Here is a 126,109-nt window from a genome sequence, read left to right on the forward strand (position 1 = left end):
CCATCAAAGACAGTCCTGAGAAAGCTGGGGCTGTTCATCTGTATACGGAGTTTAACAGAATGAAACGCCGGAGTTGGGGTGTCAGCTGGAATTGACGGTATACGGTGCGCACTAGGGAATCTCCCGACGGGGAGCAGTGAGTTGTCATCCCGGGTAGACGGCGAGCTCCCGGAGCCACGCGGCCGCAGGTGGGCGAGGGCGGCGAGATACCTCGCCGGCGTGAGAGCGGCCGTGGCTCTCCAGGCGGAGCGCACACCGGGTAGCGAGGCTCGCGGCTCGGCGTCGCCCGCGGCTCGGCGTCTCCCGCGGCTCGGCGTCTCCCGGCTCCTCCTTAACCCGCGCCGGGAGGCGGTGGCGGCAGCGGCCGGCGGGCGGGGGAGGGGGAGGGGCGCGGAGCGCGGCGCGGAGGCCGGGGAGGAGCCGGGGCCTGCAGCGGAGCCGAGCCGAGCCCGAGCCCGCGCCGAGCCCTGACACTGTTCGTCCGCCTTCTGGCTCCCCGGGAGCCCGGACTGGTCGGAGCCCGAGCGGTGGCAGCGCGGGGAGCCCCACGCGCCGAAGGGAGCGGACCGGACAGGACGGCCCTAGAGGAGGTGCTGCCGCCACAGTAGCAGGGACCGGAGTCTCGAGCCGCGGCCTCCCGGACCGTGCTGCCCAGGCCAGCTCAGGGAGAGCCGGGAGTACGAAAGCCCCACCCTCTGGGGCACCCCGGGAGCGGAGGCGGGAGCGGGGACGCGAGCAACCTCTCCCCGTGTTGGAGAGAAAAGACCCTTACCACTCGGGTGAGGGAAAGAAGAGACCCCTGGAGGGGACGCCTCTCTCCTGCCTAGAGGCGAGGAAGACCCCTGTACTGGCCGGGGAGGAGACCCCCAGAAGTGGAAAGAAGGGAGCTTTCCGTAGGGAAGCAGAGTGAGACCACCCTAGCGCGCCCCCGCCCCTCCAAACACACACTCTCAACAGTTCAGGACTTTGGAGGCAAAGAGAGACGGGGCTGTGCCTATGGAGTAGGCACCCTCGGCCCACCAGTATTCACAGGAGACAGGAGTCCTTACGTTCAGAAGCCACTCCAGGGAAAGAAGAGGAATCGGCTTTCAGCCTTCTGGAGAGGGGAAGACCTCCCCCTCAACTTCCTCGTGCCTAGACAGTGGAACGGGGTAGAGCCCCTCCGCTCCTATCTCCAGCAGACAGAAAGAGCCCTCCACCTCAGAAAGATCCAGTTTGGGGGGGAGGGGAACTCCCCCAAGGGGGAGGAGACAACTCCTGGTTGGGAGAGGCTCCTCCCCTCCTCCCCAGGGTAACAAGCAGGGTGTGGGGGGTGTGCCACCTTCCCCAAGTAGGACCTCCTTCTCCTCCCCCGCCCCCTCCTCCGCCCTTGACTCCTCATCCTCAGGGGACCCAGTTCCCCTCACCAACTTGGGAGGCTCAGCCACGTCCAGGAAGAGCCACTGAGGATGAGAGCCGTCACCTGCCTCTGAAGAGGGGAATCCCTCCAACCCCAAACTCCACTACCAGGTGGTTCCCTCCCTTTGCCGGAGGAGCCTTGGAGACAGGTTAGTGCTTTCTTTCACCTTCTCTCTGTCATTGTCTGGCACTAGTGGGTGTAGGGGGCTGAGCTGGTGGATCGTGGGTTTCACTACCGGGGAAGATAGAGTGATGACTCAGAAAATCCAATGGGAAATGTGATGCAAGGGAGCTCCTGGATTTGAACCCACATCTTGCTGCAGAAGCTCTGAGAAATGGGTTTCTTAGTGTTTGGGGACTAAAGGGATGGGATTCATTTTAGGTCCCTTAGGGAAGTGGATGTTTTCATGCTGAGGAAAAGGTTATCAGAAAACAGGTGCATTTTGAGAACATGCATACTGTGTAGCAGTGATTTACACAACCCAACCAGTGGTAAGACTCCCATACCACCCTTCACCCTTGGGCCTTTTCACCTGGAGAGTGGGCTGTCATGAAAATCACGGTGGCATCTGGGGTCCTGGCCTTGCCCAGGGCATGCCGAGGTCAGCTTAGTGTTCACCAGAGGTGTTCCCTCCAGCTTACTGCAATTATAGCTCCCTTGACAAGAAAAGCAATCTGTTCCTGCTCATCCTATCTCAGATACCAAGAGGCCTTCTCTCCTGACATTTCCATTCCTAGCTGGATGTATGCCTCTGCCCATAAAATCCAAAGGGAAAATGGGAATCCCACATGTTCTGAGGCGAGAAGAAAGTGTGCAGGGGAATGCCAACTCCCGGGTTGAAGTGCTTCTTTGATGCTGGCCCTGAACCACTGCCCCAGTCCCCTTCTCGACTCCTGTTTTTTGCTCACAATTCTTCAGGAAAAATTAGATCCTGGATACGAAGGGAGGAGGGCTGCTGCTCCGCTTCTGTCCAGACTACCAGCTAAACAAGTTGACCACTGGAGAGATTTCACTTCTGAGGAGTATATAAAGTTTCCTTCCAGAAAAGTACCTAATAGTCTCATCCTCTCCCTTCCTGTTTCTTATTCAGTTCTGAGTCCCTCGAACCTTGTGTTAAAGTTTTCCTTCATAAGCTAGGGAATTATCAAAGTCCAGAATCTTCAGAAAAGGCAGGAAAAGGGTACCAGGAAATCCTCCCCTGAAGCCTAGGCTGTTTTTAGGAGAGGTCACTAGCTGGTTGTCTGCTTTCCTGCCTCGCCATTAGCAGATACCTTATCTTCTGTCTCACAGCAAGGACAAGTTGTAAAGGAGGCTTCATCTGACTTGGCCTTTCATATTTCCTCCTCTCTCTGGGGCATGGGTGAGGTCTACCTAAGTTCCTGAGTACAGTCACTTGTCCTGGAAGCTACTGGTGGTATATGAGATAGGGCACAGGTTTGTGTGGCTGTGCTATAGGACAACATGCATATACTTCTTAATTCATGTGAATGTGGCTCTCTCTGTTTCAAGTGGGTATGTGTGTGGAGACAGGTACTTATGTGCTTTTCAGACTATACTCCAGTTACCTAGAATTGTATGTTTCTGGTGGGCCTCTAGAAGCAGGTGCCTCTGTGCAAGGACATGGATAGGTGGTGGTAAGGATGGCCACCTGTGGGGAAAGGCTTGGCCTCCCCCCAGTCAATGGGAGCCCTCGTGACGGTCTACAGGACAGTCCTTTAAGCAGCAGGGCAGCCCAGTCTCAGGCTGGGATCATTTCTTCTAGGACTAATAAGAGAGCTTCATTGCTGATACCTCTGGTCTCAGAAGGATGAGGATCCTTGACTCCTAACTCCAGAACTCCTTCCCCTACCTTTTACAAAAGAGGCCTCGCTGGTTAACAGCAGCCTGTTTCTTATAAAGTACTTCACCAGATGCTGGCCTGCACCTGCCTGAATGGCTCAGGGTGAACTATATCACAACATCTCCAAGTACACCACCGCCACGCAGTTTAACTGGCCCTGCTTGGACTGAGTTCCCTAACCCTGCTTGCTTCTCTGGAATCAGTTAGAAGCAGGTGGCTGCTGAGTGGGATTAACTGTGGTTTAGAGAGTGTGCTTTCCCAGACCATGTCTTATGACTACACCTAGTTCCCCCGGGAAGATAAGAGATGATAGTTCCTCATTCCTTCATCCTTAGAGTCTTCCTGATCCTAGCATTAGCCAGTACTGGGTGATATTATCTCCAAAGGAAAAGTTTGAGATTCTGACATCCTGAAAACCATTGCAGACGCAGTGCAGGCTTTGTAATGCAAACCACTGCAGGCTCGCTGCTTCCACTCCTATCTCTATAGTCTGTCAGTTTGCTAATTTTTAATTTCTAGTATTCTCTTTTTTCCCCATTTAAAAACAACAGCTACACTTATTTAGCACTTACTAAGTACTCTAAAAATATTAACTCAAGGTAATCCTTACAACAATCAAAATAGTGGAGCTGGGATTGAAACTCAGCCTAACTCCTCATGTGCTACACCTAGCCACTGCCCTCTTTGTTCTAGCATTCTGTATGGGGCAGGAAGTCATCACACCTTATTACCTGACATTGGCATTAGAACAATTAGTGGCCTTTCAGATAAAATGGGAAGAAAACTGAGCCTCTTATTGTGGATCTTACATGTTTCATCCAGGATCGGTCTTTCACTCCCAGAATGTCTATGTGTCTGTTTTTCTCTGCCTTTCTCTCAGTTCTGTAGTCTTCATTAGACATCGTGTGGATGTGATGGAGCCTGCCCTTTGGCTGCCTTTCCCAGCTTCTATGGGTATTTCCTTTCAGTCTTCCAGCACACAGAGAAGAATGTGGCCTGACTCAGGTTCTGCCCAAGCCCCGTGGCACAGGGCCCACCTGGAGAGAGAGGTCTGGGTAACTAGGTTGGTTGGACTGAGAAATGGAAGTACCTCTTGTTTGCCTTTCTAATAATAGCCCTGAACATTAGCCTTGTGCCATTATTTTGGGGAGCGTGGAATGTGTGGCAGCCACCAGCTCATTAAGTTTCATTCACTCCCTCCAGGGATGATGCTTTGGCAGGGTTTATGGGTTCATCTCTTTTATGGAAGGGGAAAACTGAGGCATCAAGACTTCACTGGGGGCCAGGCATGGTGGTTCACACCTGTAATCCCAGCACTTTGGGGGACGGAGATGGATGGGTAGATCACCTGAGGTCAGGAGTTCAAGACCAGCCAGGCCAACATGGTGAAACCCCACCTCTACTAAAAATACAAAAATTAGCCAGGCGTGGTGGTGTGTGCCTATAATCCCAGCTACTCGGGAGGCTGAGAAAGGAAAATCGCTTGAACCTAGGAGATGGAGGTTGCAGTGAGCCAAGATCGCGCCACTGTACTCTATCCTGGGCCACAGAGCAAGGCTTCGTCTCCAAAAAAAACAAAACAAAACAAAACAAAAACAAAAAAACACTTCATCAGAGAGGCACGGATGGTTAGGGACAGTCCAGGAGGATTTGGAATAGAACCAAGGAACCTCAGTCTCTGAGGCTCTACATGCTGGGCTGCCCTTCACAAATGGGGAAGTGAAGAGGGTGAGGAAGTGGGATGGGTCAAAGGAGAACGGTGCTGAAAGATCAAAAGAATCAGATGCTACAAGCTGCTTGTAGCTGGTGAGATTTGAATATATTTTGAGTGCTGGGGGCTGTATCTGGAGGGCTGACTGGAAGGGGGCTGGAGAAAGGTTAAATTTAACCTCAGTGTCCTAACCTGGTGCTGGGGTAAGGGTAGGGAAGGGCGTAGAACAACTTGCAAAAGGCTGAGAGTGCTTCCCTTTCAGGAACTCACTGTGATTGGCATGTGCCAAATGGGTTCTTCTGTAAGCCCTCTAAACACTTTAAATCCACTCTCATGCCCCTGTCCAATGTTGGGAAAGTTGTTTCAAATGAACATCAACTGAAGGCCTCTGTGTTCTTAAGATGAAATTTCCTAGGGATCTTTAGAAGGAGATAAATAGGGAATAGGGCAGAAGTACTTTAGGGACCTCCCCATCTGGGGAGGACCCAGGAGGACCCTGGTCATTGGAAATCTGCTCATTGGCATGCCACTCTTCAGCTCGGATGACCCAGCTACAGGACTGTGATCCTGCTACAAGTATACAAGTATATATGTGATCTGCTATAGCCCGGGGACTGGGGTGTTTTGACTTAGTAGTATTGGAAGGTGTGAGGTTCCTGGAATGATTAAGTGTTCCTATTAGTTTCCAAGTTTCCATGGTTAGGGCAAGGTGGCAGTGGGATGAAGAGGATAGTGGGAGAGAAGCTAAGGATAAAGGGGAAACCCTTCATGATGCTATTTATAAACATGCCAGCCCCCCTCCCTCCGCCCCTTTTCTCCTGTCAAACAATTCTTGGGTTAGAGTTGGGTCTCTTGCTGCCCCGGCCCCTGAGGCATTAAGGTGTTTCCTTCAGCCTTGTGGAGTGAGTGTGTTGCTGGTTAGGAGCACCGGGCTGGGTACTTGTGCACACATGCAGATTGCCATCTGCGTGGGTGGGACCTTGGGGAGAGGGGAGTAAGTGAGAATGCTGACCCCTAGGAGAAAGGCTTAAGGGTCAAAGGCAGAAGAATCACTACCTAGGATAGAAGAGGGAGCTGAGACCCTGAAGGATGTGTTGGGGTCAGGAGAGAGGGGGACATGGTCCTATCTGCTGTTGAGCTTTGGCCTGCAAAGTGTGTGGATCTGTTGTATTTTATGGACACGCTTGTGCATATATCTGGCTGTGGATTTAGAGATCACTTGCATCATACGTTTCTGTTCAGGATTTTGAACTTTGAGTCAATCTAGTCCTGGCTCCTCAGGAGAAGTGCCCTGGTGGGACTGAGGAAGACAATGTTAGCTGGCATCTGGCGGGACTGAGGAAGACAATGTTAGCTGGCATCTGGCGGCTGTGCAGGCACAAACCTGCTAGGCAGCAAGTGCTTAGGGGGTTGCTGGCATCAGCTCTAGGGGAGTGCCAAATGGCTACCTAGGGGTTCCTGCCAGCCTTTCTAGACCCTGCAATACAGATATCACCCATCGTTCTTCACCTTCCCTCGCAAGATGTCACTAGCTATACCTCTCTGCTGGCAAGAGTGCCCAGGCAGTGTGGGTGGCAGCAGGGCGTGCAAACATCAGGCGTAGGCGGTCTGGCAGCTCCAGGAGTTTGCATGGAGGTGCAGTGAGCGTGCCTGCCTGGCTGGGAAGGAAGGAGGGAGGAGGAGGGTGGAGAAGGGGAGCCAGCTCCGAGCTCCAGAGTGGCTATTTTTAGCCAGGCTATCTGATTGTTACCGGTAGGCACACAGCTGGGTGTCTCCCTGGCTCGGTGAAGCCCAGCAGGCTGAGAGGTGGGAGGTCCTTGTGGATGACTTCTTCCTGGTGTTGGTGTCTGTGGGCGGGAGCGTGCAAGGGGTAGCTTAAAAAGTGTGAGGGCAGCTGTGTACTCAGGATGTGTTGCTTCTGTGTGTGACTTTGTCCTCTGGTGGTAATGTATGCTGTATATGTAATCGTGATCTCTGTGTATGTGCTTCACTGTTTATGTGTCTGTCTGCTGGTTGTCATGTATAATTTATGCCTGGGATATATCTAATATGCCTCAGGTGCACGTGTGTGGGATAAAAAGGGCAAGTGCTCGTAATGCATCTAGTAGGAAACATCTTTAAAAGTGTTGGTGTGTGCTTCATCCGTGTATGTTTGTATTTAGGTAGACTTTTGCTTTATATGTACGTTCGTGCCGTCTATCTGTGGATGTTGTATGAAAATATAATAGGTGTCACATGATTGCAGAATGGACTTTTAATTTTACCTGCTATCTAAGTGGGGTTTTTCTTTTTCCAACTCATTCCTACATAGTTTAAAAATACTATGTTGTAGGGCTTATAAGTAAGGTGAATTGAGGAAATAGCTCAATTTGGTGTGAAGTTTGGTCTCTTTTAGTCCTACATGGAGAGGCCTCTTGGCCCTGCTCCACAATAAGATGTAGGGTAACTAGCAGTCCATCATCTGGTAGATAGATCTGCTTGGGGATTCTGGGAACACCTGGTGGAAGGCCATGCCATGGGTGTCTTGTGGGAATGAGAGTAGGAAGAAACTCTACTTCCCTCAAACAAAAGGATTTGAGTATTACTTGCCCCCAGTATTTTCGTCTCCTCTTTGTCTTCTCTGCAGAACCCAGAAGTACCATGGCTTCTGACCTAGAGAGTAGCCTCACCTCCATAGACTGGCTCCCCCAGCTGACCCTCCGAGCTACCATTGAGAAGCTTGGAAGTGCCTCCCAGGCTGGGCCTCCCGGGAGCAGCCGCAAGTGTTCACCAGGGTCACCCACAGATCCTAATGCCACCCTGAGCAAAGACGAGGCAGCAGTGCACCAGGACGGCAAGCCACGATACAGCTATGCCACTCTCATCACCTATGCCATCAACTCCTCTCCAGCCAAGAAGATGACCCTCAGCGAGATTTACCGCTGGATCTGTGATAACTTCCCCTATTACAAGAATGCTGGCATTGGTTGGAAGGTGGGAATGCTTCTATAATCTTGGCTTAGGTTTAGCCTTCAACAGCCTTTTTAGAGAAAAAGGTTTTGTTTCTTCTTGTAACCTGTTCAGTTTACTCTGGTTTGTCTCAGAGATGTGAAAACTTAAAGTCTCATATGTTCTGCCCTCTACTTTTTTTTCAGAGTTGAACAACTTTTATAAGGTATATTAGGGAAACTCCAAGCCATTAAGTATAGTGATGGGGATGGCAGGACGCTGTTGCTCATCACACCCTCTTATCTTCTTTTTTTTTTTTTTTTTTTTTTTTGAGACAGAGTCTCATACTGTCGCCTGGGCTGGGGTGCAATGGCATGATCTCGGCTCACTGCAACTTCCACCTCCCAGGTTCAAGCGATTTTCCTGTCTCAGCTTCCTGAATAGTTGGGATTACAGGTGCCCGCCACCGTGCCCGGCTGATTTTTTGTACTTTTAGTAGAGATAGGGTTTCGCTATGTTGGCCAGACTGGTCTCGAACTCCAGATCTCATGATCCACCTGCCTCAGCCTCCCAGAGTGCTGAGATTACAGGCATGAGCCACTGCACCCGGCCCACATCCTCTTGTCTTCTGATCCCTCAAAGAGGATATTCATTCATTTCACAAATGTTTATTGCCATTCTACGATGTTCCAGTCACTGTGCAAGGCATGGCATCACTCCTTCCTACCTAGAGGTAGGAGTCTAATCTAGAGCATCAGATTTCCATAGCTCCATTGCACAGTCATCATCTTTTGAAAAGCTGCATTCCAAGAAAAATCATAATATAATTAGGTTCTTTACGAACAGCTGGCTACCAAGCAAGTAATGAGAAGTTAAGTTGTTTGGCTGGAGATGAAGAAAGAAGGGGCTCCTCTCCTAAGCAAAGCAAGAAGGCTGATATGCTCAATTTTTTGGAGCAGTAGCTCATTTGTCAATTGTTGAGTAGGAATAGGAACTTTATATGTAGTTCTCTCACTCTATAAATCCCCAGTTGACATACAGTGTAGTGAGTTGGAGACTATTGAAAGCACTCAGCTTTCTTTTCTTTTCTTTTTTTTTTTTTGCGGGGGTGGGGGACAGGGTCTCACTGTCCCCAGACTGGAGTTTAGTGGCGTGATATCAGCTCACCATAACCTCTGCCTCCCGGGTTCAGGCAATTCTCCTGCCTCAGCCTCCCGAGTAGCTGGGATTACAGGTGCGTGCCACTGCTGCCTGGCTAATTTTTGTATTTTTAGTAGAGATGGGGTTTCACCATGTTGGCCAGGCTGGTCTTGAACTCCTGACCTCAAATGATCCACCCGCCTCGGACTCCCAAAGTGCTGGGATTACGGGTGTGAGCCACTGCACCCGGCCTCTTTTTTTTTTTTTTTTTTTGAGATGGAGTCTTGCTCTGTCACCCAGGCTAGAGTGCAGTGGCGCAATCTTGGCTCACTGCAACCTCCGCCTCCCAGGTTCAAGTGATTCTCTTGCCTCAGCCTCCCGAGTAGCTGGGATTACAGGCGCCTGCCACTGCAACCAGCTAATTTTTTTTGTATTTTTAATAGAGACAGGGTTTCACCATGTTGGCTGGGCTGGTCTTGAACTCCTGACCTCAAATGATCCACCTCCTGCCTCGGCCTCCCAAACTGCAGGGATTACAGGTGTGAGCCACCATACCCAGCCTCTTTTTTTTTTTTTTTTTTTTTTAAGACAGGGTCTTGCTCTGTCACCCAGGCTGGATTGTAGTGGTACAATCACAGGTTACTGCAGCTTGAACCTGGGCTCAAGCAATCCTTCCACCTAAGCCTCCTGAGTAGCTGGGACTACAGGCATGCACCACCATGCACAGGAACTTTTTTTTATTTTGTAGAAATGAGGTCTCACTGTGTTGCCCAAGCTGGCCTCAGGCTCCTAGTCTCAAGTGATCCTCCCATCTCGGCCTCCCAAGATGCTGGAATTACAGGCATGAGCCATTGTGCCTGGCCCATTGAGCTTTCCCTTTGTAAATATGTCCCTGCTAGCTACCATAATCCCCAATCCCACCCAACACACACATTTTTTTTTTTTTGAGACAGAGTTTCGCTCTTGTTCACTAGGCTGGAGTGCAGTGGCATGATCTGGGCTCACTGCCACCTCTGCCTCCTGGGTTCAAGCGATTCTCCTGTCTTAGCCTCCTGAATAGCTGGGATTGCAGACATGTGCCACCACGCCTGGCTAATTTTTGTATTTTTAGTAGAGACGGGGTTTCACCATGTCGGCTAGGCTGGTCTCGAACTCCTGACCTCAGGTGATCAGCCCACCTCAGCCTCCCAAAGTGTTGGAATTATAGGCGTGAGCCACCACACCCGACCCCAACACACTTATACAATATTTCTTTCCTCCAAATGTGAACATTCTATGGGCTATTGAGAAAATGAAGGTGATCTGTGTTTTTATTTCACTCAATTTATATAAAAAGTTTTAAAACATTGTTCTTTTGCTATCAGTAGGGTAGATTGAGGAACTGGGCAGATGTGATTGTGAGGCATTTATATACTTGTTACTCGGCTGGAAAGATTGAAAACCTATATAATCAGTTTTTTCAGAAGCATTAGTAATCAAATTTATAGCCATTCCCTCCCATCAGTTTAATCTCTGCATTTTTCTTATCTCATTGCTATTGCTATTTGACGCATAATTCCCTCCATCGGTGTAGTTAAGAGGTACTGAGCTTACCCTGATACTTCAACTGCATGGTGTATTATGTTTTTTTGTGTGTCCCTCTGTGTTCTATTGGAACATGTTCTGCTCTGCATAATGCTCAGGCCTAACTTGCTTCTCTGCATCTCCAGAATTCAATACGGCACAACCTTTCTCTCAACAAGTGTTTCCGGAAGGTGCCCAGACCTCGGGATGACCCTGGGAAGGTAAGATACTACTGTAAGCATTGAAAGGAGGAGTAGGAAGGAGAGTGAAGTAGTTGACAGTCCAGAGTCCTGTGGCTGTTTTAATTACCCAGAAGAGGAAATCATGCTAATTAGAGAAGCATCTTTATTTTTTTCTCAGAGGAAGCTTGGTTGTCAAGCTTATGGGCCCCCAGTAGAATGGGTGACTAAGAAAGACTGTGAGGCCAGGCGTGGTGGCTCGTGCCTGCAATCCCAACACTTTAGGTGGCCGAGGCGGGCGGATCAACTGAGGTCAGGAGTTCAAGATCAGCCTAGTCAACATGGTGAAACCCCGTCTGTACTAAAAATACAAAAAATTAGCCAGGCGTGGTGGTACATGCCTGTAATCCCAGCTACTCAGGAGGCTGAGGCAGGAGAATTGCTTGAACCTGGGAGGCAGAGGTTGCAGTGAGCTGAGATTGTGCCATTGCACTCCAGCCCGGGCAACAAGAGTGAAACTCCATCTCAAAAAAAAAAAAAAAAAAAAAAAAAAAAAAGACTGTGAAATCTTTTTTTTAAAAAAATAGAAATACTTAGGGTAAAGTTGACTTTCATGCTCCGCCTTTTTTGTGTGGCACTCTTTTTTCCTAGATGTAAAAGGTAGACTTAATAACCTTTGTACAAACATCTCTATACAAAAGTCCCTGGTGTTTCCCCCGTAAAAGAGAAGGGATGGATCATTCTCTCCATTTGACAGATGTGGATGCTAAAGTCCAAGCAAGTTTTGCCTCAGGTCAGAAGGGAAGGGAGAGGCTGTGTCTGGACATTTCCAGCTCTTTGAGCTAGATGCCATTGTTCTGCCCCTCCAAAACAATCGAGGCCTGTGTTTGGACCACAGGATTACCTCTGGCATACTCAGTGAGTTTCTAGGACAAATTTGCTCTTCATTAATACCCAGAACCCTGGGAGGTTCTGAATGTAACAATTTTGTTTTCTGTGGGAATGGGATCTCCTTCCAGGGTTCCTATTGGACAATTGACACCTGCCCTGACATTTCCCGAAAGAGAAGACACCCTCCAGATGATGATGTAAGTTCCCAGCTCATGAGGAGATGCCATATCTGAGCCAGCTGCTCCTTCCACCTCCTCTTATGGACGTTCAGTCCTTTCAGAGGCAAAGGTGGAAGGAATACCAGCAGAGGGGAAACCATGGGTCTTGGGAGGATGTTGCGCCTCTGCTTATAGATTTCTTTTTTTTCACAACCCTCAGCTGTCCCAAGACTCACCAGAACAGGAGGCAAGCAAGAGCCCACGGGGAGGCGTTGCAGGGAGTGGAGAAGCCTCACTGCCTCCTGAGGGGAATCCGCAGATGTCACTTCAGAGCCCCACATCTATAGCCAGCTACAGCCAGGTAGGAAGCAGATATGGCAGGGGTCATGGGATGGGTGGTGAATAGATTCAGATGTCTCCCTGTTTATTCAGAATTATGTATTGAGTATCTGTGATATATGAGGCAGATAAATTGAGAAAGAAGGGGAAGGCAAAAGAGGGAAATATATAGAGAGAGAAATAGAAAGGCATAGCAGAACTTTGAGAAACATCAGGAAAAAAAAGCTGGGCACAGTGGCTCATGCCTGTAATGTCAGCACTTTGGGAGGTCGAGGCAGGCGGATCATGTGAGTCCAGGAGCTTGAGACCCGCCTATCCAACATGCCAAAACCCCATCTCTACAAAAATACAAAATTAGCTGGGCGTGGTGGCATGTGCCTATAGTTCCTGCTACTTGGGAGGCTGAGGCATGAGAATCACTTGAACCGGGGAGGTGGAGGTTGCTGTAAGCTGAGATCACGCCACCACACTGCAGCCTGGGCGACAGAGCGAGACCCTGCCTCAGAAACAAACAAACAAACAAAAAAGAAGAAATGGAGACTGATGAGAGCAAGAGGGTAGATTCAAGATAAGAACTAATGAGGAAAGAAGGAGAAAATGATGCTGGGTCATTGAAGAGCTAGGCGAGGATGAAGAGGACAGACAGGAGAGCCTGGTGACCATTGAAGGGTTTTATTGGTCCCTCAGCTGGGACACTGATCAGGAATTTCTTACCTGTTTTTGCAGGGCACAGGATCTGTGGATGGTGGAGCAGTGGCAGCAGGGGCTTCAGGCCGAGAAAGTGCTGAGGGTCCCCCTCCCCTCTATAACACCAACCATGACTTTAAATTCTCCTACTCAGAGATCAACTTTCAGGATCTAAGCTGGTCCTTCCGCAACCTCTATAAGTCCATGCTGGAGAAGTCCTCTTCCTCCTCTCAGCACGGTGAGTCTGGAGTTGGGATGGGTGCAGGGAGACTTTTTTATCTTGTTGAACAAGTGGGGTGACATTTTCTTTTTTCCCTTAGTTTTTTATTTTTATTTTTTGTGAGACAGGGTCTCACTCTTTTGTCCAAGCTGGAGTGCAGTGGCACGATCTGAGCTCACTGCAACCTCCGCCTCACGGGTTCAAGCAATTCTGTCATCTCAACTTCTCGAGTAGCTGGGAGTACAGGCACGTGCTACCACGCTTGGCTAATTTTTGTATTTTTTTTTTTTTTTTTGAGACGGAGTCTCGCTCTTGTCGCCCAGGCTGGAGTGCAGTGGCGCAATCTCGGCTCACTGCAACCTCCGCCTCCCGGGTTCAAGCAGTTCTCCTTCCTCAGCCTCCCGAGTAGCTCGGACTACAGGCGCATGCCACACCCAGCTAATTTTTGTACTTTTAGTACAGACAGGGTTTCACCATGTTGGCCAGGCTGGTCTCGAACTCCTGACCTCAGGTGATCCGCCTGCCTCGGCCTCCCAAAGTGTTGGAATTACAGGCATGAGCCACTGTGCCTGGCTTAAATTTTGTATTTTTAGTAAAGACAGGGTTTCACCACGTTGGCTGGGCTGGTCTCGAACTCCTAGCCTCAAGTGATCCACCCGCCTTGGCCTTCCAAAGTGCTGGGATTACAGGCGTGAGCCACCGTGCCTGGCCATATTTCTTTCTTTATTTTTTGAGGCACAGTTTCGCTCTTTGTTGCTCAGGCTAGAGAGCAGTGTCGTGATCTTGGCTCACTGCAACCTTCGCCTCCCAGGTTCAAGCAATTCTTCGGTCTCAGCCTCCCAGTTAGCTGGGATTACAGGCTCCCGCCACCATGCCTGGCTAATTTTTATATTTCTTAGTAGAGACGGAGTTTCACCACGTTGGCCAGGCTGGTCTTGAACTCCTGACCTCAGGTGATCCACTTACCTCAGCCTCCCAAAGTGCTGGGATTACAGGTGTGAGCCACTGTGCCTGACCCATATTTCTTATTTTTAATACAAAGAGAGGTATCACTACTCAGAGGAAATATTTCATGAACTAAAACTGTTTGGAGTCAAGTGAGCTCATCTGTCCTTGTGCAAATACAGCTGTTTCAGGAGGCCAGCTAGGCTAATAGCTTCAGAAAGTGAATTGGAGGATTGCCCCTTCCAGGACTAAGGGTGGTGATTTTAGGGCTGCAAGTGAGTCATTTGGAGGACGACCACGAGGGGGCAGCAGCAGTACCCTCTCCCGAAGAATCCCTGGGTTTCATTGTGAGAACAGTTTCTTTTTAGTGTATTTATATTTATGTTACTTTTATTGTGAAAAATTGCAAACAGATGCAAAAGTGTGGAGAAAAATATAATAAACCCCTGTGTTCCATCCCCCAACTTTATCAGTATTTTATTAGGCTTGTTTTGTTTACCACTGAGCCTTCTAAAAATTGGAGTAATTTAATGGAATTCACATATACCATGTCATTCCACTCATAAATACAACTTCGATATACACCTCTAAATGATGACTTTCTTCTAGTTATCTACCATGACATTATCATTCCTAACATAATTGATAATACATCCTTAATATCAGCTAGTATCTTGTCCGTGCACATTTTCCTAATTATCATATGAGAATGACTTAAAGTTTTTACTGGGAGGCCCCTTGAGAGAACATCTGGTTTGGCCCTCTGCAATATCTGTGTGTTCGTTTTTTAAATAACTTAGAGACAGTGGTGAAGTTGATTTCAGGTGAGGCATTAGACCTTCTCATTCTGTGCAGTAGCCCTATGTTGGCAGCAGGGGCTGAATGGAATGATAAAAACTGGTTAGGAGTCACTTTTTGGAAAACTTATATTCATTTTCATGAATTTCTTCTTGTATATCACAGGGGATCAATTCCTAGAGTTGTGTCCAAGACTGTAGCATTTGCTCAAGAAATGAATCCGACTCAGGTGGTTGGTTGATTGGAGGCGGGAACATGAGAAACTGTCAGAAGTAAAGTAAAAAATGAGATTGGGTGAGGACAGCCTAGAGTTCACTCAAGTTTTATTGTGACTGAAAGCCCCTAGTCGCAGACTTTTGTTCTTCCCGGCCTGTCTGCTTGAGAAATAACTCCATCCTGTCTCTGCTCCTTACCCAAGCTACATTTGTTTATAGAGGGTACAGGAATGACTTGGCAGTAGCAGAGTGTAGAGAAAATAAGGGGCCGGTCGCGGTGTCTCATGCCTGTAATCCCAGCACTTTGGAAGACCAAGGTGGGCGGATCACCTGAAGTCAGGAGCTCGAGACCAGCCTCAACATGGAGAAACCCCGTCTCTACTAAAAATACAAAATTAGCCAGGCGTGGTGGTACACACCTGTAGTCTCAGCTACTCGGGAGGCTGAGGCAGGAGAATTGCTTGAACCTGGGAGGTGGAGGTTGCGGTGAGCCGAGATCGCACCATTGCACTCCAGCCTGGGCAACAAGAGCGAAACTCCGTCTCAAAAAACAAAAAAAAGAAGGAAGAGGAGATAGACAACTGATGACTTTGTTTTGTTTCTGATTTACTTTTTTTTTTTTCCCTAAACACTAGATGACCGGGGATGGTTTCCTTTTTAAAGTTCACCTGCTGGGAAACTGTGATTTCAGGCCTTCAGCCAAATCCCTAAAAAGTAGCATTAAATGCTACACACTGACCTTTTTAGTAAGATTTCAGTGGTCTCCACACTGTCAGGGCCCTCCTCTAACCTAAGTGCCTTCCTGTCTCTTGTACCTGCCAGGAGGGCCACAGGGATCTTTGCTGCCCTAGAATGTTCTTACCCTTTTAACTCCACAGTTTTAGTCTGAGGCTTCCCATCTCAACCCAGGGAAAATCCCATTTTGTGAAAAATGCATTGCTTAAGTCACTTGCCTGCTTCCTCCCCACCTGCAGGCTTTTCTTCTCTCCTGGGGGACATCCCACCCTCGAACAACTACTACATGTATCAGCAGCAGCAGCCACCGCCACCTCAACAGCAGCAGCAGCAGCCACCACAGCCACCTCCCCAGCAGTCCCAGCCACAGCAGCAGCAGGCACCTGCCCAGGGCCCCTCAGCTGTAGGGGGTGCTCCTCCACTGCACACCCCAAGCCCAGATGGTTGTACCCCACCAGGGGGAAAGCAAGCTGGGGCGGAAGGCTATGGGCCTCCCCCTGTAATGGCCATGCATCCACCCCCGCTGCAGCATGGAGGCTATCACCCTCATCAGCACCATCCCCACTCCCACCCTGCCCAGCAGCCACCACCTCCACAGCCACAGGCACAAGGCCAGGCTCCCATCAACAACACTGGCTTTGGTGAGTAAGGAGGGTGTACAGTGATCTAGAGGAGGGTGGGGTGATGTCCTTGTCCTAACACCGGCATGGAGGTGCAGTTAGTTAGGAAGTTAATGATGGGTCTTTTAGGCTTCGCTCCTTCATGTGAGCTAATCTGAACAAAGTTACTACTTAGAGCTCTGTCTTATAGAATTCTTGGATCAATTGAGATTGTTTTACATATTCTCCTGACTATGAGCCTGGCCGTACTTAAAGCGTAGCTAGCTTTTCCAGTCCTAAACTCCCAGGGAGGGAGAGTCCAAAACTTGGAAATGCAACTGCTAATCTGTATAGATGCAAGAATCTTGCATGTAGTCAGCCTGGTATCAGTTGACTGCTGTCTTACACTTCACTCTATCTTATTATCCACTTTCCCCTCCTCTTTACAGCCTTTCCTTCTGACTGGTGCTCTAATATTGACTCTTTAAAGGAAAGCTTCAAGATGGTGAATCGGCTCAATTGGTCCAGCATTGAGCAGTCACAGTTCTCAGGTTAGTGATCAAAGGATGAAGGAAGAGAGGGATACACTGTAAGGGAAAACCCAGTAGAAACTGGAACCGGAAGGGGGTGGTTAAATGAAGTTGCAGAATTGAGGATTTCATTGTTTTTCTTTCTTTTTACACAAGATGGATCATATTTGCATTATTTTCAAATTAACTCAAATTAATCTTGTCTTAACTGAAAATGTGGCAGTGAATAATCCTAGTCCATTCTGTCTTTGGGAGGGAGACGGCCCTCAGGAATTTAGAGGCCGTGGACCACGATTTTGTAGTTTTGTCACCACTCACTGACAGTGTGACCTTGGCTGAATCACTCAGTCACATTGAAAGTTTATCTTACTCATCAGTAAGATGGCAATTATAAGGATTTGGTAAGGGATCAAATAGAATGAGAGTTTGAAAATGCAGAGCTCTGAAAGATGTAAATTGTTATTGTTAGTGCCTGTTATCAGTGGGGGTGATTGATGGTGTGTTTGGAACAGTGAGATAGGGCGGGGTCTGATAGGGGCTTCCTACCTCTGCAAGGTTTGCATTGCTTGCTTCCCTCTTTGTAGAACTGATGGAGAGTCTACGACAGGCAGAGCAGAAGAACTGGACCCTCGACCAGCATCACATTGCCAATCTGTGTGACTCCCTCAACCACTTCCTTACTCAGACTGGTCACGTGCCCCCTCAAGGGGGTACCCACCGCCCACCAGCCCCTGCCCGTATTGCTGACTCCTGTGCCCTCACCAGTGGCAAACAGGAGTCAGCCATGAGCCAAGGTACTGCACCAAGCCAGTTGCCGTGGAGGTGGAGACTATGTTGAAAAGGAAGCATAGGAGAAAGGCAAAAGAGAACTGAGAGAAAGGATTTTATGGGGCAGTGACCCAAATTGAGCAGTGGAACTAGTTTATCAGTTGACTGAATATCCGTTGAATCAGTGAAGTCCTAAACTGAAAAATGCAAAAGAAATAGACTGTATGATTCCTTTTTAGACCTCAGTTTGGGAGATCAGAATTGCTTAAGAAAAGGGAGGAGATTTGTTAGAGAAAGGCTGTATTTTAAATTTGCGTCTCAGTAATCCCTACCGCCTGGGTGATACCAGATGAAATGGTGGTTCTGTGCTTATGTGATGTTCAAACTAGTGAAATGAGAGAGATGTCATGATTATGTTCCTGTTTCTTGCTTTTTGTTTTTGAGATGGGGTCTCGCTCTGTCGCCCAGGCTCTGGAGTGCAGTGGTGTGATCACGGCTCACTGCAACCTTGACCCCCTGGAGCTCAGGTGATCCTCCCACTTTAGCCTCCCGAGTAGCTGGGACTACAGGTGTGTACCACCATGCCCAGCTAATTTTTTTTTTGTATTTTGTGTATAGCTGGGGTTTCACCATGTCGCCCAGGCTATCTTCAAACTCTTGGACTCAAGTGATCTACCCACCTCGGCTGCCCAAAGTGTTGGGATTACAGGCATGAGCCACCATACCTGGCCCTGTGTTTCTATCTTTTTCATCCTTTTATCTTTCCTATTTCACAATTGTACTATCCATTTCTTTTTACCCTCAGTGGTGAGGACTGACAGCTTCTGCAGAAAGCCTTCATGCCTGCAGGAGCTACAGAACAGGGCAGGGAAGAGAGAAGGAGGATGGGAGCAAGGGTATATTTTTTTCTTCCCTGCTTTGTTGAGTACAGTGACCCCCTCCCCCCCACTCAAGTAACTCTTGTCTTGCTTTGGCAGTGAACTCTTATGGGCACCCACAAGCTCCCCACCTCTACCCTGGCCCATCACCAATGTACCCAATCCCCACCCAGGACTCAGCAGGATACAATCGCCCAGGTAAGAGCTAGGAAGCTTGTTTCAAAACCGTTGTACTCTGATGAGTTGCTTTGCTTTCCTTTGACTCTGTGCTGGCATTCTGTGCATTTTTGCCTGCATCTCACTGGAGGGAATGAGCCTTTATAATTCCCAAGGCTGGAGGATGGGCTACCTGCTAAGAAGGTATATGTCAGGGGAGACTAACGAAGACAGATGTCCCTTCCCTTTCCCTTCCCTTTCCCTTCCCTTCCCTTCCCTTCCCCTCCCTTCCCCTTCCCTTCCCCTTCCCCTTCCCTTCCCCTTCCCCTTCCCCTTCCCTTCTCTTCCCTTCCCTTCCCTTCCCTTCCCTTTCCTTCCCTTCCCTTCCCTTTCCCTTCCCTTCCCTTCCCTTCCCTTCCCTTCCCTTCCCCTTCCCTTCCCCTTCCCCTTCCCTTTCTCTTCCCTTCCCTTCCCTTCCCTTCCCTTCCCTTCCCTTTCCTTCCCTTCCCTTCCCTTTCCCTTCCCTTCCCTTCCCTTTCCCTTCCCTTCCCTTCCCCTTCCCTTCCCCTTCCCCTTCCCTTCCCCTTCCTTTCCCCTTCCCTTCCCCTCCCTTCCCCTTTTCTTTTCTTTTCTACAGAGTCTCGCTCTGTTGCCCAGGCTGGAGTACAGTGGTGCGATCTCAGCTCACTACAACCTCCACCTCCTGGGTTGAAATGATTCTCCTGCTTGAGCCTCTCAACTAGCTGGGACTACAGACCCACACCACCATGCCTGGCTAATTTTTGTATTTTTAGTAGAGACGGGGTTTTGCCATGTTGGCTAGGCTTGTCTTGAACTCCTGACCACAAGTGATCCACCTGCCTCTGCCTCCCAAAGTGCTGGGATTACAGGCGTGATCCACTGGCCCCGGCTAGATGTACTTTAAAATTAGCAACTGCAATAGTAAAAGGAAGTGAAAGCATACATATAAGCAAAAGATAGCTATGTGCAACATTTTTGTGTGGCTTTGGAATCTAGATGGAAGATGTGCTCAGGCAAATAAAATGAATTTGTTATCCACACATACTTGCTTTGTACCCATGTCTGCTTTCCTGTCACCTGATCTCTAGAATCAGGGGTCTGGGATTGAAGTATCTCTGATAGTGGGGGTGGGGCAGGGAGACACTAAATTGCCATAGACAGAACAAAATGAACAGATCCTTCACATTTAGACACATAGAAAAATCACTGTTATTCTGCCTAACCACACGTGTTTTCAATTTTGGGGGTGACATCTGACTCTCTCTATTCTTTGTCCATATAATATAAATACAGATTTCTATACTGCTATTTCATGTGATATTATCTTCTGTTTGTTTGTTTGAGTCAGAGTCTTGTTCTGTTGCCCAGGCTGGAGTGCAGTAGGCAATGGTGTGATCCTGGCTCACTGCAACCTCCGCCTCCCAGGTTCAAGTGGTTCTCGAGCCTCAGCCTCCCGAGCAGCTGGGATCACAGGTGCCCGCCACTGTGCCTGGCTAATTTTTATTTTTTAGTAGAGACAGGGTTTCACCATATTGGCCAATCTGGTCTAGAACTCCTGACCTCAAGTGATCCACCCATCTCGGCCTCTCAAAGTGCTGGGATTATAGGCATGAGCCACCATGCCCAGCCATATGATATTATCTTCTGTATGTTATTTTATCATTATCATATGTTTTCAGAAGTATAATTTTTTTTTTTTTTTTGAGACGGAGTCTCGCTCTATCGCCCAGGCTGGAGTGCAATGGCACGGTCTTAGCTCACTGCAAGATCCCCGGGTTCACGCCATTCTCCTGCTTCAGCCTCCCGAGTAGCTGGGACTACAGGCACATGCCACCACACCCAGCTAATTTTTTGTGTTTTTAGTAGAGATGGGGTTTCTCCATGTTGGCCAGGCTGCTGTCGAACTCCCGACCTCGTGATCCGCCTGCCTTGGCCTCCCAAAGTGCTGGGATAACAGGTGTGAGCAACTGTGCCTGGCGTCAGAAGTATAATTGTTAACGGCAGCATAATATTTAATTGCTCTGGAATGTAATTTACTCTAGTTTATTTCCTGAGACCTCATTGAAATGGTGACCTGCAACCAAAATTAACTCCAGCTGATAAGGGCGATAGCCTCACAAGGCCTTCTTCGTGGTGTTATCTGGGGCTGAGCACAGTCCTTGTAAATTGAGGGAACAGCTTCCCATCCACTCTCCTTTTACTCTCTTTCTTTCTTTCTAACAGCACACCATATGGTCCCTCGGCCACCAGTGCCACCTCCTGGTGCCAATGAGGAGATCCCTGATGACTTCGACTGGGACTTGATCACTTAGTGCATCACAGAGTGTGGACATCAGCCCAGGGCCGCGTGGTGAAGTCTGGCAGTGGGGAAAGAGCAACCCCAGCCCGTCCCTTCCCCCCGTCTGTATATAGACATATATCCTCTTTTTGTTCTTTCTCTGTCAGAGAAGCCACTGCAAGATGCTGCCGAAGATAACCCTCTCTTTCCTGCCTCATTCTTCTCTCTTCCTTCCTGTTTTTTCCTAGTTCTTTTATTATTATTCTTATATTATTATTATTATTGGTTATATACTGTCCATAGTCTCCTGTCCCTACATCATGGATCATGTCCACCTTTTGCTAATTTAAAATCATCAGGCTGGAAGATGAAGCCATGATAGCTACAGAGAAAGGTTTTAGACTCCAGTTTACCTTTCTCTTGGAGAAACTCAATGCTAATCCCACCTTTTGGCCCTAAATTGTTCTTTGTTCCCGTCAGTTTCAGGCCAGGACTGGAGAGGCCACATTACCAAGTAGAAAGGGTCTGAAACATTACTTGGCAGCCAAGAATTTGGAGGTTTTAAAATGGTGCTAATTCTGTCCTCTGAGGTCTTCCTTGTCCCTTTATACCTTCAATCCTTACTTCTGCCAGTCTGCATTTCCTATCAAGGGTGAAAGTGATGATGGTGGTGCAGGAGGGTGACAATAAAATCCTAGTGGAATTGGAGACCATCAGAAGGGATGGAATATAAGTCAGTGTGAAACTGAGTGTACACTGCCATGTTACATCAGTGTCCATTGGCTTGTTTTGAGCCTGTTCTCTAAGAAGATAGGACTGGTTTTAGCCCAAACTCTGCTTCTATGGTAGGGCATGAGGATAACTATTCAGCATGGTTTTAGCTTCTTGGAGATGATTCCAACTTAACTATTTTGGCTTTTTAAACATAATTTTCTCTGAAAATTAATTGTGGCTCTTATTTGCATTTACAAATGATCTTCCCATCCCTTTTTCCCATTCAGCAAATATTAGTTTGTCCTCCTTTAATTGTTTGCCCAAATCTTCCACCCATCTTTTTTCTTCCCCCATTTTCTGGGATTCTCAAGAAAGAAAAAGTAACCCATTACACTCTGAGTTTCGTCGTGTCCTGAGACATGATGGGAATCTCATTCCCACCTCTCATAGCAGAACCAAACCTTTAGTGTTGGTGGTAGGAGGATGGGGAGAGGAAAAGGGAGCTGGCAAAGAAATGGATAGGGAATATTTTAGTTCTTTAAATATATAGGCAGATGCTTCTCTTGGAATCCAGATCATCTGGCTGAAGCTTTTGCAAGTAGGCTTTGAGGGGTGAAGGAGATTGGTGGAGGAGAGTAAATAATCTAGAGGCAAGAGTTCAGTGAGGGCCAAGGGGGACCCCCAGAAAAAGGTATAGAGCTAACTCATCTCTTTTACAAGGGGTAGCCATGACTTACTGTTGCAAAGTACTCAGTGTATATTTAATGTTGATTGTTGAATTTTAGTTACAAGAGGGAAGAACAATTTTACTTCTGTCCTTATTTCACTTGCTGAAAAGCTGTGGGACGAAATGTATGGAATAGACAAGGCCACTTTGTGATTTCTGCTTTTCATGCATATTATTTTATTTACCCATAATTTCCAAGAGATTTGGCTTTCTGCTCTCCTGCTTTTTTCTTTCATCCACCCCTTTCCTTTTTTTGGAAGGGGGTTATATATGAGAGTTTATTGAAGAAGTCCAGTGAGGCTGAAGTAAAGGGGCAAGATAGGGCAGTTAACTAAAGAGCACTTTATTTCTTTGAAGCCTTTCTAAGAAAGAAATGGGGGTGCGAGTGGCTTGAATCTCCCATGATGTTGGAGGGGCACTTAGTGGGGTTGAAGTATGACATAATATTTCCCATTGGGGAAAGGAGAATTTCTCTTAGAGGGTGGCAAAATGCCTTTGCCCAGTGTCCCTATTTTAAGCATCTTTTCCTTCCTTATTCCTTCCAGTCAGGGTGTGTCCTATACAAAACTTCCCATCAGTTCTCCTCAATATTCCCCATTTGTAAATGATCACTTCTCTTTTCTAAACCCTTTTCCTGTTCAGATCCATACAGGATTTGCAAGGGTAGGATCATACATGCAAATGCCCCTTGTTCATCTGTGTCTTCTGCAAACTAGTCTCATGAAGAATTCTGGCATGCAGCCAGGGTAGCTGAAGTTTGGGTCTGGGACTGGAGATTGGCCATTAGGCCTCCTGAGATTCCAGCTCCCTTCCACCAAGCCCAGTCTTGCTACATGGCACAGGGCAAACCTGACTCCCTTTGGGCCTCAGTTTCCCCTCCCCTTCATGAAATGAAAAGAATACTACTTTTTCTTGTTGGTCTAGCATTGCTGGACACAAAGTGTAGTCATTATTGTTGTATTGGGTGATGTGTGCAAAACTGCAGAAGCTCACTGCCTATAAGAGGAAATAAGAGAGAAAGTGGAGGAGAGGGACAAAAGGAGTAATTATTTGGTATAGATCCACCCATCCCAACCTTTCTTTCCTCAGTCCCTGCTCCTCATGTTTCTGGTTTGGTGAGTCCTTTGTGCCACCACCCATAATGCTTTGCATTGCTGCATCCTGGGAAGGGGGTATATGGTCTCACAAGTTGTTGTCATTGTTTTTTTGCATGCTTTCTTAATAAAAAAAAAAAAAAGAATGTTTACAGTTTTGTCTTACTGGTAGTGGTCTCAAGTTTCTTTTGGCCAGAGAAGGAAAAGAGAAATGTGAAAGAATTTAGTTTCAGTTCGTCTTTATTCCTCTTCCACCTTCCACCACTGGGTTGAATTAGTTGACCCTGACATGTTTTGTGACCTTGGTGGGAAAGAAGAATCAAAGGCACGTCCTTAACATTCCTCTTTTCAAATGCTATCAAGTATGATGACATATTGCGGGAGAGTCAGTCACCCCTTGTAGGTTGGTGTATGGAGTAGGCCCACCTTGCTTGCATTTTAGGATAGTTTAAAGATTTAAGATATTATACTTTGGGGCCGGGCGTGGTGGCTCATGCCTATAATCCCAGCAGTTTGGGAGGCTGAGGCAGGCAGATCACCTGAGGTCAGGAGTTCGAGCTCAGCCTGACCAACATGGTAAAACCCCATCTCTACTAAAAACACAAAATTAGCCGGGCGTGGTGGCGCATGCCTGTTATCCCAGCTACTCTGGAGGCTGAGGCAGGAGAATCGCTTGAACCTGGAAGGTGGAGGTTATAGTAAGCCAAGACTGCGCCATTGCACTCCAGCCTGGGTGACAAGAATGAAACTCTCTCTCAAAAAGAAAAGATATTGGTTGGGCGCAGTGGCTCACACCTGTAATCCCAGCACTTTGGGAGGCCGAGGCGGGCAGATCACAAGGTCAGCAGTTCGAGACCAGCCTGGCCAACATGGTGAAACCTCATCTCTACTATAAATACAAAAATTAGCCGGGTGTGGTGGCAGGCGCCTGTAATCCCAGCTACTTGGGAGGCTGAGGCAGAAGAATTGCTTGAACCCGAGAGGTGGAGGTTGGCGGTGAGCTGAGATCGTGCCAAGTGTGCCACTGTGCTCTAGCCTGGGCTACAGAGTGATACTTCATCTCAAAAAAAAAAAAGAAAAGATATTATACTTTGGACAGGAGCTGTGTTCCCATCTGGGACTTCCTGGAGAAGATACAGTACAAAATAGTTACAGGTACTCACCAGGTTTTCATCAGAAATGAGGGAGCTCTAATTGTAGGAATTTCTTCAGAATACATTTCCAAAGCAAATGGAAAAGAAAAGGAGTCCAGAAATGCTGATTACTCGTTGTACATTAAATCTTTATAACTGTGTCAAGATTATTCACCTTGATATCCTATACACTAACCCCAGGAGTTTAGGTCTTATTCCCAGGGTCTTATGGGATGTGCTGGGGTTTCTGGAAGCCTGGCTAATTGCTATTATAGCAAGTCTATAGTCACTCACTAGGAGATTTATTTGCTGCATATTTAGAGATTGTGATATATTCTGAATGTGAAACAAAAGGATTCATAAATCTCTGAGCCTTGCAAGGACCCATGAGAAAAAAAAGCATTTATTCATATCAAATATATAAGCAAATTAATATATAAGCTGGAAAGGTAGCACTTCAAATCTTATGTCAGACATTCTTCACAACTGAAAGAATTCCTAGTGATTTGTAATTTTTCTGCATATACTTTATAAAAAATCTGTAGTCCAGACCCTCACCTCGGCCATTGAACAGTTACTGTCTTGCAGGTCTAAAACACATGTCATTTTCTGTTTTTAGACTACATCATTGTATTTGGTTTAGATGAGGCCATGTTGTGATACAAACAAGCCAGAAATTTCAGACGTTTGACACAAACATTTATATATACAGAAAAATGAAAAGGTGGTAGGGAGTTAGGTAATTTTGTTTTAAATGAAAAAGGGACAGAAGGAAAGCTATATAAATGGTTGGAGTGTATAGACAAAGTAGAAGAAAAATATGTGGTCATGAATGAATTAAAATATGGTTATTAATGAATGTTGGGATGCTGGATAAACAAAAATATGGGGTGCTTGGATAAACATCTTCATCTTTCAAAACAAGAAGTCGTTTTATCATGTCTCCAGAAAAGAGCAGCATAAGCACATGATTTAGAAACATCATGATAATTATCAAAGGAAACATCTAAAATTGTGCAAGGGTTATCTCTGGGAAATGAGAGTGGGAGGAGGGAACTTTTGGGCACAGTGAAGTAGGAGACCTCATATTTCATTATATACTTTGTTAAATTCTTTTAAAACTATGTGCATGTATTACTTTGGCAAAGAAAAGGATTTTAAAAACCCAGAAGATATATTTGGTAATTTTGGCATGTAAGTTGCCTGTCGTCATGTTTTAAAATGTGATGGCAAGCCTGGTAGGGTACTCAGTTGCAGAGAGTAGAAGAATTGCTGCTCCATCCTCCACCCTCTTTCTCCTTCCACTTGAAATACTTTCTTAGAAAGTATTCATTTGGAGCAAGAGGGAAGGAGTAACTAGAATCTTAAGAAATTAGAGGTTGTTTGAGGCACAAAGTCTGATGTGGAAGATTTGGAGGCTGGGGAGTAATAAGGAAACTAAGGAGCTTAAGAAGAGGAGTGGAAAATAGGTGCCCAACCCGTAGGCAGTTAGAAGAAACAGAACTCCCCAAACCACAGCTTTCATAACATTTCATGAGTCAGTTTTCACGCAATAGATGCTTATTTAGTTGTAATAGTGGAAACTCTATGTAACAGTGGAAATTTCTATGTCCTGTACCCAGGGGTGTTCCCAGGGACAGGCATCATTACATAACACTGTGCTCCAGACTCAGTCTCATGGCTTCTTGTCTTCACAGGCATTTTCTTTTTGCACTCTCTTTTCATTTAAAACCATCAACACCACACGACAACAAAGCAGTAGGATATATGATCATCTTTCACTCACGTAGGAGAACAAGAAATGGTTTTAAACGGAATCTGGAAGACTTAGACAATGCTAAGGAAAAATTTAATGATGGAAATATCGACAAATATTTAACATCAACCATTTAAAAACAAAGTAGTTTCTCTTATTTCACATAGCTTAGTTTGGGATAGAAATAGAACTAATTTTTACAATGATTCTTACATTTAGCATTAATCAGAAATGAGGGTTTGTTAAGTGCCCTTGCTGGGTCCCAACCCCCAGAGATTCCAATTCAGCAAGTCTGGGATGCGGCTTGAGAATTTGCATTTCTAACAAGTTTCTAGGTGATGCTGATGCCAATAGTCTGTGTACCCTTTGAGAACCACTGGATTGATTCTTTGACAGTTTTTGAAGTCCGCTGCTCACCATATCGCTTCATCCTCTTATAAACTTTCACTATGTGATTGCCTAAGAGCCCCTGCTTGTTGGCTGCTCCACATTTTCACACAGTTGTACTATTTCTTTCTGAAAAGACATTGTTTGAGGGACAGTGGGTAGAATGTGTGAGCTCCTCACTGAAGGCTGCCTCCAGAATTCCCTGAATGGACTGCCTTGCTTTCTTCCTAAAATCTTTCCCCAAGAGGGCATAAAGGAAGGGATTAAAGCAACTATTGGCAGATGCTAGAGCAATGCATACATGATCCCAGGACATCAGAGTTTTCCCCAAGGGAGTTTCTGGGTCAGTAAGCAATGACAGGACTCCAAAAATGTGGTATGGAGTCCAGCAGACAAGAAAGACAGCCACCACCACCACGGCCACTCGAAAGGTTTTGCTCTGAGACTTGGCGAAGCGGCCCCTTTGCATTCGGAAGACAATGAAGCTGTAGCAGGCTATCATGATAACAGAGGGCAGCAGGAAACCCACCACTAGCCTAGTGATCGTTATTGCCACGAGGGGCGTTGGCACTTGATTGTCATCTGTGAATTGGCCTAAATTGTAATAATCCTGGAAACCTTGTGGTAGCTCAGACTCGTAGAAGGAATTGCTAGAAGCGCTTGGGAACAGCTTTAAATGAGTAGAGAGAAAAGCATCAGAGTTATCCAGTGGGCTAGTTTCGTGATCTTCAATAGGAAACCCACTGGGGATTTTAGGTGAGACCACATCAGCAGGTTTAAATACATTAGAATACAGATTTTGACTTGTTAACCTAGCAGAATCCCTAGGGAGTGAATCTGCAGAAGGTCTTTGAAATGTTTGAGGTTGGAAGACAGTGGGGACTGTCCAAGGATGATCATTTGTTTGGAAAGAGGAAGGATCTAACCTATCATTCATTTCTCCAGGCGGCTGAACAATGTTTTCAAGAGACGTGTTTTCTAGTGGATCTCCATAAAAGTCTGGATAATCTAATGAGCTGGAGAGACCAAATTTGTAGCCACATCTATTATGGTTGTCTGTAGTGAAGATTTCCCGGTACACGAACACGGGAATGCACATCACAAAAGCCACCACCCAGATACATCCACAGATAGAGCAGGCCGTCCCTACATTGCGATGATTCTGACACCAGATTGGCTTGAATACCACAAGACAGCGATCCAGGCTAATGGCAGTAAGCAGGAAGACACTGGCAAACATGTTGAGGACAATGATGGAGGGGATGAGCTTGCATAGGAACCTGCCGTAGGGCCACTGTCCCTGGAGAGCCAAGTGAGCCAGCGAGAAGGGCAAGGAGAGGCAGCAGAGGAGGTCCGCCAAGGTGAGGTGGAGGAACCAAATTGTGTTCACTGTCCGCTGCATCTTCAGGCCAGCCACCCACAGCACCAGCCCATTGCCTGGCAATCCCAGTAAAAAAGTAAGGCTGAGAATGACCATGGAGAGAATTACTGGGGGCTCATTCCATGGCTGTGAGAGTAGGTCAGTTGAATTGGTCTCAGCAGAGAAAGACGCCATTGCTAAACTTCTGCAAAAAGATGAAAAAAATGTTAAAACGAACAGTATCTTTTTGAAAATGCATACATATTCTTAGGATTCTAATCTTCCCACATAAAGATGTGGGATCATGAAACCAGAAGGTCCTCACGCTGTTTTAGTTTGCCTTCCTTCACCTCACACGGGACCACATAAAAGCATTCTCTGATAGACAATTGTATTTATTAATTTATTAATTATTTTTCAGACAGAGTCTTCCTCTGTCGCCCAGGCTGGAGTGCAGTGGATTGATTTCAGCTCACTGTAAGCTCTGCCTCCCGGGTTCAAGTGATTCTCCTGCTTCAGCCTCCAGAGTAGCTGGGATTACAGGCGTGCACCACCACGCCTGGCTAATTTTTGTATTTTTAGTAGAGACGGGGTTTTGCCATGTTGGCCAGGCTGGTCTTGAACTCCTGACCTCAGGTGATCTGCCTGCCTTGGCCTCCCAAAGTGCTGGGATTATAGGCATGAGCCACCATGCCCATCCTATGATAGACAATTTAAAATCTACTTTATTGATTTATGTGTGTATCAAAATTACAGCCTCATCTGGAAGTCCATATTAGTGTAAATTTCTCCTCTTTCTTGTACTTTCAATCTTGGTTTTTCCACTGGCTCCTTTCTTCACCCAGTGTGTTTAAAAATAAACAAATAAGCTAAATAAGTAAACACACAAAAATATCTGGATTGGAGATCTCCAACCTGAGGTCATGAAAGGGTTTTAGGAAGTTCCATCACCACCTAAAATGATATGCAAAACTTCAACTTTACATATTCTCATTTCTCTGAGGGCAGAAGCTTCATCCACTCTCCCCACCAGATTTTCAGAGGACTCGCCGCCACAGAAAGAGGTACTCTAGACTCAGCGATGTCTTTTAGATACAACTCCATCTCCTTTTGCTTTCAAATTTTCCAAGAGTTGTTGGCCCTCTGCATTGACTTCCTCACTACCTATAATTTCTTTCTTATTTATTTGTGTTTTATGACCGTAACTTGGGAAAAGAGCTTTATTATTACAAAAGCAAAAAATATGCATGAAGAAAATTGGAAAATATAGACAAACAAAAAAGAAAATAAAAATATACTCACTAGTCAGTGATTATTATTTTAGCACCTGAATTTATATCCTCTTGACCTTTTTTTATGTGCGTGTGTGCATTTACGTATACACATGTGTATCTTTAGTCAGCAGGGGCTGTGATGGCTAGAAGCCTTCTAATACGAGGGACAGTGCTTTATTTATTTATTTATTATTATTATTATTATTATTATTATTATTTTTGAGACAGAATCTCCCTCCGTCATTCAGGCTGGAGTGCAGTGATACAATCTCGGCTCACTGCAGCCTCTGCCTCCCAGGTTCAAGCAATTATCGTGCCTCAGCCTCCTGAGTAGCTGGGACTGCAGTTGCCCACCAACGTACCAACTAATTTTTGTATTTTTAGCAGAGACAGGTTTTGCCATGTTGGCCAGGCTACTCTTGAACTGCTAGGCTCAAGTGATCCTCCCTCCTCTCCCTCCCAAAGTGCTGGGATTACAGGTGCGAGCCACCGCACCTGGCCCTAACAAAAAAATTTTAATTGCCAAATACATGTATCATAACGTTTACCATCTTCACCATTTTTAAGTACACAGTTCAGTAGTGTTTACCATATTCACGTTGTACAACCAATTTTCAGAACTTTTTCATCTTACAAAACTGAAAATGTGCTCATGAAAGAATTCCCCATTTTCTCCTTTTCTCAGCCCCTGGCAACCACCATTCTACTTTCAATTTCTGTGAATTCGACTACTTTAGATATCTGATCTAAGTGGAATCATACAGTATTTGTCTTTTTGTGTCTGGTGTATTTCACTTAGCATAATGTCTTCAAGCTTCCTCCGTGTTGTGGCATGGGTCAGAATTTTCTTTCTTTTTGGCCGGGCGCGGTGGCTCACGCCTGTAATCCCAGCACTTTGGGAGGCCGAGGCGGGCGGATCACGAGGTCAGGAGATCGAGACCATCCTGGCTAACACGGTGAAACCCCGTTTCTACTAAAAATACAAAAAATTAGCCGGGCGTGGTAGTGGGCGCCTGTAGTCCCAGCTACTCGGGAGGCTGAGGCAGGAGAATGGCGTGAACCCGGGAGGTGGAGCTTGCAGTGAGCCGAGATCGCGCCACTGCACTTCAGCCTGGGCGACAAAGCAAGACTCCGTCTCAAAAAAAAAAAAAAAAAAAAGAATTTTCTTTCTTTTTAAGGCTGAATAATATTCCATTGTAGGTCTATACCTCATTTTGTTTATCCAGTCATTCCACAGAGGACATTTGGATTGCTTTCACCTTTTCACTATTGTGAATTATGCATCTATGAACATGGGTGTAAATACATATTTTTAATAAAATTTTTTCTTTTTTCAGTTAGCAGTCTCCACATTATACAATATGTACCATAAGGAATACCCGACCTTTATCTGTTTTGTTTCTGTTTGTAAAGATGGGGTCTTGATATGTTGCTCAGGCTGGTCTCCAACTCCTGGGCTCTAGTGATTCTTCCTCGGCCTTCCGAAGTGCTGAGATTACAGGCACGAACCACCATGCCCCCCCTTTTATATGATTATTTTTCAACTGTCCCTAAGACATCTTTTATAGCTGGCTTGTCCACAACAATATCTATTTCAGATCGCACTTTCTTCTTAAGTCTCTTAATTTAGCATAATTTCTCTTTTTCAAGGATACTGGTTTGTTTTGGGGCCTACGCCTACTGTTCTGAACACTAACTTCTTTTTTTTTTTTTTTTTTTTGAGACGGAGTTTCACTCTTGTTGCCCACGCTGGAGTGCAGTGGCGCGATCTTGGCTCACTGCAACCTCCTCCTCCCGGGTTCAGGTGATTCTCCTGCCTCAGCCTCTCGGTAGCTGGGATTACAGGCATGCGCCACCATGCCCGGCTGATTTTTTTTTGTATTTTTAGTAGAGAACGGGGTTTCTCCATGTTGGCCAGGATGATCTTGATCTCCCGACCTCAGGCAATCCGCCCGCCTCGGCCTCCCAAAGTGTTGGGATTACAGGCGTGAGCCACCGCGCCCGGCTCTTTTTTTTTTTTTTTTTTTTTTTTTGTGATGGAGTCTCGCTCTGTCTCCCAGGCTGGAGTGCAATGGTGCAATCTCGGCTCACTACAGCCTCCGCCTCCCGGGTTTAAGCAATTCTTCTGCCTCAGCCTCCCGAGGAGCTGGGATTACAGGCGTGTACCACCACGCCCGGCTAATTTTTGTATTTTTTGTAGAGACGGGGTTTCACCATGTTAGCCAGGATGATCTTGATTTCCTGACCTGGTGATCCTCCCGCCTTGGCCTCCCAAAGTGCCGGGATTACAGATGTGAGCCACTGGGCCCGGCCGGCCACCAACTTCTTAATTCTTTGTAATGTATCTTCTGCTTCCATAATTCTGCTAAAATTACTTCTAAAAACCAAATCCAAACGTTTGTTTCTCAGTCACCTTCCACAATATGTGTCATTAGATACACTGACTTCTTAACACTCTCTTCTCTTGGCCTCTGTGATATTACCTTCCCCTAATTCTGAACATGCTCGTAAATGTACCCTGCTTTATAGCTTTCCTGAGCAATTCACTATTCCAACTTAATGCCATTTTCCATTCCATGGCTAATGCTGTTTACTTGTATCTGGAATTATGCCCTTCACCAAGTCTTCAGCTTCTTAATTTGTGTGTGTGTGTGCATGTTTGAACCTTTTTTCATATTCTATAGGCAATGACACATTTTATCTTGTACAATAATTATAATGGCTGTCTAATCTATTATTCTGGATTTAAACTTTATGATGGTAAAAAGGAGTCTTATTCATAAATGCTCATTTCACATAATTTAGCACAATGCCTTATGAGACACCAAGGTTAAAGATTATGTGGAAAGGCTGGGTGCAGTGGCTCATGCCTGTAATCCCAGCACTTTGGGGGGCCGAGGGGAGAAGATCGCTTGGGGCTAGGAGTTCAAGACCAGCCTGGCTAACATGGCAAAATCCCATCTCTACCAAAAATACAAAAATTAGCTGGGTGTGGTAGCTCACACTTGTAATCCCAGCTACTTGGGAGGCTGAGGCACGAGAATCGCTTGAACTGGAGAGGTGGAGGTTGCAGTGAGCTGAGGTTGCACCACTGCACTCCAGCCTGCATGACAAAGAGACTCTGTCTCAAAAGAAAAAAAAAGAAAAAAAAATTACTTGAATAGATGGATGCCCATTTTGGGGGTTGACTTTTTTTTTCTTTTGCAATTACATCTAAAATTCTAATTTGTATCCACGTAATCCTTACCCAGGCCTCTTCCTTAATTCCCATGCTGTCCCTTTTAACTTTCTTTTTGTGAAATTCCTAATTTTTACTGGATAAAATAACATTTTACATTTTATAGAGGCTCAAAATATTTTTGTGACTTGAAAGTAGTTCTGCTGAGTCAGCCAAATATTGCCATAGGGCCTCATATGATTAGCAGAAGTTAAAATAGCAAGTCAACAAAATAATAAAAAAGAAGACATGGGCTGGGCACAGTGGCTCACACCTGTTATCCCAGCACTTTGGGAAGCCAAGGCAGGCAGATCGCCTGAGGTCAGGAGTTTGAGACCAGCCTATCCAACATGGAGAAACTCTGTCTCTACTAAAAATACAAAACTAGCCGGGCATGGTGGCACATGCCTGTAATCCCAGCTACTCAGGAGGCTGAGGCAGGAGAATCGCTTGAACCTGGGAGGCAGAGGTTGTGGTGAGCCGAGGTTGTGCCACTACACTCCAGCCTGGGCAACAAAAGCAAAACTCCATCTCAAAAAAAAAAAAAAAAAAAAAAAGGAAGAAGAAATTATTCTCATTCCCCTTTCCATGGCCTTGTCTACTCAGATATTTAAATACTATCACGGTACCCCCCTAAAATATTGAGAGAAGAATAGAGTCATGGGATGCTAGGACTGAAAGAAAACTTGGTAATCATCTCTCCTCTCCTCATTTTGTTGTTGTTGTTGTTTGTTTGTTTGTTTGTAGAGATAGGGTCTTGCTATGTTGCCCAAGCTGCTCTCAAACTCCTGGACTCAAGCAATCCTCCCATGTTGGCCTCACAGTGTGCTGGGGTTACAGACATGAGCCACTGTGCCCAGCCTACGTTTTCTCTGCTTTTATTTCTCAAGTTTGACAGTGAAACTCAGCAAATTAGATTACAAGCATATAATCATTACTAGGGAGGTTCTTGGATTTCAGGTCCGAGGACTGTTAGGCAAATGCTGTTTTTACTACCAAAGAAAAAAAATCACATAAAAAAAGATATATGGTATTGCTAATAAAGGGGAAGCTGCCGAGAACTGCATGAACTGAAGTAGCAGGGACTGCAAACAGCAAAATTTCAATAAAAATAGAGTTATCTGTCATGAGCTATATGTTAAATATTGTTATTATCTGTTTTGAAATGAAAGTATGTATGAGTCAGGGATTAAAAGTCCTTTAGCACAAGGCTGGGTGTGGTGGCTCACGCCTGTAATCCCAGCACTTCGGGAGGCAGAGGCAGGTAGATCACCTGAGGTCAGGAGTTTGAGACGAACCTGGCCAACGTGGTGGAACCCTGTCTCTACTAAAAATACAAAAAAATTTAACTGGGTGTGGTAGCACGTGCCTGTAATCCCACCTACTCAGGAGGCTGAGGCAGGAGAATCGCTTGAACCTGGGAGGCGGAGGTTGCAGTGAGCTGAGATCATGCTACTGTACTCCAGCCTGGGCAACAGAGTGAGACTCTGTCTCAAAAAAAAAAAAAGTCCTGCAGAGCAAGATTACTTTTTACATTTCTTCAGGTTAATTTGGCTAAAAAGTACCATACCTTTATGTGTTTAAGATTAGTAGAGGATTAAAAAAATTATTACTAAGTTGACCAGCAGTAATTTAAAGGTAATTAATATCCTGAAACTAAAATTCCACTGTGATAGAGAAAGAAAAGTGGACCCCAGAATCAAATTGTAGTAATAGGATAACAGAGTCAGTAGCAATAAGGAATGGACAAAAGAATAAAAAAAAGAAAGAGGAAATGGAAAGGGAAAAAAAGTGCAGTCAATGATTTGAAAAACAAATTAATGGGGACAGCTGGAATCAAAGTTCAGGGTGAAATACATAGCCAATTCAAAGAAAGGAAAGAAATGACGTAAAAATTCACTATTAATTCCACTATGAAAATATTAAAAGCAAAGACAAATGGAATGTGGAATATTAGAAAAATATTTAGAAAAAGGAAGTTAGACATAGAGATAAGACAAAAGAACTCAAAGTCAGAGAAGGAATAGGGGAAATAGAAGATAGTGACACTCAAACTCATTACCTATAATGAGCAAAACAGGCTAAGCACAAGTCATCAGGTGCATCTAGGTTTTCTTACCAAAAAACTGAGACAGTAGCTGAAGGCTTCAGCACCTGGATATCTCCACGAGTCCTGTCTGGTCCCCACGCTTAGCCACAGAGAAGTCATGAAGTATGGCAAGAAAATTTGCTGAGCTTTCTCTTCTTCTGTTCTCTCTCTGTTTCCGGCAATAAGTTAAGTCTTATGCTCTAGACCACTATCTGACCTCACAGGAAGAGTTTCAAAGTGAGTCATTTCTAAATGGCTTAGAAAGGCAAAGCAGGAAAACAGAAGTAGGAGTTTATAATCCTGAGACATTTTCTGCAGCACACAGAGAATGGTTAGAGAGAGGGTACCTCTGTACATAGGGTTCAACTTCATAGGTTTTGTTTAGAAATGAAAAAAAAAAAGACTCTATGAGATGTGAGGGTTGGAGTGGGGAGTGGTTGGGGAGGAATGACCTGAATAAACTCATTTAATTAATCTCAAATAACATATCTGAAATGCTTGATATATGTGAAAAACGGTGCCATGCCAAAATCAGGATGAATTAAGCTATATTCTAATCTCCAGAGATTCACAATCGAGTGGGAATATGTACCCATACATATACACACAAAGCTGTAATACAACCTAGGCTATAATAATAGAAGTAACAATAGAAGTAAAATAATAGAACACTCTAGCCAGGGGTATATATAACCCAGGGCAATCTAGGAGAGTCTTAAGATAGAAATAAGATGTGGGCAAGTACTTAATTAAGTACCTGTAGGAATTCTAGAGACAGAAAAAGGTGAAAAGCTGCTTAGGCTATAAGTGCAGCCTAGTCAAAGGCAGGTAGGTGGGAGAGGGCAGGTAGGTGGGAGAGGGCAGGTAGGTGGGAGAGCTTAGTGGTCACTGGAGAACAGACTGGAGTCTAGGTGCTGTTTCATCAGGAAGGAGTACAGAAGACTGAAGGTAATTCCTGCTTAATGAATACTATGCTGTAAATAATTCTTATATTATTCTTTTAGATATATGCATATACTCTTTTAGATATATGCATATAAAATAAAGTTTATTTGGGTCAAATGTATTTGAACACTGTTGTCTGTGATATAGGCTTTAGTCTATATTAATCAACTTGTCCAAACCATAATATCTGCTCCTCCACTTGTTTGCAGTCAAGTCACCACGGAATATTTTTGAGGCAGAAAGATCAAAAGAAAAATGCCAAGAGTTGAGTAGTATTTATTAGTTTATTTCCATTGTCATCATCCAATTACAAAAATAGAACATACTTTGTTCTAGAAGAAATACATTGAAATAATACAGAAGTATAATGGGTAAAAAAAATGAAAGATTTTCTTTTCAATTCCGCTGCCCAAAGTAACTATTTTTAATAGGTTAGTGTTCATTCTTCCTGATTTTTTTTTTTCTGAATATAGCACACATTTTGTTTGTTTGAGACAGGGCCTCAGTCTGTCGCCCAGGCTGGAGTCAGTGGCACCATCTTGGCTCACTGCAACCTCTGCCTCCTAGGTTCAAGCAGTTCTCCCACCTCGTCCTCCTTAGTAGCTGGGACTACAGGCATGTGCCACCACAACCGGCTAATTTTTATATTTTTTCGGTAGAGATGGGGTTTTGCCATGTTGGGCAGGCTGGTCTTGAACTCCTGAGCTCAGGTGATCCACCTGCCTCAGCCTCCCAAAGTGCTGTGATTACCGGTGTGAGCCACCCCGCCCGGCCTAACACACATTTTTCTAAAAGGTAGTTTTGAACATAAATGGGATGGTAATTTATGTGCGATTTTATGTCTTGCTTTTTTACTTAACAATATATCAAAACATACTTCCATGTTAGTACATATAATCCTATTGATTATTTTGGGTTTTCTTTCCTCCAATATTTGGAAATATTGAATAATATAGGTATCCAGAAAGCATATAAAATGTAGGATTACCATATATGTACATATATATCTAATTAAAATATATTTTATAAAAGCAATTAATTCCCCATGGTAAAAATTAAATATGAGAAGATTAAAGTAAAAACCAAAATTTCCTAAACACCTAGCTATCCTCTTTCCATTTTCCAGATGTAGTCTCTCTCATAAATATGCATATTCTACTACGCATATTGTTTTGTTCTATTTTTTCCACTTATCTTTTTATATCAGGACATCTTGGCCCAAATTACACTTTTTTTTTTTTTCCTGAGACAGAGTTTTGCTCTTGTCACCCAGGTTGGAGTGCAGTGGTGCGATCTCGGCTCACTGCAACTTCTGCCTCCTGGCTTCAATTGATTCTCCTGCCTCAGCCTCCCAAGTAGCTGGGATTACAGGTGCCCACAACCACACCTGGCTAATTTTTTGTATTTTTAGTAGAGATGGGGTTTCACCATGTTGGCCAGGCTGGTCTCGAACTCCTGATCTCAGGTGATCTGCCCACCTCGGCCTCCCAAAGTCCTGGGATTACAGGCATGAGCCACTGCGTGCGGTCCCAAATTATACTTTTTAAGTTGCTCCATAGTATTCCATTTAATCAATTATTTTTCGTTGAATATTGTTTTTATCCAATTTTAAATGATTATAAACAAAACTCAATGAGCACTATTGTATTTACATGTATTTCTGTAGAATAGAGTTTTAGAATTGGAATTGCTAAGTCTAAGAGCACACACTTTTACATTTTGAAAGATACAGAATTTTCCACTAAAGAGACTTCACCAATTGTCACACTAAGTTCAGTACCATAAACATATAGTCTGCTCCTGCTCCTGACACAGTGTGTTGCACTGCGGAAGATGGAGGAGGAATGAGAGATGTATATAACTGTAATACAGTAGGGGCTGCTAGGAGGGCACAATACACCCTGGGAATATGAAACCGTAAGAGACTAATTCTCATGGAAGCAAACCCACGATGATGCACTGAAGAGGTAGCATTGGGGCCATAAGGATGTGTAGAAATTTGTCAGGCAATAGTACTGTAAAATAATACCTTGTCTCTCTCTCTCCCCTACCATGAACTTCTTGCCTGTCTCCAGTGGCTGCTACCTTGCCTGGTATAACAGGTCTGTGGCACCAATAAGTGAATGAATGTTTGTTTGAAAAGGATGTTGACATCTGAATATAATTCAAATAATTGACTTGAGTCCTTAGAGTTGTTTCTGGCATGAATTCAATTTTACTAATTTCTCTCTCTCTAAAGATTACACAGCAATGTGGCTGGGTGTGGTGGCTCATGCCTGTAATCCCAGCACTTTGGGAGGCCGGGGCGGGCGGATCACCTGAGGTTAGGAGTTCGAGACCAGCCTGGCCAACGTGATGAAACCCTATCTCTACTAAAAATATAAAAATTTAGCTGGACGTTATACAGCAATTTAAACTGGTTCAAGAGCTCCCAGCTGTGTTCTTTGGATTTTTCAGGAAGAAAATTACTAAAAACTTGTTGTGAATAGTGCTCCTGTTTCTGGATGACTTCTCTCTTCTTAAAAAGTACTGGTTGTTTTGTGGTGTATTGTGGAAAGCTCTGAGGAAGTTATGTGATTCACTTCTGTTTTGTTCTATTCTGAATATCTAAATATAAATTTCTAAAAGCAGAGATCAGATGCTTTGGAAAAAAGAAAATTTGAATATATGTTGCAAAGGCAGCCATATTAAAACCTTTTACCAGTCACTTGACTAATTCTACACTGTCATTGATGGAGATCTGTATTAAAGCTTGTTTGGCCAAAATAAAAATGTTAGAATCACAGATCTCTAGCTTGTTTTCTCTGAGAGAGTTAAATACATTATAAAGTTACTGTCCTTAAAGACTTCAACAAAAAATGATTAAATCCGTTATTAGATAATTTGTAGTAACCTATGCTCTAAATTAAATATAACTAAGTGCCAAAAACTGTGGATGACACAGACAAATGCAATGGCTGGTCAGCAAAGGGTAAGATTGATTGATGGTGGCTAGAATTAGCTGGAAAATTTTTATGGAAGAAAAGATTCATGAGGTGAATAGAGCACTAGACCAGGAATGTGGAGACATACATTTGACTTTCAGTTTTGTAATAACTACTCGACCTTGGGCTAGATACTTGACCTAGAAATTTGTTGTTGTTTTCTTAGGTGGAAAATTAAAGGTTGGATTAAATGGTCTTTCAGGTTTCTTTTACATCTAACAATCTATAATTCTCTCATTTGAGCAGGGAGATTGAAGCTGAGAGGGCATTTCAAGGGAAAAGCATGAGCACATATTAAGGGGGAGGTGAGCCCAACACAACTAAATGGCACAGGTACATGGCGTTGGTGGGAGTAAAAAGGGTATTCTAAGGACTAAGGGAGGGCAGGTAGAAAGCCTGGGTTTAAGTCTCAACTCTGCCACTTACTAATTGTGTTACTGAAAATAAGTTTCTCACACTGTATGTTCTCATTTTCTTATCTGCAAAACAGGGACTGTGTCAGATATCATCTATCGATACTCAAGCCGCCCACACCCTTCCTTATTATCTATTAGAAACCTATGGACTATGTCTCCTCGACCTTCTCTCCAGCTGGGTTCTGAATAGGATCTTCCGGAAGGACGTGTTCATGTGTCAATGGAAAGTAAGGAGAAAGGGGAACTATTGCCTTTAATTTCATAACTTGGTTGTGCACAGAGATTGCAAATCTATTTTAAAAGTAAAAGAGGCTGGGCGGGGTGGCTCATGCCTGTAATCCCAGCACTTTGGGAGGCCGAGGCGGGCGCATCATGAGGTCAGGAGATCGAGACCATCCTGGCTAACACAGTAAAACCCTGTCTCTACTAAAAATACATAAAGAAATTCGCCAGGCGTGGTGGTGGGCGCCTGTAGTCCCAGCTACTCTGGAGGCTAAGGCAGGAGAATGGCGTGAACCCGGCAGGTGGAGCTTGCAGTGAGCCGAGATCGCTCCACTGCACTCCAGCCTGGGTGACAGACCGAGACTCCATCTCAAAAAAAAAATAAAAAAATTTTAAAAAAAGTAAAAGAAAGCGGTCACTCACGCCTGTAACCCCAGCATTTTGGGAGGCCAAGGCAGGCAGATTGCCTGAGCCCAGGAGTTCAAGACCAGCCTGGGTAATATGGCAAAACCCCCCTCTACTAAAAATACAAAAAATCAGCTGGGCATGGTGGTGCACACTTGTAGACCCAGCTACTTTGGAGGCTGAGGCGGGAGGATGGCTTGAGCCTGGGAGGTTGAGGCTGCAGGGAGCTATGATAGTGCCACTGTACTCCAGCTCAGGCAACAAAGAACCTGTCTCAAAAAATAAATAAAAATAAAAATAAATAAACAAAAGAACAAAGACTATGAAATAGAATAAACATTAAAATTGTTAAAGGAAAAGCAATATGGGAGAAAGGGATATCATTTAGCACCTGATTTCTGCAATGGAGGGGGCAGGTGTGGCAGCAGTGGCTGCTGGCTACTGGAGGCTCCAGCAGGATTAATGGTTCCAGCAGCAAGCAGCAGCAGCAGCAGGCCTGTGAGTTTAGATTCTTGTTAAGTGGCAGCAAGAACTCCCATCCTTAAAAGCAAGTGCATGCTTGCCTATTCTAGGTAATATCCTTTTCCATTTTTTCTCTTCCAATTGTAGGAAAGCATCCTCCTGCAGTAATTGATACACAGCTAATATCATCTTTTCACTTTTTATTCCTCTATTTCTTTTGACACTTCTGTAGCCAAGTCTTGTTTTTCTTTTTCTTTTCTTTTCTTTTTTTCTTTTGAGACAGGGTCTTGCTCTGTTGCCCAGGCTGGAGTGCAGTGGCTTGATTGTAGCTCACTGCAGACTTGAACTCCTGGGCTCAAGTGATCCTCCTGCCTCAGCCTCCCGAGTGGCTGGGACTACAGGCATGCACCACCACATCCAGCTATTTTTAAATGTTGTTTTGCAGAGATGGGGTCTTACTATGTTGCCCAGACTGGTCTTGAACTCCTGGCCTCAACTCCCAAAATGCTATGATTACAGGCGTGAACCACGATGGCTGGCCCAAGTCCTTGTCTCATATATCCCTTTTGAAGTACCTACAATGGTTTTAGATTTCCTGGCTGGAGAATGACTGATTCAGGGAATATTCTCTACCTACTCTATAGTATTGTCAGGAGTAGATTAACAGACACACACAGCTCTTAAAACAGTACCAGCATATAAGGAGCTTAACAAATATTAGCCATTATTATGTCAAAAAACGAATGTGAATTACAGTTGCTGATTAGATCAAAATTATTTTCCATCTTAGACAAGTGGCAAATAATTTACAAAATGTTCCCTTCCCAGTGTGAAATCATACCCTTTTTGTCAAGTCAAATTCTAACCTATGGCCCTCAAAGATGTAGATTAGATGTACTCTTTCCCCACTAGAGTATAACTGCCTAATTATCCACATAGTTATGGTAAAGCCAAGTAGGAACACAAATTGAAGAACAAAGTTGCCCAGAAATTAAAAATAATTCAGTTAAAAAGTAAATAAAATAAAAAACTGTTAACTCTACCACAATAACAAATATCTATGCCTGGATCTTGAAAGAAATCAGCCAAATTTGGCATGATAACTCAGACAAATCTTAGTGATTTAAAGAAAATCTAACAAACTTTGCTTATTCTATCGATTTATTGGTTTTTGACTTTCTATTATAGAGTGTATCTAGAATAGCCAGGTAGGAGAGGCTGAAGTGGAAGTAAACTGAATGTAGGTACATGTTTCATTAACACCCTTTGTGACTTTAGTTCTATAAAGGCAAAAGTGAACAAGGAGATAAGGGAGGAGACCACCCCTCATATTGTCTTATGCCCAATTTCTGCCTCCAAAGAAAGAAGAAGTAAAAACTAAAAGGCAGAAATGGAATCCACAAGCAGACAGCCTGGCGCCACACCCTGGGCCTGGTAGTTAAAGATCGACCACTGACCTAATCGGTTATGTTATTTATAGATTACAGACATTGTATAGAAAAGCACTGTGAAAATCCCTGTCCTGTTCTGTTCTGATCTAATGACAGTGCATGCAGCCCCTAGACATGTACCCCCTGCTTGCTCAATCGATCACGACCCTCTCAGGTGGACCCCCTTAGAGTTGTGAGCCCTTAAAAAGGACAGGAATTCCTCACTCAGGGAGCTCGGTTGTTGGAGACGTGAGTCTTGCCGAAGCTCCCAGCCGAATAAAGCCCTTCCTTCCCTTCTTTAACTCGGCGTCTGAGGGGTTTTGTCTGCGGCTTGTCCTGCTACAGAGACAAGTCTTCTGTGTATGTCCAACTGATCTAATGAGAAGTCATAGAAGCTTTTTTTTTGGAGGGGAGACAGAATAGAGGACTACTGAGGGGTAGATGGCTCTCGTCAATGTAGGTCAAGATATATTTTTGATACAAAAATTAGCCGGGCATGGTGGTGCAAGCCTGTAGTTCCAGCTACTAGGGAGGCTGAGGCAGGAGGATTGTTTGAACTTGGGAGGCAGAGGTTGCACTGAGCTGAGATCGCGCCACCGCACTCCAGCCTGGATGACAGAGGAGACTCCGTCTCAAAAAAAAAAAAAAAGAAGAAAATGTGTTCTCCATTTCTTTTCTCCTTTGCTCTTTCTTCTCTATTTCATTCCCTCTAAAATGCAGGCAAAAGAAGGTGAAGACACATAAACATTTCAGATAAAATGCTCCTTCTGAATCTCTTCAAATCATACTACATTGGGCAGATTTGTTAGCCATTAGGAGAAAAGGTGTTTTTTTGTTTTTTGAGATGGAGTCTCGCTCTGTCGCCAGGCTGGAGTGCAGTGGCATGATCTTGGCTCACTGCAATCTCTGCCTCCCGGGTTCAAGCGATTCCCCTGCCTCAGCCTCCCGAGTAGCTGGGACTACAGGCATGCACCACCACACCTGGCTAATTTTTAGTATTTTAGTAGAGACAGGGTTTCACCGTGTTGGCCAGGATGGCGTCGATCTCCTGACCCTGTGATCCACCTGCCTCGGCCTCCCAAAGTGCTGGGATCACAGGCGTGAGCCACTGTGCCTAGCGAGAAAAGGTTTCAAAGTGGCAATTATATTTTAGTTGTTATGTTCTGTTGTATATCTTCTGAAGTGCCAAAATATCAATTGTATCATTGTTTATATTTCCCTAAACAAACATAATACTTATTTCAAATGCTAGTTAGTATTAGTAATAACGTACACAGGATGGTTTATTAACTAGGCTCTGTGCTAAGCACTTCATTGGTTGTATGCCGTTTAACTCACGCAGCAACCCAATGATGAGATAGGTAACTCATTGTCAAACAGGACACTGACATGCAAAGTAGCTATTTACCTAAGTTCACACCACTATGTAAATGACAGAGCTAGAACCAAAGAGCTGGCCTCCAGAGCTTCTGCTGTTAGCTGGAATGTTTCCCTAAAAGTGAATACTCTCATTATTTTAGGCAGTCATATTTTATAAAGTCATGGGGAACACATCAAACGATCAATACTTTTTTTCTTTTTGAGACTGAGTCTCGCTCTGCCTCTCAGGCTGGAGTGCAGTGGCGCAGTCTCGGCTCACTGCAATCTCCACCTCCCGAGTTCAAGCGATTTTCCTGCCTCAGCCTCCTGAGTAGCTGAGATTACAGGCGTCTGCCACCATGTACGACCGATCAATACATAATCTTGTTTTATGTGTGTTTCTGTTTAAAGATGGCTTATTTATTTATTAATTATTTTTGAGACGGAGTCCTCCTCTTGTCGCCCAGGCTGGAGTGCAATGGCGCGATCTCGGCTTACGGGAAACTCCACCTCCTGGGTTCAAGCGATTCTCCTGCCTCAGCCTCCCAAATAGCTGGGATTACAGGCGCCCGCCAGCACACCCAGCTAATTTTTGTATTTTTTGTAGAGACTCTGTTGGCCAGGCTGGTCTCAAACTCCTGACCTCAGGTGATCCACCCGCCTCGGCCTCTCAAAGTGCTGGGATTACAGGCGTGAGCCACCACGCTCGGCCAATGGCTTATTTCATATACTTTGCTGATTTATCAGCATTGACCTTTATAACGAAAGCTCTATAACTCATCCCTGAATGAAGTGTAGCTAACACGCATGTTTCCTCTGTAAGGTATATCAAAGCCTTCTTATGTTTAGGAATACTAGACAGTAGTTCAGCACTACGCTCGGTGGCCATTTTAAATGATAAAATCATTTAAAAACAACAAAAAACCAAAAATTCAAAAAATGTGGCACTAAATAGACTGCGAAAAGGATACTTGTTTATAGTATGAAAGCTAAAACAAGAAGGCAGTATCACCTTGTTTGACAGCTGGATAAATTCTAGTAAGTACCTGATTTGCAAATATGTGATCCATAAATAACAAGTATCTACTGTAATCGCTGTAACTATTGTATATTCTGTCCCTTTTATAGATGAAGAGGTTGAGGACAGAAGGAAAACATTATTGACAGAGAATTGCATATTGGTTAACGACCTGGGTTTAGAGATAATTAGATATATGTCTACCACTTATGGCTGTGGACAAATTATTTAATCACAATGTATCAGTTTCTTCATCTGTAGAGTGGGCATGATCATAATAGTACCTATGTCATATGATTAGTGATATAATGCATATAAGCATGTAGAACAGTACTCAGTACTTGATAAATGTTAGTTATTACTATCATTTAACCATAGGCATGGCAATGCTAGTAATACATACAAACATTTAACTATAAGTTATAGTCAGCTGTTGCTTTGGTACCAGGAATTTCGGGTTCTGCTCCTGACACTTAAATATTAGATGAGCAAGTCACTGACCTTTCTGTAACTCAGCATACTTTTTATGAAAATGGGAATAACATTACCTACTCTATGAGATTGTTGTGAGAAATAAATGAGATAGTATGCGTGAAGGCATTTTGTAATCTTAAAGATCTGATATCAATATTAGGTAATATGATCGTCATTATTATTATACAGAATGTTTATTGTTAAAATCGGTATCTCAGAACTTAGTTGCTCACCATAATTTATTGTGTGTTATATCATATATTTGGAAGAATGCATATAATTAATAGATACATTCTGAATAATAAAATTACCATCCATGAGCTTACCATTCAGCATCAGAAATAGAATGCTACCATTTTCTCTCAAGCACCCTCTGCAAACTACCCTGATCTACCTCCTGCACCTCCTTACCAAGTAATCACAACTGGAAATTTTGTATTTATCATTTTCTGTTTTTTTGAGACAGAGTTTCGCTCTTGTGTGCAGGCTGGAGTGCAATGATATTTGTTAATGGTATTTGTGCAATGGCACGATATTTGTTAATGGTATTTGTGCAATATTTGTTAATGGTATTTGTGCAATGGCATGATCTTGGCTTACGGCAACCACTGCCTCCTGAGTTCAAGTGATTCTCCTGCCTCAGCCTCTGGAGTAGCTGGGATTACAGGTGCTTGCCACCACGCCCAGCCTGTATTTATCATTTCCTTAAATTTCATAAAATGTTTACACCATCTTAGATTTGCCTTTTTTTGAAGATTGTATAAATGGGACAGTTTTATTTTTAAATTTATTTTCCCCGCTTAATATTTTATTTTTGTCATCTATCCATGTTGATGCACACAGCAAGTAGTTCATTTGTGTTCACTATTTATACTATCCCATTGTTTGTTCTAATGATGGACATTTATTTCCAATGTCTTGCTATTATAAATAGTAAACAGCACTGCAGTGAAATTCTTGCGCATTTTTCCTACTGTATATTTGCAGGAGTTGCTCTACCTAAGTAGGGAATTCAGGGGTAATGAGGTATGAGCATATTCCATTTTACCAGATACTGCCAAAGTTCGCATTGCCCCACATCCTTACCGGCACGGGGTATTGACAGATATTTAAATTTTTGACAATCTGGGGTGTAAGAAATGTCCTCTAAGACTCTTCAATGAATAAGCTCATCACTCTGGAAATCAGCTATTTCCTTAGTAAGTCATCTGCACTCTAGTAACCATAGCAGGTAGTAGAAATTCTTTCTGCTGGGTTTTCATTTGATGGTGTAGTAGGGGGATGATGGAGTTGGGGAGAAAAGCAGATATCTTTAGTTTTCGGGCCTGGTCCTTCTCCTAATTACACCCAGCACCTGCCAGATGCCTCACATCCTCATTAAGCAGCGGAGATTCACAAAGGGTGAGTCATTGCTGTAAATCTCCCTGGGGCCAAGTTTTATTCATGTTCTGAAGCTATTATATAGCTTGGACATGTAGGAGGAAAGGATATTTCCCTTAAATCATCAGGAAACAGAATTCTAACTTAAAGTGTCCCAAGTGAGATGTATCCTTTGCGTTTCAGGCTGTAGAACCTGATGTGTTTTCTTCATGAATAGTATTAATACTAAAGTAGCTTTGATCCTAAGTTCTGTAGTTATAGGACTCTCAATCTTTTTTATTTTTTTCTCTCTCTAGGTTTCTAGATTATTGTCATTTAAACTACAAATATTGATTGAACACCTACCATGTGCCAGGCACTGTTCTAGGTGTTGGGGATACTGCAGTAAATAAATCAAAGTTAGAATTCATTACCCCTGAGATTTGAAGATTGTCAAATTTACAAGCAAAGCCAGTTTAACCTGACACAGCAGCTACAGCACAACACTGCAGAGCAAGGAGTGGGTATGGCTAGATTTAGGTCAATGGCTGACTTTAACTGCTATTTGATTAAAATATGAGATCATGGTAAGACCAACACAGCGTTTTCAACTTTAAAAAATGTTCGTTTTTTGAATTGTTGAAATTGATGGAGGCCTTACCCATCTCACAGTGGAAAGAGTGTTAGTTTGTAAATCATGAGATATGAAGTTCTGATCCTGACTGCATCACCAACTATGTCTTTGGATGAGATCTGAACTAAAAGGTTACTAAGGTCCACTCTAGCTAAAAAAAATCCTGTAAACTATGATTCGAATCTCATTACAATTTTTATTACCACTGCATGTGTAGCAACTTCAGGATTTAGGAAAATTATACTTTAACAAATACCATTGATAGCAGCACCCTGAGCAATGGCAAGTCAGAATTTAATCTGTGATAAATACCTTTTTGTGTGTGCGTAAAGAAGAGCTGGGAAATATGTTACTGGTAGGGCTAAGTTAAGAAAACCATAAGTTATTTTCATGTTTAAATTACATCTAAAAGTGACCAAGATTTGAGATGGGTAAGGCCTCCATGAATTTCAACAATGCATTTAAAAAAACAAGCTTTTGTTAAACTTGGTTAAATCATATACTTACAAAGCCACATACAAGAACACTAGCTTGACTTTTAGCACAGTCTACTCAGCCCAGAACCTGTGAGCTGTGTAGCTACTACCCTCCGGTGGTGGGCAAAGATAAGTTCAAGACAAGACATTTTTAATTATTTTATTTTATTTTATTTTATTTTGATACGGAGTCTCATTCAGTAGCCCAGGCTGGAGTGCAGTGGCATGATCTTGACTCACTGCAACCTCCGTCTCCTGGGTTCAAGCAATTCTCCTGCTTTAGCCTCCCAAGTAGCTGGCATTACAGGCATGCACCACTATGCCCAGCTAGTTTTTGGATTTTTAGTAGAGACAGGGTTTCAACATGTTAGCCAGGCTGGTCTTGAACTCCTGACCTCAAGTGATCTGCCTGCCTCAGCCTCCCAAGGTGCTGAGGTTACAGGCATGAGCCACTGTGCCGGCCCAAGATATTTTTAATTATTTTGATTGGGAAAGAACAAATCATCCCTGTTAAGGCAGGCTGAAATGATCATTCATTTAGCAAATAAACATACAGAGTTCTTACTATAGTCTGAAAACTGTGCTAGATACTGGGAAAACACAAACCTGTTTCTTTCCCTTGGAAAACAGAGATGCCAACAAGCAGTTGAATGCAATGTGGTAAGAACTAAAACAGGTGTACAAATGTTGTAGGAGCATAGAGGAGGCAGTTACCAGTTCTATTTAGAGAAGTTGAGGAAAACTTCTGAGATAAATTGATATTTAGATTAGATCTAAAGGCATCTTACCAAGGAATGAGCGGGAAGTGCATTTCAGTCTGGACGAATATGTTCAGCATGAATAAAAATGGCATGTATGGAAAATTATGGCAATGTGATCAGTTAAGCTACAGAGGACATCGTGGGTGAGAGTGAGGAAGACTGTATTTTTTTCTGTTCTGTTGAGATGAAGCAAGAGAAGGGAAATTTAAATTTATATAAAGAAAAAACATGGTTAAGTAAGGGTTTTTTTTTTTTTTTTTTTAGGTGAAAGGACTTGAATATACTTACATGGTGAGGCAAAGGGGTGAATGGAAAATGAGTTTTAAGATACAGGAAAGAAAGGAGATAACTGATTAACCAGGTCCCTGAGGAGATTGGTCCCTGAGGAGAATCCAGGGCACACACAAGTGGATAGGAGAAAGAATAGATGAAGATGCAGATAGGAGTATGAATAGGGTGTCATTAAGTTGAGAGAGTTCGCACAAACTTTATTTTCTTAGGGAAGTAGTAAGATGTTTTATCTGTCAAGAAAGAAAAGGAGAAGACTTAGAGTTGAAGGCCTGAAAGGGCAGCAAAATTTGGAACAACCATTAAAGGGAATGAAAATAAAAACTAGCAATGGCAAATCTGGGTGTTAAGGGCAAAGCTGAGACTCAAACCCATAAACTTTTAGGGACACCAATCTTTATACTTGTGTGATTTGCTTTTGGAGAATGATGGAGGGAGATGGTTGGAATATACACGACTGGAGTCTTTTGGGTTGGCTGTGATGGAAAGACAAAGAGGAAAGGAAACTTAAGGATGCTGGCAAGAGAACTGTTGAAACAAGGAGAGGGGAGGAATAAAGAGAAGGCTAACAACGTGCAGAACATGAAGAAAAACAGGTGAGGTAGAAAAGAGAGGTAAAGATGGTTAGAATTTATGTCGAGAGATTGTATGGCTAGGGAGAGTTAACCATATGGGCTTTGAAATCTCTAAAAGATTTGGGAGAAGAGGAAGAGTATAAACTAGTAAGAAGGTGAACCAGAAGCCAGAATCCTCCAAAAATGATTGCCAGTGATAACACAGAACAGAGAAAAAAAAAGAGGTACAATGTGGTGTAGTCATATGACCTAGGCTTCAGATGAGATCATAGGGTCAGAAATAAGGAACAACAAGTAATAAACCACTTTTCTGTCTTTATTTTTCTTTTAACATGTATTCAGTGACAATAATAGCTATATAAATCTTAAACAACAGAGAAATATATGGAGGAGAAAATAAGTTTCTTTCCCCCACTTAGCCTTATATCCTTTGAAAGCCTTCTCAATGCATTTACATGCATGCATATATAATTTTGGGGTGTTTCGACAAAAGTTGATAATGCTGTATGTTTTTTGCAGTTGGCTTTAAAAAATCTTGGATCTCTTTCAATGGCTAACCCTTTAGTTCAAAACATCTCATAGTAATAGATATACCATTAACCATTTCCCATTGATAGATGGTCATTTTGTTTCCATTTTTTTCACTACTACAAACAATGCTGTAGTATTATTGTACATACTTTTTTGTGCATATAAGGATTTCTCTACAATACTTATTAGTGAAACTGCTAAATTGAAGATTACATCCAATTAATATTTTGATAAATTCTGTTAATTTCCCTTTTAAAAATGCCGTGCCAATTTACATTCCTGCCAACAGTGTATGAGATTAGACTATTCCTCACGTCCTCGCCAGGGATAAATATTGTAATTCTTTTTGAAATTTAAGATATCACTTTCCAAGGTGGAGCAGACAAATTAGAAGCAGGTTTGCTTTTTTTTTTTTTCTCATTAAACTTTTTTAATGGGTCTCAAAATTCTGTGACAAATTTTTGGTCAAGTTGTTTCCATTAAAAAGTACTGATTTAAAAAACTAATAACTTAAAACTGCCACACTCAAAAAAGAAAACCAGTGGTCCACAAAACATTCTCCTTTCCTTCTGAAGGTTTTACGATGCATTGTTTTCATTAACCAGTCTTTTACTACTGAACTTAAATGGCCAATTGAAACAAACAGTTCTGAGACCGTTCTTCCACCACTGATTAAGAGTGGGGTGGCAGGTATTAGGGATGATATTCATTTAGCCTTCTGAGCTTTCTGGGCAGACTTGGTGACCTTGCCAGCTCCAGCAGCGGTGAAGACTGCTGCTGTTGTAATGAGGCAGGCTTGAGTTTCTATCTCAGTTTTGCCACTTGCTATCTGTACTGTCACGGTGTTGTGGTTAAGTTTACCTTTGGGGCGCAGAAAAAGCATATTTATGGTGAGAGTTCGGTAGCATTTATCATTATAATAGAACTGGGAGCTAATATAGGCCATTAGATAGTTCATTATGCTTCCGATTTTATCAGGAATTGGGTTGATCCCACGTATAGTCTATTTAACAGGATCAAATTTTCCAAAAAGATAATCGGAATACACGCCGAAAGTGTGGCAAAACATTTTAACAGGTGTCGTCCTGAAAAATCGGAGATAAAGAGTGTAAAGCACTAAATCAAGTTCGGTGTTTTCAGCGTTTAGACTCTGGAGAGTTGAAATCCACGGTGTCTATGACCAGATCATACATCATTCTCTGCAGCTACCTCGTCTGGGATTACCGGCTGGAGGTTGCCTCTTTTCTGCCAGGAGACTACAGTTAGGAAGTGACTCCTGTAAGAAAATCCGTCAGGATTCAATATGGTCCTCGTCCTCGTAGGACACTCCAGGCACCTGCCTAGAGTAAGATGGCGCTTTTCGTAAGCACCTCTCCAGGAGAGAGATTTCAATAACGAGAGTCACGCACTTGGAGGCCATCTTTGCCATTATCCAAGATGGTGAGCCGCGCAGCCCCATCGTTTCCAGGTTTCAATATGGCTCTCCGTGTCACCGAAAAGGTTAATCTCAGAAACTAACTTGAACTCGCGCGGAAGTGACGCAACAGAAGTTGTCGCGCTTTGCATCTCCGCCTCCCGTGCTCCGCCTCCGGTCTTACGTTTCGCCCCCGGCAGCGCGGACAGCGGACCCAAGATGGCGACCGAGTTGGAGTACGAGTCTGTGCTGTGTGTGAAGCCAGACGTCAGCGTCTACCGGATTCCGCCCCGGGCCTCCAACCGCGGTTACAGGTACTAACCCCGAGGCGCTGCCGCACACGCGTACTCTGTCGCAGATGACAGCTTCCTTCTCAGCTAGCACGCTGTCCGTCCCTGCCACTACTACCTCTGTATTGTCACCTTGCTAGCCTCCCTACCTGGGTTGTCATCTCCCTGACCTCCTGCTCCATCTCCACTCTGGACTGTCATCACCATATTTCTGCCGTTTTTTGTTTTTTTTTTAATTACCACTCTGCGTTATTCCATTCTGCCTCCCCCGTAATCCCCTGGGACACCCATCTGCTCCCCATCATCCACTTTCAGTCGTGCTTGCTCCATCGCCAGTCTCCTCTCATTCGCTCTTCCCTGCGTCCTTCAGCTTATCATCCTCATCCTTTCTCTCTCTCACACACACACACACCTTTCCAGTTCCCCATGCACATTTATGGGTAATCGTGTTGCTTGCCACTCTGGATTATCTGATTTATTTTTTGTACTGTTGTCAATTTCGTCACCAACTGTCATCATCCACCATTCGGTTTTTCCTTCAGCAGTTTTACCAGTGAGCAAAGGTTATGATCATAAGCTTTACAACGGTTGTTCATTCTGTTTCTTCTCATTGTATTTTCTTGATGATTATATAGTATTTTCTGCCTTCCTTCCCTACCTCCCTTCTTAACCTCTCCTACACCTTTTCCCTCCAAAGTTGAGGCAGCATTTTTCTTTGTTGGGCCTAACTACCTACCTTGTAATCCAATGACTGTGAGGTTCTGAGGATGCTATAGGACATTATGTAGTTGAAAGACAGTTCACTGGGCTTCATGTCAAACAATATGAGTGTGAGCCCTTTCCAAGCCTCAGTTTTCTCATCTGTAAAATAGAAAAAAAAACCTGTTAGTGATGATACCTGCGCTCTTATAATGTGCTTAACAAGGGTTTTTGGGAGAGTAAAATTAAATCATATAATGGATGTGAAAGAATGTAGGAAATGCAATAAAGCAGTTACAAATACTGTTTGTTCTTTTTTTTTTTTTTTTTTTTTTTTTTGAGATGTAGTCTCACTTTGTTGCCCAGGCTGGAGCGCAATGGCTCAATCTCAGCTCACTGCAACCTCCGCCTCCTGGGTTCAAGCGATTCTCCTGCTTCAACTTCCTGAATAGTTGGGATTACAGGCATGCACCACCACACCTGGCTAATTTTTGTATTTTGAGTAGAGATGGGGTTTCACGAAGTTGGCCAGGCTGGTCTTGAACTCCTGACCTTGTGATCTGCCCACCTTGGCCTCCCATAGTACTGGGATTACAGGCGTGACACCACGCCCAGCCGTCTTTTTTTTTTTTTTTTTTTTTTGTTAGAGAGGCAGGGTCTCATTCTATCATCCAGGCTGGAGTGCAGTGGTGCAATCACAGCTCACGGCAGCTGTGTACTCCTGGGCACAAGGGATCCTCCTACCTCAGCCTCCCAAGTTGCTAGGGCTACAGGCATTGCCTCACCATGCCTGGCTAATTTTTAAATTTTTTTGTGTAGACAGGATCTTGATATATTTCCCAGGCTGGTCTCGAACTCCTGGCCTCAAGTGATTCTCCTGCCACAGCCTCCCAAAATGTTGAAATTACAGGTGTGGGCCACTGCACCTGGCCAAGATACTGTTCTTATTCTTCTCTCTGACCCACATCATCATTGTGATTTTTCCTCCTGGCATTTATCATTACCTTGGCTGAAAAGTTACCCTCTCCTTATGTCTGTTATTTTGCCCCTTACTGGAGTTTTATTCATCATGAATCAATATTTTTATGCTTGCTGACCTGTGCGCTGGGCCCTGTGGGTTGCACCTTTGGCAAAGAGGTAGCAGTTCTGTTTTTAATAAGCTTTTAGTTGGACCCCAAACTGACCCTAAGTAGAAATCAACATGCTTTTAGATGGTAGTTACAGGTACTATATGAGTCACTTAAACATCACCTTCTTTGGGAGGCCCTGTGTGACCCTTCCATTCTGGTTTAGATACGCACCCTGTGTGCTTCCATAGCACCTTTTTCTTTTTCTTTTTTACTTTAAGTTCTGGGATACATGTGCAGAATGTGCAGGTTTGTTACATAGGTATGCATGTGCCATGGTGGTTTGCTGCACCTATCAACCTGTCATCCTCGCCCCTCCCCCGAGAGGCCCCAGTGTCTGTTGTTCCCCTCCCTGTGTCCATGCGTTCTCACTGTTCAACTCCCACTTGTGAGTGAGAACATGTGGTGTTTGGTTTTCTGTTCCTGCATAGCACTTTATTCTTACCTCTATTCCAGGGCTCTTCATTTTGTATTGTAATGGATTACAATGGATTGTTTAGTCTCCTTTTTTCTCCAGGCTAGACTTGAACAACTTGAGATCTTTTTAACTTTATATTCCCAGGGTCTAGCACAGTATCTGGTACACTTTGGGCACCCTGTAAATGTTGACTGAAAGAAGAAATCAGTAGATTACACAGAGAAACCTAATCACATAAAGTGGCATTGATTGAACTGTTAAATAAGGTCAAATAGCTCATTACTTCCAACTTTAGGAGTTAAGACTCCTAAAGGATATGATACATATTGAAGTGGGATTATATTCTTTTTCTTGAAGTTTTTTTTTTTTTGAGATGGAGTCTGGCTCTGTTGACCAGGCTGGAGTGCACTGGCGCAATCTCAGCTCGCCACAACCTCCGCCTCCCTGGTTCAAGTGATTTTCCTGCCTCAGCCTCCCAAGTAGCTGGGACTACAGGCACGTGCCACTATGCCCGGCTAATTTTTGTATATTTAGTAGAGATGGGGTTTCACTGTGTTGGCCAGGCTGGTCTCAAACTCTTGACCTCGTGATCCGCCTGCCTTGGCCTCCCAAAGTGCTGGGATTACAGGCGTGAGCCACCGTGCCCGGCCTACTTCAAGCTTTTTAAAACACCTCCCCTCTCACCCATCTTCTCTATCTTCACTTCCTAGTTTTCCACAACCTTTATACTTACATCAGTTAACTGCACTGAGCCATTAAAGCAGTTTCTTAATTTTCCTCTTTTTCCTGTTATCCTTCTGTGTTTTCCATGTCTACTGGCATTTTTTATCCTCCAAGAGGCACCTTATCATCAATCACTTTTTTAGTACAGTACATGAAGAGAGCGGAATTAAGTTTGAATAACAATATTTATTTGCTGGGTTACCTTTGGCAAATCACCACTTTTGAATGTTAGTTTCTTCATTTGTAAAAATGACTATAACTATACTTACCTTGTAGGATCCTCTCACTTAATCTTCTTGTTTTTTTTTTTTTTTTGGTTGAGACAGAGTCTCGCTCTGTCACCCAGGCTGGAGTGCGATGGTGTGATCATGGCTCACTGCAATCTCTGCCTCCCAGATTCAAGTGATTCTTGTGCCTCAGCCTCCTGAGTAGTTGAGATTACGGATGTGCGCTGCCATGCTTGGCTAATTTTTTGTATTTTTAGTAGAGATGGGGTTTCACCATGTTGGCCAGTCTGGTCTTGAACTCCTGGCCTCAGGCAATCCACCCACCTCAACCTCCCAAAGTGCTGGGATTACAGGCATGAGCCACTGCACCTGGCCCTTTCACTTAATTTTCACAAGAATGGGCATAATGCCTGGCACATAATAAATGCTTGATAAATGATGGTTTTCTTTTTGTTTGCATAATCTTTCTTATTTACCAGAACCCACTTTATATTATAAGCAGGATTTATTCTCTAGGCTGACATTAAAGGACAAACTGGGCTTTTTAGAAAGCAGGAGGAATTTTTCCTTTGAATGACTGATAAGATTAAAGAGAATAATTGATTTTAATTCACCTAGTGTAAGCTGTTCGTTCCCAGACTTTCACTGACCAGACTTCTAGACTATGGGAAGGAAAATTTGGGTTGACAAGAAACTTATCAGGCTGAGTGCGGTGGCTCATGTCTGTAATCCCAGGACTTTGGGAGGCCGAGGCGCACGGATCACTTAAGGTCAGGAGTTCCAGACCAGCCTGGCCAACATGGTGAAACCCCGTCTCTACAAAAATACAAAAAACTTAGCCAGCCGTGGTGGCGCACACCTGTAGTCCCAGCTACCTGGGAGGCTGAGGCAGTAGAATTGTTTGAACCCGGGAGGCGGAGGCTGCAATGAGCTGAGATCATGCCACTGCTCTCCAGCCTAGGTGACAGAGCAGGACTCCGTCTCAAAACAAACAAAAAGGAAACTTACAAATGCTTAGAAAACAATCTGGGTGCGGTGGCTCACTCCTGTAATCCCAGCACTTGGGGAGGCCAAGGCGGGCGGATTTCCTGAAGTCAGGAGTTTGAGACCAGCCTGGCCAACTTGGTGGAACCCCGTCTTTACTAAAAATACAAAAGAAATTAGCTGGGCATGGTGGCCTGTGCCTGTAATCTCAGCTACTCAGGAGGCTGAGGCAAGAGAATTGCTTGAACCCGAGGTTGCAGTTAGCCAAGATCGCGCCATTGCACTCCAGCCTGGGTGGAAGAGTGAGACTCTATTACACACACACACACACACACACACACACAAATAAATAAGTGGTTAGAAAACAGTTTTCCAACCTATAAAACTATTTTTTTTAAAAAAATATTCTTCACTACCCTCTTCCCTTAGCTAAATCAATATTAACCTCTATAATGCGTTTCAGTGTAATGAAAGAATAATGGACTTTGAAGTTAGGCATTATTACTTACTGTGTTACCCTTTCCATCATTTAGAGAGAAAGAGAGGTATGACAGGCTTTTCATGCCTATTTCACATATCTACTATAAGGACATAATAAAATGTACATTTGGAATCTTACTGTGAATCATCATAGTGGTTTTTTATTTATATATATATATAAAGTTTTATTACTAAGGTAAATGAAAATTTGTGAGGTAAGTTAAAAGTATTGTCAGAGGACAAGCAAAATCAAGAGTTCTTTAGATTAGGTCTTGGAGTAGGAAAGGAACTAAGGCTCAAGGCTGAGGGAATCTGCTGCCATGAATATCCATTTACTTACAGAATTTGTTAAATATCGGACACTAGATACACAAGAGAAATAAGGAACTCGTCCAAGAAAAACACATTTAATAGACTTGTTCCTAATTTTTTTTTTTTTTTTTTTTAGAGACAGGGTCTCACCCTGTTGCTCAGGCTGGAGTGCAGTGGGGCGATCATAGCTCACTGCAACCTCAAATCCTTGGGCTCAAGCAGTCCTCCTGCCTCGGCCTCCCAAAGTGCTGGTTATAGGCGTGAGCCACGGTGCCTGGCTGTTCCTAATATTTTGAATAGCCCATTTACATGAGCTCTTGGTGGCATGATTATAATAAGTAATAACTCATTAATATAATAGATGAGGAACTTTAGAGCTCTCTAATCTGGATCAGATTTAGGTACTTGAGGGTCTTTGAGGGCAGGGAATCAAGAGGGAAGAGAATGGGAAGGATTTATTTTACAGATCCTGTTCAAAACCTGTGCTAATTTTCACTTTCATTTTCCTCCTTTCAGCTTTTTACCTCTCATCTTGTTAAACTCATTCTTGTTCAAATATACCTTATGGTTGCTTTTCTAGTCTTTAAGTATTAGTCTTTGGTTTCTTAGAAGATGAATTATTAATAACTTTTACTTTGCTAATCTCTTTTCCATACTCCTGGCAAAACAAATCACAAATACAATGTTTTGTAAAATTCATCATAAATAATCTTAGTTGTTGTTCAAGTTGATTATAACACGTTTTATAAATTTCTGATGTTTTCATGGCCGTTTGTATCTCCAGCCCAGATGTCTTTCTTGAACTCGTCTCATATATTTTACTGCCTACTCTACATCTCTTGAAAATCTACTAGACATCTCAAACTCAGCATATTTAAAACTGAATCCCTGATCCTTCTTCCTAGACGTGTTCCTTCTCATCTCAGTAATTGGCAACTCCTTTGCTCAGGCTAAACACCTTGGAGTTGTCCTTGGCTTCTATCCCATATCTAATCCATTAGAAAATCCTGCTGCTTTTACCCTAAATATATCCTTCTCTTCTATCCCATATCTAATCCATTAGAAAATCCTGCTACTTTTACCCTGAATATATCCAGAATCTAGCCACTTCTGCTACCATTGTGACTTTTCTAGATTACTGCAGTAGCCTCTTAGCTAATCCCCCTGCTTCAGTCCTCTTATCCCTACAGCTTCTCTCCAGACAGCAGATGTAGTAATCTTTTTAGAATATAAGGGAGATCATGTCACACCTCTGCTTAAAATTTGTAATAGCTCTTTTTTCATTCAGAGTGAAAGCTGAAGTTGTTACTATGACCCACAAGGCCCTGCGTGATCTGGCTGTCTGTTACCTCTCCCACCTTGTCTCTTCCTCTGTTCTAACCACAGTGCTTCCTTGTTGTCTCTCAAACATGCCAGGCATGCCCCGACCGTAGCACCTTTGGGCTAGCTGTTCCTTATGCCTAGAATGCTTTTCCCCCAGGCATCTGTATGGATAACTCTCTTGCTTCACATTTTAGCTCACATTTCACCTTAATGAGACCTACCCCAACCACCCTCTTGAATGCTGCAACTTGTTCATTCTCCCACTGTCTTCTCAATCTTCCTAATTTGCCTCTACATTTTCTTTTTACCTTAGAACTCACCACTTTCTAAGATACTAATTATGCTGTTTATTATGTTTCTTTTTTATTTTCTATCTTCTGTTAGGATGTACGCCTCATGAGGGTTGGAATCTTTGTTTTGGTTGCTGTTGTATCCTAAGCATCTAGAACAGTGATGCATCTGTCCTAATAAGTACTGTATAAATATTGATTGAATTCAGTGAAAGATAGTATATTTACTGATTTGGGAGGGCTCCCATTACCTAGGATATTTAATGTAGTAGACTTTGTTGTTATCTGATTAGTAAAGCATGGTTATCTAGTATACCATCTATAGTTTGAAAATAGCATCGTTATGAGAAATTTTATTTATTTCTTTATTTGAGACCAAGTCTCGTTCTGTCGCCCAGGCTGGAGAGCGGTGGCGCAGTCTCGGCTCACTGCAGCCTCCACCTCCCAGGTTCAGTTGATTCTGCCTCAGCCTCCCAAGGGATTTCAGGAGCACGCCACCATAACCAGCTAATTTTTGTATTTTTAGAAGACGGGCTTTCACCGTGTTGGCCAGACTGGTCTCAAACTCCTGACCTCAAGTGATCCACCCACCTTGGCCTCCCAAAGTGCTGGGATTACAGGCTTGAGCCACCATGCTCGGCCAGAATTTTATTTTTTATTGCTTTTATTCGTGCTTTTCCATCTTTTTAATGATGCTTATTGGACTCCAAAGTCCTCAAGTAGTAGCATTGTCTTTTACTTGCTTTGGACTATATGTAACATGAGGCATCTAAATAGATCATGAATTATTCTTGTTGATTAATAGGTAGAAAGAATAGGCAATCCAGGATAGGGAAATAGAAATACAGTCAAAGATTGTGGGTAGGCGTTAGTAAATTAAGGACATGTGCCTGAGGCTTCCTCTTTTCCTGTCCTAGGGCCTCTGACTGGAAATTAGACCAGCCTGATTGGACTGGTCGCCTCCGAATCACTTCAAGAGGGAAGACTGCCTATATCAAACTCGAGGATAAAGTTTCAGGTAATCTTTGCAGGTGACCCTCTAACATTACGAATATAATTTGGTGTGCTTTTATAAGTACCTTCAATTTGGGGACTGGAATGGAAATACTACTTGTTAATTGGAGTTCTGGATTTTGGCTTGCTTTACTCAAAAAAGTCTTTCTCTTATCTGTCAGGGGAGCTCTTTGCTCAGGCACCAGTAGAACAATATCCTGGTATTGCTGTGGAGACAGTCACAGATTCTAGCCGCTACTTTGTAATCCGGATCCAGGATGGTACTGGTAAGAGAACTGGGATTTTGAGTGGAACGAAGTTAGGAAAACAGGTGAATGCACAGCCACGAAAAGTGTTTCCGATTGCATTTATCTTTCTTTGGTTTACTTCATTTTTTCTTCCCTTTCTCTAAAGTTGCTATAGTTGCTGAAGGAAAAGTATTAACATGTTATTTGTAATAGATAAGCACGAGTTCAAGATGTGGTAATTCATATGTAGACTTAAATAAATGAAAAACACATATCTAACAAATGAATCAACACATTTTGCACTTTAGGAGGCCGAGGTGGGTGGATCACCTGAGATCAGGAGTTCGAGGCCAGCCTGACCAATATGATGAAATCCCGTCGCTACTGAAAATACAAAAATTAGCCAGGCGTGGTGGCAGGTGCCTGTAATCCCAGCTACTCGGGTGGCTGAGACAGGAGAATCGCTTGAATTGGGGAAGTGGAGGTTGCCGAGATCATGCCATTGCACTCCAGCCTGGGCAACAAGAGCGAAACTCCATCTCAAAAAAAAAAAAAAAAGAATGAACACTTTTTGCCCGTTTATTGTTTGTGGTAGTTTTTGGTGGGACTATCTTGAATCATCTTATGTGTGGGGCAGTTATTCTTCCTCTTTTCTCCATGGTCTATAACAGAGGTTGTCAAACAGACAAATAATAAATATTTTAGGTTTTGCAGGTCAGGTGGCCTCTGTTGCAACTACTCAGTTTTGCTGTTGTAGTGTGAAATCACTGTAGAAAATATGTAAACACATTGATACCACTATGTTCCATGAAACTTTTTCTACAAAACCAGGCTATGGCAGGATAAAGCCTATGGGCTCTATGTAGTTTATCGACTCTTGGTCTATGAGAAGATATTTCACATTCAGACTTTGTCTAGTTAGGGTGACTGTTATATTTTCATTGGGCAAAATTTGCCATAGAGCAGCAGTCCTCAACCTTTTTGGCACCAGGGACGCGTTTTGTGGAAGACAATTTTCCACAGACTGGCCTTAGGGGATGGTTTCAGGATGATTCAAGTCCATCACATTTATTGTACACTTTATTTCTATTATTATTACATTGTAATGTATAAGGAAATAATTATACAACTCACTGTAATGTAGAATCAATGGGAGCCTTGGGCTTGTTTTCCTGCAGCTAGACAGGGGTGATGGGAGACAGTGACAGATCATCAGGCATCAGATTCTCATAGGGAGCTCATAACCTAGATCCCTCACATGTGCAGTTCACAGTAGGGTTCACACCCCTCTGAGAATCTAATGCTGCCACTGATCTGACAGGAGGCGGAGCTCAGGTGGTCATGCAAGTGACGGGGAGCGGCTGTAAATACAATGAAGCTTTGCTCTCTCGTGTGCAACTCACCTGCTGCTGCATGACCTGGTTTCTAACAGGCCACAGACTGGTGCCGGGGGTTGGGGGCTCCTGCCATAGAGGATACTTCCTAGTCGAGTCTTCCTACGTTTTCCACAGGGCGCAGTGCTTTCATTGGCATTGGCTTCACAGATCGGGGAGATGCCTTCGACTTTAATGTCTCCTTGCAGGATCACTTCAAGTGAGTGAAGCTTGTCCTTAGTTACGAGGCTGAATGCTTATAGGAATGCTGCTTCTCACATGAATGGGCAGTATCTCTTTTCCTCCTGGTTTCTTTATTTCTTAAACTATTTCATTGTGAATATAAATCTCCCCATTCACTTTTGTTTCCTTAGGTCATCTTTGTATCTATTCTGTTTCCTTTCCTTATAGCCTGCAATATGTTTTAGATCTCTTGTGCAGTAGTTTGAAATGATGCTCTGTCGAATTTGCCCCGTCTTTTAGGTGGTAGAGGGAGGCCTATGGTAACAGCAGGGCTTTATGTGGGGAGTCGTGTGCCACTCTTGTTACCTTATGTAGCTGACATGTTTTGTGACTTTTGCAACATTTCTTTAGCCCACTTGATTTTGGTGCAGCTGTGGTTGACAGCACTGTGCACACTGTCAGCTTCCTACCTCAAGAGCAAGCATATCTCTCCTTTTCTGCCTTAGGACTCTCTGAAGTTATAGAAGGCTAAGAGCAAGCTTTAACTTGGAAAGACTAAGAAACTAACACCCCCTCAGGAGCAGCCCTCAACTGTGGGGAATGGGAATTGGTGGCTAAATACCATCCTTCTGGAAGGGGCAATTCTAATACGTATTCCGTGAGATTTCTCAGAGAGTCCCCAGTGGAATTGAACCCCAGTTGTTTTCTTTCTTGGCTTTTTTTCCCTTCTGTTTCTCACTCTTTTTTATCTCTTACTGTGTTTTCTGGAATCTCATTTCATAAAAGTAAATACACCCAAATTTGTATGTCAGACTCTGCTTTCAGGAAATCTCAAACTAAGATAACTTGCTGTGTTCCCAAAGGTGGGTAAAGCAGGAATCTGAGATTTCCAAGGAATCTCAAGAAATGGATGCTCGTCCTAAGTTGGATCTGGGCTTCAAGGAAGGACAAACCATCAAGCTGAGTATCGGGGTGAGTATGGTTTTTAAAAATTTTGTTTTCCTGTGCTTCCATAAGCCTATGACATCTTTCTCTTGCTCTTTTTTTTTTCTTTTGTAGAACATTACAAACAAGAAAGGAGGTGCTTCTAAGCCCAGGACTGCAAGGGGTGGGGGTCTGAGCTTACTCCCACCCCCGCCAGGAGGCAAAGTCACTATTCCCCCACCATCCTCCTCAGTTGCCATCAGCAATCATGTCACCCCACCACCCATTCCGAAATCTAACCATGGAGGCAGTGATGCAGGTAAATCTAGTACTTCTAATTTTGAGAAATCCAATCTTATGTTTTAATTAAGCAACACCTGTTTGTCAAGGAGAGTTAATGTTTTTGCTATGAAATAGCTCACGGTACTGACAAGGTGATTCTGGCAATTTCTAGCAAGGAATCAAAGCTTTTCTAGTGAACTAAGAGTCATAGTATCTCATAGGTTCTTTGGCAGAAAATATTTGCTTATTAAAATGACAATTTCCTTCATTTTTTTTTTGGTTAGATGCTTATAAGCTTTTGAGTCAGATGGACCAAGATTTTGGTCATGGCTCTGCTACTTTATATTTGAATGTGCTTGGTAAACATTACTTAAGTTTTTTGAGTTTCAATTTCCTTATCTACAAACTGGAGATGTAAAACCACCCCAGCGGGGACCTTGGCTTACGCCTGTAATCCCAGCACTTTGGGAGGCTGAGGTGGGTGGATTGCTTAAGCTTAGGAGTTTGAGACCAGCCTGGGCAACATGATGAAATCCCATCTCTACAAAAAAAATACAAACATTAGTTGGACGTGGTGGTGCACGCCTGTAGACCCAGCTATTTGTGAGGCTGAGGTGGGAGGATGGCTTGAGTCTGGGAGGCTGCAGTGAACCATGATTGTGCCACTGTACTCCAGCGTGGGTGACAGAGTGAGACCTTGTCTCATAAAAAAACAAAGAAACAAAAATAAATAAATAAATAAATAAATAAATAAATAAATAAATAAATAAATAGATAAAATAAAATAATTACCATCCCAGGGTCATGAGGGTTAAATGATTGACAGCACCTAGCATAGCACTTGGAACATAGTAGCCATTTAGTAAATGTTATTTCTTAAACCTTCCCATTTCTTCACAAGAGCAATTGGGAGAAAAGAAGATATCTAGGTTTGTCCATACACTTTCATTCTTTCTTTCTGTTTGGTGGGAGAAAGAATAAATATGGTTATATCTTCTCATTTGAAAAATGAGAGCATTGGAACTGAGAAAAGAATTTTTCTGAGATTAGAGAACTGTATCTTAGAATCTGAGAATTTTAACTTAATGTATTGGACAGTGCAGATAATTTGTTGAATTGATTAGTAAGGGTAAGCTTTCTCTTTCTGGAATTTTTGAGGTGAAAATATTATAGCCTGCTTCTTTTGGTAAGTGTTGCCAGAAGCCACTGGGGATAGTATCTAAGATTTTTTTTAAATTAAATTATTATTTTGAGAATAATCATAGATTAACATGCAGTTGTAAGAAATAATATGAAGAGATCCTATTTACCCTTTTCCCAGTTTCCCTCAATTGGTAATATTTTGTGGAACTATTGTCAAGTATCACAAATGAAAAATTGATGTTGATACCACTTTCTCATCTTACTCAGCTTACACCATTTTACATGTTCTCATCTGTGTATATTTGTGTGGATCTGTATATTTAGTTCTATGCAGGATTTTTTGTTATTTTTTGAGATAGGGTCTCACACTGTTGCCCAGGCTAGAGTACAGTGGTGCAGTCATAGCTCACTGCAGCCTCAAACTCCTGGGCTCAAGAGATCCTTCTGCGTCAGCCTCCCAAACATCTGGGACTACAGGTGCACACTGCCACACCAAGCTAATTTTTTAATTTTTGTAGCAACAGAGTCTCACTACGTTGCCCAGGCTGGCCTTGAACTTCTGGACTTCAGTGATCCTCCTGCCTTGGCCCCCTAAAATGCTGGGATTACAGGTGTGAGCCACTGCATCTGGCCAGTTCTTTGCAGTTTTGTCATGTGTAGGTTCATGGATCCACCATCATTTCAGGTTATAGAACAGTTTAATCACTACAAAGATCCCATGTGTCAACCTTACACAACCACACCCATCTCCCTCTCATCCTTTCTTCCCCCATTCCTAACGCTTGGCAATCACCAGTCTGTTCTCCATCTTTATAATTTTGTCACTTCAGGAATGTTCTATGAAAGGAATCATACAGCGTGTAACCTTTGGGACAGGCTTTTCCCACTCAGCATAATTCCCTTGAGATTCATTCAAGTTGTGTATATCAATAGTCTGTTTCTTTTTATTGCTGAATAGTATTCCATGGTATGGATATACCAGTGTGTGTAACTATTGCCCATGGAATGACATCTAGGTTGTTTACAGTTTTTGACCATTATGAATAAAGCTGCCGTGGCATTTGTATACAGATTTTTTGTGCAAACATAAATTCTCATCTCCAAGATTTTGATTATGTTTTTCTTTTTTCTTTTCTTACCTTGTGTTTAGATATCCTTTTAGATTTGGATTCTCCTGCTCCTGTCACGACACCAGCACCAACTCCAGTTTCTGCAAGCAATGACTTGTGGGGAGACTTCAGCACTGCATCCAGGTAATGGGCATAGTGAAACTAGCATACTCTCAATCAGGGTGTAGGAGATATGTACAGTCAATTGAAATCTTTGATCTGGAGAAGCAATGGATATGCAGGTCACATAGAGTCTTTTGGAGGAGTTCTAGTGAAGGAAATATAGTAGTGCTGGGAACGGGGGGACAAAAAAGCTGTAGGATGAGGTCTGAGTGGGATATTTCAGGTCTTTGTAAGTAGAATTGCCATGAAGTGTGGTTTTGGAAATTCTAGGCAGTGATTTCTTAGAAACTATTAAGTAAAGAATGGAGTTGTTATCCTAATATTATGTCTCTGGCTTTCTCTGTTCTCCTGTCTTGCAGCTCTGTTCCAAACCAGGCACCACAGCCATCCAACTGGGTCCAGTTCTGAATGGCATTGGCAGGACATTAAGGACAGACTTGAGGAATAAAAATGACCTTGAGGGCACCAATCTGTGAGGGAAGTTAGGAACCCATTTCCTCCCCAGAACCAGAATGACTGGACAATCTTTTTCATAGCTTCTCCATCACATTCAAGCTGGTTTATGTCACTCCCCTGTGTTGTTACTTGTACAGCCAAGAAAGTATCTGTTATCTCCTGCTTAGTACCAAGGTAGGGGACTAGTGGATCTTATCATAGTTTTGGCTGACTATGCAGGGCTTAAAAGGCCAGCATCTGTTTGAGGGGGAATGACCTCTAACATCTGTAAAATTTGTCTCATCTTTTAAATTCTTTAACTTATTTCAAAATCATCTCATGACCCTTGTGTGCCTCTTTGTGAAGCCCTATTTAGCAATTTCAGGGGAGTCAAAAACCTTGCCACTTCCTTCTCCACTAACCCAGGACTAAAAATGGACAGGCTGACCTCAGTGTTTACAAATTCAGAATTTTGATAGGGGTAGATATGGAGAAAGACCTATTTCCTGGGTCTCTGCTGTGTAGTCTCCTTCAGGCTTATTGTACTCAGTGAACATCCAGTGCTGGGTGCAGCTCCATCACCCTCTTGTGTGTTTACATGTCTCTTTCTATGATAAGAGGGTTGTGTTGGTGGCACCTCCACTACTCTTTTCTGTTTGTTGAGTTTGAATTGTGTAACATCTTTGATCAGTGGGTGTCTCTGTAATGAAGGAGGTTCAAGAGGCTGTGCTTTCCAAGTGATAGTCTATAGGAGTGTTTAATTTCTTGCAGCTCCATCTGGTTGCTGCATTTGAAGCATGGCATTAATTTGTATTTGCCCTGTTCTTTGACCTAAAGTTGAAGGGTTTAGAGTTTTTAACCTGATCTGTAGAGCAGAGAGGTTGAAAGCACTTAACTCTTGTTTAGTATCCTCATTGCCTTGCTGCCTGGGTATCTGGCCCCTTTCCGTAAACATTTCTTTTCAGTTCATGTAGTTCTTTAATAGAAAGCTGCTGTTATGTATATTGTCATTTGTGAAGGAAGTTGGAGAGTCACAGCTTTACTGTGACAGGTTTTGCCCAAGGCTTTGATACCTGTCACCCAGGGTATCTTAAAAGCAAGTTGTTCTCCCACTACTTTCCTTTCCCTCTGCCCTGCCATTCCTTTTACAATGCTGTGAAAAAAGTTCTGCTTCTTAGGTGAATGGGTACTTTCTATTTTGTTTCTAAACGAGCAATTTTGAGGATGAAATGGGAAGATATCATTGCTTCCTTTTTGCACCTGTTGGGTATGTACACTCTGGCCGAAGGGAGTCCTTATGTTTAGTTTCAAAATATATTACTTTCCTGGATTCTCTTCTTCACTTTTTCTGACTTTGGGTCCATTTTCTTTTCATTGCCTCCTTTTCCAGGCAGCTCTATTCTTGCAGAGCCATAGCAGGACATATTAAAATTCCAATAGAAAACACTAAAAGGAAAGTCTGTGGAATCACTAGTGACTAAATACTGGGAACCTATTTTCTCAATCTTCCTCCATGTTGTGTTCTTTGTATTCTCGAGATGATAATATATTATGTATTTGAATTCCTGAAAAATGGAAAATGTTTAAGATATATGTATATAAAGCGTATGCTGTATTGGTGCAATAATGGTAATTAAAAATATGAAAAAAGTGTCTCTTTTATCTTTTAATTTGCTTATTTGATTACCTTTTAAATTTAATTGACCAAATATAAGTGGACTAGTAGGTAACAAAGGATATTTATATCACTCTTTATTAAGAAATAAGGCTTTTAAGAAGTTGAGACTAGACCTCTGTGTTCATGGTTCTAAAATGACAGAGCACTCTGTGTAATCAGTGAATATTCATTATTTATTTTCTGGTACAGTTAATTTAATTTGCTTCAAATTATCTTCATGATCTAGGCCACCTCTTATACCTTAACTGTAATCGCAGAAATGAAAGGGATCAGTATAAGAGAATAACTAAGGTCAGAACCACAGACTTTGGAAACCAGAAAAGATCTTGGGAGTTCTTGTTCAGTGATTGTCACAGGAGATAAATTAGCTAGATGTGGTTGGTGGTTTACTCCTGTAATTCCAGCACTTTGAGAGGCTAAGGTGGGAAGATTGGTTGAAGCCAGTTCAAGACCAGCCTGGGCAGTATAGCGAGATCTTATCTCTACAAAAAATCTAAAAATTAGCTGGGCATGGCAGCATGTGCCTGTAGTCCTAGCTACTTGGGAGGCCGAGGTGGGAGGGTCACTTGAGCCTGGGAGGACGAGGCTGCAGTGAGCTGTGATTGTACCATGGTACTCTAGCCTGGATGATAAAATGAGACTCTCTCAAAAGAAAAAACAAAAAACATGAATCAAGGCTGGGCACGGTGGCTCATACCTATAATGCTAGCACTTTGGGAAGCTGAAGTGGGTGGATCACCAGAAGTCAGGAGTTCAAGACCAGCCTGGCCAACATGGTGAAACCCTGTCTCTACTACAAATACAAAAATTAGCTGGGTGTAGTGGTGGGTGCCTGTAATCCCAGCTACTCTGGAGGCTGAGGCAGGAGAATCACTTGAACCTGGGAGGCAGAGGTTGCAGTGGGCTAAGATTACACCACTGCACTCCAGCCTGGGTGACAGTGAGACTCCATCTCCAAAAAAACCAAACAAAACCTCCCCAAAACCATAAAACTATAGCTACAGTAATTTGTTAGTGGATACACAGTATAAAAATATGAAAATTGGTATCAAAAACAAAATGTGGCTGGGTGTGGTGGCTCATGCCTGTAATCCTAGCACTTTGGGAGGCTGAGGCGGGAGTATTGCTTGAGACCAGGAGTTCAAGACGAACCTGGCCGACACAGTAAGACCCTGTCTCAAACAAAACAAAAAATATATATGAGAGGGAAAGTTAAAGTGCAGAGTTTTTGTATGTGATTTAAATTATCAGCTTAAAATAAACTGTTAAAAGTGTTTTGTAAACCTCATGGTAACCACAAAGCAAAAACCTATAGTAGATACACAAAAGATAAAGAGAACAATCAAAGGACTATAGAAAATCATCAAATAACAAAGGAATAGAGCAAGAGAGGAAGAAAGGAACAAAGGGCCCACGAAACAATCAAAAAACAATTTGAAAAATGGCAGCAGTAAGTCCTTACCTATTAATGATTATTTTGAATGCAAAATGGATTACATTCTCCAATCAAAAGACAGAGTGGCTAAATGAATTAAAAAAACAAGACTCAACTGTATTCTGCCTACAAGAGCATCACTTCACCTTTAAGGACACATAGAGACTGAAAGTTAGGCATGGAGAAAGATATTTAATGCAAATGGAAACCAAAAGAGAGCAGGGGTAGCTATATTACTATATAGTCCCTCCTTATCTGAGGTTTTGTTTTCTGTGCTTTCAGTTACCTGCAGTCAACCGTGCTTTGAAAATACTAACTGGAAAATTAGAAAAATTATTCATAAGTTTAAAAGTGGCACACTGGGGGCCGGGCGTGGTGGCTCACCCCTGTAATCCCAGCACTTTGGGAGTCTGAGGCGGGCGGATCATGAGGTCAGGAGATGGAGACCATCCTGGCTAACATGGTGAAACCCCGTCTCTACTAAAAAATAGAAAAAATTAGCCGGGCGTGGTGATGGGCACCTGTAGTCCCAGCTATTCGGAAGGCTGAGGCAGAATGGCGTGAAGCTGGGAGGCGGAGCTTGCAGTGAGCCGAGATCGCACCACTGCACTCCAGCCTGGGCGACAGAGCGAGACTCCGTCTCAAAAAAAAAAAAAAAAAAAAAATAGTGGCACATAGTTCTGAGTAGTGTGATGAAATCTCACACCATATTCCTTTGCCCTGCCCTGGATGTGAATCATCCTTTTGTCCAATGTGTCCATTCTGTATACATTACCTACCTATTTGCCACTTGATAGTCCTCTTGGTTATCAGATTGTTGTGGTATTGCAATGCTTGTACAAATTCAGTTAACCCTTATTTTACTTAATAGTGGCCCCAAAGCACAAGAGTGGTGACTCTGGCATATTGTTATATTTATTCTATTTTATTATTACTTATTGTTAATCTCTTGCTGTGCCTAATTTATAAGTTAAACTTTATCATAGGTGTATATATAGGAGAAAACATAATGTATATAGGGTTCAGTACCATCTGTGGTTTCAGACATCCAAGGGGGATCTTGGAATGTATTCCCTCAGGATAAGGGGGGAATACTGTATGTATTTCAGACAAAATAGACTTTAAGTCAAAAGCTATAACAAGAGCAAGAGACACGGGCATTACATAAATGTTGAAGAGGTAAATTCTTTTTTTTTTTTCTTTGAGACAGAATCTCCCTCTTGCCCAGGCTGGAGTGCAGTGGTATGATCTCAGCTCACTGCAACCTCTGCCTCCTGGGTTCAAGTGATTCTCCTGCCTCAGCCTCCTGAAGCTGGGACTACAGGCACGTACCACCACGCCCGGCTAATTTTTGTATTTTTGGTAGAGATGGGTTTTCACCGTGTTGGCCAGGCTGGTCTTGAACTACAGACCTCAAGTGATCCACCCACCTCAGCCTCCCAAAGTGCTGGGATTACAGGTGTGAGCCATTGAGCCTGGCCCAAAGAGGTAAATTCATCAAGATGATTGGAGCATCAAAATACATAAAGTAAATAACAGATTTTTTTTAATAGTGAAAGCAAGCTTATTAAGAAAGTAAAGGAATGAAAGAATGGCAGAACAGCCCTCTTAACAGACTTGAAGAGGGAAATAGACAGCAATAGAATACCCCACTTTCAACAATGGATAGATCAGACAGAAAATCAAAGAGGAAACATTGAACTTGAGCTGCTCTTCAGACAATATGGGCCTAAGAGACATACACACAACATTTATCCAACAGCAGCAGAATACACATGCTTCTCAAGTGCACATGGAATGTTCTCCAGTATAAATATGTTTGGTCACAAAACAAGTCTTAAATTTAAGATTGAAATCATATTGAGTATCTTTTGACTATAATAGTCTGAAATTAGAAATCAATAACAGGATGAAAACCAGAACATTCACAAACATGTGGAAATTAAAAAGTTTCCTGAACAACCGATGGGTCAAAGAATCAAAAAAGAAAAAAATATCTTGAGACAAATTAAAGTGGAAACACAGCATATCAAAATTTATGGGATGCAGCAAAAGGAGTTCTAAAAGGGAAGTTTATACCTCCATTAAGAAAAAAGAAAGATCTCAAACAAGCTAATGTTACACCTACAGGAACTAGCCAAAGCCTAAAGTTAGCAGAAAGAAAGAAGTAACAGGCCAGGCACAGTGGCTCACGCCTGTAATCCCAGCACTTTGGGAAGCTGAGGCATGTGGATCACGAGGTCAGGAGTTCGAGACGAGCCTGGCCAACATAGTGAAACCCTGTCTTTCCTAAAAATACAAAAATTAGCTGGGTGTGGTGGCACGCGCCTGTAGTCCTAGCTACTCGGGAGGCTGAGGCAGGAGAATTGCTTGAATCCGGGAGGCGGAGGTTGCACTGAGCTGAGACTGTGCCATTGCACTCCAGCCTGGGTGACAGAGTGAGTCTCCATCTCAAAAAAACAAAACAAAACAAACAAACAAAAAAGATCAGAGCAGAAATAAATGAAATTTATATGCCTTTTCTCCTACATTAAAAAGAAAGAACTGATACCAATCCTTCTCAAACTCTTCCAAAAAATTGAAGAGGAGGGAATAATTTCAAATTCATTTTACAGGGTCAGCATTACCCTGATACCAAAGCCAGATAAGGACACTACAAGAAAATTACATCCCAGTATCCCTGATAAACACAGATGCGAAATCCTCAACAAAATACTAGCCAACTGAATTTGGCTAGTATATTTAATAGAGCCTGTTAAAAGATTATACACCATGATCAAGTGGGACTTATCCCTTGGATGCAAGGATGGTTCAACACACACAAATCAGATGTGATAAACTGTCTTAACAGAATGAAGGACAAAGGCCATATCATCTCAATAGATGCAGAAAAAGCATTTCACTAAATTCAACATTCTTTTGTGATAAATACCCTACAATTTAGATATAGAAAGAACTTACTTCAACACAATAAAGGCCATATATCACAAGCCCAGAACTAATATTATTGTCCGTGGTGAGAAACTGAAAGCTTTTCCTCTAATTTAGGAAGAAGACAAGGATGCCCACTCACTACTTCTATTCAACATAGTGCTGGAAGACTTAGCCAGAGCAATCAGGCAAGAAAAAGAAATAAGAGGCATTCAAATCAGAAAGGAAGAAATAAAATTGTCTTTGTTTGCAGAAGACACTAAATGAAATAAGCCGGACAGATAAATAATGCATGATCTCACTTACAAGTGGAATCTAGAAAAAGTTAAACTCACAGAAACACGGTAGAATCATGGTTACCCAGGCTAGGAGGTCAGGGAAGAAGGAAGATAATGGTCAAAGGGTACAAACCTTCAGCTAAAAGATGAATAAGCACCGAGACCTTATGTACAGCATGGTAACTATAGTTAATAATAATGCATACCTGAAATTTGCTGAGAGAGTAGATCTCAAGTGTTCTCACCACACACACAAGTTAACTACGTGAGGTAATGGATACGTTTATTAGCCTAATTGTAATCATTTCACAATGTATACATATATTAAAATATCACATTGTATATTCTAAATATATATAATTTTTATTTGTCAACCATACCTCAATAAAGCTGGAAAAAAGATATATATATGTATATGTAAAAAGTAACACATACTGCTTTCTTCAGAGATTCTGATATACCTCCCGCTTTTGCCTTCCTGTAGGAGGACTTAAGAGACTTCCTGAACTGTGTCTTTTCTTATCATTACTGAGATTTTGAGGCACTGCTATTGATAGAGGTATATCTTAGACCTTAAGTTTTTGTTTGGGAAAAAAAATGTGGACAATCAGTTTTCTAGCTCAACTCCCCTTAATTATATTTGATACTACTTGTCTTGTTATAATGTGAGCCTGTATTACTCCTCACTTCCTCCGTTCTGATAACCTCCTAGGCAGTCTGCTTGCCAATGGCTTTTTTAGTTCTAATTCAGCTTACATGTTAACCCCAGAGTAATGTTTGTGAAACAAAGCTCTGCTCATGTTTTTTACTCTCCTATTAATTGCCTTTAATAATTCTTCTTTGCTTATAAAGTCCAAAATATAATTTCATCTTCAACTCAGTTTTCCCATTGACTCACAATGTGCTTTAACAAACTTAAGAACTACTAGTTGTTTTTCTTTGTTTCTTTCTGTTTTTTTTTTTTTAAGACGGAGTCTCACTCTGTCGCCCAGGCTGGAGGGCAGTGGCGCGATCTCGGCTCACTGCAAGCTCTGCCTCCCTGCTTCACACTGGCTTCTGCCTCAGCCTCCCGAGTAGCTGGGACTACAGGGGCATGCCACCACGCCTGGCTAATTTTTTGTATTTTTAGTAGAGACAGGGTTTCACCATGTTAGCCAGGATGATCTCGATCTCCTGACCTCATGATCCCTCTGCCTTGGCGTCCCCAGTACTGGGATTACAGGCGTGAGCCACTGCGCCCAGCCCCACTAGTTGTTTTTCATATGCCACAAGTATTGAGTGCTTGCTAAATTAAAATTTCTTCTGCCTAGAATACTTTCCCTTTTATACCTGCCTGTTGAGGTCCTTCCCATTGTGTAATGCTCGCCCAAATACTACTTCATGAAATGTTTATCTATCCTTCCAATTTGAAAGGTGATCTGTTTATTTGAGGGGGCAAGGGGTGGGGAGTGTTGCTGTTGAAATTCTCTTCCTCACTTGTTTTAAGCTCTTTGAATGTAAAGACCATGTCTTCATTTTTATGTACTTGCAGTACTTCCCATACACCTTCCTAGATAGTACATGCTCACGAAGTACTTGTGGGATTAACAGTGATTTCAGTGAGGAGGGACTAGAAGTCGGTAAGTTGAGTGTTTTCTGTCTTTTACTCATTTTCATTTGGGTTGCTCCTGGCTACATGACTTAAGTATTCCTTACATGCTTTGTCATAGTGGCAGAAAATCTCATTTTTTTTTTTTTTAGGTCAGTACATTTTAGAAAGGCCAGTCCATTACCTTAAATGTTTTCTAGATGAGATACACCAGTTGTGACAAATACTTGGTCTTACATTGAATTGTAAGCCACCTCAGAATAAATTAAATTCCATTTTCCTTTTTTCATTCCAGTGCATTTTCCCCATTTTTCCTCCGTATTTAGGATGGCAAACAAGTACTTTATGCCTTGCAAATAAATTGGTTTCTGTGATCATAATTACAAATTAAGCCAATTGGGTGCTGCTGTGCATATCAAAGCCTACGGCTTCTCCATGAATCCTAATACAGGACAGCTGATTCTCTTCAAGAAACAATCAAACCATCCCTGCCTTCTCCACCATATCTTTGATGTTTCCCTGCACCTTTTCTTTCTTTTTTAAAAAAAACTTCTATTTTAGATTCAGAGGTACATATGCAGGTTTATTATATAGGTAAATTGCATATCATGGGGGTTGGATATGCAGATTATTTTGTCGCCTGGGTAATAAGCATAGTACTTGATAGTTAGTTTTTCAATCCTCTCCCTTCTCCCCATCCCCACTCAGGGACCCAATGTCTGTTGTTCCCTTCTTTGTGTCCATATGTACTCAATGTTTAGATCTCATTCACAAGTGAGAACATGTGGTATTTGGTTTCCTATTCCTGCATTAGTTCACTTAGGTTTATGGCCTCCAGCTCTATCTATGTTCTGCCAAGGACATGTTCTTTTTCTTTTTTTATGGCTGCATAGTATTCCATAGTGTATATATACCACATTTTCTTTATCCAGTCTACCATTGATGGGCATTTAGGTTGATTCCACGACTTTGCTATTGTGAATAGTGCTTCAGTGAACATATGTATGTGGCATGCATGTGTCTTTATGGTAGAATGATTTATATTCCTTTGGGTATATACCCAATAATGGGATTACTGGGTTGAATGGTAGTTCTAAGTTCTTTGAGAAATCACCATGCTACTTTCTACAATGGCTGAACTAATTTATGTTCCCACCAGCAGTGTATAAGTGTTCCCTTTTTCCCACAGCCTCATCAACAGCTGTTATTTTGACTTTTTCATAATAGCCATTCTGACTGGTGTGAGATGGTATCTTATTGTGGTTTTGATTTGTGTTTCTCTAATGATTAGTGATGTTGAGCAATTTTTCTTTTCTTTTTTTTTTTTTTTAGATGGAGTTTCGCTCTTGTCACCCAGGCTGGAGTGCAATGGCACGATCTCGGTTCACTGCAACCTCCACCTCCCAGGATCAAGCGATTCTCCTGCCTCAGCCTCCCAAGTAGCTGGGACTACAGGTGTGTGCCACCACAGCTGGCTAAGTTTTTTGTATTTTTAGTAGAGATGGGGTTTCACCATCTTGGCCAGGCTGGTCTCAAACTCCCGACCTCATGATCCACCCGCCTCAGCCTCCCAAAGTGCTGGGATTACAGGCATGAGCCACCGTGCCCGGCCGATTTGAGCAATTTTTCATATGCTTGTTGGCCATGTGTCTTCTTTTGAAAAGTGCCTGTTCTTGTCCTTTGCCCACTTTTTAATGGGTTGTTTGTTTTTTGCTTGTTAATTTGCTGTTTATAGATTCTGGATATCAGATCTTCGTCAGATGCATAGTTTACAAATATATTCTCCCATTCTGTTGGTTGTCTGTTTACTCTGTGAATAGTTTATTTTGCTGTGCAGAAGCTCTTTAGTTTAATTTGGTTTCATTTGTCAGTTTTTGTTTTTGTTGTAATTGGTTTTGGCATATTCTTTATGAAATCTTTGCCCATTCCTATGTCCAGAATGATATTTCCTAGGTTATCTTTCAGGGTTTTTATAGTTTTATGTTTTATATTTAAGTCTTTAATCCCTCTTGAGTTGATTTTTGTACGCGGTATAAGGAAGCGGTCCAGTTTCAATCTTCTGCATATCGCTAGCTAGTTATCCCAGCACCATTTATTGAATAGGGAGTCCTTTCCTCATTGCTTGTTTTTGTCAACTTTGTCAAAGATAAGATGGTTGTAGGTGTGCAGCTTTATTTCTGGACTCTCTATTCTGTTACATTGGTCTATGTGTCTGTTTTTGTACCAGTACCATGCTGTTTTGGTTATTGTAGCCTTGTAGTATAGTTTGAAGTCAGGCAACACAATGCCTCCAGCTTTGTTCTTTTTGCTCAGGATTGCCCTGGCTATTTGAGCTCTTTTTTGGTTCCATATGAATTTTAGAATAGTTTTAAAAAAATTCTGTGAAGAATGTCATTGGTAGTTTGATAGGAATAGCATCAAATCTATAAATTGCTTTGGGCAGTATGGCCATTTTAACAATATTGATTCTTCTTATCCATGAGCATGGAATATTTTTCCATTTGCTTGTGTTGTCTCTGATTTCTTTGAGCAGTGTTTTGTAATACTTGCTGTAGAGATCTTTTACCTCCCTGGTTAGCTGTATTCCTAGGTATTTTATTTTATTATTATTTTTTGTGGCATTTTGAATGGAATTACATTTTTGATTTGCCTCTCAGCTTGGACGTTGGATTTTTGTAAACTGATTTTCTATCTTGAAACTTTACTGAAGTTGTTTATCAGATCTAGAAGCTTTTGGGCAGAGACTGTGGGTTTTCTAGGTATAGAATCATCTCATCTGCAAACAGATGATTTGATTTCCTCTGTTACTATTTGGATACCTTTTATTTCTTTCTCTTGCCTGATTGTCCTGCCTAGAACTTCCAGTACTATGTTGCATAGGAATGGTGAGAGTAGGTATCCGTGTCTTGTTCCAGTTCTCAAGGAGAATGCTTCCAGCTTTTGCCCATTCAGTATGATGTTGGCTGTGGGTCTGTCATAGATGGTTCTTATTATTTTGTGGTATATTCCTTCAATGCCTAGTGTATTGAGGGTTTTTAACCATGAAGAGATGTTGAATTTTATCAAAAGCCTTTTTTGCATCTATTTAGATGATTGTGTGGCTTTTATTTTTAGTTTTCTTTATGTGGTGAATTACATTCATGGATTTGTGTATGTTGAACCAACCTTGCATCCCAGAGATAAAGCCTGCTTGATAATGGTGGATTAACTTTTTGATGTGCTACTGGATTTGGTTTGCTTGTATTTTGTTGATGATTTTTGCATCTATGCTCATCAAGGATATTGACCTGGTTTCCTTTTTTATTCTGTCTCTGCCAGGTTTTAGAATCAGGATGATACTGGCTTCAGAGAATGGGTTAGCGATGAGTCCTTCCTCCTCAAATTTTTGGAACAATTTCAGTAGGAATAGTTCAGCAGGAACCTCTTCTTTATACATCCGGTAGAATTTGGCTGTGAATCCACCTGGTCCTGGGCCTTTTCTGGTTGGTAGGTTTTTTATTACTGATTCAGTTTCAGAACTTGTTATTGATCTGTTCGGGGATTCAATTTCTTACTGGTTCAGTCTTGGGAGGTTGCATGTTTCCAAGAATTTGTCCATTTCTAGTTTTTCTAGATTTTCTAGTTTGTGTGCATAGAGGTGTTCATAATAGTCTCTGAGGGTTTTTTGTATTTCTGTGGGGCCAATGGTAATGCCCCTTTTGTCATTCTGATTCTATTTATATGGATCTTCTGCCTTTTTTTTTTTTTTCCTTTATTAGTCTAGCTAGTGGTCTATTAATCTTCTTTGTTGTTTTAAAAAACAAACTGCAGGATTTCTTGATCTTTTGTATGGCATTTTGCTTCTCAGTTTCTTCAGTTCAGCTCTGGTTTTGGTTATTTCTTGATTTCTGTTAGCTTTGGGATTGGTTTGCTCTTGTTTCTCTAGTTCCTCTAGGAGTGGTGTTAGGTTGTTAATTTGAGATCTTTCTAACCTTTTGATGTGGGCATTTAGCACTATAAATTTCCCTCTTAACAACTGCTTTAGCTGTGTCCCAGAGATTCTGGTATATTGTATATTTCTCATTAGTTTCAAAGAATTTCTTGATTTCCACCTTAATTTTATTGTTTACCCAAAAGTCACTCAGGAGCAGGTTGTTTAATTTCCATGCAATTGTGTGGTTTTGAGTGAAGAAAATCTCATTTTTGTGCTTCAGAGCCAGTCAATATGAGAGAACCACATAAGTAGTAATGAAGACAGATTTTACTTTGGTACATAGACTTTTTGGCCTGGGGATGGAACACCAGGTACCATGTAGTGGAGTTGCTGATACATTTGGTAGTTTACTGTCTCATTTTAATTATAAGTGGCTAAAATTGCATTGCACTTTGCTCATGTTTTAGTTTTTTTGTAGCCTTTTCAAAAACCATTTTTAAAATTGCCCTGAATTGTACATGAAGGAAATACATATGTGACTATAGGACTAATGTTCAGGAGTTCTCCATCAATCACATATTCTCCATCAGTCACATATTCAAAGGAAGGAAAGAGGGAGAATTTTATTTACTTGTGGGTCCTTAGCCTGGGTTTATATAGATGGTTTTCACAGCATTTTTATGGTTTGACATTTATTTCAAAATTTTGCTAGAACTGTCATCTTCAGTTTCCTTTTCAAAGACCTACAATACAGGGTGGTATATTTTCAAAAAAGCTCTGGTATACTTTAATTGCCTGCATCTGAGCCAGTAGTGAAATAATTGTCCATTGTGACTTCATGTTCTGCCCCATCAATCTAAGGATAACATCATCCCCTCAATTAAACAAAGTAATGCATTAAGACCCACTATGGATTTTTTGGCTTGCTTTTCAACATTTTCTTTGTTCCTACTATTTGTATTCTGCCAACGTACCTATTATTGGAAAAAAAAGTCATTGAAGCACTTTGTGTCAGTGCTGCATCTGGCTGCATATTAGCATGCGACCACTAGAGGGCATGCTCCTCCTAGCAACTGAAATAGTTGTAGGAATTTGCTCAGACTCCTGGTGGCAGGGGAAGCATTTGTTTTTTATTTTTTATTTTCTTTTTCAACAATCTAAGATAGGACGAGAACAGGGGAAGCATTTAAAAACAAAGAAATGAAGACTGGATGGGGGCATTTAGTCTATGGGGTCTAAGCCTGCAACTGATCCAAAGTTTGTTGAGAATGTAGAAAAATAGCTGTTTGGGCAGGCAGAAAATGAAGTACCAAATGATCCCTTCTTCATACTTTAATACTTTAATAAATACTTGAATGGGGAATATACTTAATTTTAATGACACCCCCTCCTCCTAGCTCCAACCATAATAGAGGATTAATGGGCAGTAAAGAGTAGTGGTCAGGAACATGGATTTGGGAGAAGACAGACTACTTTGCTACAAAATTTGTCTCTGCCACTTACTGGCTTTTTGACCTTGGAAAAATTAGTTAAACTTTGTTTGCCTCAGTTTCCTCATATACGAAATTAAAATAGTACCTACGGAATATTGTGACTGTAAAATAAATTTTAAAATTAAATTGCTTAGCTGGGCATGGTGGCTCACTTCTGTAATCCCAGTGCTTTAGGAGCCTACGGTGGGAGAATCGCTTGAGCCCAGGATTTTGAGGTTACAGTGAGCTATGATGGTGCCACTGTACTCCAGCTTGGGGTGACAGAGTGAGACACTGTCTCTAAAAAATATATAAAGTAATTGAAGTGCCTAGAACAGGGCCTGGAATATGGTAAGCGCCATTTAAATATTTGTTGCTGGTACTAGTACTGCTTCTAATTCTGGCTCTCCAGGTGTGTAATGGGATGGTGTAAGGGCGAAATGACAGGAGTTCTTTTTTTATTGTCTTAGAAGTGAGGTAGATGCCCCAAGATTGGGGCAGGAAGTAGGAAGAGTCATCTGATAGAGGAGAAACGGGGAGTAAGGGATTACAGGGAGACGTGCTTCTGAAACATATTTCAGACTGATTCCATAGTAAGGATTTAAATTCTTATTCTGTCTTTGTAATCCTGCTCAACCCCTTTTATAGCTTTTATACTATATACCTTTTCACTTAAGTAAGAAACCCCAAACCAACTGTCTTCTTATCCTGTATTTTATGAGCACTGATCATTTGCTAGGGACTAGCGAAGTGCTTTATAAAGATTGTCTCACTCAATCTTCACACAAACCCCTGGGATTCTTACTTCTGGGATTTCTTAATTCTTACCCTCTGGGGTGAAATATGGTTATCCATATTTCACAGGTGAGGACACAGAGGCATAGAGAGGTTAAAAAAAACTTTACTAATTTGTACCTAAATTGACAACATGCTAGTGTCAAAGATAATAATTAATGAATTGATTGTGGCCTACCTCTGTACCTTCATTTTATAAAAAGGAAACCTCCATATTTGTATTAATATTCCAGCCAGACCGATCTAATTATATGCTGCACTATTTCATACTACAGTGCCTTTACGTCCTCTGGTCTTTCTGCCTCAAATACTTTTTTCCCAAGTTCCTGTTCATCCACTACGGAACCTTTCCTCATAAGCTCAAGCAGAAACCATGTCTTCTTTCTCTTTTGTGCCACCACTGCACAGTGTATAACAGGGTCTTGTGCTTCTCCCATTGTATTGAAATTATTTACTTACATGCTTCTCTATTAGACATCAGGTTTTTAAATTAGGAATCATGTCCCTTCCTTCCCCCATCCCCTAACTCCTAATACAGTGTTTGTCACATGATAAAGACAGGATAAAGTATATGGAACAGTGTGAGTGCCCCCCTTGCTTGCCCTTTTCTCTCCTCAGTCCCTTCTGCAAAGTAAACCATTGTCAATAATTTTGTGTGCATCTTTCTCGACACTTTTTTTTTTTTTGAGACGGAGTCTCGCTCTGTCGCCCAGGCTGGAGTGCAGTGGTGTGATCTCCGCTCACTACAAGCTCCGTCTCCCAGGTTCACACAATTCTCCTGCCTCAGCCTCCCGAGTAGCTGGGACTACAGGTGCCCACCACCATGCCTGGCTAATTTTTTGTATTTTTAGTATAGATGGGGTTTCACTGTGTTAGCCAGGATGGTCTCTATCTCCTGACCTTGTGATCCACCGCCTCAGCCTCCCAAAGGGCTGGGATTACAGGCGTGAGCCACCGCGCCTGGCCCAACATCTTCTTTTTTTTTTTTTTGAGACAGACTCTGGCTCTGTTGCCCACACTGGAGTGCAGTGGCTGATCTCAGCTCACTACAACCTCTGCCTCCCAGGTTCAAGCAATTCTCTTGCCTCAGCCTGCCAAATAGCTGGGATTACAGGCGTGCACCACCACCTCCGGCTAATTTTTGTATTTTTAGTGGACACAGGGTTTCACCATGTTGGCCAGGCTGGCCTTGAACTCCTGACCTCAGATGGTCCACCTGCCTCAGCCTCCCAATGTGCTGGGATTACAGGTGTGAGCCACTGCACCTGGCCTTCTAGACATTTTTTAAAGCATTCTCTCTCTGTGTGTATCTGCCTATGCAAAGATCCTTTAATAAAATAAAAATTACATGTAAATTGTTTATATTATTATTTTAAAAATTAATGATGTTCTGAAGTTCTTTCTTTGCCCATGCATTTGTATTTACTTATGTTTAGTTTATGTTTAGAGCTATTCAGGTTCTCTAATGTATGGATGTACTATAATATATTTAACCACTGTCCTCATTGATAGTAACATTTCCGACATTTTTGACACTAAATTTTACACTGAACATCTTTTACATATAATATATACTTAAATGAAAAATTTAAAGGATAGATTCCCCAGAAATGGACTTGGTGGGTGAAATGCGATTAATTAAAATAAAAAAAAATTTCAAATTTTTTTTTTAGACTCGGGGGTACATGTGCAGGTTTGTTATGTGAGTGTGTATATATATGTGTGTGTGTGTGTGTGTGTGTGTGTGTATATATATATATATTTTTTTTTTAGACAGAGCTTTGCTCTTGTTGCCCAGGCTGGAGTGCAATGGTGCAATCTCTGCTCACCTCAGTCTCTGCCTCCTGGGTTCAAGCAATTCTCCTGCCTCAGCTTCCTGAGTAGCTGGGATTACAGGCATGCACCACTATGCCCGGCTAATTTTGTATTTTTAGTAGCGATGGGGTTTCTCCATGTTGGTCAGGCTGGTCTCAAACTCTTGACCTCAGGTGATCCGCCCAGCTTGGCCTCCCAAAGTGCTGGGATTACAGGCATGAGCTAACGCACCTGGCCTACGTGGGTATATTGCGTGATGCTGAAGTTTGGGATATGACTGATCCCATCACTCAGGTAGTGAGCATAGTATCCAATAATGTTTCAACCCTTGTCTCCCTTCCTCCCTCCCCCAACATTTAAAATTTTGATAGATTTATTTCTATATTATCTTCTGCCTAATTCATATACTTAATATAAATTCTGAGGCTGTTTGTTTCTCTATTTTGTCAACAGTTTATTTTTAAAATATTTAGTTAATATATTGGGTGAAAAATATATTCATTTCTCTTACTACAGTGAGATTGTGCTCTTTTCATATATTTATTTACTATCTTTTTTTTTCATGTGTTGTCATGTGTTTAAGTTTTAGTTGTGAGTTTGTCTTTAGTGTGTTTTCCTTATGGGCAATCCTGTTCTACCTCAGTTGTGGGAGTATTTCTTTGGAGTGGTTTTGCATTTGCCTTTTCTAAGTCCTCAGGGTTATTATCAGATTGAGACCTAATTTTAAGTTAAATTCCTGGCTCAGAGTCTCCTTTATATCCTAAGTCATATAAGTTTGTGCTCCAAAATTACCTATATCATAGATAATATAAGTTGGTACTCCAAACTTACGTACACAGAGGCCTGGGATTTTCCCTTCCACTTTTTATCATGAATATTTTCAAACAGAAGTTGAATGAATAATACAGTTAATATCCATATATCCATTGTCCATATTTTATTTTATTTTATTATTATTATACTTTAAGTTTTAGGGTACATGTGCACAACGTGCAGGTTTGTTACATATGTATACATGCGCCATGTTGGTGTGCTGCACCCATTAACTCGTCATTTACATTAGGTATATCTCCTAATGCTATCCCTCCCCCCTCCCCCCACCCCACAACAGTCCCCAGTGTGTGATGTTCCCCTTTCTGTGTCCATATGTTATCATTGTTCAATTCCCACCTGTGAGTGAGAACATGCGGTGTTTGGTTTTTTGTCCTTGCGATAGTTTGCTGAGAATGATGGTTACCAGTTTCATCCATGTCCCTACAAAGGACATGAACTCATCATTTTTTATGGCTGCATAGTATTCCATGGTGTATATGTGCCACATTTTCTTAATCCAGTCTATCGTTGTTGGTCCATTGTCCATATTTAACAATTGTTGACATTTTGACAAATTTGGCTTTCTGCTTAGGTGATTTGTTTTTGTTTTAGTGTTGAGTTATACAGTCTTTAAATTCAGAAAACGTTCTAGGGAGAAATTAGCAATCTACTTGAAGTCTCCTTAAAGCTCTACCAAAAGCTCCAATGGCTTTTTTGTCCCCTAGCAGCAGCCATCTGCGGGTACAAAGACCAGATTCTCAGCCTCCTGCCCATGCTCAGAATTAGCAAACCTCAGAATAAAGCAGTTGTAGCAATCTGCTCACCTTTCAGATTTCTCTCTTCTTGGATCTTATTGTCATCTCACCCTCTACCCAGGTTCTTATTGCCTAACAGGAATGAGAGACTAGAAGAGTTAAATGGGGAAGAGGGAAAGCTAATACAAGGGTGCATTATTAAGTTGGTTACTGCTTTGGGCAACTGAGACTCCATTCTTCTGGAGCTCTGAGGAGCTGTGTAGAATGCACCTTAAAATTGTGTCCCCAAGTGATAAAAGAGGGGACAATTTATCCACTAGCTTCCTTCCATCATTGGATCAGGGTTTCCTCATGGTGTGTTGGCACCTGCACAGTTTCAGGTTTGTTCTGTACAGGGGGCATCCATACCTGTAATGTCAGAGGAGCCCTGGGACGGAAAGCAAGAGATTCATGGTTGGCTGAGGCAAGGTGTTATCAGGTTGCACTTTCCCGAGGCTGGTTTCTGTAGCAAGAGCTGAAGTAAAAGGTGAAGATATGATACCTACAAAAGAGGAGTCCATACGGTGCTCAAATTGCCCTAAAATTGGCTAGTAGCCTTCAAGCTAATTTGTTGCTTTTTGATGTACTTGCATTAATGTTTGAGCAATTCCTTTATTTCTTTTTTTTTTTTTCTGAGATGGAGTCTTGCTCTGTCGCCCAGGCTGGAGTGCAGTGGCGTGATCTCGGCTCACTGCAAGCTCTGCCTCCTGGGTTCACGCCATTCTCCTGCCTCAGCCTCCCGAGTAGCTGGGACCACAGGCGCCTGCCACCACACCCGGCTAATTTTTTGTATTTTTAGTAGAGACGGGGTTTCACCGTGTTAGCCAGGATGGTCTCAATCTCCTGACCTCGTGATCCACCCGCCTCAGCCTCCCAAAGTGCTGGGATTACAGGCGTGAGCCACCGTGCCCGGCCAATTCCTTTATTTCTGATGGAACAAAATATTGTAGACTCACCTTGTACTTTCCTATGAATTTTTCTTTTTTCACCCAAAGCCCAGGGAGAGGTATTACTGCTGAACTCTTTCTAGTTTACCTTTCGCTTAATTTGCAGTTTTGCAAAAATTATGAATTATACGGAAGTCTCAATTCCAGCTCCCTGCTTAGTGCTTGTCCAAGGCTTTGTTTCCTCATTTTTGTGTGTATTTAAATCCAAACCCATAGCCATTACTGCATCTAAGGATTTTCTACTCCAGTTAGATGACTCTCAGCTCATGAAGGTTACCTCAAGTTGCATCTTTACCTGTTGTCCCATGTTGCTATGTTCTGATTCACTGAGGACCCAATAGCATTTCTCAAGAATAGACCAATTACTCGCTGAGAGGGAATGATTTCCTCTGAAATATCCTACTGGCCTCCTTTGAATTCTCCTACCAATCTCCAGGTTGGTTTGCTTTAGGCTCCAATCTGCATGGATTTGCCAAAGAGGGTTCAAGCACCGCTAGTTTATTAGGGCTAAGTGCAGACTGTCTACCTGTGGCCTGGACCACCTGAACAGCCTTTTCAGTATGTCACCAAATCCTGGAAGCTTTTCGATTTTCTGGCAAATATGTTTGAACACCCAAATGTGAAATATATTGCCTTAAAAATCCAAAGAGGCCTGTGAATCCTGCCTTTTAAAATGGCACATTATTTGATATTTTGGAGGGGATATTTAAGTGCCCCAGACATCAATCAGGATCAACTGAAGGGCTGGTTAAAACACCAATTTTTGGGCCCCATTCTCAAAATTATGGATTCAGTACATCTAAGGTGGAGCCTGAGAATATGCATTTCTAACAAGTTCCCAGGTGATGCTGTTGGTTTAGGACCACACTGAGAACCACTGCCTGATAGACCAGGACTTCAATGGCATGAGGCTTACCAAGGCATCTAGGGTACTGTATTGTCCTGCTTTCCTTGTAGCATTTGTAGGATATCATCAATGGAGTGAACCAGCAGGATATCCTGTAAAACGGTGAGATGTTTAAGTTTTCTGCAGGATAAATGGTAGGCCAGATTGAAAGAGTTACATAGATCTGAAGAGTTACATAGGTCTGAAGATGATGAAGGTATATTGTTTCTGCCAGGAGAAAAGCAATTTGATGATGATTTTTTTGCTTATTTATTAACTGGAAGAAATAATATCCACCAGATAATATACATATATGTCATATATATATATTTAATTTTTTCTAGACAGAGTCTTGCCCTGTTGTGCAGGCTAGAGTGCAGTGACACGATCACAACTCACTGCAGCCTCAACCTACTGGGCTCAAGTGATCCTCCCACCTCAGCCTGCTAAGAAGCTGGGACTATAGATGTGTGCCACCATGCCTGGCTAATTTTTAATATATATATATATATATTTTGAGACAGGGTCTCACTCTGTCACCCAGACTGGAGTGCAGGTGTGATCTCGGCTCACCACAACCTCTGCCTCCCAGGCTCAAGCGATTCTCCTGCCTCAGCCTCCCAAGTAGCTGGGATTACAGGTGTGCACCACTACTGCCTGGCTAATTTTTGTATTTTTAGTAGAGACAGGATTTCACCATGTTGGCCAGGCTGGTCTTGAACTCCTGACCTCAAATGACCCACCTGTCTCGGCCTCCCAGAGTGCTAGGATTACAGGTGTGAGCCACTGCACCCGGTCTAATTTTTATTTTTTATTTTTGTAGAAGTGGGGTTTCACTATGTTGCCCAGGCTGGTCTCAAAGATCTGGACTCAAGCGATCCTTCTGCCTTGGCTTCCCAAAGTGTGAGGATTTCAGGCGTGAGTCATCGTACCTGGCCATTAATAGGTATACATTAAGGGCCAAGTACTGTATTGACTTGCTCTAGACCTCGCATTTGGAAAGCAGCTAAAATTGGAGTCACCTCCTGATTAAATGTATGATCATCTACTCCCATTGTTTATGACCCATCTGTATTGGCAAGATGAGTGATTTAAATCAAGAATATAATAGGAATTGCTTATGCTTCAGTTTTGAATCCTTTGCTAGTGGTACTAATCTTTGTGATTTCATTATAGATGCTTTACTGCTTTTGATTTTATTTTACTAGGAAGGGGAAGTTCAGGAGCTTCAGTTTGGTTTTCCATCATAATGGACCTTACTTCACAGGTCAGGGAGACAGTGTGGGGATTCTGGACAACAGGAATTTGGGAAATAACCGGAGGGTGACTTCAGGCTCTCACTATACCTGCTGCTTTTGTGGGGATAGGAAACTTCTTGGACTTGGAGTGTTTGTGATGCTTTGGGCAATATATGGGTATCCTCCATATATTTCTTTATCAGTTCTTGAGATCACATTTTATCACAATCAAGCCTCTCGTTTTCACTTAAGAGACATAGCAAAGCTTGAATTCAACTGGATTTGCAGATTTTAACCATCGAGTCCAACTAAAACTTTGGCTTTTGGTCTCTTCAGCCTGCAGCTACAAGCAATAAAGAATTCTTTTAATATAGTTATAGAAATTCTAGTTTTCAGTTTTTTCCTTGGGTCAAGAATTTAGGATATATTGAGTTTGTTAATCTCTTCCTTTGGGTTATCCAGTGCCATAAGAAGCAACTATTCTACTGTACACTTCTTAAATTCTTTCCCTTGGGGTTGCTTGGTCTCTTCTTTTTTTTTGTTTTTTTTGTTTTTTTAAGTGGAGTCTCTCTCTGTCGCGCAGGCTGGAGTGCAGTGGCATGATCTCGGCTCACTGCAACCTCTGCCTCCTGGGTTCAAGTGATTCTCCTGCTTCAGCCTCTTGAGTAACTGGGATTACAGGTGCTCATCACCACACCTGGCTAATTTTTGTATTTTTAGTAGAGATGGGATTTCACCAAGTTGGCCATGCTGGTCTCAAATTCCTGACCTCAGGTGATACACCTGCCTTGGCCTCCCAGGGTGCTGGGATTACAGGTGTGAGCCACCGCACCCAGCCTGCTTGGGCTCTTAAAGGCTTGTCTCCAATGGGAACTTTTTTTTAGGTGACAATGTGTTTCAATTTGCCTATTTTGTCATTGCATGGCAAGGACTACCAAGTCCCATCTGTTAATACTAGTCGTACTTGCTCTTTTCTCAGGTTCAACCAGATTGGATAATAAATCTCAAATTTCCTCTATTTTACTTCTATAGCTTTCAAGTATTTATGGTACAATTTCTGAAAGCAAATGCCTGGATTTGCAGCTGTTGTAGAATATGAAGAGCTCTGTTTCATAAAGTGGGAATATTCTTCAAACATAAGGAGAATTAGATGGCAAAAAGAATGACAACCATTACTTGCATAAACCAAAAAGTGACTGAGGCAGGTCTCAACTGATTTTCAGGTTTATTTTGCCAAGGTTGAGGGCATGCCCAGGAACAAAACACAAATCACAGGAGCATCTGTGATTGGTGCTTTTTCCAAAGAGGGTTTTGAGGACCTCAGTATTTTAAGGGAAAAGAGCAAGCAGGAGGGGAAGGAGGAAAGGGGAGAAAAAAAAGGCAAGGGAGAGTAGACAAGGAGGCAAGTGGTTACTTTCTTGTGAGGCTCTGATTAGCACTCAATGAATCTACATTTTACATGTGAAAAGTGGGGGTGAAAGAAAAGTCATTTATGCATTCATCTGGGAGTAGACAGAGGGATGATTTCTGGTCTTGTTCTTGTCTTCTACCTGTGAAGATAAGCTAACAATTTACATTGTCAGGTTGAGATTCAACATACAATGGAATATTATTTGTCCATAAAAAGAATGAATTACTGATTGCTGTGGTTTAAATGTGTCCCTCTCTGTATTAGTCTATTCTTGCACTGCTATAAAAAAAAAAAAACCTGAGACTAGGTAATTCATAAAGAAAAAGAGCTTTAATTGGCTTACAGTTCTGCAGGCTATACAGGAAGCATAGCAGCTTCTGCTTTTTGAGGACGCTTCAGGAAGCTTCCAATCATGGTGGAAGGCAAAGTGGGAGCAAGGCACTTCGCACGACCAGAGCAGGAGGAAGAGAGAGGGGTGAGGTGCCACACACTTTTAAGCCACCAGATCTCACGAGAACTCACTATGGCGAGGACACTACGAAGGGGAAATCTACCCCCATGATCCAGTCACCTCCTACCAGGCCCACCTCCAACACTGAGGATTATACTTTGATGTGAGATTTGGTGGGGACACAGATCCAAACCACATCATCATCCAAAACTCAGGTATTGCCAGTGTGATGATATTAAGAGGTGGGCCCTTTTAGAGGTGGTTAGGCCATGAGGGCTTTGTGGATGGAATTAAGGCTCCTATAAAAAAGGCATCATGCATTGCTGGTCTATCTCTTGCCCATCTGCCTTCTGCCATGTGAAGACATGGTGTTCCTCCCCTTAGAAGATACAATCATCACCAGATAACTGAATATGCTGGTGCCTTGATCTTGGGCTTCCCAACCTCCAGAACTGAGAAAATAAATTTCTCTTCCTTATAAATTACCCAGTCTCAGGTATTTTGTTGTTAACAACACTAATGGACTGAGAAACTGATATGAGCTATAACATGGATGAACCTCAAAAACACTAAGCTAATACCAGCTGAATTAACTAGCCTTGCTGCAAAAATGGTCTTAGTCTCATCTTTGGTGAAAATAAGATAGATTTTTTATTTGTTTGCTTTTGTTTTCTGAGACAGAGCTTCGCTACTGTTGCCCAGGCTGGAGTGCAATGGTGCGATCTCAGTTCACTGCAACTTCTGCCTCCCAGGTTCAAGTGGTTCTCCTGCCTCAACCTCCCTAGTGTCCGGGCTTATAGGCATGCACCACCACGCCTGGCTAATTTTGTATTTTTAGTAGTGACGGGGTTTCACCGTGTTGGTCAGGCTGGTCTCAATCCCCTGACCTTAGGTGATCCACCCGCCTTGGCCTCCCAAAGTGCTGGGATTACAGGCATGAGCTACCATGCCTAGCCTGTGTCTTTTTATTATGAAAGAAATACATGCTTATAAAATATCAAACAGTAAAAAAACTTTAAAGTAAAAATAAAAGTGCCCTATTTACTCCATCCTTACTTCTAAATACTGAGATTAATTTCACAGTGAACAGAATGGTCACTTGCCATCATATCAATATAAATAGTCTAACGAATATCTTGTTTTCATGAAATTAACAATACTGAGCTATTAAATTGACTTCTGATATCAACTACCTGGTCTTAGGCCAAATTTCACACGTTGAGGGCATGCCCTTCATAAGACTGCCATTACTTCAGATACCAGCCACAAGTTCAGGGGTTCCCAGGGGTGTACTCACTCCTGATCAACTGACTACAAATCTGGGGGTTCCCATGATCCCTTCAGGTTTTATGATTTATTAGAATGACTCACTGAACTCAGGATAGTGCCATGCTTATGATTGCAGTTTTAGTATAGCAAAAGGATACAAATCAGAACCAGCCAGAGGGAGAGATGCATGGGGTAAGGCCTGAGAGGGTCCTAAATGGAAATTTCCATCGACCCCATTGATATATCACTTTCTTAGAACTTTAATGTGTGATAATACACAGAGTATTGCCAACCAGGGGAGCTTCAATGCCCAGAGTTTTTACTGGGGTCCATTATGTAGGCATGATTGATTGAACCATTGGTCACAAGTTGAACTCAGTCTCTAGCTTCCCTTCCCCACCTGGGCTGATATAACATGGCTCAGGGCTTCAATGTGCCAATCACATGACTGGTCTTTCCGGCATGGCCAGCCCCACCCTGAATCACCTTCTTAGCGTAAACTATCTTAGAGCCCATCATGAGAGACTTCATTAGCATGAGATATACAGGCCCACCATGAATAACAAAGACAATCCTATTATTTGGAAAATTCCAAGGATTTAAAGGCTACCTCCAGGAAGTGGGAACAAAATCCAGGCAAATTCTTTATTACCCAGGTTAACTGCAACATGATACAATATTCAGAGAGTGAACGAACAAGTGAAGGCGCACTGTCAGCCTCTCAGAGTTGTGGAACTTCCAGTCTTCTCTCATAATAGGTACCATACCACACATGACATGCAATCAATACTAGTAAAGCTTGTCTTCCTTAAAACTTTAAATAAATGTAAATAGATGTTTTAGTGTTTTTTCTCTGTGCCTTAGCAGATCCTCTTTTATACTGCCTAAGGTACTTGTGCCCCATTTTGGAGATCACTGCCCAAGAGATCTCTTGGATAAATAATTTAAAGGGATAAGGGGATAGATTCTATTATTGTTTCCAAATGTCTGTGTTCTCCTTTGTGAAAGGATTAAACTTTGATACCCTTGACATGTCTTTCTGTAGACAAAGTATATTTCCCTGTCTCACTTGCAGGTTTGTTCAGGTAACTTGCATTGGCCAACAGAATCAGAGCAAATACAATGTACACCTTATCTGAATAAAGGATGCTACTACATGGTTCAGCTTACAAGGAGCTATTCTGTGATCTCAGCTTCCAGAATGAGAAAACACTTGGAGAGGAGCCAAGCAGAGTTGCAGTCAACTCCAAGGTGACCCTAAGCACAAGTGTAATGTGAGTGAGAAATACATGTTTGTTGTTGTAAGCCACTTGGATTTTGGGGTTGGTGATACAGTGTAATCCAGTTATAATGTGACTTATTCCAGGGAGAGAGCTATAGTTTTAGGAATATGGTTTGCTTTCTAATTATGAGCTTAGATTGTAAAGACTCTGAGAATCAATGATTATTATTTCAGGGAGTATGTGTGCATGTATACCTGTCTACGTGCACGTGCTGGTTAGGTCCAATCATTAATTTGTGGAGAACTTAAAATTCCCTTATCCTTCCCTTATGCTTTGTCATTCCCCTTTCCCTTTTCTTACTAAATAATTTGATTCTAAATAAAGCAGTATCAAGATAGGTGTCTATGGTGAGGTGGCTGGGAGGGCAGCAGTGGCCTGGCACAGGGGGAGAGCTTTAGCAGGGTGAGAAGGGTGACTATGCAGGGTATTGGCTTGACAGTGGTTCTGGAGCCCAAGCAGAGTGAGAAGAACATCCTGTGGGGGTGGGAAAGTGTCCTGGCATGGAGAACCAGAGCGAGGAGGTGTCCACTCCTGGCAATAGCCCAGTGCAGGGTGTCAGAGGATAAGATTGAGGAGGGTGTCCATAGTAGGGGTAGCCTGATGTGAGAGGTCAGAGTCTGAGAGGTAAAGAAGGCATCTATGTGGTGGGATAGTCAGGTGCAGTGAGTGCAAGCAGGGTGAGGAGGGCATCCGTGTATGAGGTTACCTTCTATAGGGAGTCAGAGTCGCAAATGGCTGAGCAGAGTACTCTAGGGCCAGCCTGGTATGTATGTCAGCATGTGGGAGAGGTGAGGAGGACACCCATGCCTAGTGTTGGCCCAGTTGGGGTTGGGACTCAGCACTTAAGCAGGATGAGGAGAGAGAGCATCCTTGCAGAGGGTAGACCTGGTGTGGGTTTCAGAGACCAAGCATGATAAGGAGGGTGTCCGTGTGGTGGGGTAGCCCAGTGAGGGAACTCAGATGCTAAGTAGGGTCAGATGGACATTATTGCTGGGGGATGGAGGACCTGCATGGAGTGTCAGAGCCCAAGCAGGATGAAGAAAGCTTCTATGCAGAGGGTGGACTTGGTGTGGGTTTCAGAAACTTAGCAGGATAAGGAGGTGGTCCATGTGGTAGGATAGCCCAGTAAGGAAATCAGACCCCTCCAGGGTGAGGAGGGCTTCCACCCATAGAGTGACCTTGTGTGGAGCATTAGAACCTAAGGGGGTCTAAGTGGTGACTAGGGGACCAGCATCAGGAATCAGAGTGCAAGCAGAGTGAGGAGGGCTTTCCTGCAGAGGAATGGCCTAGCACAGGGAGTCAGAGCCTTGGCAGGGTGAGGGGGATGTTTGTTGGGGGATGTTCATGGGGGTGGGGAGTGGGCTGGCCCTTTGCCGGCACTCTCAGAGTGAGGAGGGAGGGCATCAGCGCAGGGGATGGTGGCTTGGACTGGGGAGTCAGAGCCCAACTAGGAAGAGAGGGACATCTTAGCAGGTGGGAGATTGACGACATCCAGGAGATTGATCAAATAAGGAATAAGTGAAAGACAATGAAAGCAGGTTTCTTACTGTCACAGAAAGGAGTTAGGAATGTGGGAAGGGAGAAAACTAGAATGAAACCTGTGGTGTTAGATTGGAATTAGAGGAATTAGTGTGAACTCATGGTGTTCAATATATTTAGATATGGAAATAATATAGAAATATAGAGGTGTGTGTTTGTGTGTGTGTGCATGCATGTATGCATGTGTGTTATGCAGGAGAAGGAATCAGCTGGGGGAGATTAAAAGGAGGATCATTTGTGGAGAGTTGAGGGCAGAGAATCCAGGTGTGAGCTGGGAGCGTGTCTATGGAGAGATTCCACATGAAGGATTTAATATTTGGAGTGTTTTCTTCTAGGCCTTTGGAAAAAGTCATATTTAGTACTTTGTTTAAGTTTATCCCCTTCTATACTGTGATTCTATATAATTCTCCTAACTGTTAAAAGGTAGTCATATATATTGGAGGTGGTGTGGGGATTAAAAGGTTAGGGAAGCATGGAATAAAGGCTGGCCTCCCCTCTCCTCCAACATCCAGTAAAGGGAGCTGCTTTCTGGAGATTCTAGCAAGATGAATGCAGACTTTTGATAGAGTTAGTTACCAACAAGGAAACACAGAGAGCATGGAGGAACAGCTTCAGAAGACATGGGGTTTAAACTTTGCCATCCCCACCATGCTAGAGGAAACTGATTCTTGAAGGTGGGGAGGCTGATATGTGAGTTTTGTGTCAATGATACTCTTAGAATGTGGTACTAACAAGTTGCCTGATCAGTCAAAAGTGATGAGATGAATGCAACATAAGTCTTTGTTCAGGTTGTTTGGTCAAAAGTAATTACATTTGTGTGTGGAAGCACAGAAATTGTATTTTTTACTGGTGAAAAACGCAGTTCTCCAGAAAGACTCTAATTGCTTGGTTCTTCTTTTATTTTTCTTCCTCTTTCCGCAACCCTTTGAGTTCCCACTTTTATTGCATTTGCTTGCATTTGTTTCAAGGCTGTGATTCTCACTATACCGGTCCTGAGGAAAGGGCTTCTGTGAACTGCGGTTTTTAGTTTTTATTGTGGTTCTTAGTTCTCGTGAGACCCCTCTTGAGGATATGTGCCTATCTGGTGCCTCTGCTCTCCACTAGTTGAGTGAAAGGAAGGAGGTAATTTACCACCATGTTTGGTTCCTGTTTATAAGATGTTTTAAGAAAGATTTGAAACAGATTTTCTGAAGAAAGCAGAAGGTCTCTTCCCATTATGACTTCGGAAATCACTTATGCTGAAGTGAGGTTCAAAAATGAATTCAAGTCCTCGGGCATCAACACAGCCTCTTCTGCAGGTAAAGATCATTTTCTAGGGGTCAGAGTGAATGATGAGGTGAAGGATGAGGAGAGGGTTTATGAATAAGGCATAGGTGTTGTCAGTTGCTGGTTGTCTGATTGAGTATGTCTGGGAAACACAAGAGTCCCAGAAGATTGAGTGGCCTGCAGATATGCATTACGGGGTGTACATTTGTATTGTGGAGAAGAAAAGGTTTTGTGCCACTCTCTTCAGCCTCCACTCTGCTTACTGAAACGGAGGTGAGAGAAATCCACTCCAGTTCTGAGCTAAGGCAAGTGCTCTGATGCCCCTGTGTTTTCTGAGGCTGAGTGGGGCTGGGGTTAAGAGATTGAGTACAGCTTCTGAAACCATCAATCCAGATGCAGGGGGTCCTGATGAATTTGTGAGATTTGTTTTTTGATCAGTTAGAGGGAAAGAGTTTGGGTGGACAGTGGTGAGGGTATATTTGTTGTTAATGGATGGAAATGTAACAAAAGGCCTTTGCAGATGAAAGACTAGAAAGTCTACAAAGAAAGTCTCTTAAATCTCCAGGAAACTTTTTCTGAAATCAGAGAACCTATTGCATGTTGCATCTCTGAGACAGATTCTGTTACGTTTGGGAGTAGATGCAAGGTAATTTGGGTGTCATGTGTGATATCTCAAGTATAGAGCAAAAGAGAGAAAAGAATGTATATAGAGTACAAGAAACTATGGGGGAAGGGGTCAGGACTATAGTTACGCTTTCTAAAATACCTCTGTGAAGGTGTGGAGAGCACTTAGGGAAATTTTTTCTCCTTAAAAACTTTATATAATTTCTTTATTACACAAGTATTAATGTTCATTGTAGAAAAAATTAACCAGAGGTACACAGATATTTGAATTATAATTATTCTTATCATCTAGAGAAAATCATAATTTGCAATTTAGTGAATATCCTTCCACATACAAATACATATAATGTGCATATGTATTTTACTAAAAATGTAATCATATTATATAATACTGAATTTTTTTCCCCCATCATTTGACAAAATATCATAACTCGAAGAAAGTGATTCCTAACCATGAGATGGTAACTAAAAAGACTGAATTTATTCTAAACATGTGATGAGGAATGATTATAAAAATTTATTTGCTATAGCATTATTTAAAGTTGGAAACCATTATTTAAATATATGATGAAATACTATGCAACCATAATAAGGAGTGTTAAAGAAGAAAATATAATGGTATGAAAAATGTTCATGATACAGTGTAAAGGAAAATAATAGGTCAGAAATCAGTATTTATGGTATGTCAATCATGTGGGAAAATTTGCATATATGTATATATACATTAAAAAAATTGCTAGAAAGATATATACCAAAATATTATGGTATATTATAAGTTGTATGTCATAACAGTTATCCTCAATTGTAGGAATTTGTACTTTTATGTATTTTCTAAAATTTCTACAGTGAATATTATTATATCCTTTCTATTCCTATTCTCATGTGATTTCAAATGTCATACCGTTAGTAACTGTGTGTCATCCAAGAAAAGGGAGAGAAAGAGGAGGAGGAAGAAGAGGAAGTAAAGACCAAACTTATTACTGATAAAACTAATTTGGCTTCTTCTTCAGCTTCCAACGAGAGGACTGCCCCTCACAAAAGTAATACCGGCTTCCCCAAGCTGCTTTGTGCCTCACTGTTGATATTTTTCCTGCTATTGGCAATCTCATTCTTTATTGCTTTTGTCAGTAAGTATGCCAACTGAACCAATAAGCAATATCTGCTGTCCATGAACAGAGGGTATCCTTTAAAAACTGACTTTTGAAAATGAGCTTATCCAGAAATCTGAAATGAAATTTTCTCTGGGGAGACATAATTCATGGGAATCCACTGTGAATTTTGCTCTTTATTTGGATTTAGTTACTGTCCTGTAAAAATAATGGAATCCCTTCTCATTTAGAGAAACTGAAGGATAAATGTGGGTGTACGTATTTGTGTTGTAGAGTGAAATCTATGGGGCATCATCTCTATACTAGACACTATGTAAGTGAGGACAAATCTATATTTCCTTGGTAGCATTTATCAGGCCAGTCTGATTTGAATGCACAGACATTTATGTTTTGGGATGAGCAGGTAGACAACAAGGAGATGGGAAGAAATATTTCAGGAAGAGTTCTCCACTGGCTTTTACTCTGATTATTCCTGCCCTGCTCAAGACTGTGTGGGATCTAAAAGTCAATTTAGCAAATTAGGTGGATTGCTGCATATCTTTGGCTTTCAGCATTTGTTGAGTTTTATTCCCCCCGGCTCTGTCACCCAGGCTGGTGTGCATTGGTGCAATCTTGGCTCACTGCAACCTCCACCTCCCAGGTTCAAGCGATGCTCCCACCCCACCCTCCCAAGTAGCTGGGATTACAGGTGTGCATCACTATGCTCAGCTAATTTTTTTTTGTGTGTGTATTTTTAGTAGAGACAGGGTTTTCTCATGTTTCCTGGCCTCGTCCTGAACTCCTGGGCTCAAGCAGTCTGCCTACCTCAGCCTCCTATCATGCTGGGATTACAGGCATGAGTCACTATGCCTGGCTCAAAGTTTTTAAAAGGCATAAAAAGCAGTATACATTTAGGTAGATTCTTTATTAATTTCTTTGGTCATTTCATAAGTATTGTCCATCTACTGTATGTCAGGCACTGTGCCAGACAGAGAGTCAAGACAGAGCCACAGCCCCTGGTCTCAAGAAATTTAGAGAATGATAAAATGAACCAGTGGTTATAACATTGTATGGTAAGTGTTGTACAGTTAAGAAGTACAATAAGTGCAAGAGGCTGAGGTAGGCTTTCTGGAGGAGGTGACATCTAGAGCTGTGTGTACCAAGAATGACCTAGAGATATGAGAGAGCATGGAATTTGGGGAAACGTAAGTATGCATGACTGGAACATATGGTGCTAAGTAAAGAACTAAGAAATGAAGTTGTAGGTGGCAGAAAGAAACAGGACTCAGATCATGAAGACTGCTGTATATCATGATAAAGAGTTTGGATTTTTTCCCTCCTAAAGGTTATTTTATCAATTATCTTTTGCTGGTTAATAAGCCAATCTAAAACTTAGTGGATTAAAACAGCAACTATTTATTTAGCTGATAAATCTGTGGCTTGGCAATTGAGACTGGTGTCAGTTGGGAGATTTCCCCAGTCCTGGCTGAACTCACTCATGTATATGTGGTTGGGTACTGGCCACAGGCAACTTAGCTTCTGAGGAACAGGATGTTAGATGGAATGGCAGGAGAGATTTGGCCACATTTCTCTTATCATTCATCAGGGTAGCCTGGGTTTGTTCACATGGCAACTGGCAGGCTTTTAAGACTGAGAGCGGAAGTAAGCAAGGCCTTTTGAAATCTCACCTTGGAACTAGCGCAGAGTTGCTCTTGCACATTCTATTGGCCAAAAGAAGTCTTACAGGCAGCCCAGATCCAGGCGGTGGAGAAATAGACCACATTTCTTGATTGAAGAAGCTGCAAAATCACATTGCAAAGCAGTGTAGATACAGGGAATGTTGAAAGTTGTGGCCATTTTTGCAATGTCACAGTCATAGAGAAAATTGAAGAATTTTAAGCAGGGAGTTGATATAATTGGATTGGACTTATAGAAACATGATTTTTACAGAGGTGTGGAAAATGGATAAATCAGGACAAATTTGGAGGGAAAGAGAGGTTAGAAGGATAATTCATTAATTCAATTGAGAAATATTGTCAGACTGATCTATGGCTAGTGTTAGCGAAAAAAGAGAAGATGAAGTAGTTTTGAATGATAAAGGAGGTAGAGGCTTGATGAATATTCAGTTCTGGGAAATAAGGGACCCAGAGAAGTAAAGTATGGCTCCAATATTCTGACTTTGTAAACTCAGAAATCATTAAGTTTTTCAAAGAGGTAGACAATATAGGATCAGTAGCAGGTTTGGGTTGGAAGATGGTGATTTAAGTTTTGGGCATGTTGAGTTTTATATGACAGTGAGAACCTCAAATGGATGTGTCTACTGGGAGACACATTTGTCTGGATTTAGGGAGAGAGGTCTGAGCTTTGGAAGTCCTTCACATAGAGGTAGCAGGTGATGCCATGGGAATATATGATATCACTCACGGAGATAACTTAGTATGAGAAAGACGGATAAGGATGGAACTCTGGGAAATGTTACATTTTAAAAGAGGTGGATGGAGGAAACGGAGCTCATAAAAGAGTGTAAGAAGCAGCAGCAAGAAAGGTAAGACAAAAGCAACAAAGAGTAGTGTCCCAAGAGCTAAGGGGAAAGGCAATTGGGGTCAAACCTTTAAGGAAGTCAAATAGGAAGAGGACTAAATAACCCTAGGATATTACTGAGGATCCATTTTAGGGATGGTTTTAGTGAAATAGTGGAAGTAAAACCCAGAATATGATGGGTCAAGGAGCAAATGAAAGGTAGGGAGGAAAGACAAAAAGTTCAATTTCTTTTTTTTTTTTTTGAGATGGAGTCTTGCTCTGTCACCCAGGCTGGAGTGCAGTGGCGCAATCTCAGCTCACCGCAACCTCCGCCTCCCAGGTTCAAGCAATTCTCCTTCCTCAGCCTCCCGAGTAGCTGGGATTACAGGCACCTGCCGCTGCGCCCAGCTGATTTTTGTATTTTGAGTAGAGACGAGGTTTCACCATCTTGGCCAGGCTAGTCTCGAACTCCTGACCTGCCTCGACCTCCCAAAGTGCTGGGATTACAGGCGTGAGCCACTGTGCCCGGCCAAAAGTTCAGTTTCTAGAGGGAGAGGTGGGTTAGTTTTAAACTGGGAGAAACATGAGAGCGTTGGTGTGCTGAGGAGTAAGAGCCAGTTGGGATGGAGAGAGTAATGGAGAGAAGAGGAAGAAAATAATGCCCTCTTGATCCATGTGGGGTTCTTTTTAAAATTCTCCATTCTTCAAGGTAACCCAGAACTCCTCAGAATTAATTTGCCCCTCTCCCATCTGCTCCAAAGTCCCAGGGTGCGCACATCCTTAAATACAAGTGTTTATTGCCCTGCATCCCCCCACCCCCAAGAGTTAGCCTTTGCATGCATCTTATATTAAGTATTGAAGGAGAACGTGGAGTCCCTTTAGATCCATTATGATGGAACTGTTGTGTCCTCTTCCAACTACTGATCTTTCCGCTATTCCTAGAGGTATCTATAGTTTCAGTATGGGAAATCTTTTCCCTCTACTCAAGTAATAGGGCATTTGTAAGTTTTATTTCAATAAAGAATGCAAGAAAGTAACGATAAAGAGCAAAGTCATAATGCTACCAGGAAAATAAATGGTCTTTATTCTCTTTTCCAGTTTTCTTTCAAAAATATTCTCAGCTTCTTGAAAAAAAGACTACAAAAGAGCTGGTTCATACAACATTGGAGTGTGTGAAAAAAAATATGCCCGTGGAAGGTAAAAATTAATGTGCCTAGAATTCAGTTGCTGAATGTACTATGTAAGGATCCCAAATCAATATTTCCAGTAAGATTCCCAGGTAGATCATACTGAAAAGTTGAGTCTCACAATAATTTAAGCTACAAATGTACAAATATCTAGGACATGCTGGGCATGGTGACTCACACCTGTAATCCCAGCACTTTGGGAGGCCGAGGCGTGTGGATCACGAGGTCAACAGATCGAGACCATCCTAGCCAAAATGGTGAAACCCCATCTCCACTAAAAGCACAAAAATTATCTAGGCATGGTGGTACACACCTGTAATCCCAGCTACTCGGGAGGCTGAGGCAGGAGAGTCGCTTGAACCCGGGAGGCAGAGGTTGCAGTGAGCCGAGGTTGTGCCACTGCACTCCACCTGGCGATGGAGCAAGATTCCGCCTCAAAAAAACCCAAAAGACAAAAAACAAATATATAGGACATAAAATTCTTTTGTTGTTGTTTTTTTGAGACAGGGTCTCACTTTGTTGCCCAGGCTAGAGTGCAGTAGTGCGAACACGGCTCACTACAGCCTCGACCTCCCGGGCTCAAGTGATCCTCCCATTTCTGCCTCCTGAGTAGCTGAGACTACAAGCATACCCCACTACACTCAGCTAATTTTTGTATTTTTTGTAGAGATGGAGTTTCACCATGTTGCCCAGGCTGATCTTGAACTCCTAAGCTTAAGTGATGTGGCTGTCTCAGCTTCTTGAAGGGCTGGGATTATAGGTGTGAGCCACGGTGCCTGGTCCTAAAATTCGTATATGTACTCATATATCTTTAATTTGTCTATGGAAAAAAATAGAAGCTTAATTGTGAAAAAGGTTACATTGCTTTTAGACTTCTTCGACCTTTGCTTCTTTCTGAACTTTCTATACACGTTTGCTCTTTTTTTCACATATCAGTTAAAACCATGTGATGAAAATGTGATGATGATTTTTTTATGGATGTGAATTATTTAAATTCTTTAAATTAATAGATTATTATTATTATTATTATTATTATTATTTTTGAGATAGGATCTCACTCTGTTTTCCAGGCTGGAATGCAGTAGTGTGACCACAGCTCACAGTAGCCTTGATCTCCTGGGTTCCAAGTAATCCTCCACCTCAGCCTCCCAGTAGCTGGGATCAAAGGTGCCCACTACCACACTTGGCCAATTTTATTTTTATTTTTTGAATTTTTGTAGAGAGAGTGTCTTGCCATGTTGCCAGGCTGGTCTTGAATTCCTGGCTTCAAGCAATCCTCCCATCTCAGCCTCCCTGTGCTGGGATTACAGGAGTGAGCTACCATGCCCGGCCAATAGGTTATTTTTAAGAACAGTTTTATATTTACAGAAAAATTGAGCAGATAATGCAAAGAGATCTCATTTTACCCTTGCTCTGCACACATGCTCTCCCCTATTGTTAACATCTTACATGAATATAATATACTTCTTACAACTAATCAACTAATATTGGTATATTATTATTAATTAAAATTCACAATTTTCAGGTTTCCTTAGTGTTCACCTCATTTTCTTTTCTGTAATAGGATCCCCATCCAGAACACCACGTTACACTGAGTTCTCATGTCTCTTTAGGCACGTCTTGGCTGTGGTAGTTTCTCAGATTTTCCTCATATTTGATGACCCTGACAGTTTTGAGCAATACTGGTCAGGTATATTATAGAATGTCCATCTATCAGAATTTGTCTGATGTTTTTCTAATAATTAGACTGGGATTATTGGTTTTTGGGAGGAAGATCACAGATGTAAAATGCTATTTTCATTACATCATATCAAGGGCATATATTATCAAAATGATTCTTGACTATTGATGTTGACCTTGATCACTTGGTTAAGGTAGTGTTTGTCAAGTTTCTCCACTGTGAAGTTACTCTTTCCCTCCCCACCCCTTTCCATACTACACTGTTTGGAAGGTTCAGTCCACACTTAAGGACTGGGGAGTTATGCTCTCCATTCATGAGGGTGGATTATGGTATTAGTCATGGTCAGCAGGCTGGAGACTCAGGAAGGAGTAAGAGTTGCAGTTTGAGTCCAAAGACCATCTGCTGCAGAACCTTGAAGAGCCAGTGCTGCAGATGAAGTGCAAAGGCAGTCCACTGAGTTTCCTCTTGCTCAGAGGAGGTCCTCTTTTTGTTCCATTCAGATCTTCAATTGATTAGATGAAATCTACTTACATTATTGAGGGCAATCTGCTTTACTCAAAGTCCAGCAATTTAAATGTAAATCTCATCCAAAAGCATTTTCACAGAAACATCCAGAATGTTTGGCCAAATATCTGGACACTGTGGCCTAGATAAGTTGACACATAAAATTAACCATCACAAGTATCTATATAATTTATTTGAAATTTTGTCCAGGTGATATTTTTCTCTTTTATTCCATTTATTTATTTATATAATCATTTAGTTATATCTGCATGTACTCATGGAGATACATACATCTATATATATATATATATCTTCAACTTTTCAGTTCTGGGGTACATGTGCAGGATGTGCAGGTTTGTTTCATGGGTAAACGTGTGCTATGGTGCTTTGCTACATAGACCAACCCATCACCCAGGTATTAAGCCCAGCATCCATTAGCTGTTCTTCCTGATGCTCTCCCTCCCTGGCTTGCTCCCTCCACCACAGGCCCCAGTGTGTGTTGTTCCCCACTGTGTGTCCAACTCATGGATATTTATTTTAAATTTTGGTTTATAATCCAATACTGCTCTATTTTGTAGTTCCAGCTTTGGACATTGGGAACTTTTTCATTTGACTCCTGTGACCCTTTAACATATCACCACAATGTGTTTTTTCTTTTGTTTTGGTTTAGCACTTCCTCACTTTCTGGGACTGCAAAATGCTTGAGACTCACATTGTACATTTCATGTCCCTATCCTGGAATCAGATATTTCTTTGAGGAGCCCTAGTTCCTTTGATTGAAGAATAGTGTCCTATGAAATTTGATAATTTGTATTGTCATTTTCATTCAGTTCAATGTATTTTTAAAAATTTCCCTTTAGACATCTCCTTTGACTCGTGGATTATTTAGAAGTGTGTTGTTTAGTTTCAAGCATATGGAGATTTTCCTGTGTTATTTCTTTTATTAATTTCTGGTTTCTTTTCACTGTGGTTGGAGAAAACGATATGATTTCAGCAATTTTAAATTAGTTGATGTTATTTAATGTCCCGAGATATGGTTTGTTTCAGCATATGTTCCAGGGGCACTGGAAAAGAATGGGTATTCTGTTGTTGGGTGGAGCGTTCTATAAATGTGGATTAGATCCTTGTAGTTGATGATGTTTATAAGTTCTATGTTCTTGCTGATTTTCTGTGTAGTTCTGTCAATGGTTGAGAGAGAGGTGTTGATGTATCCACCTATAATTGTATATTTGTCAATTCCTCTTTCAATTGTATCAGTTTTGCTTTATACATTTTGCAGCTTTGTTTGGTGTATACACATTTGGGGTCACTTTACAAGGCTCTGTTTATTTTTTTTCTGTCTAGTTTTTTTGTTTCTTTGTGTTTTTTTTTGTTTTGTTTTGTTTTTCAGACGAAGTCTCGCTCTGTTGCCCAGGCTGGAGTGCAGTGGTGCGATCTCAGCTCACTGCAACCTCTGCCTCCTGGGTTCAAGCGATTCTCTTGCCTCAGCCTCCTGAGTAGCTGGGATTACAGGTGTGCGCGCCACCATGCCCTGCTAATTTTTGTATTAAAGTAGATATGGGGTTTCACCATGTTGGTCAGGCTGGTCTCAAACTTCTCATCTCAGGTGATCCATCCACCTCGGCCTCCCAAAGTGCAGGGATTACAGGTGTGAGCCACCACGCCCAGCCTTTTTTTGGTATTTTTAGTAGAGACAGGGTTTCACCATGTTGGCCAGGCTGGTCTAGAACTCCCGACCACAGGTGATCCGCCCGCCTCAGCCTCCTAAAGTGCTGGGTTTACAGGCGTGAGCCACTGTGCCCAGCCTTTTCTGTCTAGTTTGTTTCTGTTGTTCAGTTGACATTTTCTGTTGTTTTGTCTTCCAATTCACTAATCTCTCTATCCCCTTCATTCTCCTGAGTCCATCCACTGAGCTTTTTATTTTGGTTATTATATTATTCAATTATAAAATTTCCATTTTTTTTTTGTCTATCTACTGTGTTGAGGCTTCTTTATTTAAGAAAAAAGTGATACATGATGTGGGATTAAAATCAAGAACATCATTGAACTTCACCTTCCCTCCAACCAGTTGCCCCAAACTCCCCTGCCCCCACCCTTTGTGTTCCCAATTCCTTCCTTAGTGAATGAAGAACTTAATCCCAAAAGCCCTGGCACAAACTCCAGGTTCTCTTTCCCTAGCTCCTCCCCTCCCCCTGTCCCCCATTCCTAGAAGGGCAGGCACCTCAGTTTGAATGCATGGGAGAGCCCAGAGTGGTGACGGAGACAGGGGGAAAGGCTTCCCCCTCAGGGAAAGGGACCGAGGAGTACAGTGCAGTGAAGTGAGGGCTCCCATAGCCTGGGGTACCAAAATGGGGCCCTGGGGCCAGAGGAAAGGACACTGGTCCCCCTGAGAAAGGAGACCCAACAGCCTCAAAATCCTCTCGTTGTGCATAGCCACTGCTTGATCGCTTGCCCTTCTGGCGCCGGTTACAGAACCACACTTGGACCACATCCTTCTCCAGCCCAAGCTGCTGGGCGATGTGGCTGATCTGCTGCAGTGTGGGTTTCGGGCACCGCGGGAACAAATTCTCCAGGTTGCCTCTCACTCGGTTCTCGATACTGGTTCGCTTTCTCTTTCGGGCCTGCACGAGGGTTTCTGCTTTGCATATCTCCTGAAGATTTTCATTGTTGTCAGCTTCCTCCACCCACTTCTGCAGCAAGGGCCGCAGCTCACACATGTTCTTGAAGCTAAGCTGCAGAGCCTCAAAGCGGCAGATGGTCGTTTGGCTGAACACCTTCCCAAATAGAAACCCCAGGGTGAGCCACATCGGCCTGTGTATATCCCAGGGTGATCCTCTTCTGCTTCAGGAGCTTGGCAAATTGCTCGAGTTCTTTCTGCAGAGCTTTGATGTCCTGGGACTCCTCCGGGTTTTGCTCCAGCTTCTCCTTCTCCAGCTTCACGGCACCAGGGGGGACGGTGCAGGGCTCCGGGGAGGCCCCATCGGAGTTGCTCTCCCCCCTGACTCCTGCTTCGCCCTCAGGCTGAGAGGTCTCCAAGCCGCCTTGGGGCACTAGCCCCACTCCAGTCTGAGGCCCACAGTACGCCATCCCCCCACAGAACTCATACGACGGGGGACATGGGGGAATCCCCCACACCTCAGAGCCTGGCCCAAACCCCGGCCCGATTCCTGGCCCTCCAGGAGGGCCTTGGAAGCTTAGCCAGGTCCGAGGATCAACCCAGCCCGGCTCCGGCCCCCCTGGCCCATCACCTCCACCGCCTGGAGGGGGCGAGAAGGCGAAATCCGAAGCCAGGTGTCCCGCCATGGGGAAGGAAGGCGCCCCAAGCCGGGGGCATGGTGAAATCTTGGTTTTTCTTTATATCTTCTAGTTCTTTGCTGAAACTTTCTAGTTTTTCATTTGTTTCAAGCATGTCTGTATCTTCTTGTTGAAGCGTTTTTTTTTTTTTTTTTAATCATGGCTGCTTTTAAATCTTTGTCAGATAATTCTAACAATTTTATTATCTTTTTTTTTTTTTTTTTTTTTTTTTTTTGAGACAGGTTCTCGCTGTGTTGCCCAGGCTGGTCTTGAACTTCTGGGATCAAGCGATTCTTCTGCCTCAGCCTCCCAAAGTGCTGGGATTACAGATGAGAGCCACCGTGCCTGGCCCCATTTTTGTTGTCTTGATTGTAGGCATCTATTGATTATTATATTTTATTAAATTTGAAAACTTACTGGTTCTTAGCATAATGACTTATTTTCTATTGAACTCTGGACATTTTTGCATTATATTCTCAGAGTCTGGATCTTATTTAAACATGTTTTCGTAATAGCTGGGCTTTTCAGATAGCACTTCAGCAGGAGAAAAGGGGCCCTGCCTCATTACTGCCTGATTGAGGTAGACTTGGCTTCCTTGACACCTGAGGGGCAGGGGCTCCTGGTTGCATCTGAGTGTGGAGCGGAGTTCCAGCTTCCATGTGCTCTCCCTTGGTTCTTAATTTTAATAATACACACACTTTTAAGAGAGATTATTTATATTGCACTTATGTGCCCCTCTTCCCAATACAGAGACAGCCTGGAGCTGTTGCCCAAAGAATTGGAAGTCATTTAGCTCCAACTGCTACTTTATTTCTACTGAATCAGCATCTTGGCAAGACAGTGAGAAGGACTGTGCTAGAATGGAGGCTCACCTGCTGGTGATAAACACTCAAGAAGAGCAGGTACTTTCTAATAGATAATGGGGCTGTGAGCCCTGCCTGATCTTTGTATATCTCTCTTGGCTAAGAAGGAGGTTTTTGTTACTTTGGGATATTTGCACTGTGGCAGAAGGCTTTCAATAAAATAGGTAGAAAGGGCTCCTAAGCCTTTATATTCCATACCTCCTTCCTGCTTCAGTAAAACTAACCTCCCCAGAAGAAGTTGTGACATTAAAAATATATGAGGGTTGAATGGAAGGATGAAAATGTTTCAGTCTGAAATATCAATTTGTTATTTCAATATGTAAATGTTTTATACATGATTAACTACTTAACAAAGAAGAGGTATTAAGTTGAATAGAGAAAAGAAATAAAGTTAACTCATGATGAATCACAATCCACACTCAGGAATGAAAATAAAGAATCCCTGAAGTTATGAAAGGAAAATGACTGAATCTGCCAAAATTTTCTCATGTACAACTTTGAAGAATGTAATCCCTTAGTGAAGAAAAGAGGGGAAGTAAACCTGAGATGAGAATTCATTCTGATCATAGAAATTGCTTCCATACTGGCTGGGCATGCTAGCTCATGCCTGTAATCCCAGCACTTTGGGAGGCCAAGGCGGGCAGATCACTTGAGGCCGGGAGTTCAAGACCAGCTTGGCCAAAATGGTGAAACCCAGCCTCTACTAAAAATACAAAAATTAGCCAGGCATGGTGGCACACACCTGTAGTCCCAGCTACTGGGGAGGCTGAGGCATGAGAATTGCTTAAGCCTGGGAGGCAGAGGTGCAGTGAGCCAAGATTGCACCACTGCACTCCAGCCTGGGACAGAAAGTGAGACTCTGTCTCAAAAAAAAAAAAAAAATTCCTTCCGTATGTACTGAACATCATGCTTACAAGCGATGTCTTTGATTCTGCCCTGCTCAGCCAGAGATCCCCATTCCTACGTAGAGCTCTAATGCAGCTGTTGCTGGATCCTCTCCTTTTCTTCTTGTTTGTCTAAGGTATTAAGAATTCAGTTTAAGCTGAATACTGTAAAGGCTGTGATTCCTTCTTTTCCCCCCTCAGGATTTCATCTTCCAGAATCTGCAAGAAGAATCTGCTTATTTTGTGGGGCTCTCAGATCCAGAAGGTCAGCGACATTGGAAATGGGTTGATCAGACACCATACAATGAAAGTTCCACGTGAGTATAGAATGAGATAAAAGAATCTTGGGTCCTGGATCCTGCAGAGAGCTTAGGGTATTCTAGCTAATCAGCTATAAAAGTAAAATAGCTCACTCTTCTTTTAGCTCTTGGGTACTAGGTTAAATAATTTCATTATCTCATTTAATCTGCACAAGAACCCTATGAGGCACACATTGTTATTTTTCCCACTGTAGATATGAGGAAATTGAGCTTGGAGAGTGTAGATAATTCAGCTAAGGTCACCCAGTGGTGTCAACAATAGTTCTCAAATCAGGTGGATCTTACTGTGCTTTTAACCCGTATATTTACCTATCTCTACATAGTGAAAATCCATGTTGATTAAGATCATAACCAATTATTAAGATTTAATAATTCTTTTTTTTCTTTTTTGAGACAGGGTCTTACTCTGTCAACCAGGCTGGAGTGCAGTGGTGCAATCATGGCTCACTGCAGCCTTGAATTCCTGGGCTCAACTGATCCTCCCACCCAAGTCTTCTGAGTTGCTGGGATGACAAGTGTGTGCCACCACACCCAGTCAGGCTGAAGATGTAATGCTTCTTATGAAGCAAAAATGCTAGATTCTGATAATCTTATATCTCATATTTATGTAATTCTTTAATTACATAAATTACATACTTTACATATATTACATAAATTACATAAAATACATACTTTACTGGATTACCACCTTCGATCTTCATATCCACTGTATGAAATAAATAGTGATGTTACTCTAGTCCTTATTTTTTAGATAGAAAAACTGAGAATCAGGGAAGTTAAATTACTTGTCCAATAACAAGGATAAGTAGAAGATTCAAAAGATTTTACTAGTTCTCTAGACTTTAAAAACAGTGCATTAAAAAAAGGAAAAAACTCTATTGATAAGTGGGACCAGGGTAAAATAAAATCTTTTCATCATACAAGGACACCCTATAGGTTGATGGACCCATAGGAACAGGACATAAGGATGGACAAATAGAAGAGAACCTCTAGAAAATCTATGGTGAGGATATTCAAAGCAGTAAGGTAGAGAACATTGAGTGACATAGGCACAGTTTTCAAAGGAAATGCCGGAAATGCAGATGGAGGAGAAGCTGCATGATGAGTAGCAGAAAGGTGGATTTGGGCATATCTGACCCTATGTTCCATGAAATTCATCCCTAGCTCCTCACCCTTGTCTCTAACCCTTTTCAAAGCTCTGTTTGAAGAAATGCCCTCATCCTTTTTGTCGCTTTCAGATTCTGGCATCCACGTGAGCCCAGTGATCCCAATGAGCGCTGCGTTGTGCTAAATTTTCGTAAAGCACCCAAAAGATGGGGCTGGAATGATGTTAATTGTCTTGGTCCTCAAAGGTCAGTTTGTGAGATGTTGAAGATCCACTTATGAACTGAACATTCTCCATGAACAGGTGGTTGGATTGGTATCTGTCATTGTAGGGATAGATAATAAGCTCTTCTTATTTATGTGTAAGGGAGGTCCATAGAATTTAGGTGGTCTGTCAACTATTCTACTTATGAGAGAATTGGTCTGTATATTGACTGATTCACTTTTTCATAAAGTGAGCATTTATTGAGCATTTTTTCATGTGCCAGAGCCTGTACTGGAGACCCCCATTGTGCACACATGGAGAGAACATGAGTCTCTCTTAATTTTTGTCTGGTTGCTAAAGAATTATTTACCAATAAAATTATGTGATGTGGTGTCTCCTCCTGTCTGGTTTTCTCTTCATCCCTACTATACTGATATATAATTGTATATATATACTGGCAAATATATATATATATTATATATATCATATATAATATATATAATACATATGATATATATAATACATAATATATGATATATATATTATATATATAATATATAATATATAATATATAACATATAACATATATGATATATAATATATATCATATGTGATATATGATATATATATTATATATGATATATATAATATATATATACTGACAAAATTGTATATATTTAAGGTTTACACTGTGGTGATTTGACATACATATATATTGTAAAATGATTACCATAATCAAGTTACTTAACCCACACCCATTATCTTACATAGTTAACAATCTTGTGTGTAGTGAGAACGTTTAAGATCTACTCCATTCTGTCCATTGGTATCAACAAACAAAAAGCAAGATCTATTCCCCAAAAAATTTCAAGTGTGCAATGCATCATTAACTATAGTCACCATGCAGCATATTAGATCTCTAGAACTTTGTCATCTTAGAACTGAAAATTTGTACCCTTTGACCAACATTGCCTGATTTTCTCCACTGCCCTCCATTCCCTCACAACCATCATTTTACCCTCTGTTTCTATGGATTGACTTTTTAAGATTCTACATATAAGTAGAATTATACAGTATTTGTCATTCTCTGTATGACTTATTATATTTCACTTAGTATAATGCCCTCCAGATTCATCCATGTTGTGCAAATGACAGGATTTCCTTTTTTATGGCTGAATACTACTCCATTTTATATACATAGTACATTTTCTTTATCCTTTCATCCATTGGCCAATACTTAAGTTGTTTCCGTGTCTTCACTCTTGTGAATAATGGTCCAATAAGCATGGAAGTGCAGATATCTGTTCTAGATAGTGATTTCATTTTCTTTTGGTATATACCCGGAAGTAGGATTGCTGGATCATATGATAGTTTTATTTATATTTATTTATTTATTTATTTAGAGATGGAGTCTCATTCTGTTGGCAGGCTGGAGTGCAATGGCTTGATCTTGGCTCACTGCAACCTCTGCCTCCTGGGTTCAAGCGATTCTCCTGCCTCAGCCTCTCAAGTAGCTGGGATACAGGTGCACGCCACCATGCCCAGCCAATTTTTGTATTTTTAGTAGAGACGGGGTTTCAGCATGTTGGCCAGGATGGTCTCGATCTCTTGACCTCATGATCCACCTGCCTCTGTCTCCCAAAGTGCTGGGATTACAGGCGTGAGCCACCACGCCCCGCCAGATAGTTTTATTTTTAGTCTTTTGAGGAACTTCCATACTGTTTTCCATAATAGCTGTACTAATTTATATCCCCACCAACAGAGCACAAAGGTTCCCTTTTATCTATATCCTTACCAATACTTGTTAGTTTTTGCCTTTTTAATAATAGCTCTTCTAACAGCTGTGTGGGTGGTATCTCATTGCAGTTTTGATTTGAATTTCCCTAATGATTAGTCATGTTGAACATATTTTCATGTACCTATTGGCCATTTGTATGTTTTCTTTGGAAAAATGTCTATTCAGTTTCTTTGCCCATTTGTAAATTGAATTATTTGTTTTTTTTGTTGCTGTTGAGTTGTACAAATTTCTTACATCAAGCTTGTCCAACCTGTAGCCTGCAGGCCACATGTGGCCCAGGATGGCTTTGAATGCAGCCCGACACAAATTTGTAAACTTCCTTAAAATGTTATGAGATTTTTTAGCTCATTAGCTGTTGTTGTTAATGTTAGTGTACTTTATGTGTGGCCCAAGACAATTCTTCCAATGTGGCCCAGAGAAGCTAAAGGATTGGACACCCCTGTCTTACATATTTTGGATATTAACCCCTTGTCAGATATATAGTTTGCAAATATTTTCTCCCATTCTGTAGGCTACTCTTTCATTTTTTGATTGTTTCCACTGCTGTGCAGAAGATTTTTATTTTGATGTAATCCTATTTGTCTATTTCTGCTTTTCTTTCCCAGTTTTCTTTTTTTAAATGAAGTTGAATATTTTATTTCTTATTTTGCTGCCAAGCTGTTGCTTCACTGTATAAAAATAGCACCAGCAAATGTACTATCTTGGGAAATTAAGATAGTGTTGTTCTTCATCTGACACTGTATGTACATCCACCAACAAAAAGTTCTCTACTCCCAATTACTTCCAATGGAAAGATGATTAAGTATTTTGACCCAAATCCAGATATTAATGTAAGCAAGTTACAATATTATATTAGGTTTAAGACAACAATGTTATCCTTGAATTACATAATATTAATAACTAGGTTTACCATAGATAATTTCATGAATTCTGAATATTAGAGCCTAGTCTAAAAATCATAGGGTATTGTGAAAAAGAAGCATATTGTATTTATCTGCAATCATTAGAAAATTTTTTTGTTTGTTTTTTGAGATAGAGTCTTGCTCTGTCGCCCAGGCTGGAGTGCAGTGGCACGATCTCAGCTCGCTGCAACCTCTGCCTCCCGGGTTCAAGTGATTCTCCTGCCTCAGGCTCCTGAGTAGCTGGGATTACAGGCATGTGCCACCATACCCAGCTAATTTTTGTATTTTCAGTAGAGATAGGGTTTCAGCATGTTGGCCAGGCTGGTCTCAAACTCCTGCCCTCAGGTGATCTGCCCGCCTTGGCCTCCCAAAGTGCTGGGATTACAGATGTGAGTTGTAGTTCATCTAGTTCTGAAGGGTTACTGAGTGTCATTGTGATCAGTCAATTGTCTTCATAACAAGATTTGTGTTGCAGGAAGTTAGGGACCCCAAACGGAGGGACTGGCTGGAGCCAAGGCAGAAGAACATAAATTGTGAAGATTTCATGGACATTTATCAGTTCCCCAAATTAATACTTTTATAATTTCTTATGCCTGCCTTTACTGCAATCTCTGAACATAGATTGTGAAGATTTCATGGACATTTATCAGTTCCCGAAATTAATACTTTTATAATTTCTTATGTCTGTCTTTACTTTAACCTCTTAATCACGTTATCTTCGTAAGCTGAGAATGTACGTCACCTCAGGACCACTGTTGTACAAATTGATTGTAAAACATGTGTGTTTGAACAATATGAAATCAGTGCACCTTGAAAAAGAACAGAATAACAGCAGTTTTCAGGGAACAAGGGAAGATAACCATAAGGTCTGACTCCCTGCAGGGTCGGGCAGAATAGAGCCATATTTTTCTTCTTGCAGGGAGCCTATAAACAGACGTGTGAGTAGGAGAGATATTGCTGAATTCTTTTCCCAGCAAGGAATATTAATAATTAATACCCTGGGGAAGGAATGCATTCCTGGGGGGAGGTCTATAAACAGCCTCTCTGGGAGTGTCTTACGCGGTTGAGATAAGGATTGAAATATACCCTGGTCTCCTGAAGTACCCTCAGGCTGACTAGGATTGGGAAATTCCAGCCTGGTAAATTCTAGTCAGACTGGTTCTCTGCTCTCGAACCCTGTTTCCTGTTAAGATGTTTATCAAGACAATACGTGCACAGTGGGACATAGACCCTCATCAGCACAGCAGGGCATAGACCCTCATCAGTAATTCTAATTTTGCCCTTGCCTTGCGATCTTTATTGCCCTTTGAAGCATGTGATCTCTGTGACCTACTCCCTGTATGTACACCCCCTCCCCTTTTAAAATCCCTAATAAAAACTTGCTGGTTTTGCGGCTCGGGGTCATCACGGTCCTACCAATATGTGAGGTTACACCCAGAGGCCAGCTGTAAAATTTCTCTCTTTGTACTCTTTCTCTTTATTTCTCAGACTGGCCAACACTTAGGGAAAATAGAAAAGAACCTATGTTGAAATACTGGGAGCTGGTTCCCCGATAGATTTGTTGACAACTCTGGATTTTCTTCAAGGGATTCATTAATTTCAGTTACTTCTGATAAAGGAGAAAACAGTTCATTAGTAGCTTTCATACTTTCCAAAGCACCAAACTCATCTTGTTTGTTCAATTTTGTCCCAACTTCAGGCCAACTACAGTAAACAACAGCTCCCAAAGACTCCTGTGCAAATTGCTGATTCCCACTGTTCCAATACCATTTTCTGTAATTATGTGTTCATGTTTCTCTGTGAATTTATGCAGTGAAAGCAGAATGTGTCTGGAAGGCACCCACCCTCAGCCACCAGAGCCTCTGCAGGCAGGGCCCAGCAGGCGCTGAGGGTGCATGCAGACTACAGACCACTGCCTGCAAGCTCCACGCCACTCTCAGTGCCATGTTCACAGGAGCTTTTCTTCTTATATCTATTAAAAAAATCATTCCCCAGACAAATGGCAAGTGGCTTTTTTCCTGTTTTTCTTTCTATGAATTTTATGGTTTTAGGCCTTACATTTAAGTCTTTGATACATTTTAAATTAATTTTCATGAGTGGTGGAAGATAAGGTTTCAATTTCATTCTTTTGAATGTGGAGATCCAGTTTTTCCAACACCATTTACTGAGGAAACTGTCCTTTCTTATCTTGTTTTCATCTTGGCACCCTTGTCAAATATTAGTTGACCATATACCTGGGAGTTTATTTTAAAAATTATTACTAAATAATCACTTAAAGTAGTTAACTATTTTTAATTATTAAGAAATAACTTTATTACATAATTATTTTAAATAGTTATTATTTTAAAAATTTCCAAAACTGTCAAAAAGAATAAACTACTTAGGAATAAATTTAACCAAAGGGGTGAAAAATCAGTACACTGAAAACTATAAAACATTGATGAAGGAAATTTAAGACGCAAAGCAATGAAAAGATATCCCATGTTTATGTGTTGAAATACTTAAATGGAGTAATATTAGCAAGCTAACCTACACTAGAAGCCTTTAGTGCTCATCCCCACACAAGGACAAAAGCATGACTGAAAAACTACATCTTGATGAGAATAGCTAAAAGAGGGCGCCAGAGTACAGCAAAGGAGAAGCAGAAACCCTGTAGAGCATAGAAACCCAGGATGGTCTCATAGAGAATGGAAGGAAACACCTTGCCTCTGCCACCAGATGGGATCAGGTCAGAACCAGGAAGGATTTCCCACTGCAGAAAAAAGATAAGCAAGAGGCCCTCAGCAGCCTCTATTGCCACATTGGACATCTATAGTCCTCACCACTGGAAACTCCTGCAGTTGTCACAGGTGCAAAGCCCACCTGAGGGAGCTTCTTGGAGTTCACATGACTGTGCTCCTTCCAGAGGAGTTGACACTGTGCCCCATTCATCATGGCTGATGGGGCTGCTGTACTGCAGCATCTTGGACCTGGAACCACTGCTGGAGTGTGTCCTGCTCTACATGTGAGAGGCTATGGCACATTTCTGTCTCTGAGACTTCATTGCCACTGAACCACCCCTGCTTGGTGGAATACCATCCCTGAGCTGAGCTGCTGCTACACCCTACCCTGTGGGACTAACCTGCGGCAGAGTGGCATTATTTACCTCCCAGTTGCTGCTGTGCCCTGCTCCTAGGGGCTTGAGCTGAAGCAGCACACTGCCTCCCAGGGAAATAGTGTGTTGGCCGCCCAAAGCACTTGCAACCCTCTATGCCTGAGCTGAAATGACAGCCTGTCTCCTGGGGAAGTGGTATCTTGGCTGCCCAGAGGAATCATGCTCCTGAGCCTACTCTGAAATGGCATTCTGCCTCCTAGGGAATAAATGCCTTGGTCACCCAGAGCAGCCATGACCCCTGGGCCAGTACTGAAGCAATATATTGCCTCTTGGGGAATTGATATTTTGGCTGAGGCATGCATAGTCATCACTGATGTTGACTGCAGCCAAAGAAGCTGCACAGAGGCTATGCCACTGCATCTATTGGGAAGTAGAGCCACCATATCCTTCCCAATGGGTACACTAAGACCCATCTGCAGGTGAATGCCTTTCCTATTAAAGCCACCCTGTAATATTCAGAGGGGGTGAACGATCCACCAGACATGCAGATGTCAAAGCAGGGACACAAGAAACATGAAAAAGCAAGAAAACATGATACCACCAAAGAAACACAATAATTCTGTAGTAACTAACCCCAAAGAACAGACTATGCAGACAGCCTACAGAATGGGAGAAAACATTTGCCAACTATGCATCTTACAAAGGTCTAATATGCATAATCTATAAGGAACTTAATTCAACAAGCAAAAAACAATCCCACAAAAATGGGCAAAGAACATGAAGAGACACTTCTCAAAAGAAGATATGCATGTGGTCAAAAAATACAAGAAAAAATGCCCATCATCACTAATCATTAGAGAAATGCAAATCAAAACCACAGTGAGATACCATCTCATGCCAATCAGAACAGCTGTTACTAAAAAGACAAAAAATAACTGATGTTGACGAGGCTGTGGAGAAAAGGAAACATTCTACTGGTGAAAATGTAAATTAGTTCAGCCTCTGTAGAAAGCAGTTTGTAGATTTCACAAAGAACTTAAAACTATGATTTAACTCAGTAACCCCATTACTGAGTTATATACCCAAGAGAAAATAAATCGTTCTATCATAAAGTCACATGCACTTGTATGTTCATTGCAGCACTATTCACAATAGCATAAACATGGAATCAACCTAGATGCCCATCATCCGTGGACTGGATTTTTAAAAATGTGGTACCGTATACACCATGGGGTACTACACGGCCAGAAAAATGAAATTGTGTCGTGTCCTTTTCAGCAACATGGATGCAGCTGGAGGCTATTATCCTAAGTGAATTAACACAGGAACAAAACACTAAATTCTGCAGGTTTTTACTTGTAAGTAGGAGTGAAACACAGTACACACTGATATAAAGATGAGAACAAGAGACACTGAAGACTACTAGAGGGGGGAGATTGGGAGGGCAGCAGTGATTGAAAACATACCTATTGGGTACTATGCTCGCTACTGGGGTAACGAGATCATTCGTACAAAAAAACCTAAGCAATACCCAATTCACTTATGTAACAAACCTGCACATGTACCTTGGAACCTAAAATAAAAGTCGAAAACAGAAAAAAAAAGAACAAATTACAATAAAAAAGAGAGAATTAAGTCATGGCCGTTGCAGCAACAAAGATGCAGGTGGAGGCCATTATCCTAGTGATTAATTCAGGAACAGAAAACCAAATACCTCACGTCAGTTCTTTGCTGACAATGTGATCTTATACTTAGAAAATTCTAAAGACTCCATCAAGAGGGGAGCAGCCAAAATGGCAGAATTGAAACAACTCTGCGGCTTCCACCAAGAAGGACGAAAATGGCGAATGAATTCTACATCTTCAATTGCTGTACCAAGGTTCTCTCACTGGGACTGACTAGGAAGTTGGTGCGATCCATGGAGAGCGAGGAAAAGCAGGGTGGAGTGAGGGCCCATGCGGCAGCTGCACGGGGCAAAGGGAGCTCCTTCCCCCAGCCAAGGGAGGAGGTGAGGGATTGTGCTACCCCTCCCTGAAAACCACACTTTTCCCAGGGATCCTTGCAACTAGCTGGTCAGGAGGTCCCCTTGTGAGCCCATGCCACCAGGGCCTTGGGTCGCAAACACAGAGCTGTGCAGACTCACGGTGGCTGCTCAGATGGGTGGCTGCTGGAGCAGGCACTGAGACACAGGAGTTTTTGCACACTCCAGTTCTGGGAATTCCAGTGAGGCAAGAGATCTGTCTACTCCCATGGGAAAGGGCTAAAGCCAGGGAGCCAAGCAGCCTCGCTCAGCAGGCCCTATTCTCATGGAAACCACGGAAGTCACAAGCTAAAACCCACTGGCTTGGAATCCCTCCCGGCCAGTGCAGCAGGCTGGAGACTGCCTAAGAAGACGGAGTTCTGCAGGAGGAGGGGCAGCTGCCATCACTGCGGCTCCAGTTGGCCGTTTTCCCCTGCCACCCCTCCCAGCAAGACTGGGCGGTTTGGACAGGGAGCAATTCCCTACAGCGCAGCACAGTGACTAGGACAGTTCGTGGCCAGACTGCTTCGTTAAGCGGGACATCAATCCAGTCCAACTCACCAGGCGGGGCCTCCTTGTGGGAATTTCAGCATCCCCAGCCAGGGGTTTATGGACAGAACACTGATATCCCTGAGAGGAACTCCTAGGAGGAGGGGCGGTTGTGGTATCATGGATCAACAGTCTTAGTCTTTTCTGCCTGCTGGCTCTGGAGAATCAGGACAGTCTGGACGAGGAGGATTCCTCCCAGTTTAGCACACACGCTCCACCAAGAGGCAGCCAGACTGCTTATTTAAGTGGGTCCCTGATCCTGCTCCTCCTGAGTAGGTGAAATGTCCCAACAGGAGTCTCCAGACACCTCCTACATGAGCATTCTGGCTGGCATGGGGTCAGTGTTCCTCTGGGACAGAGCTCCCAGAGGAAGGAGCAGACTGCCATCTTTGCTGTTCTGCAGCCTCTACTGGTGACATCTCCAGGGGTGGGAGGGAACCAGGTGGATAGGGTCTGGAGTGGACCCTCAGGAAATCATAGCAGCCGTGGGAAAGAGGGGCATGACTGCTAAAAGAAAAACAAACAGAAAGCAACAACAACGTTAACAAAAAAGACCCCACAAAACCCTCATCCAAAGATCAGCAGCCTCAAAGATCAAAGGTAGATATACCTATGAAAATGAGAAAGAATCAATGCAAAAGTGCTAAAAACTCAAAAAACCAGAGTGTCTAAATGATCGCAACATGTCTCCAGCAAGGGCTCAGAACTGAGCTGAGGCTGAGATGAATGAATTGACAGAAACGGGCTTCAGAAGATTGGTAATAATGAACTTGACTGAGCTAAAGGAGTATGTTCTAATTCATTGCAAAGAAGCTAATAATGATAAAACATTACAGGAGCTGTTAACCAAAATAACCAGTTTAGAGAGGAACACAAATGACTCAATGGAGCTGAAAAACACAACATGAGAACTTCACAATGCAAACACAAGTATCAATAGCTGTATAGACCAAGCGGATGAAAGGATATCAGAACTTGAAGACAATTCTATGGAAATAAGGCAGGTAGACAAGATTAGAGAAAAAAGGATGAAAAGAAACAAACAAAACCTCCGACAACTATGGGATTATGTTAAAAGACTGAACCTACGACTGATAGGGATACCCGAAAGACACAGGGAGAATGAAACAAAGTTGGAAAACACACTTCAGGATATCATCCAGGAGAACTTCCCTTACCTAACAAGACAGGCCAACATGCAAATTCAGGAAATACAGAGGAACCCAGTAAGATACTCCACAAGAAGATCAACCCAAAGACACATAATCATCAGATTCTCCAAGGTAGAAATGAAGGAAAATATGTTAAGGGTAGCCAGAGAGAAAGGCCAAGTCACCTATAAAGGGAAGCCCATCAGACTAACAGCAGACCTCTCAATAGAAATCCTAGAAGCCAGGAGAGATTGGGGGCCAATATTCAACATTATTAAAGAAAAGAATTTCCAACTGAGAATTTCATATTCAGCAAAACCAAGCTTTATAAACAAAGGAGAAATAAAATCCTTTTCAGACAAGCAAATGCTGAGGAAATTCATCACCACCAGGCCTGCCTTGCGAGAGATCCTGAAGGAAGCACTAAACATGGAAAGGAAAAAGCATTACCAGCCACTACAAAAACACATTGAAGTACACAGACCAATGACCCTACGAAGCAACTACATAAACAAGTCTGCAAAATAACCAGCTAACATCATGATGACAGGATGAAATTCACACATAACAATATTAACTTTAAATGTAAATGGGCCAAATGACCCAATTAAAAGACACAGAATGGCAAGCTAGATAAAGAGTGAAGATCCATTGGTGTGCTGTATTCAACAGACCCATCTAATATGCAAAGACACACATAGACTCAAAATAAAAGGATGGAGAAAAATTTACCAAGCAAATGGGAAACAGAAAAAAGCAGGGATTCTAATCTTAGTTTCTGACAAAACAGACTTTAAACCAACAAAAGTCAAAAGAGACAAAGAAGGGCATTACATAATAGTAAAGGGGTCAATTCAACAAGAAGAGTTAACTATCCTAAACATATATGCACCCAATACAGAGCATCCAGATTAATAAAACAAGTTCTTAGATACCTACAAAGAGACTTAGACTCCCACACAATAGTAGTGGGAGACTTTAACCCTCCACTGTCAATATTAGACAGAAAAACAAGGCAGAAATTTAACAAAGATATTCGGGATTTGAACTCAGCTCTGGATCAGGTGGACCTGATAGATGTCTACAGAACTCTCCATCCCAAAACAACAGAATATACATTCTTCTCAGCACCACATGGCACTTACTGTAAAATTGATCACATAATTGGAAGTAAATCACCCCTCAGCAAATCCAAAAGAACTGAAATAGTAACAGTCTCTCAGACCACAGCACAATCAAATTAGAACTAAAGATTAAGAAACTCACTCAAAACCACACAACTACATGGAAATTGAACAACCTGCTCCTGAATGACTCTTGGGTAAATAATGACATTAAGGCAGAAATCAAAAAGTTCTTCGAACTTTTTGGATACATGCACCCTCCCAAGACTGAACCAGGAAGAAGTCGAATCCCTGAATAGACCAATAACAAACTCCGAAATTGAGCAGTAATAAATAGCCTACAAACCAAAAAAAGCCCAGGACCAGATGGATTTACAGCTGAATTCTACCAGAGGCATAATGAGGAGTTGGTACCATTTCTTCTGAAACTATTCCAATTGAAAAGGAGGGACTCCTACCTAACTAATTCTATTAGTTATTCTATGAGGCTAGCATCATCCTGATGCCAAAACCTGGCAGAAACACAACAAGAAAAGAAAATTTCAGGCCAATATCCCTGATGAACATCGATGCAAAATTTCTCAATAAAATACTGGCAAACCGAATCCAGCAGCACATCAAAAAGTTTATCCACCACGATCAAATTGGCTTCATTCCCAGGATGCAAGGCTGGTTCAACATACACAAATCAATACACAAAATTCATCACGTAAACAGATCTAAAGACAAAAAACACATGATTATCTTGACATATGCAGAAAAGGCCTTCTATAAAATTCAACATTCCTTCATGTTAAAAACTCTCAGTAAACTAGGTATTGAAGGAACATACCTCAAAATTATAACAGCTATTTATGACAAACCCACAGACAATATCCTACTGAATGAGCAAAACCTGGAAGCCTTCCCCTTGAAAACTGGCACAAGACAAGGTTGCCCTTTCTCACCACTCCTATTCAACATAATATTGAAAGTTCTGGCCAGGACAATCAGGCAAGGTAAAATAAAGAGTATTCAAATAGGAAGAGAGGAAGTTAAATTGTCTTTGTCTTTGTTTGCAGATGGCATGATCCCATATTCAGAAAACCCTATCGTCTCACCCCAAAAGCTTCTTAAGCTGATAAGCAACTTCAGCACAGTCTCAGGATCCAAAATCAATGTGCAAAAATCACAAGAATTTCTTTTTTTTTTTTTATTATACTTTACGTTCTAGGGTACATGTGCCCAATGTGCAGGTTTGTTACATAGGTATATATGTGCCATGTTGGTTTGCTGCACCCATTAACTTGTCATTTACATTAGGTATTTCTTCTAATGCTATCCCTCCCCCTGCCCCCCACCCCATGACAGGCCCCGGGGTGTGATGTTCCCTGCCCTGTGTCCAAGTGTTCTCATTATTCAATTCCCACCTATGAGTGAGAACATGTGGCGTTTGGTTTTCTGTCCTTGTGATAGTTTGCTCAGAAGGATGGTTTCCAGCTGCATCCATGTCCATGCAAAGGACACGAACTCATCCTTTTTTATGGCTGCATAGTATTCCATGGTGTATATGTGCCACAGTTTCTTAATCCAGTCTATCATTGATGGACATTTGGGTTGGTTCCAAGTCTTTGCTATTGTGAATAGTGCCACAGTAAACATACGTGTGCATGTATCTTTATAGTAGCATGATTTATAATGCTTTGGGTATATACCCAGTAATGGGATGGCTGGGTCAAATGGTATTTCTAGTTCTGGATCCTTGAGGAATTGCCACACTGTCTTCTACAATGTTTGTACTAGTTTACTCTCCCACCAACAGTGTAAAAGTGTTCCTATTTCTCCATATCCTCTCCAGCACCTGTTGTTTCCTGATTTTTTAATAATTGCCATTCTAATTGGTGTGAGATGGTATCTCACTGTGGTTTTGATTTGCATTTCTCTGATGACCAGTGATGATGAGCTTTTTGTCATATGTTTGTTGGCTGCATAAATGTCTCCTTTTGAGAAGTGTCTGTTCATATCCTTTGCCCACTTATTGATGGGGTTGTTTGTTTTTTTCTTGTAAGTTTGTTTAAGTTCTTTGTAGATTCTGGATATTAGTCCTTTGTCAGATGGATAGATTGCAAAATTTTTCTCCCATTCTGTAGGTTGCCTGTTCACTCTGATGGTGGTTTCTTTTGCTGTGCAGAAGCTCTTTAGCTTAATGAGATCCCATTTGTCAATTTTGTCTTTTGTTGCCATTGCTTTTGGTGTTTTAGTCATGAAGTCCTTGCCCATGCCTATGTCCTGAATGGTATTGCCTAGGTTTTCCTCAGGGTTTTTATGGTTTTAGGTCTTACATTTAAGTCTTTAATCCATCTTGAGTTAATTTTTGTATAAGATGTAAGGAAGGGGTCCAGTTTCAGTTTTCTGCATATGGCTAGCCAGTTTCCCAACACCATTTATTAAATAAGGAATCCTTTCCCCATTTCTTGTTTTTGTCAGGTTCATCAAAGATCAGATGGTTGTAGATATATGATGTTATTTCTGAGGCCTCTGTTCTGTTCCATTGGTCTATATATCTATTTTAGTACTAGTATCATGCTGTTTCGGTTACTGTAGTCTTGTAGTATAGTTTGAAGTCAGGCAGCGTGATGCCTCCAGCTTTGTTCTTTTTGCTTAGGATTGTCTTGGCTATGTGGGCTCGTTTTTTGTTCCATATGAAATTTAAAGTAGTTTTTTTCCAATTCTGTGAAGAAAGTCAATGGTAGCTTGATGGGGATAGCACTGAATCTATAAATTACCTTGGGCAATATGACCATTTTCACAATATTGATTCCTCCTATCCATGAGCTTGGAATGTTTTTACATTTGTCTGTGTCCTCTCTTATTTTCTTGAGCAGTGGTTTATAGTTCTCCTTGAAGAGGTCCTTCACATCCCTTGTAAGCTGTATTCCTAGGTATTTTATCCTCTTTGTAGCAATTGTGAATGGGAGTTCATTCATGATTTGGCTCTCTGTTTGTGTTATTGGTGTATAGGAATGCTTGTGATTTTTGCACATTGATTTTGTATCCTGAGACTCTGTTGAAGTTGCTTATCAGCTTAAGGAGATTTTGGGGTGTAACGGTGGCGTTTTCTAAATGTACAGTCATGTCATCTGCAAACAGAGACAATTTGACTTCCCTTTTCCTATCTGAATACCTTTTATTTCTTTCTCTTGCCTGATTACCCTGGCTAGAACTTCTAATACTGTGTTAAATAGGAGTGGTGAGAGAGGGCATCCTTGTGTTGTGCCGGTTTTCATAGGGAATGCTTCCAGCTTTTGCCCATTCACTATGACATTGGCTGTGGGTTTTTCATAAATAGCTCTTATTATTTTGAGATACATTCCATCAATGCCTATTTTATTGAGAGTTTTTAGAATGAAGTTGTGTTGAATTTTGTTGAAAGCCTTTTCTGCATATATTGAGATAATCATCTGGTTTTTGTCTTTGGTTCTGTTTATGTGATGGATTACATTTATTGATTTGCATATGTTGAACCAGCCTTGCATCCTAGGGATGAAGCCAACTTGATTGTGTGGATAAGCTTTTTGATGTGCTGCTGGATTTGGTTTGCCAGTATTTTACTGAGGATTTTCACATCGATGTTCATCAGGGATATTGGCCTGAAATTTTCTTTTCTTGTTGTGTTTCTGCCAGGTTTTGGCATCAGGATGATGCTAGCCTAGTAAAATGAGTTAGGGAGGATTCCCTGTTTTTCTATTGTTTGGAATAGTTTCAGAAGGAATGGTAGTAGCTCCTCCTTGTACCTTTGGTAGAATTCGGCTGTGAATCCGTCTGGTTGTGGACTTTTTTTGGTTGGTAGACTATTAATTACTGCCTCACTTTCAGAACTTGTTATTGGTCTATTCAGGAATTTGACTTCTTCCTGGTTTAGACTTGGGAATGTGTATGTGTCCAGGAGTCTATCCATTTCTTATAGATTTTCTAGTTTATTCGTGTAGAGGTGTTTATAGTATTCTCTAATAGTAGTTTGTATTTCTGTGGGATCAGTGGTGATATCCCCTTTACCAATTTTTATTGTGTCTATTTGATTCCTCTCTTTTCTTCTTTATTAGTCTGGCTAGCAGTCTATTTTGTTGATCTTTTCAAAAAGCCAGCTCCTGGATTCAATTATTTTTTTGAAGGGTTTTTCGTGTCTCTGTCTCCTTCAGTTCTGCTCTGATCTTAGTTATTTTTTGTCTTCTGCTACCTTTTGAATTTGTTTGCTCTTGCTTCCCTAATTCTTTTAATTGTGATGTTAGGGTGTTGATTTTAGGCCTATCCTGCTTTCTCTTGTGGGCATTTAGGGCTATAAATTTCCCTCTACACACTGCTTTAAATGTGTCCCAGAGATTCTGGTACGTTGTGTTTTTGTTCTCATTGGTTTCAAAGAACTTCTGTATTTCTGCCTTCATTTTGTTGTTTATCCAGTAGTCATTCAGGAGCAGGTTGTTCAGTTTCCATGTAATTATGTGGTTTTGAGTGAGTTTCTTAATCCTGAGTTCTAATTTGATTGCACTGTGGTCTGAGAGACTGTTTGTTATGATTTCCATCCTTTTGCATTTGCTGAGGAGTGTTTTACTTCCAATTATGTGGTCAATTTTAGAATAAGTGTGATGTGGTGCTGAGAAGAATGTATATTCTATTGATTTGAGGTGGAGAGTTCTGTAGATGTCTATTAGGTTTGCTTGGTCCAGAGCTGAGTTCAAGTCCTGGATATCCTTGTTAATTTTCTGTCTCATTGATCTGACTAATATTGACAGTGGGCTGTTAAAGTCTCTCAGTATTATTGTATGGGAGTCTAAATCTCTCTGTAGGTCTCTAACAACTTGCTTTATGAATCTGGGTGCTCCTGTATTGGGTGCATATATATTTAGGATAGTTAGCTCTTCTTGTTGTATTGATCCCTTTACCATTATGTAATGCCCTTTTTTGTCCTATAAATCTTTGTTGGTTTAAAGTCTGTTTTATCAGACACTAGGATTGCAACCCCTGCTTTTTTTTTGCTTTCCATTTGCTTGGTAAATATTCTCCCATCCCTTTATTTTGAACCTATGTTTGTCTTTGCACGTGAGATGGGTCTCCTGAATACAGCACACCAATAGGTCTTGACTTTTCATCCAATTTGCCAGTCTGTGTCTTTTAATTGGGACATTCAGCCCATTTACATTTAAAGTTAACATTGTCATGTGTAAATTTGATCCTGTCATTATGACGCTAGTTGGTTATTTTGCACATTAGTTGATGCAGTTTCTTCATAGTGTTGATGGTCTTTACATTTTGGTATGTTTTTGCAGTGGCTGGTACCGGCTTTTCCTTTCCATATTCAGTGCTTTCTTAGTAGCTCTCGTAAGACAGGACTGGTAGTGACAAAATCCTTTATCATTTGCAAGTGTGGAAAGATTTTATTTCTCCTTTGCTTGTGAAACTTAGTTTGGCTGGATATGATATTCCACGTTGAAAATTCTTTTCTTTAGAAATGTTGAATATTGGCCCTCACTCTCTTCTGCTTTGTAGGTTTCTGCAGAGAGATCTGCTGTTATTCTGATGGGCTTCCCTTTGTGGGTAACCTGACCTTTCTCTCTGACTGCTCTTAACATTTTTTCTTTCATTTCAACCTTTATGAATCTGACAAATATCTCTCTTGGGGTTGCTCTTCTTGCAGAGTATCTTTGTGGTGTTCTCTGTATTTCCTGAATTTGAATGTTGGCCTGCCTTGTTAGGTTGGGGAAGTTCTCCTGGATAATATCCTGAAGTAGTTTTCCAACTTAGTTCCATTCTCCCCATCACTTTCAGGTATACCAATCAAACATAGGTTTGGTCTTTTCACATAATCCCATATTTCTTGGAGGCTTTTTTTATTCCTTTGCATTCTTTTTTCTCTAATCTTGTGTTCACACTTTATTTTATTAAGTTGATCTTCAATCTCTGATATCCTTTTTTTCCACTTGATAGATTTGGCTATTGATACTTGCATATGCTTCACGAAGTTCTCGTGCTGTATTTTTCAGCTCCGTTTAGTCATTTATGTTCTGGCTTTGTGGAGCTGTGATGGGCTTCACCCAGTTCCAAATTCCTGGTGGCTTTGTTTACATTGTGAGGGGAAAACTGCCTACTCAAGCTTCAGTAATGGCAGACACCCTTTTCCCCCTCAGTGAAGCTCAAGCATCCCAGGTCAACTTCAGACTGCTGTGCTGGCAGGTTGAATTTCAAGCCAGTGGATCTTAGCTTGCTGGGCTCCATGGGGTTGGGACCCACTGGTGAGACCAATTGGCTCTCTGGCTTCAGCCCCATTTCCAAGGGAGTGAATGGTTCTGTCTTGCTGGCATTCCAGGTGCCACTGGGGTATAAAAACAAAACAAAACAAAACAAAACCAAACCCAAAGACTTCTGCAGCTACCTTGGTGTCTGCCCAAATGGCTGCCCAGTTTTGCACTCGAAACCCAGGGTCCTGGTGGTGTAGGCACCTGAGGGAATCTCCTGGTCTGTGGGTTGTGAATACCATGGGAAAAGCATAGTATCTGGGCCTGATAGCACTGTTCTTCATGGCACAGTCCCTCATGGCTTCCCCTGGCTAGGGGAGGGACTTCCCCAATCCCTGTGCTTCCTGGGTGAGGCAACACCCCACCCTGCTTCTGCTCACCCTCCATAGGCTGCACCCACTGTCTAACTAGTCCCAATGAGATGAGCCGGGTGCCTCAGTTGGAAATGCAGAAATCACCCGCCTTCTCTGTTGGTCTCACTGGGAGCTGCAGACCAGAGCTGTTACTATTCAGCTCTCTCTTGTGTTTCTTCTTAAGACATTAACTTATTAACACAACTTCCAATGACTACTTATCATTAAGAAAAGTATATAGAAATAGCAATAGATTTTTGCGATATTGAATATTTGTTTCTATTTTGAAGGCATATAAAAAAATTATCTTTATGCCATTTAAATGCTTGTTTTTTGCATGATCAACCATGATTATCAAAAAGAGAAACTTCACGTAAAACATCATGAGAATTATTTGAACATATTTGGAGAGTCAACATTCTTTAAATTTTTGAATGTTCTTTTGCTTGTATTTTTGTCAAGATAAAGAATAAGATTTGAGCTTCAAAGAAACCCACACAAGTGGTTCCTGTCTGCCTCACTTTGGAGTTGTACACGCAGTGATTCTAGAAGAATAACCACAAAGTGGAAATGAGAACTGTTTTTCTTTTTAGTTACAGGGAGGAGATTAAATGTAAAACCAAGAATGGAAGATTAGGAATTGATGTTAAATCTAAGACTGATTTTTTTTTAAAGTAAACAAATGAACAAAGTGGAAGAATTGTAAAGTTAGATAATCTTAGGACTGAAATAGAGATTGAAACATGATAATAGGTTAGAAAATGATGAAATTAGGAAAATAAGTCACACTTAAGGGCAACTGAGAGGAGAAGAAAAACTAACAAATTTGGGAGTGGAAAAATTGAAGAAAATAGTAAAAATTGGGGAAAGTTAGGGTATCAAAGGGAGGATGCTCTTGAAGGAAAAAGATAATAGTAAGCTGAGACTGCTTTGTATTGCCTAAGTTTGTATTTGGCCATTTGATTACAGGATGTTTCTAGGATTCTTCTAGCTTAAATTTTCCCCAATATTATTAATCTTAGGTTATTAGTCATCATTTTCTATACTCCAGACTCCTAAGTAACTGGTCTCCCAAGCCTTTTGACTGAGAAAAGTATAAACCTCTGCTTTTGGTCTTGCATATTTGATAGAAGGAGCTTGTAGACCCAGGAGAAGCCTCAGAGAGTATCCCTATGGTTTCCACCCAACTTCTCAGTGGCTGTTTCATTGCAGTTGACTTTGTAAATTCTCACTTGAAATGGAACTATCTTTTCATCACTTATGATATAGCTTTTTAAACAAATGTGCCTCAAAATATTTCTCTTTTTCTTAACATGCCAATCTCTAATTTTTCTGCCTTTAAAAAATATGTATTATAGACTTGATTATTTTTCTTCTTTGACCTTAAAAGTACTAAAATATGCTTTTCGATAATCGGCTCTCATTTTTAGTTTATTTGCCTGAGTCTAGCTGTATTTTCCCAATTTTGGTTCTGAACTCATCCATGCATGTGTAGCAATGGTACTCACCAAACAAATTGCTACTACCAGTTCTAGGGTTGCCAGTGCTTAAATGGATCAAAAAGTCATACTCAAAGTAATTAACATCTTCCATAATTATAATATCTAGACTAGTGTCTTTAATCTTAATGTGAGAGTTTTTTATACTGTTAGAGAAAAATGTGTTCAAAGAATAATTTCATCAAGGAATATGGCAGTGAGATATATCTTTTGTTTCCTGCACCACCAAATTAATATCTAAGGTTTGCTATTGTGACAGGCTTTAAAGATCTCCCATTTCTCTGCTTTATTATTTTTCTGATTTAAAAAATAGGTCTACTTTCTGATATGGTGATAAAAAACATATAATAAGAGTCTGTGGGAGAGTAACCTAAGGTGCTATCTTATGTAAATTGGAAACATGACGATTTAGATAAATAAAAAATTTTTTTGGATGTTAAAGAAAGAATATCACAGACTTTAGGATATTAGAAAGAAACAGGATTATCACCCAAGTTAGTTCCAATTTCATTTTTCAAGATCAAGTGCTAGAGGGAATTGAGTTTAAGAATAAATCAGTAATCAAGGGGAAGTAGAAAGACTAAGAAAAATGAATAGTAATTAAATTGGGTTGAGTCTTCACAAATCACAAAAAAATGAATTAAAGGAGTAAAGAGATGAAGTGGAAAACAAAGATATCAGTGCATGTTCTCGCCAAAAACACAAAGATAGTTTTTATTGCGAGATGTTTAAGATATATCAAAACATTAAAACCTTCCCTCGTTTAGTTAAAAATTACTCCTTATTTTAAAAAAATAGGTAATAGCAGTCAGAAAACTTCAGAAACTCTAAAAAGGCCCATGAGTTTTCTTCAGAAATAAAATACAGAGACACAGGCAGCCAGTGAGTCAACAAATTTGTATTGGGTAATTAGTATTTTCCTGGTATTAGGGGAACAATGAGGCATGTAACAGAGTTCCTGCTCTGAACTGTAGCTTTTACATTTTAATATGATGGACATTGAAAAGATATGTAAATCTATAAACAGATAAAATAAATATAAGCAAGCTCTGAGATAGGAAAGTTTTCTTTCTTGGATTGGATATGTAGAAGAGTGAGTATATTCA

At 41.9% G+C, this 126,109-nt stretch overlaps 4 protein-coding genes and 2 pseudogenes across 6 annotated transcripts; 3 read left to right on the top strand and 3 right to left on the bottom strand.

The window, feature by feature from the left end:
* Window positions 1-379: 379 nt before the first annotated feature.
* FOXJ2 (forkhead box J2) lies at window positions 380-23,672 on the top strand. 2 transcript variants are annotated; one of them, XR_010129297.1, is made up of 11 exons: window positions 380-1,547; window positions 7,577-7,923; window positions 10,728-10,802; window positions 11,780-11,848; window positions 12,030-12,170; window positions 12,875-13,073; window positions 15,988-16,389; window positions 16,797-16,898; window positions 17,462-18,541; window positions 18,623-18,721; window positions 20,924-20,950. XR_010129297.1 is itself a non-coding variant. In XM_031001063.3 (11 exons), exons 2-11 carry the CDS (start codon window positions 7,591-7,593, stop codon window positions 21,010-21,012), a joined length of 1,719 nt encoding a protein of 572 aa, XP_030856923.1. In that variant the 5' UTR covers window positions 381-1,547; window positions 7,577-7,590; the 3' UTR covers window positions 21,013-23,672. The 2 variants fall into 2 exon arrangements, 1 of the variants encoding a protein (XP_030856923.1); XM_031001063.3 differs by having other exon boundaries at window positions 381-1,547; window positions 17,462-17,671; window positions 20,924-23,672.
* A 2,791-nt stretch (window positions 23,673-26,463) lies between these two features.
* On the bottom strand, window positions 26,464-34,915 carry C3AR1 (complement C3a receptor 1). The gene is made up of 2 exons (XM_004052641.5): window positions 34,760-34,915; window positions 26,464-28,354 (listed from the first exon to the last, which is right to left on the bottom strand). The coding sequence occupies exon 2, from the start codon at window positions 28,342-28,344 to the stop codon at window positions 26,896-26,898; it is 1,449 nt and encodes a 482-aa protein (XP_004052689.1). The 5' UTR covers window positions 28,345-28,354; window positions 34,760-34,915; the 3' UTR covers window positions 26,464-26,895.
* Window positions 34,916-48,872: 13,957 nt separating this feature from the next.
* NECAP1 (NECAP endocytosis associated 1) lies at window positions 48,873-65,821 on the top strand. Its single transcript, XM_004052643.5, has 8 exons — window positions 48,873-50,796; window positions 58,273-58,373; window positions 58,531-58,635; window positions 60,108-60,189; window positions 61,016-61,124; window positions 61,212-61,395; window positions 63,652-63,754; window positions 64,093-65,821. Exons 1-8 carry the CDS (start codon window positions 50,702-50,704, stop codon window positions 64,139-64,141), a joined length of 828 nt encoding a protein of 275 aa, XP_004052691.1. The 5' UTR covers window positions 48,873-50,701; the 3' UTR covers window positions 64,142-65,821.
* Window positions 65,822-67,966: 2,145 nt separating this feature from the next.
* On the top strand, window positions 67,967-106,637 carry CLEC4A (C-type lectin domain family 4 member A). 2 transcript variants are annotated; one of them, XM_055358609.2, is made up of 9 exons: window positions 67,967-71,049; window positions 72,022-72,109; window positions 73,411-73,533; window positions 88,958-92,002; window positions 93,605-93,721; window positions 97,301-97,399; window positions 103,619-103,770; window positions 104,817-104,932; window positions 106,174-106,637. In XM_055358609.2, the coding sequence occupies exons 4-9, from the start codon at window positions 91,921-91,923 to the stop codon at window positions 106,319-106,321; spliced, it is 714 nt and encodes a 237-aa protein (XP_055214584.1). In that variant the 5' UTR covers window positions 67,967-71,049; window positions 72,022-72,109; window positions 73,411-73,533; window positions 88,958-91,920; the 3' UTR covers window positions 106,322-106,637. The 2 variants fall into 2 exon arrangements, with proteins under 2 accessions (XP_055214584.1, XP_004052692.2); XM_004052644.5 differs by lacking the exons at window positions 67,967-71,049; window positions 72,022-72,109; window positions 73,411-73,533 and adding an exon at window positions 75,410-75,564.
* On the bottom strand, window positions 101,749-102,906 carry LOC115936467 (POU domain, class 5, transcription factor 1-like; annotated as a pseudogene).
* Window positions 106,638-107,481: 844 nt separating the features above from the next.
* On the bottom strand, window positions 107,482-110,890 carry LOC109029028 (glycine cleavage system H protein, mitochondrial-like; annotated as a pseudogene).
* Window positions 110,891-126,109: the final 15,219 nt, after the last annotated feature.

This window comes from Gorilla gorilla, chromosome 10 (assembly GCF_029281585.2).
Source record: "Gorilla gorilla gorilla isolate KB3781 chromosome 10, NHGRI_mGorGor1-v2.1_pri, whole genome shotgun sequence".
In the NCBI taxonomy this organism is placed as follows: Eukaryota; Metazoa; Chordata; class Mammalia; order Primates; family Hominidae; genus Gorilla; species Gorilla gorilla.

Coding starts and splice junctions, on each gene's coding strand:
- FOXJ2 (XM_031001063.3), top strand. CDS start 7,591: ATGGCTTCTGACCTAGAGAGTAGCCTCACCTCCATAGACTGGCTCCCC. Junction 12,171..12,874: donor CTATAGCCAGCTACAGCCAG/GTAGGAAGCAGA, acceptor CTGTTTTTGCAG/GGCACAGGATCTGTGGATGG. Junction 17,672..18,622: donor GGAGTCAGCCATGAGCCAAG/GTACTGCACCAA, acceptor TTGCTTTGGCAG/TGAACTCTTATGGGCACCCA.
- C3AR1 (XM_004052641.5), bottom strand. CDS start 28,344: ATGGCGTCTTTCTCTGCTGAGACCAATTCAACTGACCTACTCTCACAG.
- NECAP1 (XM_004052643.5), top strand. CDS start 50,702: ATGGCGACCGAGTTGGAGTACGAGTCTGTGCTGTGTGTGAAGCCAGAC. Junction 60,190..61,015: donor TCCTTGCAGGATCACTTCAA/GTGAGTGAAGCT, acceptor GTGTTCCCAAAG/GTGGGTAAAGCAGGAATCTG. Junction 61,396..63,651: donor CCATGGAGGCAGTGATGCAG/GTAAATCTAGTA, acceptor CCTTGTGTTTAG/ATATCCTTTTAGATTTGGAT.
- CLEC4A (XM_055358609.2), top strand. CDS start 91,921: ATGACTTCGGAAATCACTTATGCTGAAGTGAGGTTCAAAAATGAATTC. Junction 93,722..97,300: donor ATTCTTTATTGCTTTTGTCA/GTAAGTATGCCA, acceptor TCTCTTTTCCAG/TTTTCTTTCAAAAATATTCT. Junction 97,400..103,618: donor AAAAAATATGCCCGTGGAAG/GTAAAAATTAAT, acceptor TTCCCAATACAG/AGACAGCCTGGAGCTGTTGC.